Here is a 139811-nt window from a genome sequence, read left to right as displayed (position 1 = left end):
AAAATCTGCCAAAACTCTGGAGAAGTCCCAGAGCTGCGTTTCATTCCAAAGCAGTGGTCAGGGAGATGGTGTGTTGCATGGGCAAGGCAAAGAATTTGTTTAGTGTCAATTTGAAAAACAAGTTGCGCTACTACATGATGTTTCTTATGTCCTATATTTGATAGAATGCTGCAAACTATAGCAGTTATTTCACTTGAGGTTGAAAGAGGGATCCATGGGAACTTTATCTTAAAAATCTATTCATTCATGACAGATTTTGCAGGCAGTGTTAGTATAGTAATGATCAGATGTCAGTATCTAACAAAATCTAAATGGTAGGAAGAAATGTTTAGGATTCTACCTCCTGAAAGTTGGAACATTGATAAAATATTGTAGGAAATATCGATCAGTTGCCTCCCATACACGCCCTGACCTACCGGGGATCAAACCCGCACCCTGGGTATGTGCCCTGTCCAGGAATCGAACCTGCCACCTTTCCATGTATGGGGCAATGCTCCAACCAACTGCCCCACACCGGCCAGGGATGATTCTCAAACTCCGCCCCCTCCTTAAACTTTTAACCACTAGTTTGAACATCTATTGCTGATGTTGCAGATAATACTTGCTGGAGATCATTATTACTGTGATTGTTGCCAAATGGTGATTTTTCTATTCTCCTCCTTCTGTGGTAAGTAAGAGCTTGCTCTGCTCCCATTTACAAACAATGTCAGTCTGGCATCATGCTGTAATTCTTACTTTTTGCAGACATGGTAGTGTTACACATAAGTTATCTGGAAGATATTTGTTTTTAAGTTCATGGTCTGCAAAAGTATACCACACTAAAGCTTAACTACAAAATGAAAGAATAGACCTGCTTTATATATGCCAGTCCATGCTAATCCTCACCTCTCAATGTCAGTGATGTTTTATTGTTGCCCATGCTCACCTGTACTTGACATTGCTCATTCGTTTTGTCTTCTCCCCTTTTTGGGTTCTGTTTCCACCACAGGCTTAAAGCCCAATGGCTGTGTGTGTGTGTGTGTGTGTGTGTGTGTGTGTGTGTGTGTGTGTTTAAGATTTTTAATTGATTTTTAGAGAGAGAGGAAGAAGGTGGCTGCCTCTTGTCTGCCCCTCCTGGGCATCGAGCCCACAACGCTAGCATGTGCCCTCACCCAGAATCAAACCAGCAACCTATAGGTACATGGGACAGCACCCAACCAACTCCACTACACCGGCCAGGGCTCAAATGGCTTTTACTTGGTATTTTTTGTAAGGGTTTTAAAGTGTTACATAAATTATCAAAAGTTGTAATAACGATTTCACTGCCTGTAGATTTAGGTGAATGCTATGTGATAGTCTGTGCTTACCAGTTAAATCACCATGAAAAAAAAAAAATGTTTTCTTATTCTTAGGGCAGGGAAAAAGAAATGACCCAGAAGGGGTTGAGTGTGAGCAGCTATCTCTGGTCTGTCAGTGTCTCCCAGCTGGTCAGTCTAATCCAACCCTAACCTTATGGGCTCCAAGCCATTTGCTGCACACCGTCACATTCTGCCACTGCCCCTTCCCAATTTTCTGAATTCCTTCAGGAGGAAGCTGGTTGTTATTGGTGGTGTTTCCCCTTATCCCCTCCTCCCATGTGAAGGGGGATGAAAATAAAAATATATATATCCCTTCTACTAACTTTTGGAAGAAACTTTGGAAAGAAAATTGAGTATGTATTTCGAATGGTTAGGGACTGAGATACAGTACATCAAGTTTCATGATATATTTTTCTAATGAAATTAAGATTACATTGGAGCAATTTGTTTCTTGATTCAGAAGGTATTTATAGGGCTTTGTATGGATCTTTAGTCCAACATTTTAAACCTCTGTTGTCCCGATCTTGGGAAAGTTGGCTTTTCCAGCTCAAATTCTAGAGAAGTGGGAGATTGTATTGATTATACTTATTTAAATTTGAGGTTTCCTTCAGTTCCCAATCTTTGTGACTTTAGTGAATTTCCAGAGTCATAAAGAGTTCTCATTCATGAGCTCAAGTATTCAGCAGAGCTCTGAGTCCTCCTGACTGCTGATCTTCTTCCTGCAGGAGGACCCCCGGATGCCGTCACGCAAAGAACTGTTATGCATGGACCTCCCTGAGGATTGTCTGAGGATCAAAGGTATTTACTTCTCACAAATCTTCATATTGGAAATATTTATAAAATTGCAATTTTTTTTGAAAGTAGAGAGCATACTAACCCCCCATGTACCTCACTCAGTTTCAGTGATTACCACCAGCTCATGACCAGTCTTGTAGGGAAGCTATTATTCCAGGTATTTCTGCTGAGGTAACTGATCAGTGACTTCTTTAGTATTTAATTATTTAAGTAGTAAGAAGGTAGTCATCTAATAATATAAGCTGTTATATTGTGAGTCTGCTTCGTTAATGTTTCAGAATGGAAGCTGCTTAAGACTCTGAATTAGGTGTGTCTTCGTGTTGTAGTCCTTTGTCCTGCTAAGTACATTTAAGTAACACTTAGAGAAAGGCATTTGTTCCAAATTGCCTGTTGCAGTCAGGTACCCTTACGGCCCTCTGTCATGTTCTGCAGAGAACAAAACCAAGGGTTTAGTGCACTAACTTTGCAATTCTTCTTTTGAGTTGGGCATTTTTGTTGTTTGTTGCATGATTACTTTGCTCTACCTTCATGAATTTATTTTTTATGATTACATGCTGATTTGGAATTATTGTTTTTGTGCAGAAGGAAATGAACAAATTACAACTGAAATTCTGTCAAAATCTGCTGAACAAGTACAAGGTATGAAGGTCAATGGGACTAAGACAGATAATAATGATGGACACAAGAATGGCAATGTGAGTAAAGATCTCTCGGCTGAGTGCAGCAATTACCCGGAAGGAGACAAAATCATGACCAGTGGTGAGGTTTCAGAAACCAGCACATTAGTTTCCCTAGAGCCTTTAAACTTTGCGAAGCCTGGGTTAACAGAGGCAACTCCTAAAGAAAAAGCATGTGAAGAATTAAAAACTTGTTCTTCTTCGTTGTCATTATTACCAGGGAACAGTGCCATTTGCACAGTGGACAATGGGAAGGAAGAGCTGTGTAAGTTAAGCCTTGTCTGTGAAGCAGATGACAATCACCACCAGATTGTTGGCCACCATAATGACAAACACGGTTCTGCACATGCCAGTCCCAGACCCATGAGAAATGTAGTTGTAGAACCCTTAGGAAAAAATTCTGAAGTTTCATGTTTCAAATCAAGTTTATCTGGTCCAGAATCCAGAACAACAGCCTTAGGAAAATGTAGTTTTGCAGGTGATGGCTTGCTAAAGAGATCTGCTGAAAAGACAGAGAATTCCTGTTTTGATGGTGACGCTCAAAGCAAGAACTTGGCTTCTAGAGAAGAAAATGAAGAACAGTGTTTGAACTTCAGGTCTGAAGGGGGGGAATTCTTTCTTGTTAATGCCAAGCAACCAGAAGATGCTAGTGGTCATTGTTCTGGAGAAAAAAAGACTTTTGCCTCCCCAGAAGAAAGTATCCACGGTAACTATTGCCTTCAAGGCAGTATCCATACAGACAGCTCCAGTTCTCCAATGCCCAAGTCTTTTCCCGAAGCCACGGAAGTCATGTTTCAAAAAAAAGACTTGAATATCACTTTAGACATGGAAGGTAGCTTAACAGACCCTGAGGACCATAGAGAAACTTTTACTAATATAAGCCATCCAGGCAGACACTCTGAAGAAAGCAGTTTTTCCTCTTCGATGCAGATTGAAGAGCCAGAACAGACAACCACTATCGAGCCTGGTATGTTAAGTGAAAAGATTTACAGTAAAGACCCTAACTCCTTAGTCAGCACCCAGAGAAATCTGGAAGGTGACACCCAGTTAAATGAAGCATTATATAGTGACTTTATGATTGAAAAAAAAATCCTTGTGAGTTTAATGCCAGAGGACCAGCTAAGTCTTGTAAATGAGGAATCAAAACCCAAGAAAGATGCTGCTCAGCTATTACCATCTCTAGAATTTGGTTGCAGACCTGAGTCAGAAAAATCTGTACAGACCGCACAGGACAGTATTCCACATTTAGGTGAACAGAGCATTGCCTGTGAGATGAATGAACTTCCCTCTACTGATGAACTGGTTCTAGACAAAATAGAAAGTGAATGTGTTTTAAATCAAGTGTCCCTTAATTCTCAAGATCATGCGACATTGTCAACTGACAAAGAGTTGCCTTTAGCACTAAGCGAGGATTCCCAACAGAGCCATCACCCTCCATTAGAGGATGGAGCCAGCGTCCTTACTGATATCCAAACCATCCCCATGAAGACAGAAATGAAAGACATCTCTCCAACAGGTGACGAAACCTGTGGTGCCTCGTCAAACAATTTCACCTTAAATATCAAACCAGGAAGCCTACAAAGAAAAAACGAAATGGCTGATTCAGGAACAGAAGATCTACATTCCAGACTTCTGTCATGTAAGAAAGAAGTAGCAGTCTTGCCTCCAGAGGTCTCTATCATGGATTGTCAGAGTGTTCAACCTCAGCATCTCTCTAGCTGCCATTGTGTAGGGGAAAATGCACCAGGAGAGAGCATGTGTTCTGCCTGTGCTGCTTATGAGTCTAGCAGAATCATCCTGGAAGGTGAAAACTCTTTGATAATCAACTATGAAAATGCATTTCAGCACAGCGATCACTGCTCCCCAGGAAGAGAAGACTCCGTGGAAAGAAGCAACCGTAAAGTGAGTTGTACATCAGAGGGAAGTGAACTTAATGGAAGAGAAACTAAGGACAGCCTTCCAGGAGATAAGATCAGGAATGAAAGGACAGTAGGTATGTTAAATAGTGAAGCTTCCAACAAAACCATTCACGGCACCAATCACATCCAACCCGGTGAGCAAGGGCTAGAATTAAAGGAACAGAATATACCCAAAGAGACTGTGTTTTATAAATATAACAACTCTGGTTGTGCCACACAAGAACTAAACCAATCTGTAAACATTCCAAATCCTGAAAAAGGATTGAAGCTGTCTCCTGCTAAGTGCTCCAGTTTTAAAAACATGAATCAAGCAGTTAAAACTCTTGATCAGAAGACAGATGAAGTCCTTGACTACCGGAGTAGCCTAGACAGACCAGATGCGTGTAGAAGTGAAGATAAACCAGCGAAGGGGACACTAGGTAGTGACCAGAGACAGACCATCACAGAGCCTAACACAGGGGAAAGCTGTAACCAAAAGAATCTGCCATTCAGTTCAGGCAATAACAACTCACTGTCTGGTGGGAGTCGGAAGAAAGGCTATTTGAAAGGAGGCTTTGAAAGGATTTCTAGTTGTGATAAGTCCGCAGATGGCATGGTAGGCATTGCCTACACAAACTGTAATAATAAGCCTACACGAGGCATGCTGGACACACTTGGTGGTGTACGGCAAGGTGGACTGGCATTAATTGACACCTCAAGGAGTACCCTGTCTCAGAGAGGAGACTCGAATGCTGCACTTATAGGACAGATTGACCAGGATTCAGAATTCCCAGATGCTACTTCCTCTGCAGTGGAATCTCTTGAAATAAAAAAATCATGTGAAGAGAAAGTTTGCAGATTGTTAAGCGATTGTGAAATGGAAGTGCGTCCAGACCCTTGTGCAAATGAGATAGAGCCTATTGCAGATCATGAACCAAATACAAGAATGTTGGATAGAGTAAATGTGTCCTTAAATCATATTCATCATGAACAGCAAGTTAAAGAAGCATCTCTGAGAGAAACACCAGGAATGATTGAAAAATCAAGACAAGAAATACATTCTGAGTTTGACAAGGAAAATATCTTTGGAATTTCCTCAGAAGAGTTGGTGTCTTCTAGACACCAAGATGTGAACTCTGTTCCCCCAGAGAGCCTGAAATCCATTGAGATGATGCCGTTGTGTCTGTCTGCTCAAGAAACATCAGAAGCTAATATTAAAAGTGAAGAACCTGATCTGGAAAATAGTTTTAAACCAAAAGAGGGTGAAATGCTTTGTGCAAGTGTCGAGGACTGCACAGTCCTGCCTGAGATGAAGGAAGGAGTACCAAGGAACACGAGGAATCCCGGCGAAGGCAACGGCATTGACATCGGTTTGAAAAGTTTGCCTTTGATGATGGAAACAGAAACTAAAGTGAAAGGGGACGAAGCCAAAGACCATCAGAGGGGACCACCAGGTCACTTAGCTGTTGGGGAGGAATCTGACCAGAGGATTAGCAGAGAAGATGGTCACGGTGCGAGCAGGAGTGAGAGCTCTCAGACACACTGGAACTCCCGGAGGATGTGTGGTGATGCTGAAGAACAACAGAGCCAGAGGGATTTGGACTCCATGTTGCAGAAGGCCGAGGAATGTGGGCATCAAGAAGAAGCACATACGATAGTGGAACAATGTACATCATCTAATATGTTGTCGGATGAAGTGCAAAGGAAGAACCAACCTAAGGATTACAAATGTGAGTACACCAGGATGAGAGAAGCGCCCCCAGCACGGCTGGCCCAGGACAACATGAACGCACGGCTTCAGAAGTTGAAAGACCCACAGGAGGAGGAATTATGTCATCCATTAAAAAAGGACACGGCGCTGTGCATAGGTCCTCGCCTTCATAGTGCCCCCCAGAAGTCACAAGACGCCAACTCTGCGAGGTGTTACGAAATACACGGTGCCTTTGGGACCACTTCCCATCAGAAAGGAGTGCTTCCCTTAAAGAAGCAGCCGCATCGGGCATGTAAGAGAGTTTCCTGTCAGGGGCAAGTCCACATGGGGAGAAAAATAAGTAAAATCAGGAATTCTGCCTTTTTAAAGAGTTCCCCTGAAACCATCCCCACAAGAGCACACAGATTGCTCAGTTCACCTGCTCTGTCTGCACCCGCACGGCTGGAACCCGAAACAGTACCGAGCGGGAGCCCCGTTAGGCACATACCAAAGCAGAAGGCTGCCCCGGGCCATCTCCTAAGGAGCCTGAACGCCAGGAAGCCTACCAAAGACTCAGCCTTACTCAGCCAGCTCTCCGTCCTCGCCTCCAGGCTGGCCCCAGCCTCCAAGACCCACAGGCTAAGGTACCGGCGGTGTTCCTCTGAACTCCTGCCAGTGGCTAGAAGCTACAAGCGGCTCCGGTGCAGAAAGCTCCTGGATGGATTTTCAGACAATATGATGCAGCTGAGTCCATATTTGACAGCTAGTGGATGGGACAGGCGGCCTGACAATAAGCCCTTGACACTTTATCCGCTCGAAGCCATCAAAATGAGCTTCGTAGATGTGAGCAACAAGATGCCGCTGCTGCTGTTCGGTTCTGGAATCTTCCCAATATCCTTTCACGTGAAATCAGGCTCTGAGCGCACGCCTGAGTCCCCGCGGACTTTTCCTGAGCACTGTGCTCCGGCCAGGCTTGCCTTAGGGGAGGCCACCCCGTGCCCTTCTCAGCCTCCCAAATGGACCTTCTCCTTTCTCTTGTCCCACGGTTGCCCTGGGATGGCCACATTCAGGGAAGACACTGGCCTCCGTGCTCAGGCACATACCCAGGCTCCTCCACAGCCTCCAGCTCCTCTCCAAGACTCCGGAGGCACCGCCATAGTCCAGACCAGAACAGGCTGCTCTGTCCTTGGCCTTCACACACTCCTAGCACTTTGTTCCCCGGGATGTTACCGAATCTGGACAAAAAAACGGAGCTTCTCCAGTCACATGCCCACCATGCAGAGGCTCTTCATGACTCAGTTTACACAGGGCTTGAGAGGGTTAAGGTCTCCAGCCTCCATAGCAGACAAGATCTTCTGTTCTCTGCCCTATTCGGTGGGCCGAGTGCTGTCCGTTTGGAGCCAGCATGGGCCTTCTGCCTGCCCCTTCGAAGCCTCTGCTCTGCATTCCACTCACGGCAAGCGACAGCCAACTCTGGACATCGCCAGCAGGTAAGCTGTCCCCTGTTCTTTGTGAGTGTTCCGTCTTTGCTGCCTGCCATCAGGGAGCGGGCGGGCCACTGCTGGATAAGCAGGGCTATTGGGATCTGTGTCTGCATTCTGCTTATACCTTGCCCAGTCTCTGCTGAGAAAATGGGGCAGTGATTTAAATGCAGACCCCTCTAATTTCCTGCAGAACCCTTTATTTGGTGCCATTCTTTGTTCTGTCCCATTCATTCTGCAAACCATCAAGTCTTTTGAATTTCTTTTCTCCTCTTGTCCCTACTTTGAAAAGAACAACATTACACGTTAAGTAGTGACAAATAATGGCTTGTAGCTATAACTTGTTCCCAAAGTATAATATACCAGCACCTAATTCAGAGTTTGGTGTGTAAAGGATACGAAGAAATACCTTTTTAACAACTTAATTACGTAGGCGTCACCAAATCTGGTTTGTGAACCTTTGCATTTCTTTCTGGAACAGAAAGGCTTCTAAGATTGGCATTTACATACTATAGTTGTAGAATTTATAGAATTTACGTGAACTTGGAAGAGAGTTCTTGTGGTTTGACCACTAGGAAAATAATTTCACCACTATCATTTTACCTTCTAATTGAAAGTTAGAGAAGAAAAAGAATTTGAGAGTTATAACCCTAAAGATCTGATTTAGATGTAATAGATACATCCTCCTGTTTATAACTCTTTGACTAAATAGAAACTTTAAACATGTTTTATGTTGCCCTTGTGACTCTTTTCCCCTCCTTTCTCTTACTGTCCTCTGCTTATTTCTACCTTCTTTCCCTCTAAGTGAGAAAATAATCTCCCGTCGGCCTGCCTCCATTCCAGTGATGAGCACATAAATGAAATGCTCCCGACTGGGAGATTGTCATCTTTCTGAGTGACTGACATTTCTTATCTGCCGAGGGCTCTGATTGAGTGTCATGTGCTAAACCCATAATGACATCAAAATGTTTTCTGTTGTTCCGCTGCCCTAACCTATTGCTCATGTACTTTTGCTTCGCGTCAGCCACACCATGTTGCCATATGTGCCTCTTCCAGGCATGGAAGCTACTTACAACGCCAGTGGCAGTCAGATAAGGTGAGTCCTGGAGTGAGTGTGTGTGTGTGTGTGTGTGTGTGAGAGAGAGAGAGAGAGAGAGAGAGAGAGAGAGAGAGAGAGAGAGAGAGAGAGAGAGAGAGAGAATGAATATGCTAGCGATGGTGTGGATCAGGCCTGGTGTGATTCTGAGCTTTTGTTTTCTAAACCAGATTGAATCTTAGATTCAAATGTGTTTTATTATAAGTAACAACCAAGAATGTGTAATCAATACCAAATAAGGGGGGGGGATCAAAATCACTTAGCCAGCTCATTATACTGTAAGTTCCCTCTCAAGCTATTTTTAGTCATTGAGCCAACTTCAGTGCCTGGATGGGATTGATCTCATCTGCCTGCATTTCATTTGTTTAGTTCACTAAATGTCTTCTCCCTTCCAAAACATCTGTTCCTTTTTACATTTTTCCTTATTCATTACTTTTTCTTTATTTCAGGCGTCCTCAAACTATGGCCCGCGGGCCACATGCGGGTGTTTTTGCCGTTTTGTTTTTTTTCTTCAAAATAAGATATGTGCAGTGTGCATAGGAATTTGTTCGTAGTTTTTTTTTAAACTATAGTCCGGCCCTCCAGCGGTCTGAGGGACAGTGAACTGGCCCCCTGTTTAAAAAGTTTGAGGACCCCTGCCTTATTTTATCGCTCCATACCAATGAAATGGATTGACTGCATTCTTGTAAATTTGTGCATACGCACACAGGCCATGCCCAGATGTGACTAGAGATCAGGTTGAAATGTCATTGCTGGCAAAAGGCTTCAGCCCTCGTCTGGGTGTTAAGTTCAATGTGCTGAGGTAGAAAGTGAGTCCAGTCCTTTTCTTGTGTCTTTCTCTCGGTGCTGCTAGGCTAGAGCCTCCATTCCCTGCCCTGGTACCAAAGGCTCGCTTGGTAACAGACTCGGCTGTCGGCAAGCTCCTGCTGTCGGCCTCTGAGTTCCCGGTTCCTGGATTAGATGAGCTGGATGGTGTGACAGCAGCGCGCCCCCGTCCCCAGAGCAGCCCTCCGGAACAGAAAGAGGTGAGTGTAGAGTGCTCGTGGGGTCAGGCGGCGGAGGCACTGGAGATGGCCAGCGATGACTACAGGTCACGTGATAGGCACACGTGGGCCCTGGCTGCCGTTACTGACCACCTTTAGCTTCAGCTGAGGACTGGAGATGACCAAGACAGGTTTTCTGTTTGTCCACCAAAGGATACCCTGGATCTCTTAATCTCATTGTTTTCTGGATCCTTTTTTCTTAATGACAGAATTTAACCATGTTTAGAGAACGAGACCACAGCGCTGCTTCATGCATTCAAAGAGGATGAGTGAATGATGGCATTTTTCAGTTTTGCAACATCTGCTGTCTCCAACAGATAATGATAGGGTTCTCTTTCAATAATGTAAAATAGGGTAGCTGCTGGAAACACTGGTGGCAGGAGTGTCGGGGGCCGCTTTGTCGTAAAGGACTTATTAGACACATCTGTGAATGGGGGCTGTGATACCTTGAGGGTGAAAAAAGGGACTTTATATTTTTTAGAATATCTTACAACTTGACACATCTTTCTTTTTAACCCTTAAAAATAGGCTGAGCCAGAGAAGAGGCCAAAGAAAGTCTCACAGATTCGCATCCGGAAAACCATTCCTAAGCCAGACCCCAATCTGACCCCCATGGGCCTCCCTCGCCCCAAAAGGTGAGCTCTTTCTCCAGTACACATGGCTTCCCTCCTTTGGAAAATTGTTTGGCATAATGTCATGACCTTTTAATGACCTACACTCTTGAGCTATTTTACTCCTAAGGTTGAGCCAAGAATATTCATTGGCAGTGTGGCCAGAGGTTTCTGTGCAGAGCTATCTGACCACGGTCCTCATCCTCTGTACTGAGCTCACCAGGCCAGGCTGGTGCCGCCCCGCTGGGTGCATACTCTCTGTTCGCCCTTCAGTGGTGCTGGGAGGAAACTGTTGTCACCCCAGGTGTAGGTGAGGGTGCTGAGCTTCCAGTCATGACACAGGTGGTTTCTGTCTCACACAGCCCTTCCGGACCCCACAGCTCAAGCTCACAATATTCTGTGCACAAAACTAGGAAGGGGCCTAAATGTTATGAAGGAAAGAAGGAAATTTTTTTTATGTTTTTAGAAAATGTGAGATCCATGTTATGGTCTACTTATAGCCTTCAAAGATTTGGTTTCTAAAGATTTATTTTTATTTTCTTAAACTGGGCCAACATGTCATAATCCATTTGGTCATTTTGTTTTATTTACTTTTCTGTTAATCCTCACCCAAGGGTATTTTTCCATTGATTTTTTAGGGGGAGTGGGAGAGGGAGAGACAGAGAGAAACATCGATGTGAGAGAAACACATTGATCAGTTGCCTCCTGTGTGAGGCCCGACCAGGGCTCGGGCTGTGGAGGAACTGAGGTACATGCCCCTGACCGGAATTGAACCCGGGACCCTGCGGTCCGCAGGCCGACGCCCCATCCACTGAGCCAAACCAGCTAGGGCTCTAAAGATTCATTTTTTATGACAGATACCATTGCTAATCTTACAAAGTGAAGTGGGGAGAAAAAAACAGATTCCAAATTAGGTATTTAGCCTGAATTTTGGAATTATATGTGTTACACGGACACACTATGACAATTGAAACATTTCTTAAAAGATCTCCAGAGCTATATTTTCATGTAGTGGATCTCACTCCTTCATTTCTCATTGGCAAATAGAAGCCTAACATGGTCCTTGAAGTCACCCCAGGTAAGTTATTTAATAACCTTCCTGAGCTTTTAGAAACTTCTCTGTAAAATGTGAGTAAGAATTCCCAACACTCAAGGTTTCTGTACAGTCCAATAGAGAAAAAAAAAGTACTGTAGCTATTATACTGCTTCACACAACACATATGCAATTAATAGTTAACTATTACTATGATCATAATTGATGTTTCACTCTTCCCATGTGGTTTTCATCTTAACTTATTGTATTTTTATTTTATAGTTCTATTATTGATCATTACTAGAATAAAATAGGATTCAAAATTGGATGTATTCTATCTTGTAGATAAAAGTTCTGAAAACCAGCCTGGCTGGCATGACTCAGTGGTTGAGCGTTGACCCATGAACTAGGAGGTCACAGTTCAATTCCTGGCCAGGGCACATGCCTGGGTTTTGGCCTGATCCCAGTGTGGGATGGGCAGGAGGCAGCTGATTGATGATTCTCTGTCATCATTGATGTTTCTATTTTTCTATTTCTCTCTCCCTCTCCTCTTCCTTTTCTGAAAAGCTGTTCTGGCCGGGTAGCTCAGCTGATTTAGAGCATCATCTGATAATACCAAGGTTGCGGGTTTGATGCGTGGTCAAGAACAATAACTCTACCTCAGTCTGTCAATGGTTTTCAGTGGCTGTCAATAGCACAAAGAGGGTGAAAACGGGGGTCATGTCCCTTGTGATGGAAGCATACACCACCATCTAAAAATCTTCCTAGCCAAACGCTCCTTAATCTGATTATGCTTCTTTATTTAATTGCCTCTCTATAGGAAATACCTATAGTATTCCCATATGTGTAGGTCAAAGAAGCATGTAAAATTATGCCATGTAGATGTAATCAAGTAAAAAAATCTTGACTGGGGAATCCACATTACTTGATTTCTTCAACAAATAAATGACAAAATAAAAAAAGGAGACAAAATAGAATACTAATAACATAAATTTGGACAGTACTGATCTGATTTAGATAGGAGTTCCAAGGACCTTGTGTTGTTTGGGAGAAGGGTAAAATATTGATGCACTTCAATTTCTGAGTTCAATATACTCATAAAATTTTTGCCAACCACTAAAAGAATAGAGGAGTGTATGATTTCCAAGCCAGGAGATGGGCAGAAAGAGACAGAAGCAAGTGAGGCGGGGGCTGGGAGTGCGTCAATTGAGGATGGAAAAAGGAGCAGTAAGTTAAGAAAATAGATGGAAATTCAGCTGTATCATTCCCAATAAGTATAAATGAGCTAAATTTCATAACATCAGAGAATGGCAGCCTGGGGTGGGGTGGGGAAATCCAGTACATGGTCACATGAAACACATCTAAAACATACTACAGAAAGGTCAAAAGTAAATGAATGGAAAGAACAGAGTTAGGAAGCCAAGCTTATCTCTTGTAAGAGACAAACATTTTGTTCTCGTTTCAGGTTAAAGAAAAAGGAGTTCAGTTTGGAAGAAATATATACCAACAAGAATTATAAGTCTCCTCCTGCAAACAGGTAGGTCCATGTGAGCAGGCAGTCATAGACGGGGAGGGCTTCTGACATGATCGATGTAAATCTCCAGCTCTTTACCTGCAGACAGGGTACACTCAGTTCTTCCCATGTGGGGTCTTGGAAATTACTAGAATCAATGCTTTTAGTTCCCAGCATTTGAATTGGGGTCGGTAGTGGGATGGGAAAGAAATGTATATTGGGGTTAGTTAGTACAGAAAATGTAGTTTCCTTTTAGCTTGTACTGGAGTTTTTACTAAATATGCTGGCTGTCTTTTGGACTAATAATCACTGATATTCAGATATGATTCCAAACACAGAAAAGGTTTTACTTGGCTGCCTTTGGGTCTAAATTCAGTTCAGGTCATGGGACTGTATTCCCATCCCCCCAAAAGTAAGTATCTGAGGGGATGAGTGTGTTAACCCCAATGTGTGAATCCTTTACCAGTGTGCAGTTATATCAAATCACATTATGTGCTTTTAAATATATTACAATTTTAGTTGTCAGTTATAACGCGACAAAGTTGAAAACACACACATACACACGTTAAAAAAAAAGATACTGGCCAGAGGAAACAGTTGCCTACAGAGTTAGTGCAAACAGCTCTCAGCCCTGTTGACCAGAAGTGTTGCCCTGTGCGTGGGTGTGGAGGTGATCGTGTTGTGTTCCACCCTTAGGTGTTTAGAGACCATCTTTGAGGAACCCAAGGAACGAAACGGTACGCTAATCTCAATCAGCCAACAGAAGAGGAAGCGCGTTCTAGAATTCCAGGATTTTACTGTCCCGAGAAAGAGGAGAGCTCGTGGGAAGGTCAAGGTGACGGGCAGCTTCACCAGAGCCCAGAAGGCAGCACTTCAGAGTCGAGAGCTGGATGCCCTTTTGATACAGAAACTGATGGAACTGGAGACCTTCTTCGCCAAGGAAGAGGAGGCGGAGCCGTCACCTGGGTGCTGAGAAGCAGTTGGGTTGGGGCGTCTCAGTGTGAGTTCCCAGGCCGCTGCGAAGAGGTTGCGTCAGTGTGCCCAGTGCCCAGACTACTCAGACTGCAGTCCATGGATTTCCCTGCTTCCAGGTGCAGCCTCTCTAGAGACTGGTGACGGAGGGCCCTCCACTTCGCCTGCTGAGCCCAGCACCTCCGCAGCGCTCCCTCCTCCTGGCGGTGGTCCGGAGTGGCACCGGCTGCCCCCGCACTCCGCCGTCCCCAGCGGAGGACCAGCGCGCCTCCCACAACACTAGGTTCCACGGGCTCCGGCATCCACGTCCCCGCGGAAGCGTCACGCTGTTTACCGTGGTGCTCGACCCAGACGGCTGACAGACGTGTCCCAGGGCGGGGGCCTGGCGTCCTCGCCTGAGTGGCCTCAGGCTCGGTTCAGTCGCCGAGGAACGAAAAGCCTGTGGTGTTTCCTAACCTTTTGAGTCCGTCTGCCCAGAAACTGGGGTGTGTGTGTGCGTGTGTGCGTGTGTGCGTGCGTGTGTGTGCGCATGTGCATGCGTGTGTGCGCGTGTGTGCATGTACGTGTGTGTGTGTGTGTGTGTACGTGTGTGTGCGTGCGTGCGTGTGTGTGTGTGTGTGTGTGTGCGCCTTTTCCCCGTCATTGTTTCCTCCCTCTGTGACTGTGGGTCACTAGTGCCAGAGGGGCCATCCAGGCCCCGTTCAAAGTAAGTTGCACTTTTTAATGTTGTGTTATTTTCATTTGTTTTATTCCTTTTTTTTAAATTGCTGCATGTTCAGAGCCTTTAAATGTGATTTTACAACAATTTTTTAAGACATCGAGGAGAAAGATAATACATGTCTGCAGAAGAGATGGCAGGCGTTTGGCCCAGTCTGTCAGTGCCTGGTCTGGGACGGCGGAGAGACCCTTTCCACCCACGTGTTTCTGCCGTCCCTTCCCCATCTCTCTCCCGTGGACTTCAGAGGAGGGAGCGCGTCTTTCATCTGGGCTCTCATTCTCGCGTGCTGAGTAGATGTATTAATTTTAATGACGGAAGTAAGAGCAGGTTCTCTCCCAGTCATTTTTAAAGTGTGAAGGTTGGGTGTGGTCTTAATGGATTTTATCTGAAGTGTTGGAATGTAACCAAGTTGGGTACAACATGGGCGGAGGTGGAGGCCGACCAGCGTGTTTGCAGCTGTCGGAGCAGCCGGCCCTGAGAGTGGGGAGGGGCCCCCACGGATCAGGCTCAGTGGTGTGTCCTTGCGGTGGGATCGCAGAATCCCACGGCCGGCCGGCGCCTCTGAGGACACCTCTTTGTACTCTGGGCTCCTGTGTCGAACCCACTGGAAATGTAGAATGCCAGTGCTTGCTGAGCTGCTTTTGTGCCCACGGGAGTCTGGGCAGAAGATGCCGTGTGGGTTAGCAAGCCCAGAGGTTTCATTCCTTTCCCACTAATCCCTGTGTGCCGCCCCTGCTTCCCCGGCCCTCTTCCCTTGTGTTTTTCCCTCCCTCCCCCGCCGCCCCCCCCCTCTCTTTCTCAACAAGAGTTCAAAGAATTACATTCCTTGCCTGGTGAATGGACTAGTCCCAGCCTCAGGACACTGGCCACCTCTCCCTGTCCTCCTAGGAGCCACTGCGGAAGCCGCTGCCAATGGGAACTGTCCAAGCTGCAGACACTTTGGAGCCAGTCTGTTAGAGGAGTGAGCGGTGCCGCCCTGGGATGTGTCTCGCAGGTTTCTTTTGTTCCCCCGTTTGTCCGTGGGGAGACGGGGGGGGCGGGAGGTCTCTATGTGCCTTTCTTTTGCGGTTGACAGTCTGTGCCACACTGGAGCAGAGAGACAGACGTGAGCTGGGAAAAACAAAGGCCCCATCTCAGACATAGCCTAGCGAGTCCCAGACACACCTGGAGTCCCGAGCTGCTCAGGCCAGGGCGGACAGCGTTAGGAGAGCCAGCCTTCCCCCGGCTCTGAGTGAGCGAGCCCGTTCTGCCCTGCACGTCCACTTGGCCTGGACTGTATGGACACGACCTGTGTTCACCTCGGTACTGCTCCCTCCCTGGGACAGGGTCCGTGGGGCTTCTGTCTTCTTGCTTCGGGGGGGGGGGGGTGAGGAATACAGTGTGCCCTTGCACAGTCGTGCTCAGGGAAGTGCTGGACAAGCTTGCAAACGCCCAGTGAGTCACCAGAGCCCTGTTTGCCAGCACCCGTGCGGGTGTAGCCGAGTCAGCGATGTGGTAGCCACGTCACCCTGCAGGCTGACGTTGAGGTGCCACAACTGTGGCATCACCAACATTACAGTTATGACTTCAGGTTTGCCGGTGAGAGGCATGGCATTTTATGGGCCAGCAGCAGTGATTGGGGACATTGGTCTCTGGAAAGGGAGAATTGGTGGAAATGGAGACCTGGGCTCCTTCCTCGTCCTGGGAATGTGGGAGGGAAGCTGCTCCGAGGCCAGCCTGTCTATGCTTGAGATGCTCAGCATGCCCTCTGGCGAGGGCCTTTCCCTGCCGCAAAGTTAAGAATGGGTCCCCACTGCGACCTTGCAGCTGCTTACCTAAAGTCGCTAGAAGGGTTCTAGCCACGCTCAGGCACACGTGTCTTAACCTCTGTTCTCCCCATTGGCTAGCCAGCTGCACTGTCTGTGGTCCTCGGAGCCTGTGGGTCCCGCCGATGACGGGATGTGAGTCAGCTGCTGGCACACGGCCTGCCCCGAGCGTCTGGTTCTGGGTGGGCGCTGGTACAATTCCTAAGTTTGGGGACTTCCTTCCGAAGTGGCAGGGAGTTCTAGTTAAGTATAACTTACTCAACTCTGGTTTAGTGTCATTAAGATGGGAAAGGGAGGAGAGATCTCAGGTCCAGTTGGGGTTCCACCCATCAGTTTTTTGCTGAGTCTTTGAACTATGGGTTTTCTCGTCTTTCAGTTTATAGCTGTATTTGCTTCCCCAACCACCTTCCCCGTCTCCTTTCCTTTGGCCTCCTTTCCAGCTCCATTCCTTCATACCTCATCACCTTTTAAACCAGATTATGTCCACTTTTTCTTACTGACCTTACTCTGAGAGCTACAGCCGAGGGAGGTACAGTGGAAAGACATGTAGCGTTTGCCTTATTGGAGCCTGAAAAGCTCAGAAACTCATGCTGTGAATCCCAAAACTCTGCGCTCCAAGAGCTGTGAAAATCATGACACTTTGTCACAATTTTGCCTGAAAGAGTCTTGAGTGGGTGCCAGAGCCAATCGGAGGTAAATTCCAGATCCCATCCTCCGGGCAGGCCCCTCCATCCCCCACGGCTCCGTCCCTGCCCGCCAGGCCAGGCCAGGCGCTGCCCCAAGGGTGCAGGGCTGGGGCGGGTCCTCGAGCTTTGGTGCCGCCTCGCGGCGCCCGGAGCCAGCCTTGTCTCCAGGCCAGAATGCCATCTCCCAGTCCCATATGTGCGTGAGCGTCCGCAGAAACCAACTTTAGGCAGCGGTCCTTCCCTCCCGGTCCCTGGGGTGGGAGGTGTATGCAGTTGGTGCTTTTTAAAATTCTCCTGTTTTGTTTCTGTAAGCTTTTCCCCTGGTATCATGGAAAGGACCTCTTATTCACCACCTTGTGGGTGGCTGTATCCAAAGTCTAAATAATCGGCCAGGTAACGTGGAGCAACCTTTCCTGAACTCATGGAAGGGAAGGGCTCCTTCAGCACAACTGGACGTCTGTGTGCAAGGCCGGCTGGGAGAAGGCTGTTTTATCTCAATCAAATGTAATGCTCTCTAACCGCACCTGGGGCAGCAAAGGCTATCGGATGGCCAAGCGAGGGCCCCGTCCCGTCCACCGTCCGGCACAGCAGTCAGGTTCGCTGCTTGTTCATTGTGTGTCTTCACGAGTCCCTCTCTGGTGCTGAATTGGATTGGAATTTTGGTGAGAGGCCTCCGCATCTCCGTGGGCTGGGCTGGCCAGTAAGTAGCTGCCTGACGTGTTTATAGATTATCACGGTCAATAGTTCAGTGAGATTTTGTACATTTTTTGGTAACATTGGCATACATGATGCCCCTGCAGCTCCTGTTCTGTTTGGTAGTTGTGCCTCTAAAATTCCCACTGTTATGTGTGTTAATTTATGAAAATAAAGAATTTTTGAAACCTTTCCAGTAACTCTCCAGGCTGTTATTTTATTCTTATGGTTTGGCATTAATAAGTTAAAATTTTTTGTGCCTGTAATGTCATGAGGCTGGTTGTTTTAAATAGACATCACAGAGTTATAATCAGAACAGGCATTCTACCTTCCAAAGCGTCACTAGGCCCTGAGGCCTGCCCTGTGCCCAGGACCTGTGGCACTCCGCCTCTGCGGGCCTTCTGTGCCTACCAGGAAGCTTTTCTCTTTTTTTTTTTGTTTTTTTTTGGTTAATTCTCATCTGAGAATATTGTTTCCATTGATTTATTTTTATTTTATTTTTTTAATTTTAGAGAGGAAGGGAGAAGAAGAGAGAGAGAAACATCAGTGATGAGAAGGAATCATTGATGGGCTGCCTCCTGCACACCCTCTACTGGGGATCGAGCCCGCAACCCGGGCATGTGCCCTTGCACTTGTCTGTTTCACCTTTACTTGAGGAGTATTCTCCTACACTTTTCCTTTGTTTAGAAGGTAGAGGCTAGTTATCAGTTAAGGTCGTGTTATTCCTTTAACATCTTCCATCACAGAATCTTAGCATTGGTAGGTCCTTCTGAGAATAAGAGGACTAGACTAGTCCACAAACTGTTTTAAGAATTCTTTCAACTCACGGCCATGGACAACAGTGTGTGATTGTGGGGGTTGGGGGACAGGGCATAGAGGGGGTGGATGGTGATGGGAAAAATTAAATTAAAAAATGATGCTCTTAAAAAAAGGTCTCTGGTGTCCTGCCCTCTGCTAATATTGGAGACCTCGTTTCTGCAGTTCCTTCTGGAACTTCTCTTGAGAAGTGTTCTAGAAAATTCTTCAAGCAACTTCCAGGGGTCATAGGTGAGTTTTTCATAACCTCAAATTCCAGTGTCTTCTCCCTCCTCACTGACAGTTCATAACTTTGCTTTTGCATTTCACTGAGATAGAACCTATGTGAATAGAACTTGCACACGGAACCTTTGCAGTTACTTGAACAGACTATTGTAAAATATAATTTTTAACCAATTTTTTTTTAATGGAGAAAAGGGTCCATTAAGGCAAACAAAGGGCCCACAAATGCCGTAATGCCGCTCAGCCCCCACCATTCAGTTTGCAAAATCACAGGGATTTAGTGCTAGTTCTTAAATGTTAGGCTAATTCTGTCCCCTAGTGGCAGTAGGGAAATTTCAGAAGAAAGCAATGCCCAGTAGCTGTTGGTCATTCATCATGACAAAAAGGGCAAATCCAGCCTGGCCTGGGTGGCTCAGTGGTTAAGCATCCACCTATGAACCAGGAGGTCACGTTTTGATTCCCCGTCAGGGCACATGCCTGGGTTGCAGGCTCGGTCCCCAGTGTGGGGCGTGCAGGAGGCAGCTGATGAGTGATTCTTTCTCATCATTGATGTTTCTTCTCTCTCTCTCCATCTCCATTCCGCTCTGAAATACATTGAAAGAAAGAAAGAAAAAGGGCAAATCCAGCAGCAGCAAGATATAACAATCTCGAATTCTCATAAACATTAAAATATGTTAAGTAAAAATTGTCAGAACTAAAAGGAAAAATACATAACTACATGAGGAGATAGGAACATCTCTCCCCGCACTGGCCACGCTGCTCCCGGCCCAGGTTTAGGACCGCGGGAGAGAGCACCTGCCCCACCGGCCGAGCCTGGCTTTGGCGCTGCCCCGAAGCCCCACGCTGGTGGGCGGGGAGGCCTGAGGGGAGGAGCTCAGTCGACCCCGCCCACAACCGCTCCGCGTCCCTCATTGGCTCCGTGAGCTCGAGGCTCGTGACGCCACATGCGTGCGCCGCTCGTGCGAGAGGGGGCGTGGCCCACGGAGAAGGAGGAGACAAGATGGCGGCTCCCGTGGGGCAGCGGTACCTGAGGTGGCTGCGTGAGGTCGCGCCCTGGCGGAGCAGGTACGGAGCTGGTAGGGGGGCGGCCTGGGCCCAGCCGGGGTCGGGAGAGAGGAATCGTGTTTTGTCGCCGGCTCGCCCTGGGGGCGCCCCGGGGGAGACGGGGTCACCCGCCTTCACCTCGAGCTCGCGAGCAGGTGCGACTGCCGCCGCGGAGGGCGGTCGGGGTTTCGTCAGGGTCTGGTCTAAGCGCCCTGGCTTTGCCCTCGCCAGCGAGGTCGACATGGGGATAAGAAAAAGGGACAAAAGGAAGAAGACCAGAGGGAATAAGCCGCGTGCCGCCTTGGAGGCGAGGCGAGGCGAGGCGCGACCGGACGCCTCTCAGGGATCCGTGTTCCTGAAGGGACGGTGTGAGGTGGGGGGAGCACTGGACTGGGAGCCCGTCGGGCGGCTCTCACTTCGGGTTCTTGTTCTTGGAAGCGAGGGGTTTGAGTCCCGTAATCTCAGAGTAGTGGGATGGAACTGGGGTCTCGTTTGCCGAGGCGACTCCCAACTCGTATAGGTCCTTAGAGCTGGAGGACACCCCGAGGCGCCATCCAAATCCGGCTCTTCTTGGAGTTGGCGAAATGGAGGCCCTGGGAGCGGGAGGGACTCGCCAGGACCCCGACCCCGACCCGGGCCTCCCTCCCTCTCTCTCTGTCTCTCTGCAAGGACCTCAGGCTGCCCACCGTGGGAGCAATTATTATTATTATTATTATTATTATTATTATTATTGTCCCCCATAGCTCGGGAAAAGTTGGACTCTCGGAAAATGCGTGAAAACGTTGGCAGGTGTGACTCAGGGTCAGCTGCTTGGTGTGGTTTCTAAGGAGGAAGGTTTGAGACGCGGGCGCTGCGTTTCCTGCAGGGTTCGTTTTATAGGCGTTGACCAAAGCTTGCTCTGTGACCCGAGGCCACCCCTCGCTGTCACTTTGGGAAGTAAAAGACACTGAATTTGCACTGAGCGGGGAGCAAAACTGTCCTGGCCTGGACACGAAAGCTTCGCTCTCCCTTTATTGACTCTGCAGAGGTAGCTCAGGAGGGGCCGCTGCATTGGGGGGTAACTGGTAGGGTTTGAACAGGTGGGTCTCTGTGGTTTCGGTGTTATTACCAGGTGTGCTGCGTGCGTCAGCCATGAATTCTTTTAAACGGTGTCATGAGTTGGGAAGACTAAAAAGTGACATTCCTAAAATATTTTTTGAATGAGGAGGAGGAGGATTTACTCATTGTCATTAAAAATAAAGGGGGAAGTCGCCCGGCCAGTGGCCAGCGTAACTCAGTGGTTGAGCATCAGTCAACCTCAACCTATGAGCCAGGAGGTCACGGTTCGATTCCCAATCAGGGCACATGACCGGGTTGCAGCCTCGATCCCCAATGTGGGGCGTGCAGGAGGCAGCTGGCCAATGATTCTCTCTCATCATTGATGTTTCTCTCTCTCTTCCTCTCCCTTCCTCTCTGAAATCAATAAAATATACATATTTTTTAAAAGGGGGGGAGAGTGGAGTCACACTTTTTAGTACCAATGGAAGTACAAAAGACTAGATTTAGGTGCAGTGATTGGGAGGGATAAGGACTTGGGCACAATAAGATGTCTCAATATTCAAAGGTATTACATATCAAGACAGAAGGCCACTATATTGATACAAAAAACTAAAAGGTAACTTTTTCTTGAGTTTTCAGGAAAGCAGCCTCTGTGAGACCCACAGATGAAAGCCCCCTGTGACAGGGAAGTTTTTCAGTAACTGCGTGATGGGCGACAGGCGATAGAACAAAGAGAAAGCATCATCTAGGGTGAAAACCTGGGGCCATGTTTGATACAAGAATGGGGGTACATATGTATTAGAAATAGAGAGTCCCAGATAAATCCCTATCCTGCTGCCAAGTTCAGACTCAGCAGGTGTAGGCTGGAGCTTAAGTGCCCCCGATAATTCTCAGGTTCGGGCAAGTAAGGACCTGGTGCTTAGGGAGTGGTTGGTTGTGTAAGACTTGCCATCACCAGTCTATGTGGCATCCCTACCACTTCCAGCCATGGTGCCGGGACTATGGGAAGAGTAGGCCTTTCCAGTTGAGTAGGAGAGAGAGAACACCCCAGAAATAGTGTAAGATAGACTGTGAAATAAGGCTGTCAGGAGGCCCGCCAGCTGGTTTTTAGAACTCTCACAGCTTTAGAACACAGGAGAGATTTAACAGCTATAGTTACAATGTTACCACCAGAGGGGATGTTAATATTTTTAGGCCTTGTCGGGCAAACTCATTCGTCAACAGAGCCAAATATCAACAGCACAACGACTGAAATTTCTTTTGAGAGTCAAATTTTTTAAATTTAAACTTCTTCTAACGCCACTTCTTCAACATAGACTCGCCCAGGCCGTGGTATTTTGTGGAAGAGCCACACTCAAGGGGCCAAAGAGCTGCATGTGGCTCGCGAGCCGCAGTTTGCCTAACTGTTAGGGCATCCTCCTAATGCACCAAAGTTTCGGGTTCGATCCCCAGTTCAGGGCACATACAAGAAGCAACCAGTGCATGCATAAATAAGCAGAACAACAAATCAGGGTTTCTCTCCCTCTCTCTCTAAAAATCAATAAGTTAAAAATGTTTTAAATATTTTTATAACTGTGACAATATGGGCACAGACCAGACAGCATGGACACTGGTCATAGACAGTTGACATGGCCATCCCAGTGTGGGCCAGATTAATGTAAACTCTCTTTCTTTTACTGTATCTATAGCGATATATGTAACTTTTAATATGTAGTAATGTGTAACTGGTGCCAGGCCTTGGGCTGAGGGGTTTACATGATTGTCTCAATCTGAGTGAGGTGTAGGTCCTGTTTTTACAGGTAGAGAAACTGAGGCTTGGAATTAGTTAAGAAATTTCCTAAAGTCACGCAGCTAACACGTGGCCGACCTGAGATCTGAGCCCCACAATCAGACTTGAGTGCTTAATCACAGGAGGGGCCTCGACCACCTGCTTCCCGATACCGAGGGAGAGACAGCTGGCTGACCTTGCCCGTTCCTCCTCGGGGCTTCACCTCATTGCCGAGATTGCAGTCCCTTGGAAAACAGACAACCCCTGCATCCATCCAGGTCACAGGCAGCTAACAAGTGAATAAATGCATAGAATCTGTTTCTTTCAGTTCGTGAGAAGTGCTAGGAAGAAAAATAAAGGTTCGACAATAAAGATAAATAAAGGAAGGTAATTGAGGGATTAGAGAGCTTGAGAGGGGCAACTCTTGGGCACAGGGTGGTCAGGACAGACCAAACTGAGGGGCAACATCTGAGCAGAGAACTGAATACGTAAGAAAGTGAGCCACAGAGAGGGGGCTGTGCCAGGGCCCGGGCCGGGGAGGAGCCTGCAACCGAGTGACGTGCCCTTGACCGGAATCGAACCCGGGACCCTTCAGTCCGCAGGTGGACGCTCTACCCACCGAGCCACACCAGCGAGGGCTAAGGACATTTTCGTCCATAACCACAGTACAATGGTCAAAACCAGGCAATTAACATTGATGCCGTAATATTGTTGAATCTATAGACTGTATTCAAAATTTTCCAGTTGATCTAATTGTTTTAACTTAAAAAAACAATGTCTAATGGTTCATTTTTGCTTGATTGTAGCCTCCATCACCGGGAACACACTGCCCTGAGCCATTTTCCACAGCCCTTACGGAAGCTGCCCCTCAGAGCCTTCTCGAAAAGTAAGTAGCAGCCGGAGGCGGTGTCGGCCTCTCCGGCTTCGGGCCGCTCATCAGTTAATTGGGAGACACGGGGCACCTGTTCCTCGGGGTGTGGTTGGAAGTCAAGCACATGTGCCCGGAAGTGCTCACACGCCTGGCACGTGGTCTCACGGAAGCAGTAGCTGTTGTCATCCTTGTTTTTACCGGCTGCCCACAGCCTGTTGTGTGACTGCCATTGAGTGCTGGGCATTTGTTGCCGGTCTTTTCCTGCTGTAGGTGGTGCTATAGTGACATCTCTGCACCTTCGGGATCTGTCGGTGAAGGTAGGACTGCTGAGTCAGGTTTATGTATTTTACAGTTTGGCATCTCCGCCAAATTGCTCCTCAGAGAGGGTAAACCAGTCTCCTCTCTCACAGCAGGACGTGCCGGGTCCACTAGTCCCCCACCCACACTGGGCTAGGAACTCTTTTGATCTTGAAGCAGCTCTGTGAACCCTTTTGAAATGTGTATTGTCCTTATTACCTGAACACCCTTTTCTTCATCACCAAGAGCTGTTTGTCACTGCCAATAGCTGCCTTGGAGTAGAAGGAGTTGGTTAGCGAGAAGAGAAGCGGAAGGCTGTGGTAGTTACAGAAGCGCACCTGGCCGCTGTTGAATTGGGCTGCGTGCGGGAACCCCGGGGAGATGGAGGTGGGGAACCTCCCGCCTTCAGCTGTGCCCTTGGAACTGCAGCAAAGCTGTGCTTTCAGGAAGTGCAGCGGTGGTCAGGAGGGGCGGGCGCTCGCTGCTCACTACTTCCTTTTGGAAGAGGAAAGCAAGCCTTTGAGAGGTGAGAGAGAGAGACCCGTAATCGGAGAAATGCCCGCCGGGGCTCAGTAGAGTGGGACCGGTCAGTGCAGGATGTGGGCTGGTGCAGGGAGGATACAAGTTTTCTCATCACCAGTTATTCCAGAAAGAGAAAAAAGTGTTCTTGCTTTTTGACAAACCCTTCTTGGTGGTCAGAGGTAGAGGATTTAGTTACTGAGGAGTAAGGGTCCACTAGGCATCATCAGAGGGTGGAAGAGGTTAATGACACCCTCACCTGCTCACTGAAAAGAGGAACAGCAGCAACTAGAACCGCCGGAGGGGCAGCGACGCGGGGGCAGGCGCTCCTTCCCTGGACTCGGGCGGACGAAGGGTGCGCTCTGGTTCTGCACAGGCGACTGGAAGTCACTCTAGAGCTTCGGTTGTAGTAACAGTTGTGTTGATCAGTAATGCGCACACCACAGAATTCACCCTTTTAGGTACGCATCTCCGCGTTTGTTAGTGTATTTACAGAGTTGTGCAACTGTCACCACTGTCTGATTCTAGGGCATTTTCACTTCCTCCTTGCCCTCCCATGAAAAACACTCGACCCATTAAACTGTTCCTCCTCATTTCTCCCGCCCTCCTCCCCCAAGCAATCACTAATCACTTATGGTATGTTTCCTATACCGGGTAGCTATAATAATAAAAGCATAATATGCTAATTAGACCAGACAGCCAAACGACCTTCCGGATGTCCTTCCAGATGAAGCCGGTGCCAAGCCCCTTGCACGAATTTTGTGCACCGGGCCTCTAGTTTTATATAAATGGAATCACACAATATACAGCTTTTTGTGGCTGGCTTCTTTTACGTAATGTTTTCAGGTTCATGTTGTAGCATTTGTCAATACTTCATTCCCTTTCATTATCAAATAATGTCCCACTGAATGGATCACCACATCTTGTTTACCCAGTCTCAGTTGGTGGACATTTGGAATGGTTTTTTTTTTTTTGGCCTGTTAGGAATAATGCTTCTGTTGAACATTCTTGTATTTTGCATAGATGTATGTTTCACTTTTTTAAGGTACATACCTAAGAGCAGAATTGCTGGGTTATATGGTAATTTTATGTTTAACATTTTGAGAAAAATGACAAGCTGGTTTTCAAAGTGGCTGCCTTGTTTTGCAATCCCACCAGTCGTGTGAGTGCTCAGTTTCTCCACGTCCTTGCCAACACTTACTATTTCATTATAACCATCCTAGTGGGTGGGAGGAGGTAGCTCCTGTGGCTGGAGTTGCATTTCCCTAGTTACTAGTGATGCTGTATTGATTTGTGAGGCTGCTGTGATAGTCACACACCAAGTGGCCTAAACCATAGAATTCGCTTTTTCGAGGTTCTGGAGACTAGAGGTCCGAGATGAGGGGGTCACGGCTGCTTCCTTCTGACGGCTGTCCATGCCACTGTCTGGCGTCTGGTGGTTTGCGGCCGTCTGGATCCCTTAGCTTACAGAAGCATCATCCCAGTCCCTTCCTTCACCCTCCTGTGGCATTCTCCCTGTGTGCGTGTCTGTGTCCAAATCTCCCGTTTATAAGGACCCCAGTCATGGGATTAGGCCTCATCATGATGGTTTGATTTTAACTTGAGTCCCTGTCGAGACCCTCCATCCCAGTAAGGTCCTCTTCTGAGCTCGGGGGGTCAGGGTTTCCGTATATGAGCTGGGGGACGGGGCACAAGTTCAACCCGTAACAGATGTTGAGCATCTTTTCATGTGCTTATTGGCCACTTGTGTATCTTCTTTGAAGATATGTCTCTTCAAACCCTTTGTACATTTTTAATTTTTTTAATTATTGTTGAACTGTAAGAGCTTATGAGCTTTTGCATTTGAGAACAGTAGTGTCCAGTAAGAACGGGGCGCACTGTTAAAGTAAGGTCAGAGAGGCCCGGTGAGAAAGGGTGCCTGGCCCTCAGTCCTGGGCCCGTGGGGACTGGCTGGCAACCTGGATTAGTGTCTGACCTCTGTGTTGTTCAGTGTTTTCTTCAGTTCTGTGACTGTGGCGGCCATTGGGGTGCATCGTCGTTTCACAGGAAAGATGCTTGACTCTTGCTAATTGATAGAATTTGGAGACAGAAGGGTCCCAAGTAGTGACTCGGGTAGCCCCTGCCTGTCAGATCCCTTCCGAGTCCACTCACCTGCACTGAGGCTTCTGCGATGCATTGACTTCCTGGCCCCCCGTTGGCGCTGGGTTTGCATGACTCGTTCCTGTCCCTTTTCCCAGGCTCAACATTGTCGCTGTTGTTGGTTTTTTGTTCTTACAGGTGCCAGACAAGTGCACACTGCCCCGGCTCGAACCTTGTTCCGGTTGCGCCCCCTGCCGTTTCTGGTTTTGACTGGCGGCGGCGGGTACGCAGGTTACCGGCAATATGAGAAGTATAGGGAGCGAGAGCTGGAGAAGCTGGGATTGGAGATTCCGCCCAAACTCGCAGGTCACTGGGAGGTAGGAATGAGATGGAACCGCCTTGGTTTCTCATCTAGCACAACTGCCCGTCACTTTTAAATGCTCCAAAGTCCAAGTGTTTGAGAAAGTGAGACGCGCTTTCTTGGAGCTCATGTCTCCAGTGGGCTTTGGCCAGATACAGGCGTTCTCTCTTCTGTCCCAGACCTGCCCGGGCTCCGAGTGGGAATGTCCTGCTGTTGAAACCCTCAGAGCTCCTGCCTTATATTGGGGCCGGCCTTCTGGCCGTTCACGCCTTCTCAGGCTGAGGATGAGCTAAAACGGTTGGATTTTGGGGATGTGGTTAAGTTCTCACCAGAAACCAGACTGAAATAACCAAATCCTTTGTCCTTGTTGCTCAAATGCTCCCCTCTAGAGGGCCACGTGGGAGGGCCAGGCTGCAATACTGTTGACCCGTGTGTGATGCGTAACGAGCTGCCTTACTCACCTGTGCTTCCCGGGACCGCCCCTGACTTAGAGCAGATACTCAGTAAATGCCGAAATCGAATATAAATGTGTACGTTTAGAAACTGCCTCCTTTGCAGCTATATTTAACAAATGAAAAATACAAAATACCAATCGGCCTTGGCAGCCTGGGCGAAAGAGGGGGAAAGGGAAGACGTGCCGGTGTTGGGAATGATGCACGGGTGTCCTCGTGAGCCGCCGCATCCATGTTGGTGATCCAGCTCGGCTGAGCCAGGGCCGGGCGTCTGCGAGTCCCATGTGCTCCTCAGTGTGAACTAGGCCGTCACTTTCTGTCTGGGTCTTTGTGTCTTCAACGGTAAACCGTGGGTCACCGGCTGGAGGGGCTCGGCTGAGCGTCGTCCTGGGCGCCCAAAGGTTGCAGGTTCAGTCCCCAGCAGGGCAGGACGAAGGCAGCGATGAATGTTTCTCACGTCGATGCTTCTCCCCCTCCTCTCTCCCCAACATGTCCTTGGAGGACTTGAAAACAACAGCAGTGGGTCGGATTGGAACATGACTCCAGCTCTGACAGCTTATCTAGGAATTGTTGGCGTTACCTGCTACATATTCCGTAGGCTTCCTCCAAAATCCTGTTTTGGCTCTTGGTGTTGACCCTCTTCCTCCAGGAGAATTCAGTGGGATGGTTTCACTAGGCTTCCCTCAGTCCTGAAACTGCCTTAGTCCGCAGGCCATGCAGAGCGCAATGTGGCTGCACCCTGACAGGTGTCTGTCTGTCCTCGTGTCTGCCGTCATGTGCCGTGGCCTTTGTGGTAACCCACCAGACCCAGAGACCGGAGGCTCTCTGTCCTCGGGCTCCGTCTCCCATGGCCTCCTGGTCTCCTCAGCTCCAGTGTGCTGAGACTGACCTCATGACTGTCCTCACGTGTGAAAGCCAGGCTGCCTCTCTGGCCCCAGCATTTGTCCGGCTGACTCACCCGGTGACGAGCTCACAGGCCCCAGGAAATCCCCACTCATTTCAAGAGAAGGTCCATTTGGGAGGAATTGGCTCGTTCCAACGTCATGACAGACCAGTGTCAGCTCTTTTCTCAGCGCCCGCCATAGATGAGGCAGGGCCTGAAAGGTGACTGTTTATAATGAGGGCGGGGCTGGTTAGCTCAGGGGTCACCCGGTGACCTCCTGGTTCATGGGTTGACGCTCAACCACTGAGCCACGCCAGCCGGGCACACTGTTTACTCTTCAGTGTCCTTGGTTACGGACGATAGGGTTTGGGATTTACTGGATGGTTGTAAACTGCTTGGCCTTTACTCTGGACCGGGTTAGCCCTGCTGTTGTGCTGAGCCTTAGTCACTAAGGGGCGGCGCTCGGGGTGCCTACTCCATGCCCTGTGTTCTGCGAGGACTCTCCCCGGCCTGCTGCAGTGCAGGTGCCTCCTGACCCTGGTGAGCGCTGGGAACGGGCTCGCAGCTCCATTGCTCGGTGGACCTCCTGCAAGTTAAGCACCTGCGTGTGCAGGGCTTTGAGGCGGGCAGAGCCTCTGGAACCCTGTGGGTTACGGGTTTCCTCTCTGCGGGCTCCTCTCTTCTCCACCTCAGAGAGCCCAGCAGCTCCTCTCGTTACAGACTAGCGGGACGCATCTCAGCAGGGGCACTCGGAGGGTTTTTGTAAATTACCATTTTTCAAGGATTCTGGGACCAATTCCAACATTTGCGTGTCGTTTGGGGGTGTATTTCCCACACCAGCAAACTGTCACACTAGCTGGGTGCCCTGCAGTGTAACTCGATTCTGACAGTGTCTGCCCGGAGCGTAAGATGCTGGGTTACGGGGTTCTGCGTCTGGGTGGCAGTTGAGGTTTTAGATGCACCGTCCTCTTGTCCCCATGAGTCAGAAAGCGGGAGCAGAGCCTCTGAAGTACCTCCTAACGAGGGGTGGGGGGTGTGTGGCACTGTGCCCCTAAAGCTACTGGGGGATGCCAGGCGTGGTGACTCCAGGGTTTCCTGGGAACGTCGGGCGATGTGAGTGCCACGCCGGATGACATCTGGTGACAAGCTCCCCTCGGTCTCTGCCGTTGCCTGTTGGGTCCTTTCTTGGCCTGAGGACAGAGGGGCGCGTGGTGGGAAAGCCGGCCGATGACACGGGGCCTTGGGGAAGAAGCAGCCCACACGGCCCTCCTGCAAGCCACGGAGGTGCCACCAGGGAGGCGAAGAGCTCCCGGACCCCAGCCCGGCCTGCAGCCTGGCACGCGGAGTGCTGGCCGCCCGCCCTGCCTGAGGGTGGCTCCTCTGGCCTGTGTCTGGACTCAGGTCCGGTCTGACCTTAAGTCTTCCATCCGTTGTGAGTTTATTCCTGCACATGCACCTGTTTTCTCCGTCAGGCTGCGGGCCACCCTTCCTCGGAGCCACGGAGGGGCTCCCCGTGCGCCAGAGAAGCCTGTGGGCTGCAGGGCTGCCGAGACACTGGCGCGCTCCGCCTTCCTGGTGCCCCGGCGCTCGGCGGGGAGCTGCAGGGGTGACTTGGAGGGGGGTCTGTCCGCACGTGCTGGGGGCCAAGAGGCCTGAGGCCGCAGAGCCCCCAGTGGTGAGAGGTGGCGCTCCCACCCGCGGGAGTTCAGAGGAAATGAAGGACCCGGTTGGCCGGAAGGGGCCCGTTCAGAGTGGGAAGTCAACTCACCAAGGGCTTTGTTTTCCCAGAAATGATCTGTCCGCCATTGTCCGGAATCCAGAAGGCGTTTCCCTGCTGAACCGCGGGTGGAGGAGGTGGGGCCGGCTGGGAGGCTGATCCCAGGCAGACCTGGGCGTGTTTATGACTTCTCTGAACACCATCCCCTGAGGGGCTTGGAGTGTCACAATGAGCTCTGGGGGGTGGTGTGGAGCCGCCTGATTGGTCATTTTACCTCCACTCAGCAAATGAGGAGCTGGCCTCTCCACCCACTGACTTGTGCTGGTCCAGGTGGGCCGGCCGGCCGGTGCTGGAGGCTCCCAGGACCTTCTGCTGTTGGCGTGCCTGCGGCCAGCATCCTGTGCCGGCCTCTCTGTGCTTTCGCTCCTTTTTGTCTCGTCTCACGTGGCGTTTGCTTGGAGTGTGGAGGTGAGAAGGGGTCTGACGCCTCCGCAGGGCTCATAGAATGCTGGGAGCCCAGGCTGGGCCTCAGCGGGTCCCGCCCTCTGCTCCTGCTGGTGCGGGGTGCCCAGGTCCCGCCCTCTGCTCCTGCTGGTGCGGGGTGCCCGGGTCCCGCCCTCTGCTCCTGCTGGTGCGGGATGCCCAGGTCCCGCCCTCTGCTCATGCTGGTGCGGGATGCCCAGGACGCCCTCTGCTCCTGCTGGTGCGGGATGCCCAGGACGCCCTCTGCTCCTGCTGGTGCGGGATGCCCAGGACGCCCTCTGCCCCTGCTGGTGCGGGATGCCCAGGACGCCCTCTGCCCCTGCTGGTGCGGGGTGCCCAGGTCCCGCCCTCTGCTCCTGCTGGTGCGGGATGCCCAGGTCCCGCCCCTCTGCTCCTGCTGGTGCGGGATGCCCAGGACGCCCCCTGCTGGTGCGGGGTGCCCAGGACGCCCTCTGCCCCTGCTGGTGCGGGGTGCCCAGGTCCCGCCCTCTGCTCCTGCTGGTGCGGGATGCCCAGGACGCCCTCTGCTCCTGCTGGTGCGGGGTGCCCAGGACGCCCTCTGCTCCTGCTGGTGCGGGGTGCCCGGGTCCCGCCCTCTGCTCCTGCTGGTGCGGGATGCCCAGGACGCCCTCTGCTCCTGCTGGTGCGGGGTGCCCAGGACGCCCTCTGCTCCTGCTGGTGCGGGGTGCCCGGGTCCCGCCCTCTGCTCCTGCTGGTGCGGGGTGCCCGGGTCCCGCCCTCTGCTCCTGCTGGTGCGGGGTGCCCGGGTCCCGCCCTCTGCTCCTGCTGGTGCGGGATGCCCAGGTCCCGCCCTCTGCTCCTGCTGGTGCGGGGTGCCCAGGTCCCGCCCTCTGCTCCTGCTGGTGCGGGGTGCCCGGGTCCCGCCCTCTGCTCCTGCTGGTGCGGGATGCCCAGGACGCCCTCTGCTCCTGCTGGTGCGGGGTGCCCAGGACGCCCTCTGCTCCTGCTGGTGCGGGGTGCCCAGGACGCCCTCTGCTCCTGCTGGTGCGGGGTGCCCAGGACGCCCTCTGCTCCTGCTGGTGCGGGGTGCCCAGGACGCCCTCTGCTCCTGCTGGTGCGGGGTGCCCAGGTCCCGCCCTCTGCTGGTGCGGGATGCCCGGGTCCCGCCCTCTGCTCCTGCTGGTGCGGGGTGCCCAGGTCCCGCCCTCTGCTCCTGCTGGTGCGGGATGCCCAGGACGCCCTCTGCTCCTGCTGGTGCGGGATGCCCAGGTCCCGCCCTCTGCTCCTGCTGGTGCGGGGTGCCCAGGTCCCGCCCTCTGCTCCTGCTGGTGCGGGATGCCCAGGACGCCCTGAGGCAGCAGCCTCCCGTTGCCTCCCTGCTCCCACCGCGGCAGCCAGGTCTCCGGGTTGCCTGGAGAAGGTGCTGGTCCAGTGAGGACAGGCCCTGGTCAGCTGCCGTCTCCTCACAGCCCGAGGCGCCTCTCCTGTCCTAGGAACCACATTGCTGAGAAACCACCTTCTCGGCGGGAGAACTGGGCTTGGTTCTGTTCGGAGCCTGAGCCAGAAGACGGCGCCTCGGAGCGGTGTGGCCGGCACACGCAGCAGCCAGGCTCCTGATCCTGCCTGTCTGTGGTCCAAGGGTCTTCCTGGCAGCCCTGCCCTGGTCGGATATGTTCAGTGCGTCATCCCATCCATGTGGACTGGGCGGGCATGCGGATGTGGCTGCGCTGGCCCCACAGGCTAGGGGTCTGCCGTCTGGTGTAGGAAGGCAGGTCTGACACTGTGTGTACAACGGAAACTAATCTAAAATAACGGTGACTGTTACCTGTGACAGGAAAATCAAACAAGACGGGGCCAGCTCACCCCACATGTTCTCCGTCCCGCGTGCTCCGCCCAGGGGCACACCTGGCCCCTGGGCTTGTCTGCTGGTCTACCCCGGGATTTTGTGCATCAGGCGTGGCCCACCCACCGTGAACTGGAGGAGAGGAAGTCGGGGGGGCGGGGGGAGGGCGGGCAGCCTGTGTCTTCAGGAGGGGGTGTGGGAAGGAGCAAGGACTCGGTTACCTTCTGTTTCGCTTTCTCACTTGGGGGCTAGACAAGTCTCCTTAGTCCAGAGGAGTCACAGGCACCTGAAGGCCCAGCCTGCCCAGAGGGGTGGGTGTGGGGAGGGGGTCAGGGAGGCAGCTGCCCAGACGCCAGCCCCTGCTGAGGACCACGTCTCCCAACGCCCGCCGTGTCACTGGGGAAGTGCCTTGACTGATCCGCAGGGTGCTGTCTCCTCTTGCCCTTAAAGGGCCCCGGGCAGGCAGGCGGGGGGCGGAGCACAGCTCCGGTGTCTGGTGTCCGCCCTTCTGTCCCTGTCTGAGTGGCTGGAGGCGGAGCCCTGCTCACCAACCCCAGGCTTTGGTGGCGGAGCAGCGGCTCCCAAGTGGGGCGCAGCCCGGAAGCCAGCGGGACGGGACCACCTGCCGGTGAGTGAGCTGGGCTCCTCCTCCACACCCGGCTGGGAGGCCGCCAGCCCCCGCGGTTCAGGGCACACCTTCAGGGCTTGGGGCCTGAGGCCTGGGGGCCCAAGGAGCCCACCCCCCAGTCCCCACCAAGTAGCGCGCTTCCCCGGCCCACGGCCGCCCTGGGCCGGCTGGATGAGCTCACTTCCTCTGCACCGTCGGGCCTCAGGGCCGAGAAAGGGGAAGTGCCTCCAGCTGAGAGCTCGGCTGGCTTCCTCTGTGCCCCCTCCCCGAGGGCCTGGGGCGGGTGGGGGGCGCGCACTGTTCGCTGAGAGCTCTGCTGGCTTCCTCTGTGCCCCCCTAGGGCTTGGGGCGGGCGGGGGGGTGGGGGGGGGCTGCACTGTTCTTCAGCGGGACCTGGGACCTGGCGGTGTCAGTACTTGTCGCCCTCCCTGCCGGCCCCGGGGACTGCCTGAGAGGAGGGCCTTTCCTTTGGGGGAGCCCTGTCCCACCCCGGCTGCCCCTGGGCCATCTCTGCTTCCGAGTCTCTTGCCCAGGCCTCCGAGACGGCCCACCCACATCACGGGAGACCCACTGCCCCGCTCCTTCCTCGTGAAGCTTTGCCCGTTTCTAGCCCGGTGGCCGCCTTAGGGGAGCTGGGGGGAGCGGCTCTGCCCTCCAGGGTGGGGCACAAAGTCAGGCCGGTGCACACGTTTAGGGGGCACGGGGTTCTGCTGAGGCTTCGAGAGGGGTGATCTGGCACCCAGGGAGAGTCCCACTCGAGGTGCAGCAGAAGATTCCGGGGGCTGTCGGGCCCTGTGTGCGCAGGGAGAGCCTCTTAGGGGGCGCAGGGTGGACAGTTCTGAGACCTGAGTGCCAGGTCCTGGGAGCCGGGTGGCCCACGCCCACACCCACCCACGTAGCTGGTCACCGGCCTGGGTCAGTCCGTCCTCCGTGAGGTGGAGTGTCCATTCCACTGAGGGGACAGCCCCATCGCCCGGGTTAGTGAGGTGGACGGGGACATGGCAGCACTGCTCAGTGTGAACCCCCAGAACAGCACGGCATGTCCTCCCGCTGGCCTGGCGGCCCCGGCCAGAGTGCTGTCCCTGCTCCCAGGCACAGCCGGGAGGGCAGAGGCGGGCAGGCGTGGGCTCCGTCTGGTTCCCCGCGGGCAGCCTCGGCCCTGTTCCTTCCACCGCCCAGTGGAGGACATCTCTGTCCCCCAGACTGAGCTCCCTCCCCTGTGGGCGGGGAGGTCTGGGGGACCATGAAATCCCAGCACGAGCCTCTGCTTGGAGGATGAAGAGAAGCGGGTTTGTCTGTGGCTCGACTGTGCCTTTCTGACACGACCGCGTGCTGCGTGGCCACCATGGCCGTGAGCAGCACCGGCAGGTGGCGGCTGGGCCCCCTCCCCGGCCCCACGAGAATCCGAGCTTTCCAGTTTCTAGAGGCAGGGAGGGAACCCCGTCCTGGAAGCCACGCACCAAACGTAGCCCCGACTGCCAGCACCCTCTGGGCCTGTTTGCTTGGGGAGCAGAATGGCGCCAAGGCCTGGTGGACCGGGGAGGGTGGGGCACGCTCAGCTTGTGGGTGGTGTGGTTGAGGCGGCCTGACCATCAGGGATAGGACGGCCAGCTGGAGATCCCAGCCTGAGGCAGGGGTGTCCATGGGGCTGTGGGCCTGTCCCTCAGGGCCAGAGGAGGCACGTGCCTTCATCTGCTTCCGGGTGAGGCCTGGCCCCCCACAGAGAACTGACCCTGCCATCGCTGGTCGGGGCCAGGGGCCTGGGGCGGGGTCTGGACCTGCTCTGGGCTGGGTGGCCAGGCTTTGCTGTCTCCTCGGTCAGGGCAGAAATCCACGCTCAGGTCCAGACTTAGGCAGCCTGGTCCTGGCTCCCATGGGCCCCTGCGCACCTGGCAGGTGAGAGCTGGCCTTTTTCTCTGGCTGAGGTGGGTTTGCTGGGTGTCATGGTCCCGCTTGTATGATAGAGCGTGTCGAGTTGGGGCCTCCGTGTGGGTCACAGTGCGCTGGCCATGTGGGGCCCTGGGTGGGTGAGTCCTCTGCCTTCAGAGCTGCTCTGGAGCCACGCTGCGTGTACGGAAAGATGGCCCGCCCCCTGCCCCCTGCCCCCTGCCGGCCTGCACCTGGGGCCGGAGGCCAGGCTGATGGGGCGTCCTCCCGGGGCCTTGACTTCAGGGCTGAGGCAGCAGCCACCTGGAGTGTTTGCTCTTCTTCCCTGGTATCTGTGAGGCTGCCGGAAGGGCTTGGAGGAGGCACTGTGTCCTCCCCTCGCCGAGCGCCCGGCCAGAGTGCTGTCCTTGTTCCCAGTACCGATGGGGAGGGCAGAGGCGGGCAGGGATGAGCTCAGTCCTGGCCCGGTCCCAGCTCCATGCCCGTTTTCCTTGATGTCACCTGGGTGCTCCCAGTATGGGGGGTCCCGGGCATGGGCCAGGAGGCAGAGCCAGAGCTGGTCAGATGCCCAGGGTCTCACCAGGCCCACCTCTCCGCCTCCCCTCCCTCATTCCTCAGATGCTACTTTGTCACCTGAATGGAAAATGGGTCAGGTCTGGGCAAGGGAGGGGCCTCCCGAGGCGCAGACTGGGCGACGCTGGGCGCCTGCCTGGAGCGCAGGGCTCAGATTCCCTCAGATTCCCGCTTGTGCTCCTTGAGCCCAGGGGGGCCGGTCCCCTCCCTGCCGAGGCTCACTGGAGCAGGCTGGTGGCCAAGCTGGGGACAGCGTGGGCCGAGCTCAGGGCCGGTGCTGCAGGCCCAGCAGGTGTGTGACCGGAGCCTGTCTTTGCAATAGTCCCTGCTCCACCCAGTGGTCTCTGAGCCGAGGAAGCGGCCCACCAGCCATCTTTGAGCAGTGACAGCCCAGGAGCTCCTGGGGGGAAGGGCGGAAGGAGGAGGAACAAAGGCGGTCGTGCTGGCGCCGCCTCCCTGCCCGCCCACCATGTGTCAGTCAGAGGCGAGGCGAGGACCGGAGCTCAGCACGGCGAAATGGTGAGATGCTGCCAGCGGCCTCCTAACCCTGCTGTTCCCCGCCACGACCTCCACAAGGTCAGAGTTCATGTCCAGCGGCCCCGAAGTGGAGGTGGCGGCAGGGGCCCCGGGACTCCCCCGCGGTTGGAGGGGCCCGGCCTTGGGGGCCTCAGTCGGAGAGCCCGCTTCAGGTACTGGGAAGGCGGAGCGGGCTGGTGGCCCAGTGTCTGCGCTGCTCCTAACGGCTGCGCCCCCACCCCGTTTGGGGGCAGCTCTTCCAGGATTGGTCCCTGTGCTGCTGCAGGGAGCAGGGCGGGTGGGGGCAGGGGGACGGGGGAGCGGGGATTTGTCTGGCTTTGCTTGGCCTCCACCACCAGCCAGGCCTTTTTAAAAAACAGTGGTGGGGGGAGGGGGGAGTCCCCGGAGCCATGGATGCGGCAGTGCCGTCGCTGACCTGGGCCTGGCCATGGCTGGGTTCTCCGTGTTTGCTGCTTTCAGTATCAGCTGAGCTGCCTTTGTTCCTTGGTTTGGTCAACAACGGGGGGCAGAGGACACCGCTCCTCTGGGCCTGCCCGGGCAGATGGGGGACTTAGGTGATCCAGTTGAATGCAGTCTGTTTGCAGATGAGGAGACTGAGGCCCGGGGACATGCTCGGAGGGTGGCAGTGTGGCCTGACTGGGGCTTCGGCACAGAGGGGAGACGGGCCTCCCTGATGGGCCTCAGGAGGCCCGGGTTCTGGGGAAAAGGCTGCACCGAGCTGAGTGCGCTGGGCTGAGGCTGGGGCGGCTCGGGCCAGGGGTGTGGCAGATTCCCCCGGCAGTTTGCGATGGGTTTTGGAGAAGCTGACTGGTGTAGAGTGGCCATGCTGATGGATGGAGCTGTACTGCGAGGGGGTTGTTTTCCTCTGTGATCTTGTCAGTCCCAACCCCTTACCTCGTCAGAGGAGGAAGTAAGAGGCCTGGAGCCACCATCGGTTCCCCGGGTCCTCGGTGGGCAGTACCAGTAGCTCCCGCCCCCGCAGTGCGCGGCTATGCCGAGGGGCGCTGGGCGATCAGACTGCCTGCTGGTGCCCAGGAGGGCGGGGCTAGGTGGTGCTTAGCCCTGAAGGGCCTCCCAGGGCCTGTCCTGTGTTCAGAGGCCGGACCTCACCCTGAGTCTCAGCTGCCGACAGGCACCTGTCCTCCCGGCCGCGGGCAGGTGTGAGGGGCTGGGACTTGAGCTGCCAACCAGAGGCGGCCAAGCCACCGGTTCAGAATGGGGTTGGGATGCGGGGCTTCCTTGAGGCGAGCTTGCTGAGGGTGGGTGGGGCTCCCAGTCCCTCCCAGACCCCGGCTGCTGACCCGTCCCGCGTGGCCATTGCCTGCAGGTTGCACTTCCCCCAGCTGGCCCTGCGACGGAGGCTGGGACAGCTGAGCTGCATGTCCAGACCTGCGCTGAAACTGCGCTCCTGGCCCCTGACGGTCCTCTACTACCTCCTGCCCTTCGGTGCCCTCAGACCGCTCAGCCGGGTGGGATGGAGGCCCGTGAGCAGGGTAAGTGTGTGCAGGCTGCTGGCCGGGCCCACCCGGGCAGCCTGAGGTAGGGACCAGACCTAGGAGACCGTTGTCATTGAGGGGTCTGGCTGTGGGGCTGAGCCTGCCAGGCGGGGTGCTAAAGGCGGTGGCTGTGTGGTCCTGCCGACAGGTGACTGAGGGCCAGCTCTGCCTGCATTTGCGCCATGTGGGGGCTCTGCGGCTAGAAGGAACCCACCTGGGCATTCAGAAAACGGTGGTGGTCTGATTTCCTTGTTCAGGGAGGAGTGAGCTTAGAGGTAATTTTGAGAAAAATCTAAATTAATTGCTGGATGCCAGAGGGCGGTCCAGGAAGGCTGGAGCCTGTGTGGGCCCCTTGGGGAAGGGGGTGCCTTTGAGGACATGGGAGCCCGGGCAGTTCCCTGAAGGGCAGGCGGCCCTAAGGAGGAGACCCTGCTCCTGGCCCTTGGACAGCCCAGGTGGGGTGTCTGGAGGCTTGAAAGCTACGGAGCTCTGGACATTAGATCTGAGGTCACAAGGCAGCTGTGGCCACTCCAGTGTACAAGCGTCCGCTGTGAGTTCTGGGAGCCAGGCATTCAACACCTAGAGGTGGTTAAGTTGGAATGAAATTGCTTTTACCTTGGGGACTTGGTTCTGTTCAGACAACAGCCACCAATTAGCAGTCCCATATGTCAGCGGCACCTAGAAGGGTCACCTGGCCCAGAAAGAGGCTGGTTCCCTTGTCCCACCTGGGAGGAGCCCCAGGTGTGACCAGCCGTGTGGCCTGGCCCATCACAGGAGGATGCCTGCTGGGCGGGCTCAGCAGGGCATGTCCAGGACTTGGCGAGTGACACAGCGCATCTGCATGTCAGAGGCCCTGACCGTGGAGGGGGAGTGTGTCCTGTTAGGACAGGGAGTCACTTTGGGCTGCAGGGCCTCCTGCCACAGTCTGTCTGACAGTATCAGATCCATTCAGCCCCCTCCCCTTCAAGAAACAAGACTGCGCTGGCCAGTCTCTCCCCGGGGACTAGGACGGCTGCTGGGTTTGCGTGAAATGACAAACCCCCGAGGTGTAAGTCCCGGTGTCGGTCTGGGCCAGGACTTAGTCCGTGAGACCCCTTTGCAAGCTCAGTCTGGTTCCTAGTGAGAAACCACATCACAAAGCCAATGTGGGGTGCCCAAGGCCTCTGGAGGGGGCCCCCCTGGAGGGGGGCAGTGGGCTCGCGGGGTGGCTGACTCACCCACCCGCCTGTGGCCTGCAGGTGGCGTTGTACAAGTCGGTGCCCACGCGCTTGCTGTCGCGGGCCTGGGGTCGCCTTAACCAGGTGGAGCTGCCGCACTGGCTGCGCCGGCCCGTCTACAGCCTGTACATCTGGACCTTCGGGGTGAACATGAAGGAGGCCGCCGTGGAGGACCTGCACCACTACCGCAACCTCAGCGAGTTCTTCCGGCGCAAGCTGAAGCCGCAGGCCCGGCCCGTGTGTGGCGTGCACAGCGTGGTGAGGCCTGGGCCTGCCTTCACTCCTCCCTCCAGAAACGGGATGTAGCCTGTGCCTTTGGGAACCAGTCCCAACAGCCTCCACGGGTGGGCGTTCCTGCCCTGCGTCCCCTCCCCTCCCCTCCCCTCCCGGCACTAAGACCCTCCTTCCTGCCCTTCCAGATCAGCCCGTCCGATGGGAAGATCCTCAACTTTGGGCAGGTGAAGAACTCGGAGGTGGAGCAGGTGAAGGGGGTCACCTACTCGCTGGAGTCGTTCCTGGGCCCGCGTGCCTCTGTGGAGGACCTGCCCTTCCCACCAGGTGGGTCCTGGCAGGGCTGCCCTGTTGCAGTGTGGCTGGCCTGAGGTCAGAGGGTAAAGGTCGGGAAGGGGACACAGGGAAGGCTGTCGGAATTGATGGCCCCTGGGCCAGGGATCACTCTGCCCAGCGCTTCAGGGCCTCCTTGGAGCCCGAGTCCCAATGACAAACAGGCCCCACGCTGGGGCACTGCCCGTCTGACAGCCTGGCCCTGTGTCCCCCGACAGCCGCCTCCTGCAGCTCCTTCCGGAGCCAGCTGGTCACCCGAGAAGGGAACGAGCTCTACCACTGCGTCATCTACCTGGCCCCCGGCGACTACCACTGCTTCCACTCGCCCACCGACTGGACCGTGTCCCACCGGCGCCACTTCCCAGGTAGGCCAGGCCGGCACGGCCGAGAGCTGCCTGAGCCCCACATGCCCTCGGCTTCTGGGTCTCAGGGACCCGGCCCCCCCAGTGTTTGCGATGACACGAGTGACCCTGGGCGGCTGGGCCTCCCGCCGGGTGGAGAGTAGCAGTGTCCCCGCTGTCCCAGGCTCCCTGATGTCCGTGAACCCCGGCATGGCCCGCTGGATCAAAGAGCTCTTCTGCCACAACGAGCGGGTGGTCCTGACCGGGGACTGGAAGCACGGCTTCTTCTCGCTGACAGCTGTGGGGGCCACCAACGTGGGCTCCATCCGCATCTACTTTGACCGGGTAAGCAGAACCCAGGCCATCGGGGTCCCCTGCGCAGCCAGATCTGTCAGCACCAGTTCTGACCCCTGCCCCTCCCTGGAGGTGGCTGGAGAGGGAGGGCCTTTCTCGGTGTCGGTTTGTGACTGCCCCTTGCCCCCTCGGGTGCCGGTCTCGCACTTTCATTTGTGCTGGAGGACAGTCGGGTCTGACCCCTCAATGGCCGGCCTAGTTCGCAGTGGGCGTCGGGCACTGTCTGGTTAGACGCCGGCCCCTGGGCTGAGCTGCTGTGCCCGCCTCCCTGTGCTGAAGGTCCAGGGAGCCAGCCTCCACATGCCCTGCCTCTGCCTCCCCAGGACCTGCACACAAACAGCCCGCGGTACAGCAAGGGCTCCTACAACGACTTCAGCTTCGTGACCCAGGCCAACAGGGAGGGCATCCCCATGCGCAAGGGCGAGCACCTGGGCGAGTTCAACCTGGGCTCCACCATCGTGCTCATCTTCGAGGCCCCCAAGGACTTCGACTTCAAGCTGAAAGCAGGACAGAAAATCCGGTTTGGGGAGGCCCTGGGCTCCCTCTAGGGCCTCTCCTGGCTGCCGCTGCTGAGGGACCTAAACAGAAATGGGAGAGTGTGAGGAACCTCCTCAGCTGTCTGGAGGGGACTCTCAGGACCAGGGGTCTGACCAGGCAGGACCTGGGTGACCTCTGCTCCTGCTGTCCCAGAGGTGCGGGCGCGGCCAGAGCCCGGTCATGCCCAAGACCCACGTCATCCCTCTGCTCACCCTAAAGAGAAAGTAAGTGTCGGGCTGATCAGATTCCCTTTCAGAGAAGTTTTAGCCCCATTTGCATAAACCAGAGCCCTGCCTCTCCTGGCTGAGCGTTCTGTTGGTCTCGGTTTGTTAAGGTGGTAAGTGGTCCTGGACCTTTTTGCTGCTCCTCCCATCACTACCTTTGGCCTCCCCTCCCGGCTGAGTGCCTCCTGGCACTGACTGGGCCGCCTGCCCGCGCAGGATCCCCAGCCATAATGTAACTGCTTTGTTTCCAAACCCGCACACCTGCTCTCTGGGAAGGCCTTCCTCTTCACACCGGTGGCGACTGCGGCACCGACTCAGCCAGGTCTCCCGAGGATGGTGACGAGACGAGGCCCTTTGCAGACCTGGGTGACCCGGAGCTGTCGAGGCTGGTTACTGAACCCCGACTAGTGTCCCGTGTGAATGGGGCAGGCAGGTAGTCGTGGCCACACAGGCTAGGGGAGAACTTGCGTCCCCCCATCACCCCCCAGATCCAGCCCTCCGTTAAATAGGGGGAAGTTGCTGCTGTTGGTTCGGGGGCGGATGCTGGAGACAGAGGAGCCCTGGCGCACTGGGTGGGAGGCAGGGCCGGTGCCTAGAAACCCTGTCCCAGGTGGTGGGCATGCGTCCTTGGGGAGCCACTGAGGTGGCCCAGGGTTCCCGTCTCCTGGGGACTCTGCATTTCTCCTGCAGGAGAAGCCATTTGAACTTTTTCAACTGTATCAGTAGCACAGTATTTTTGTATGAAAAGTGGGAGACTTCTGAACAGTAATTCATGTAATTGCAACATTTTGAAATTAAAAAAACAACTCATTTTAACTTTACATTCTGTTCCTGGAGGCGGGCTGAGGCCTCCCTGGGCAGGGGCTCTAGCGCAGGGCCCGCCGCAGGGCCTGGACGCGAGCGATGCAGGCGCGGACGGGCTGGCGCCGGGCCTGGAGCTCCGCAGCCAGCTGCTGGGCCTGCTGCTCCACCTGCGGGCAGGGAGGGGCGGCGTGCTGAGAGGAAGCTCAGCAAGAGCCCGTCCCGGGGCGGCTGGGGACCTCACCTCCTGCAGCTCTGCCTGCACCTGCTGCTCAGCCTCCTGGTCCTCAGGCCTGGGCTCCTCCCGGCTCAGCTCCAGCCACCGGCGCAGGCTGCTCGCTTGCCGCTGGTAGGACCTGAGGGCGAGATGCCCGCTGTTTGCGTCGGTGGTGCTCAGGCTTGGGGTGAAGCACGGGCTTCTGGTGCAGGGGTTCCTGTTCCTCCCCCGCCTCCACACTGTCCAGCAGACGCAGCTCGGATGGGCCGGGGGGCCCCTCCCTGTTCCTCCAAGGCTGCTGCTCACGGGGAGGGTCTCTAGCCTGGCCTTGGAGGCACAGACTCTGGACCAGACCACAAGCAGGACGGCCACGCGTGCCGCGGGGGCCCAGGCCGGTCTCTGTAGCTTCTCCCACGTCACAATCACTGGACAGAGGGCTGGCCCAGCTTTCACGTGGCCCAGTCGTGTTCACTTATGCTCAGCTTTGTTGCCCCCTCCACCCCACAGGTAAGGCCAACAGCCTTCCTGAACAGGACTGAGGGGTAAAGGTGCCACGTGTGCAAGGGGCTGGCAGGTGGATCGCCCCAGGGCCCTGGCAGCACCCCCAGCTGCTCCGTGGGCAGGGGTGTTCGTGGGCTTACCGGAGGCTCTGCTTCATGCTCTGGTAGTCCTGCAATTGCCGCTGGATGCCCTCAAGCTCAGCCTCCAGGTCGCGGTGGCCCAGGGCAGTAGGACAATGAGCTTGATCTTGACCACGCTCCCAGCTGGGCCCAGGCTGACTGGAGGGGACCCAGGCACTGGCAGTGGCCTGAGTGCTCGGTGCGCTGACAGCCCTCAGGTGCACACCTGCAGTTTCGGAGCCAGGCCCACCTGTGAGGTCCCCAGGAAGGAGCAGACGGGGGTCGGGGACACTGGTCAGGGATAGCGGGGCCTGGGGCATAAGGCCAGGGGAGGTCAGCCATGCTGGTGCCTGTAAAGGAAGGATGGTCACAGAGAAAGCTGGGGGGGGCCCTGGGACAGGAGCCAAGGCTGCCCACTGCAGGGAGGGTCAAGGAGGCCCCACGAGCTGGGCTTCGCAGCGGCCAGCTCACCCAGCGGCCCGGCCCTTCTTCCTTCAGGGCCGACCCCAAGCAACCAGGGAGCACCCCACACCTTTGCAGCCTGGCCCACCCTCCGCCGTGCCTGGCTGAGCACTGCTCCGAGCAGCTGCTTCAAGCCTTCCTGACCCTAACCCCTGCCTGTCTCCAAGCTGTGGCCTTGTCTTTCAGTGAGAAAGTGACCAGCCGCCCACCTACAACCCTCCCCTCCTGGTGAGAGCAACGTCCCCTCCTGTCACCCTCACCACTCCCGGCTCTCCTTGGGGTGGCCCAGCCCCAGGCTGTCTCCTGCGTTACTGAGCACTCATGCTTCCTCACTCCTCCCTGTCCCGACCCCTCAATTTCTATTCTCAACTTTGGTCTCCAGACCCGACTTCTTCCCTGAAGGCCAGACTCACAAGCCTATTGCTTTATCTCAAACATGACAGGTTGAGAAACACTTCATGCTTCACCCCAAATGGGACCCCAGTGTTCCTTCTTTCCTCCTCATTCCCTGAGGAGCCAAGCCAGGTTCCTTCCTTCACTGGTCTCAGACCCATCAGAGCAAGTCCTGCCTCGTCTGCCTCTCACCAGGGTCTCAGCCCCCGTCTGCTGCGGCCAGCACCTGCTGGACTGCCCATCACTGCAGCCGGCCAGCCTCCAGGACTCCCTCTCCCTAAAGCCAAGCTTCCAGCCGGGCCTGCACGGCCCTCCGTGACCTGCAGTCTGTGTCTGCTGGGGACATACGTAACCCCGGGAGCAGGGGCCTGGGCGGGCTGTTCCTCCTGTGCCCTCCAACGGTGGCGCCTGCACTTGGTGAATGAATGGGTGGCCCCGTGTCTGCTGAGGTAGGTGTTCCAGAAGCAGCAAGTACAGCTGTGGCTACAGCACCAAGTGCAGGAGCCCTGAAGGCCGGACCAAAGCATGGGAGCCCAGACGACGAGGGAGGGCTCACCTTGGTGGGTGCGCCCACCCCACAGGGCAGGAAGGAGGAAGGAGGCAGCAGCTGCGGGCCTGCACTCGCCATGGGGGCCAGCAGTTTCATGCCAGGGGCACTTGGCAGGGCCCCAGGCTGGGGCAGGGCGCTGCTTGGGACCAAGACTGTCTGGGCCTTTTCCAGGAAGGGCCTCGTCAGGGAAGGGTCTGCGGGCTGGGCCAGGCCTAGGTCTTGCTCCCTCGACGTCTCAGGCCTGAGCAGAGGGAAGGCAGGAGCTAGTCAGGCCTCAGCATCCTCCTGAGGAGCAGGAAGGAAAGGGGGCCACTCACCCTCAGACCCCAAATCATATGCCCTGGATGGAGGTACTATGTACTTTGGGGGCCCAAGACCCCATGACCTACCCCTGCCCCCTGAGGCTGCCACCCCCCAGGGGCCTCTGGCTCTGCAAGGGCTCCAGCAGGAAGTTCGGACGTCGTGGCTGCTTCCTTGCGGAGCGGACAGCACTGCTGGGAAGAAACAAGGCCTGTTCCTCAGGCTGCAGGGGCCTGAGACTCTGTGGGGTAGGGGTCGTCATCCAGCCCAACCCCCCGATCTTATGGGGAGACTGCAGGCCAGAGGAGAGGCTCTTGCCCAAGGTCAACATGGGAGCTGGGGTAGGCCCGGGCCACACAGAACTGGCATCACCCACATCATCCCATCTGACCTCCAGTGACCCTGGTGATGCAGCTGCTTGTCCCACATCATGGGGAACAGGCCTGTCAGGGTCCGGCCCTTGTTGGGGTCAGGATTGGAGGGCGGGGGGTGGCGGGGGTGAGGCAAACAGAGCAGGACCAGGCCTGGGCCCCTCCCCGCTGGCGACCTCCCCCAGGCTCAGGCAGCACTGGGCACTCTGGGAGCAACAGCTACAGCAGCTCGATGTGCAGCTATGGGGCAGGAGCCAGAGCATAAAAAGTGGGGTTTCTGAGAGGGGGCCCCGTTTCCTGGCTGTAAGGGTCGGCGGGACACGGGCAGGGCTGCCCTCTTGCCAACTGCTCTCCTGAACTCGGGAGGGACGGGGCCTGCTGGAGAGAAGGCTCCCAGTGTCCTCCCTGCGGGACAGTCCAAGCTTCTGCCCCAGGTGGGAGCAGAGGAAGAGGTGAGGGGTGGCTACTCACAGCTCCAGGAGTGGGGGGTCCCCGGCATCCAAGGCCAGGCTATGCAGAGCACCCTGTGGCCTGCGAGGGGCTCGTGGCCGCCTGGTCTCCGGGGCGGCATCTCCAGCAGCAGCGCTGCCGTGGTCGGGAAGGGGACCCGTGAATGTCACTCTCCTGCTGGGCGCGGTGGAGGTGGGGGGAGGCGCCCGGCCGGGGCCCAGCACCTTCTGCTTCCAGAGCATGGCACAGCGGTGGACTGCCCGGTGGAGGCTGTGGGCCGCCTGCAACGGCCTCTGTCAGGTCGTGCCAGGTCCTGCCCGCTCCCCCCGAGGCAGGGGACCTGGGCCTACCTGCGCCTGCTGCTGGGCGTGCAGCTGCTGGCGGAGGGCCTTCATGTCCGCTGTGAACCGCAGGAGGCAGGTGGCGCCCTCCTGGAGGAGCTGCTGGTGGTAGGCCTGCACCGCCCGCTCCAGCCTCGCCTTCTTCCTCCTCCTCTCCAGCACAAAGCCCAGCCACGCAGCCCACACCTCCGGGAGGGGGACGAGGTGAGGCCCAGCTCTCCCTTTAGAACCCTCCAGGGGCTGTGCCCACAGCCCACCCTGCCCTCCACCAAGGCACAGCGCTCTCCCGGGAGGAGCCGGGCAGTGGGATGAGGAGCCGGGTGGTGGGATGCGGAGCCCCAGTACCTTTGCCTGAAGCGAGAAGGCCCAGAACCACAGGGCCCGGGCTGTGTCCCGCTGCTCCCGCCGCCTGTTCTCCAGCTACAGCCAGAAAGAGAAGGTTACAGGGAGGCCGCCCTGACCACTGGCCTCGTCACTCGCAGACCCCACTCTGCCAGGCTGAGAGGCTGGATCAGGGGATGACCCTTGGGGGGAGAGGGGGCACGTGGGGCAGCACGCTGGGCTGCAGGAGAAACACGGGGACACCTCCACATGGCGATCTGAGGCTCAGCAGGACACTGGCACGTGACAGTTTGCTGAGCAGGGCGCAGGCCCACCCGGCGTTTTGCCAAGGCCTCACTCACTAAGACTTAAAATGCGTCTCGTATTGATTCTGGATACCACCCTGACACGTTTTTAACGAGACACACAGAAACAGGGCCCTGAAGTGGCGTGGCCGTGTACAGTCACGGGTGGACGAAGCTGGCGATGCCCAGCAATGTCGGGGGAGCTCTGGGGGGAGGGCTGCTCGGCTCCCACCTGGTGTCTCCACTGGCGGAAGCAGGACCGGCTGAGTGTCTGGGCCAGGAGCTGGGCGCCCCGCCTCTGCAGCAGCTGCGAGAGAGGACGCACGGGAGCTGCTTCCAGTGCACCAGTGCCCTCGCCCAGACCACCCGGGGCAGCTACAGACAAGGCTCCCACCCGAGTGAATGGTTCTCCCGTCGCCAGGTGCCCAGCTCGGACGGGCCATGATTCTGACCGAGTGAGCCAGGTCTCTCTGCTCAACCATCTTTCCCCTGGAGAGACCCCAGCCATGCCTGGAGGCTCCTGAACCGTGTGCCCAGAGGACCCGAGACCACCCAGTACCCTGACTGGCTGCTTAAGTTCTGCAGGAAGGACCTATCCTCCCCGGAAGCGCCCTCCTGGCCAGGGAGGCTCCACCACACACGGGAACGGGGCTGGGAGTTGCCGCTGCCTCACCCTCTTCCTGACGCAGCCCAGGTGGTGCACCTTCCAGCGGGCCAGGCCCTGCAGCAGGAGCTGCCGACGGTGATGCCGCGCCGCCCGCTCCAGCTGGGCTCGCTGCTGGGCTGCCCTCCGGCCCCGGGCCCGCCAGCGCCGAAACCAGGTCCTGAGACAGCCTAGGGCAGGTCCGAGTCAGTGTGCTCTCTTGTCGGGTCTATGTGAACGACTATGTCATGGGCAAAGCTGAGCGTGGAGAACGGAGAAGGCCATGGGGGGGCAGCGTTGGGGTGTCAGCCTCACTGGGTGAGATCGCCACAGGTGGACACGCCTCTGGGGACAGCTCCGGCACCTCCAACAGTGTGAGCACCCTGGACCGGAACCAGGCCTGCTCTCTGCTGGTGCGACCGTCCCTCGGGCCCACGAGCCAGAGGCTGCAGGTGTGGCAGGGCCCACAGGGGCTGCAGGAGCGCCTCGCGGCCCGAAGGCCCTGGGCCCGACAGCCGGCCCTGCTCCGCGGGAGGAAACCGAGGCGCAGAGACCGGCGAGCAGCGAGCCAGGCAGGGCCGCAGCCTGCACTCTGTCACCGCATCCTCCCTTTCTCCTGCTAATGCGCTTACTTGGGATTTTTCCTTTTCTCGGTCCCTGAGAGCAGTGTCTTTCAGAGACAACAGAAGAGGGTTGATACCTGGGCACTGATGCCAAGATGGGGTGCCCTCAGCACCCGCGGGCGGGGCAGGGAAGGCTGCACTCGGCCTGGAGGCCAAGCGTTAGTACTAACGCTCACACTGCCTGGCCCTGCTGTCGACGCAGGTGCTAGTCTCACTGGAGCCTCATGGCACCCCGAGACGCAGGGAGCACTGTCCCCACGTTACAGATGGAGGAACGGGGCTCAGAGGACGGCCCAGGTCGCACAGCCAGCGTCGGTGGTGCTGTTACCTCAGCAACAGGAAACCCACACGCACGAGAGGAGAGAAAGGCTGCAGGGCAACAACCGATCTTGGCCCTTCTCCCTCCTTTCCTCAGCCCCAGGCCGCTTACCCCTCGCCAGCACCCGCTGGGCCTCCCTGAGGGCACAGCCCGCCTGCTGCCGCCGGTAGATCTGCACCGCCGCGGCCTCCCGCCACCGGGCCAAGACCTGCGGGCAGACGAAGCACAGAGGCGGTCACAGCGCGTCCCGACTTCCTGGGGACGCCCTGCTCTGCTGGCAGCTCCTCAGGGAAGGGGGCCAAGCGGTGGACATAGGCGCTGCCTCACGTTCCAGGAGGCGCGTGCCATCCACAGGCAGGCAGCGGGGGAGCCCAGAACGCAGGGGCGGCACTTTCCTACCAGGAGTTAAACGTCACCCCACGCCATGAGGACGCGAATGGGCTTCCATTCTATGATGCGGGAACTATACCTCCCAAGTACATTTCCTAGGAGACGTACGAAATCACAGTAATAGGACACTTTGACAAGAAGTCGAATATCCAGGGGACACCTGGTGACTGCTCCCCAAACTACCACAAACTCCATTCACCCCCAAAAGGCCGTAAAGCCCAGCAGAGTCCTGACCCTCCTTGCAGGGCAGGGGACCCGCATGCCGGCCTCGGCGCTTTCCTGAGAACAGCCTGGGCCGGACCGCATGGCCACTCTCCACCCGCGGACACATCCGAGTCGTCAGGAGCCGCCCTTACCAGGCCTGCCCGCGGGGCTCCCACAACTGCTTCCTCCTAAAGCGTCCCTGCGCCCAGGGCCACCCGTCACTTGAGTCCCGTCTGTCTTGTAACATGCTGTCTTCCCACAGCCAGGTCCTGCCACACCCTCCCCCCAGCACGTGAGACCAGACCCCACCATGTGGCATTTGGGGGCCACTTCCCACCAACAATGACCAACGGCCTCACTCCTGGGGTGCTCATGCTTCCCCGAGTCCGCGGCCACTCCACCTGAGGCCGGTGAGCAGGAGCGAGCATCCTCCTCGCTCAGATGGCGCAGACTGACCGTCTGTCCCCGTGGGAAGTCCCACACGTGTGGGCAGCACTGCTCCTGACACGAGCCAGCTTGCTCTCTAGGCTCTTCTGTTCTCATGAAACTGGCTCGTAATTCAATGAACATGAAGCCCGCCTGCTCACATGGCGAGGACGTTACCCCGTTTCCCAGTTCTTTGCTCAGTGCGAATCCCTGGCACCACCTCCCACGCCCCCGCCTCGCAGAGCCCGGTCCCAGCCCTCACCTTAAGGCACAGGCCCGCCTCACCTTGAGGCACAGGCCCCTTCGGTAGTGAGCCCTCGCTCGAGAGGTTTCCCTTGCTTCCTCCACGCAGGCCGCTGCGTTCTCCCTCCAGCGACGCAACACACACCTGCAGGTGCACAGGCCGGGATGGGGGGTGCGGGGGACGGGACACCAGTGTGGAGAGACGAGGTGAGGTTCCTGGGAATCACTGCTGTTCCGCAGCCCCCCTGAATCAAGAACACCCTCTGCCCAGAACATTCCTCCGACAGCCGTGTTTATGCTGACGGAGCCCTGCCCTGTGCCGGGATGGGGCAGCCCTGGGGACCGCACGGTGGACAAGAACAAAGGCCACATCCTCACGCGTGTGCGCTCCAGGGAACACAGCGCCGTAACAGGCGGTGACAGGACAGGAGTCACACTGCGACCCGGGAGTTAGTGCAGGGGCCCCCTCTCTCCATGCCACGCTGTCTGAGGAGCTGAATGGACATATGGGCTCTGAAGGAGGGACAGTGGTGTTTCAAGTCCACGGGCCCCTCACGCACAGGCGGCCCGACACGGTGTGCAGTGGACAGACACAGGAAGGAAAGGAAGGGAGGGCGGAGGGAGGCCTGCGGGAGGAGTGAGCTCAGAGCGTGGCTCAGCAGGACTGGAGGACGAGCTGGGGGAGCTGGGGCCGAGCGGTGCAGGTGACAAAGGTGTCCCAGACACAGACGGTGCTGGCGGGGAGAGGGGACTCGAGAGTCAGGGAAAGGTCTGGAGAGCCAAGCGGGGAGGCGACTGGGAAGTGAGAAGCCATGGGAGCCATCGCAGCCCCTGGAGCAGGAGGTGCTACACCGGTGCCTCCTTCAGGCCTGGGGTGGCGAGGGGGCCCTCAGACACTCAGACAAGCAGGGGCGAGCTGCCTCCCAGGGGCCCGCTCTGCACGTAACAGGGCTCTGGGCACAAGTGCTGGCTGTGGAGAAGCCAGAGCCACGCTGAGAGCTGCACGCGGCAGCCAGGCCGTCCTGGCCCCGGACAAAGCTCTCCAACCTGCCTGCCTGCCTGGGTCGGAGCTGGTGCCCACCCCCAGGCGGGGCCCGGGACGCCGGGAGACTCACCGCAGCAGCTGCCTCTGGTGCTGGCTCTCCCTGGCCGCCACCTCCTGAAGGACGCTCCGCACCCGGCTCTGGTGAGTCTGCAGAAGACCAGGACTGGAGGCCGCCCCGGCCCCCGGCTCTCCCCACTCCCAGGCAGGCCGCGGAGGCTCTCCGTGCCCAGAGCACCCACCAGAGGGTGCGGAGCGGCCAAAGGCCCCAGGCCAGACCACCCGACAGCAGGGAGAGGACTGCCTCCCTCAGCCCTCACCCACAGTCAGACCCCTGCACCCCTGGACCCGGGGCCTCTCCGAAGGGAAGGCTGGAGCCCAGACAGCACTGGAGTTTACTTTCTGGTTCGCACGTGCTGAGCAGGGACGGAAGGCCTGAGCCTGTGCTGTAACACCCACTGTCCCGGCACTCGCTCTGGTGGAATGACTGTTCTGGGGGGCGAGGAGGAAGCGGCAGCGCCTACCCCCCAGGTGTGCAGCGCCCGGTGCAGCAAGGTGTGCTGGCGGTGCAGGTCTGCTCGCATCAGCTTCTGCCGCTCGGCGCCCCGCAGGGTCAGGCACTGTGGACAGAGAGCCGGCCACGAGGGCCGAGGAGGGCAGGCTCAGCTTCGCCTCCAGGAACAAGCAGCTTGGGTGAGCTCGGGGAAGGCACACCAAGGAGCCCCTTCCTCATCTATAAATAGGTACCTTTAGGGGTTTTGTGGGGATCACATGGGGCCAGGGCCTGATTGGGGTAAATGCTCCGGCCATGTGGGCGGGAACGGGTTTGCCCAGAGTAGGATGCCTATCGTGGCGAGACCAGGAATTTCAGACTCGGGGAGTTCAGATAAGAGCAGCCCAGCGCCGAAGAGAACAAGGAATTGTGAGCCCATCATCTCGGGCGGCCAGGTTCACGTTTTCATCTGCTGCCCGGCCCGCCCCACGCTCAGAGGCCTGCGGTCTCCGAGGGACGGGGGAGGAGCCCGTCTGGCGGGTGAGTCACTGCCGCCCAGCTCCACCTGTCCACAGCCACACGGGGTGGCCTGTGCCAAAGCTTACCTCCCTCCACCTGTGCCAGGCCCCGCGCAGGAGCCGCGCTGAGAGGAACGCTGTCGCCAGCACCCCGCCCGTCTTCCTGTGCGGAGAGAGTGGGCGCTCGGTGCCGCAGCCCAGACCGGCCGGGGCCCAGCCGAGGGTCCCCCCTCACTCTCCCTAGCTCCTATCTAGTGGTTCCTAAATGTGGGGGCGGCAAGATCCACTCTGAAGGGCGGCCAAAGGATTCGGGCTCTCCTCCCAGGAGCGTGCACGTGTGATCACGTCTCTGCAGACGACCTCGCGGGGCTCCAAGTACCGCTGAGGCCTATTCACGTGCAGGAGGCCCAATGCGGCCCGAGCTGAGAGCGGGGAGAGCCTCACAGCCCAAGGGGACACAGAAAGGCCCCGAAGCAGGACAGCGCCTGCAGTGCGCCCGGGGGCTCTGTCCCCACGAACCATGTGGCAGGCAAAACCTGCCACCCCATGGCCCTGGCCAAGCTCTGCTCCGTGCTGGGGCGGGTCCACGACTCCCAAGGAAGCCCCTTGGTCTGTTCCTTGGCCACGGTCACTTCACATGGGCCCCAACCAGCAAGCAGGGTGCGCCCACGCAGGACCCAGATGCACAGGCACGTGAGGATCCTCTCAGCACAGCCCTGGTTTTGCTCAGACTGTTTCAGATTGAATTTCCGGAACTTAAAACCAGAGTCTAGGCTAACATGACCCTCTGGCTGGGCACTCAGATCTGACAGTGCTGCTATTACAATCAAAGCTGTCTGAGCCCGGACAGTGTGGCTCAGTGGTTGAGCGTCAACCCAGGAACCAAGAAGTCAAAGGTTCAATTCCAGGTCAGGGCCCATGCCCGGGTTGTGCGTCCCCAGGAGAGTGCATGCAGGAGGCAGCTGATCAAAGATTCTCTCTCATCATTGATGTTTCTACCTCTCTTTCCTCTCTCTCCAAAAATCAGCAAAAACAAAAAAAAAGCTGGTCAGAGATGGGAAAAGCCAGAGGCAGAAAGAAGCGACCACTCACTCTGATCTGAGCGCTCGGGCGCCCTCCCTCCAAGTGGAGAAAGCCGCCCTGAGCCTCGCCTGGCGGTGGTGGGCACGGGCCACTGCTTGCCACTGCCGCTCCTGGCGATGTGCTGCCGCCCGCCGGTGCCACGTGGACCAGGACCTGCGCAGGAGCTGCCGCTCCGCGTGAAGGATGGCCTGCGGCAGGATGGCAGGGAGAGAACAGAATGCGTGAGGTCGGAGGGGTATGGAAGCCAGGACGACGAGGCAAAAGAAACAGACACTCAGGAGCCAGCTGCCCTCGCCCAGAAGCCAACTGTGCAGAGGAACCCACTGCCCCAGACCCTGGCCCTGCCCCAAGTCCTGGTCCCAGGCAGGATGTCCTTCGGGGGTCTGGGTCCCAGGCGACGTCCTGAGGAGAGGAGGCAGGGAATGCAAAGGCTTGAATCAGCACCTCCTCAGGGGAAGCACGTACCATTCTCTCAGCCAAGCGGTGTTCTTGATGCCGAAACATCTTCTGCCACCAAATAGCAAACACTTGCTTCTCTAATGTCTCCCTACATAAATAACAATAATAGAATGAGAAGTTCCAAATGGGTTTTCCTCTTACACTGTGCTTTTAAGAGGCAAATAGCTTAGCTAGGGAGAAAGAAAAGGGGAAGAAGAGGAAAAATAGCCAAAAACCCCACAACAACCCAATTCTTTCCAAGTATTTCTGGTGCCAGCCAGGCACTCCCAGAGCATGAGCACGACTCTGAGACTGTTCCTCTCCAGTCCACGCTGAGTTACCACCAGTGCCCACGGTTACTAGTAAAAGCTGCTCCAGGCCAGGCTGATCAGCAGGACACACATCCGTGGGCAAAGCGGTGAAAACCAGATACCTGGCCCTAGCCGGTGTGGCTCAGTGGATAGAGTGTAGGCCTGCAGACTGAAGGGTCTTGGGTTCGATTCTGGTTAAGGGCACCTGCCCGGGTTGCAGGCTCCATCCCCAGTGGGGGGCGTGCAGGAGGCAGCCAATCAATGATTCTGTCATCATTGATGTTTCTCTCTCTCCCTCTTCCTTCCTCTCTGAAATCAACAAAAATATAAAACAAAACAAACAAAACAACCAGATGCCTGGCCCCCAAGGCTGCTGGGCAGGCCTGAGGCTGCCCCGGAAGCAGTAGGCAGCAGGGAGGTCAGGGAGGTAAGTTTGGGAACCACTGCTCTGTCACCTCTAGACGGGTCCTAGACTTATCACTGGGTAAAGCATGGAAACATCTGATCACCATGTTGTACACCTGGAACAAATGTAATATTGTGTGTGAACTGTAATTGAAAAGTGTGTATTTTTTGTTAATCCTCACGTGAGGACATTTTTTTCTGTTAATTTTTACAGAAAGTGGAGCCGGGGAGAGAGAAAAAGAAACATCAATGTGAGAGAGACACATCAACAGGCTGCGTCGCCCCGCCAGGCCGAGGATCGAATCCTCCTAATCAAGATCAGGCCACTTTTCCCAATACGTGTCCCTCCCTCTCACCTCTGTCCTAAGCTGGCCTACACCATTACTCAGGGCAGTCCCCAAAGCTGTCATCTCACTGGCTGCATGCACCTGTTCACACATCTGCCTCTTACTGACCCATCGCCTCAGTCCGGTCCTCCTCATCTGTCCACTCGGCCACCCATCCTCAGCACTAGCACTGAGCCCTCGAGCTTGTGGCTGACACAGCTGAGCACACGAGGATCTGTTCTCTGGAACTGTTTGTTCTTCTCTACTTTCTTGCGTAACAGTCTTATCTCCCGCAAGTCTTTAGGAAGATCTCCCTCCTTGGACTTTGGAGTCCGGGAGCTCGGAGTTTAAACCCGGGCTCTGCCAACGACCGCCTGCACTTACCTGGGTGGGTCATTAGCCATTTTGCACCTGTTCTCTCAGGACTGCTGGGAGAAGGACGTTATTAATGAGATGACGATGGCATAGGCACACAAGTCTATCGATTGGTGGTTTCCTTTCTCCCATCACACCCTGCCTACCACAGTGGCGGACGAATCATTTCAATACATCCCACCCACATGTAGTAAGGACCTGCTGTTTGGCAAGTTCGCGCCTGTGGCCGCTAAAAAGAGGTGGCTCTGCTCCTTGCCTGTCCCAATTTCAGGACTTCACAAAGCCAGGGCTGGCAGAGCAGGGACCACACGCTGCAGGGAAATCACACTCCAGGGGGCCTGCCAAAGCAACGCAAGGTCCACCCCCCGGACCCAGAACGCTCAGGGACAGTTTGAACGGAGTGCACTGTGGCTTGTAAGGAGGGAAGGGGCCTACAACCCAGCGGCTTTGAAAGCATCTGCAATGAGTTGGACAAAAGTTTCCCTGGGGGAGAAGGCTGGCCGACTTCCTGCGAGATGGAATCAGTGAGAGCGCACTGATTTCAGAGAAAAATCAATTCGAGAAAAACCAGGAAGAGCCTCGCCCAGGGGCCTGCCAGGCTGAAAGGCACCGCAATGGCCGCCCAGCTGCGTACCTGTGAAAGCGCGCTGCTCGGGCCTCGAGGACACGCTCTTGCAGGCGCCATCGCCAGAGGCTCCTCCAAGCCTGGAAGGCTGCGGGCAGGGCTCTCTGCTGGAAGTGCCTGTCTGCTCTGGCCTGTAGCAGCTGAAGTAAAACAACAAGTGAGCTTTACTTGTACTTTACGTTAAAAAAAAAAAAGGCCTATTTTTATTGATTTCACAGAGGAAGGGACAGGGAGAGAGAGAGAAACATCAATGAGGAGAGAGAATCATGGACCGGCTGCCTCCTGCTTGCCCCACACTGGGGATCAAGCCTGCAACCTGGTCATGTGCCCCGACCGGAGTCAAACCATGACCTCCTGGTTCATAGGTCAATGCCCAAACACTGAGCCACGCCGGCCGGGCTACAAGAATCTTTTCAAAGCAAAGGAAACGTAACTAGAGTGTCAGCCAGCAGAGCGCCTGCGGTGAAGTGCTCCATACCTGCTTGTCTTGCCTCTCCTGCATTCGCTGTAGCCACAACTTGACACACGTGCGTAGCAATGTTCTTCTGAAATGAAACAGAACGCCAAGGCGCTGCCCATCCCACTTCCAGCTTCCTACATTCATCCCGGGTCCTGAGGCAGGCAGATTCAGGTGTAGTTACATCACGAGGGTTAAAGGCACCCCTTGCGTTTCATTCTCGGAGACAGGGAAGCAAGAACCTGCTGTCTAACGTGAAATCCGCCATCCCTGACTTCGGACGGTGGCTTGCCCAAAAGTGTTGCCAACGCTCTTGGAACCCTAACTAGACCCCCAGGTGCAATGTCTCTGGAACGCAGGTAACATGTGTGCAATCCCCCCAAACAGCCTTCCTGGTTTACGGCCTGGGCTTATTTATTAACACCATGCTCCTCTCACACGGACATTTGAAAATGAGAACTACGTTCAGTTCTGTAAACCAGGATTTAGAATAATGGCAACTCCGAACTGAGTCAGCTGAACACTGGGGTTCTCCCTGACTTAGTAAAAAATGCTCCAGCCCTAGCTGGTTTGGCTGTGGACAGAGCGTTGGCCTGCAGACTGAAGGGTCCCAGGTTCAATTCTGCTCAAGGGCACATGCCCGGTTGTGGGCTCGATCCCCAGTGGGGGGGGGGGGGGAGGAGGAGGGAGCGTGCAGGAGGCAGCTGATCAGTGGTTTTCTCTCATCATTGATGTTTCTGTCTCTCTCCCTCTCCCTTCCTCTCTGAAACCAATTAAAAATAATAAAATAAAATAAAAAGACACCTGTCCTCTCCCCACTCCCCTTAAAAAGAAAAAAAAAAAAGGAAATGCTCCAAAATCAGACCGTAACTGTGCACATTAATGGATGAAAGCGGCTTTTTAAGGGGGATATACTGAACAGGTCTGGCAGCGGAAAACTGATAGTGGTTACCTCTGAAGCACAAGGCCAAGGGGCTGGAGGAGGGACCCAGGCAGCTTTAACTCTCCACCGTCCTTCCTGGACACTGAGTTTCTCCTCACGGACATGTGGACACTCACATCTTCGTTAACGGAATGGCTAACTCTAAAAGACTGAGGACACTCTCTGCACCCCTCAAGACCGCGCCACAAATATGCCCCTGGCCTGAGCCTTCTCTCTCACAGCACTGATGCACGACTTCAGTGTGAACACCATCAGAGCCCCAAGGACTGAGGCGGCGAGCCAGAGGCACAAGCTTCAAACCATGGTGGCCAAGAGCCGGTACAAACACCCCTTTCTACCTCTCCTCTGATCAGGACCCCCTGGTTACAGCAGGGCCTTCCTGAACCTGCTCAGAGCACACGGAGGGGTAAGCGGTCACTCCTGAGGAACAGCAAGTCCGTCCGGTGGTCCCGGGAGAGCCCAGGCGAGGGCCAGGGTCCCTACCTGTGGTGGTCCCGGGCAGCCTGCAGTAAGGGGCGCTGCTCTCTCTCCTCCTTCTGCTCGATCCGAGACTGCCAGAGGTTCCAGAACCGGCGCAGCAGCTGAAACAAAAGAGGAAAGAAGTGTAAGTTTATTACCGCAAACGAATCTCTCTTAGTCTGTTAGTTAGCAAACCCCACACCTAAAGGTTGTAAGGTCCCCAAAGCAGGAATGACCTCAATTGGGAGCACCCAACGTACAACTGGCCTGGGGGACGACCAGGGAGAAGCTATAAGGAGCTGTTCTGGGCCAACAGGAAACATGAAAAGCAAAAGGGAGGGTCTCCCAGTCTATGCAAAGCAGGAGCGACTGCTCATCGGGGCCTAATGGCCGCCAACGCCGATGTAGAAAGTAAAAGCCTATGAAGCAGTCTTGCCAAAAAAGTGTCTAGCTTCCATTTCATCAAGCCCTCAGATCTGACTTCTAGTTTTTGGGGAAAAAGAAAATTCAAATGGTGTCAAAAGGAAACCGATAAATCGAGAACATTGGAAAACTGTACAAAGTAACTGGTGCTCCTTTTCAAAAAGTGATTGTCATTTTTTTAAAAAAACAACGTGTACATGATGCTGAGTGAAATAAGCTAGTCCAGGCGTCCTCAAACTACGGCCCGCAGGCCACATGCGGGTGTTTTTGCCGTTTTGTTTTTTTACTTCAAAATAAGATATGTGCAGTGTGCATAGGAATTTGTTCATAGTTTTTTTTAAACTATAGTCCGGCCCTCCAACGGTCTGAGGGACAGTGAACTGGCCCCCTGTTTAAAAAGTTTGAGGACCCCTGAGCTAGTCACAAAGGGCTGGTACTGTCAACAGGAGGGACCCAGGGCAGTCGAATTCCTAGAGACAGAAAGGAGAATGGCGGCTGCGAGGGGCTGGGGGGAGGAGAACGGGAGCTGTTTCATGGGGACAGCGTTTCAGGTTTGCAAGATGAGAAGAGTTCCGAGATGGTGATGGCTGCACAGCAATGTGAATGTACTTGATGTCACTGAACTGTAAACGTAAAAATGGTTACTATGACACATTTCATTACGTGTGTCAAACTACTCTTCATGTCTTCCTATGCATTTGAACATTGTCACAATGAAAAACAAAGCAAGAGCCCTGGCCGGTGTGGCTCCGTCGGCTGGAGCGTCATCCTGTGAACCGAAGGGCCACAGGTTCGATTCCAGGTCAGGGCACGTACCCAGGTTGCAGGTTTGATCCATAGTTGGGGCGACTACAGGAGGCAACCAATCGATGTTTCTCTCTCCCTTTCCCTTCCTCTCTCTCTCAAAAATCAATTAAAAAAAAAAGACAAAACAAGGAAACCCCATCCCTCTGCACCCACAAACACAATCTGTAAGTAGAGACACAACGTCTGTCGTCCTCAGGTAACTCACCCCGAAGAGAACAGACGTACAGACGTACAGTGCACACCAACCAGAGCCGCCTGGAGTGCGGGCTTAAGCTGTTTCACTAGGTCAGGGTTGGAATCCAGTCCCTGACCTGTGATTCCAACACCAACCTCCTTAGCCGGCAGATAAAAAACGGGTTAAAAAGGGTTTCTCCATTGGCTGGCATGGAGTATCAGAGGAAACGAACACCGAGGTTTCAGCGCCTGTGGGTCTGGGGACAAATCTGTGAGCACGAAGGTTAACAAGAGAAGGGCCACCAGGAGGGCCCCTGGGCAGGAGAAGGCCCTCACCCCGACGTCGTGCTGCTGGTGAGCGAGATTCCTCCTCATTCGCTGGAGGCGGGCGCGGGTCACGTTGCCTCTTAGGGCTCTAAAGCAGAAGCGCTGTGGAAGGAAGAAAGGGCACACGGGTCACCCATCCAAAGTGGCTGCAACGTAACAGCGGCGCCCGAATCCGGTGGCCAGAAGCTCAGTCACAGCTGCTCGCAGGTCCCTGTGGGCGCTTCTCTGCTGAGTTTCAACTGAGAGTCTGATACACACACAGTAGGAGGGGCCGCACAGTAGGCACTTAGTAAACAGCTGTGGAACCGCTCCCTGCTGTCCACAGTAATGCACAGAACAAACACGCCCTCCCGCTGACCAGCAGAGATCCCCACGACCCAGATGGGAACACTACAGACAGAGGTTGAAAGTATCAACTTTGCCTCTCAGAAGGGAGACAGCCTTTTAGCCTATGATGTTTTGTTTTGTTTTGTTTTAAACTACGTGGGGTCACCGTCTATACTTGCAATTATAAATGCAGTTTTGCAAGAGTGGAGGAGAAGGAATCCTTGGTGAGTCTCGGGTTGGGGAAGGGGCAGGACCCGCGGGCCTGGCTCCAGCCCCATCGATGTCTCACCTGTGGCCTAAGCCACGCCCATTCCCCCACGGCCTGGGAAGGGGTCAGAGGTTCTCACATTGTGGTCTCTGGAGCCCCCTGGACACTGAGAGTGTTGGCGAGGATCGGGGAGAGAACAGGTTCTACACCCAGACCTGCCTCCATCCTCGGCATCTCTTCTTTGATCGATTTCACAGATTAGGCTTCAACCATTAAAAAGGGGCCCGCTGTGTACCAGTAAAAAACCCCAGGACTACCACCTCTCTCAGATTCCCTTACAGTTCCACACCCCTCGGGTCCCACCATTACCATCTCTGATCCGGAGTGAAAACAGGGACGCCCACACAGGGGAGGCCTCCATGGTGACGCCCACACAGGGGACGGCTCACATGCCCAGAGGCACTGAAGGAGCACGTGGGTCCAGGGCCCGAGAGTGGAGGCCGGGGCAGGGCTGACACGCTTACCAGCAAGCGGCGCCGACAGTGCTCCTCTGCCGCCTTCCACTGGGCAGCCTCCTCCGCGCACAGCAGCACGTCTGCCAGGAGTTAAGGCCTCTCGTCTCCACAGGGGTCCCACCCCACACGGCACATTCCTGGTGACCCACCGCAGGGTTCTCACTGCAGGGGATCGAGGGGCCTGCAGATGGACCGAGTCCTCCTGGGTCCTCCTGATGGCCCGCGGGAGAGCGGGCAAAGGGAGGCCACACGAGTCACTTAGCCAAGAGCTGGCCTGACCTTTCAGGAGAGGCAAGAACTCGTGGAGACGAGTTGTCAACCACAGAAGTAAACACTTCGAAACCTCCGTGTCTGAAGAGAGCCTACTTCCTCCTGCATCCTCTCTCTTGGCATCCCCTCCCACCTTCTCAGTCGCCAAGCCCCTTGCTGTCCCCGCCCCCACACCCTGCAGCCCCTTAGTCCTGTCCGGTGCAGGCTGGTGAGAGCCGCCTCACGTAACTGGTCTCCCTGCCTCAGCTTCGCTCCTCTCCCCTGATCTCTCTAAAGCACACCTCTGCTGCACCCCTTCTCAAACACTTCCGGAGGACCCCCAGTGCCACCAGGATAAACCCAAACTCTGACCACGGGCGGCACCAAGGGTTCCCAGTCAGCACCCACCTGCACTACCCTACCGCCTCCACCCCCCACCACAGACCCCTGCCACGGGCTGGCGTTCCTTCATCTGTTTGTGTGGTGCCTTTCCTCCCCCCCGGAACACCCTTCCTGACTGCTCTGCGGGGCACACGTGTCATCCCCGAAGACTCCAATTCGGCGCCAACACCTCCTTGGCTGAATGGCCACAGTAGCTCTCCCAGGACGTAAGGCAAACCTTTATCAGAACCCTCACCGCCATAGTGTGAAGACCCATCTTCATGTCTGTCTTCCCCTGGGGACTGTCAGTCTTGGAGTTTCCCCATATTCCAGAATTCGGGCAGGAGTTTAAAACAAAGCAAGCCCTAGCTGGCTTGGCTCAGTGGATAGTGTTGGCCTGCGGACTGAAGGGTCCCAAGTTCGATTCCTGTCAAGGGCACATGCCTGGGTTGGGGGCTTAATTCCCAGTGGGGGGGTGTGCAGGAGGCAGCTGATCAATGATTCTCTCATCACTGATGTTTCTTTTTTTTTTTTTTTTTAATATATTTTATTGATTTTTTTACAGAGAGGAAGAGAGAGGGATAGAGAGTTAGAAACATCAATGAGAGAGAAACATCAATCAGCTGCCTCTTGCACACCCCCTACTGGGGATGTGCCCGCAACCAAGGTACATGCCCTTAACCGGAATCGAACCCGGGACCCTTCAGTCTGCAGGCCGACGCTCTATCCACTGAGCCAAACCGGTTTCGGCATTACTGATGTTTCTATCTCTCTCTCCCCCTCTCCCTTACTCTGACATCAATAAAAATATATTAAAAGTAAATAAATAAAACAAAGCAAGAGTTTGAGAACAAAGGAACATGTGGATAGAAATCCCAGGCAGTCAAAATCCTCAGACCTGGGCACATCCTGTGGTCGGGGCAGTGTGCACTGGGGTCAAAGGCCAGCGCTTAAAAACTCCTGACTCTGCCAGTGACTTGCTATGAGTTTGAAGATTACTTAGACCCCTTGAATCACCGTTTCCTCATCTGTAACATGGATACAGTGACACCCGATCCACACGGTTGCTATGGTGATTAAGGAGCTAATGCACAATGCCTGCAGAGTAAAAAGCTCAATGAATGGAAGTTCTGATCATAACGATAGGTCCACCAAGCACAGATGGCTTTCTGAAAGAGAAATGAAATGAAATAAAATAAGTTTCTGAACTAGAAATGGCTGTGGCTATTTCCACCACCTACTGGGTAGAGAACGGCTATAAAATTATGACATAAAAAATTCAGGGCCGAAACCAGTTTGGCTCAGTGGATAGAGCGTTGGTCTGCGGACTGAAGGGTCCTAGGTTTGATTCCGGTCAGGGGCATGTACATGAGTTGCGGGCACATCCCCGGTGGGGGGTGTGCAGGAGGCAGCTGATTGATGTTTCTCTCTCATCGATGTTTCTAGCTCTCTATCTCTCTCCCTTTCTCTCTGTAAAAAAATCAATAAAATATATATTTTTTTTAAAATTCTGGATAGGATTGCCTCTGAGGAGGAGGAAAAAGAATGCAATCAGGGAGGAGCAGACAGAGGTATTTGCAATGTTCTATGTTTTGTTTTGTTTTCAATTGATTTCAGAGAGGAAGGGAGAGGGAGAGAAATAGAAACATCAATGATAAGAAAGAATCATTGATCGTCTGCCTCCTGCACATCTGCTCCTGGGGATCAAGCTCGCAACCCAGACATGTGCCCAGATCGGGAATTGAACTGTGACCTCCTGGTTCATAGGTCGACGCTCAACCATTGAGCCACACCGGCCGGGCAGCAACGTTCTATTTTTTAGGCTGCATGGTGGGTACATAGGTTAGTATTCTATAAACTATAAATGTTGCATACTATTTTGTATGAATAGCCCCAATTAAATAAAAATTTCTAAAAGAAGTCAACAGAGACCAGACTATGAAAGTGTTCAGTAACTGCTGCCGTGTGTCCCGACCCTTGTCGTACAGGTGGCTGAGCTCACGCTGCCCTAGCTGGCGGCGGACGGGCCGCAGGGCCGAAAAGGATACAGTGCTTCCAGTGAGTGAAGGCCCTCCGCAGCGCCACCCTGCCGGCCAGCACCTGCACCCGGGCGTGGCGAGCATGCCAGCTCTGCCTCCGCTGCCAGGCCCACTGCCAATCGCAGAAGTGTGTCTGAAGCACCGTGACTTGGTGGAATCGCTCAGCCATCTCTGCAACACAGAACATAACTTAGCTGCTGCTCCTCCCGCAATGGGCAGTGAGCAGGAAGCATCCCTCATAATGAAGCATCCACCTTATATAAAAACTGCTGTTTGAAATTTTAACCCTGCTATCTGGCTTCTGTAAATTCTTGCTTGCTAAGACTACTCCCACTTCAGAGAGGCCATTAAACCTTCCCCAGACAAGGTTATCAGTGCTGGCGCCAGGCCAGGCCTCTGGTTGAGGTCTCAAGGCCCCAGTACATACGGGCTCTTTAAGAACTTGCAAAAGGGGCCAGAAACACTCCATATTTGGGAGACAAAGAAGGTAAAAACATACAAATAGGGAAAGATCCTCCATGTTGGGGCCCAGAATTTGAGATACATTTTCCTCTGGACCCTCGCGTAATAAATGTAACTCAATCTCTCTAAGTATTGCTTGGTTCTTCTTCGGTTTTCTGAAACAATACCAGCTGACCCCCACCATGAGCGGACAGCACGGCTCCAAGGCAGTTCTCACGAGGAACCCTGGACTACATGGTTTCTAAACACGGGAGGCACCTCAGGAATGCCTTCGTCACGTCTCTTCTCTCCAAGGAAATAGAAAAGGTCTCTGATTTTAGGGGAGAGGATGCTATGAGATCAATGCACTCAGGCCCCTAGTCACTACTGATGAGTAAGAACGGCGACCGCTGCTTTCTGAGACTCCGCTCTACTTCTGCCTCTTGACTAGGGTCTCCTGGACAGGACTTCAGGGACCGAGTCCAAGACACACCGTTCGGTCAACTGCTGGCCAAGGCTTGTGCAGCTCTCAGTCAGACTGACGCAGCTGCAGCTTCATCCCCTTTGAACACTGACTCGCTAAGGGCCTGAGGAGCTCAAGTCCGGGAAGTGAAAGGGAGTGGGTCCTGGAACGAAACGTGCAGCTCATCACTCCTAACGCTCTGGGCTTGGGCAACCAGGCAGTGGCCCCCTGTCACTATTCTCAAAAGGACACATTCACACTCTCCCCAGAGACAGCACAGCAGCCTAGAGATTTCTGCAGGGAGGGCGAGGTGAACGCCGGAGAGCCCAACCCGGCATCGAGCACACAGCGTGAGTCACTTTTGCGTACGCTGAAGAAACAAAGCACAGAAAGTACTGGTGATCATGGCCTCTGCATGTATTATTACTTCTGAACTCTCACTGGTAAATAAATGACTGGCACGGCGCTAAAACAACTCGACATCTACCGCACAGGCATCCCTGTGACTGGGGACAAACAGAACCCAAATGCCTACGGACAGAAGAATGGCTAAGGTAGATTGAGATAAGCCACCCTAGTAAGTACGACCATTAAAAAGAATATAACATCTATGAAGAATAAAGACACAGGGAAGTGTAGGTTAGTTGTATGGGGGAAAAGCCACACACAAAATTGCATGTATCACATTCATCATAACAGGGTAGTTATAGTATCTTTAAAACCCTATGGAAGCCCTAGCTGGTTTGGCTCAGTGGATAGAGCATCGGCCTGTAGACTGAAGGATCCAAGGTTCGATTCCAGTCAAGGGCACATACCCGGATTGTGGGCTCGATGCCCAGTAAGGGGGAGTGCAGGAGAGGCAGCCGATCAATGATTCTCTCTCATCATTGATGTTTCTCTCTCTCTCTCTTCCTCTCTGAAATCAATATATATATATATATTTAAAAACTCTATTGAATAAAATATAGGTGCAGAAGAAAATAAATGTGTTTTTTTGAGGATTATGTACTTTCCTCCTCAATCTCCCTTTACCAGGATTTGGGGCACCCTCTGGTTCTATCTCTCCTTAATAAATTAGCTCCACTGGCGGAAGGAGAGTGGAAATTGTGACCCGACCCTCTGTCTCTCAAGCCCGGAACTTCCTGCTCACCGTTCTGCTGTCTCTTTACCCTCCGGGCCTGCAGGTAGTCAAGCCAGGTCTTCAGACATCTGCACTTCTGCCGGTGCTGATGGTGTTTCACTGCGCAGACCAGCTTCTGTCTCTCTCTCTGGACATGAAGGAGCTGTTCCTGCCACCGTGACCAAGCCTGAAAAATAAAGAGAAGACAATGATCAAAGGAGAGGCAGGAAAGCAGAGGTGAAATACAGGTGTGGGAAACAGACACAGACACACACAGGAAGGGGCAATCCCTAAGCAGGATCATAAGCTATGGGAATTTGGGCTGAGAGGATCTTTAAGAGGGTCATTCTGCTTTCAGAAAGTACGGTGTGTGTTTTTTCTGGATAAAGAACAAAAATACAAAGGAATAATCAAACCAACGAGGAGACAAGAAGCAGGGACAACCACAGGGGTGACCTGATGCATTCGGACCTGGGACAGGTGAGAGCCCTTTCCTTCCTCAGTGGGAGGAAGCCTGTTGTCAAAGAGGCCCTTTCTCAGACACATCAGTTTCCAGGAAGCTTAGCAACAGAAGCCGAGGTCCACAAAAGGATCCAGAGGACTCCCCGTAAATGCGCACCCTTGAGGAATCTCCAAGCACGCTCAGCGAGACGCATGCCCTAGTTTGAAGATGACTCTCAGACAAGACTTCGTACCTTAAACCTGAAACACCTCTTCGCCTTTCTTTCCTCTCAGCTGAATACCATTCTTCCTATTTCACCAAGAAAATAAAGCAATCAAAAAAGAATTTTCTCAAGCTCCCCCCACTCTACCCACTCAGCCACCGGCTCTGCTTTCTCTCCTGTTAACTCTGGATAAACTGTCCATGCTCCCATCAAAGGTCACCCCTCCACTAAGGATACATCCCACCTTCTCTCACCGTCTCAAGATGATCTCTCTGGCAATTCTCCCAACTTCTACATCATTGATTTTCACTCTCTACTATATTTTTAAATCAGCATATGAATGTGCTATTATTTCTCCCAACCTAAACAATATTGATATTTCCCTCAGGGATGTGAAAACCAAAAGCAGCCCTAGCCGGTCTGGCTCAGTGGATAGAGCGTCGGCCTGCAGACTGAAGGGTCCCGGGTTCGATTCTGGTCAAGGACACATGCCTGGGTTGCGGGCTCGACCCCCAGTAGGGGGCGTGCAGGAGGCAGCCGATCAATGATTCTCTCTTATTATTGATGTTTCTATCTCTCTCTCCCTCTCCCTTCCTCTCTCTGAAATCAATTAAAAAAGAAAAAGAAAACCAAAAGCAATGGGTAACCCTTCATTGGACCTGGACCTGACACTAAAATAGCAACAATATATATCTGCATATAAACTATGTTAGTTTGTTAGTTATTATCGTGTCAATATTAAATTTCATGGATATAATGATATTATGGTTAGGTAGGGAAACATCCTTATTTTTAGGAGATAATAAGCTAAAGTACTTAGTGTAAACTTTATGTCTGCAACTTTAAAGCGTCTCAGAAAATACACTGATATACCTAGATAAAGCAAATATGGCAAGATGTAAACAATGCCTAAACTAGTGAACAGAAGATAGCATCCACCTTTCCCGTGATTTAGTATTGGTCAAAAATAAAAAGTGTGTGTGGGGAGAGGTAGCTTACTGTCATAAAAATATTTTTTTTTTTTTTTTCTAGAGAGGAAGGGAGAGGGAGAGAAAAGCATCAATGATGAGAGAGAATCATTGATCGGCTGCCTCCTGCACGCCCCCTTACTGGGGATCCAGCCCTCAACCCGGGTAGGTGCCCTTGACCGAAATCTAACCTGGAACCCTTCAGTCTGCAGGCCGATGCTCTATCCACTGAGCCAAACCAGCTACGACATAAAAATACTTCTTAAAAGGAATAAATCAGTAATTCTCAATTCAAACAACTGGCACCCCTCTCTAGGCCAGCGGTCGCCAACCTTTCAGACCTCACGGACCGCCAGTGGTCCATGGACCACCGGTTGGCGACCACTGTTCTAGACCCCACTCTGCCAGCGGCTAACACTAGATTTCTTTCCCTTCTCTTCCAAACTCCTAGAAAAGGCTGTCTGCTTTCTGATTTCTCTTCTCCCAGGCAGGTGTCCTTGAACCCTCTTCCCCATCAGGCTTACTGAAACTGCTCTGATCAATGATCTCTTCAGCTTCCCAATCCAAAGGTCAAATCGCAGTCCTCAACGTCCCTGAACTGCCAGAAACATCGACACAGCTGACCAAACCGTCCTTCCCCTGGCCCCGGGACATCACGGGTCTCTCTGTTCCCTCTGCTGATCCCCAGCTCACAGGTCAGTCCTGGAACCTCTCCACCACCCACTCTCTCGTAGCTTTAAGCACCAGCTGTGTGCCTAGGACACCCAGATCTACCTACATCCAGTCTGGGCCTGTCCTCAGTACTCCACACACATATCCAACTGCCTTCCTGACATCTCCTGGTGGGGATTCGAAAGGCCTCCCAGGCTGAAAACATGTACCTCTTCCTAATCTTTCCCCACAAACCTGCCCTCCCTCCATCTGCCCAATTTCAATAAATGGCAACAACACTGTTCAGTCACTTAGGCCAAAAACATGGGAGTCATCTTGGACTCTCTCTGCAACTTCACAACTTGTCTACCCATTGACAAATCCTGTGGACAATACCTTCAAAACATACCCAGAATCCAACACCAACTTGCTGTCATCCTTGTCCAAAATCTCACCTGAAATTTGAAAATGGCTTATCTGACTTCCCTGCTTTTATCCTTGACCTTGTATGGTCTACTTTTAATGCAGCAGCCAGAGTGATCCTTTTTCGTTTGTTTTATGTCACTTAAACCTCTTTATTTTATATGACACTTTCCCTCCCTCCTTTTTTTTTCTCTCTCATGCCACCAATTTGTTAGAGATACCAAGTCATTTACCCTATAAAATGTCCCACATTTTAGATGCGGCTGACTGTCTCAAGGTGCCTTACACCCATTCCTCTGACCCCTGTATTTCCCATGAACTAATGGAGTCATGTTCACATTTTTAGACAAGAACATTTCTCAGGTGGTGCTAGGCACTTCCCAACACACTGCCTCAGGAGGCCCATGGTGGCTGGCTGCCATAGTGTTCGTGCCAGACTGCCCAGTGGCAGCAGTCCGACCCTCCATTCTATTTCGCCATCGTCCTTTCACCTGGTGATCACTGCCCAGATCCGCTTTTTCATTAGGAGTGACCAACAGTGATTTTCTAATTCTACTGCTTTTATTATCGCTGGAATTCTATAAAGAAGCCTCCTCTCTCGTTAACCTCCTCGTTTCTCAGAGATTAGTGTGCATAGGAAAGGCAGGACAAATTGCTTGATTTTTACCTTCATTAATTTTCAAGGAATTGAATCAAAGCTCTAACAACACAAACTGTGACCAATGAGTTCCTTTTTATCTCATTATGAATGCATACATTTTTATATATTTGATGTGTTTTTATTATAGTCTTTATTCTTTTTTGATGCTCAAATTGTTCTAGCTTAAGCCTATGTGAGTCCTGATACAACTCCATTAACCTTTATTAATTGTTAATGGAGTTGTATCAGGACTCACATAGGCTTAAGCACACTATACCCTAGGCCAGCGATTTTCAACAGGTGTGCCGCAAGAATTTTTAAAGCATGCAACACCTATTTAGTCAGGGCACTGAACTATTTTCCCTTAGGCTGTCAAATTTAAAAAAGACCACAGCCAACACAATAGCAGTCCAGTGTGAATGCTCAGTCTTGAACAATACATAGGTCATGCACAGAGTTGCATTTTATTGGTTACATCGCATAAGGTTGCAATCTGATGGGCTATATCTTCGTACCAGAAATCCTTATATACAAGTATGGGCACCTAATATTTTAAAAAGTCACTTTGGAGAGCATCTGAAATCTTGCTTCCCAGGCATATAGTCTGTTTGGCGCAAATACACTCAACTCCTTTTTTTTTTTTTAATTGATTTTTAGAAAGAGAGAGAAACAGTGATCTGTTTATTGCACTTACTTATGCATTCATTAGTTGCTTCTTGTATGTGCCCTGATCAGAGATCAAACCCACAACCTTAGCATATTGGGATGATGCTCTAACCAACTGAGCTACCTGGCCAGGGCCTCAAATCAACTCTTTAAAAATATTTTTTAAAAAAGTCACTGTGGAGCAAAAAGAGTAGGTAATTACTACTATTAGTTTTTGTTAAGTCAATCAGAACTATACCTACTTTTTGTTAGATTGGCAAAAATATATATATATATATTTGGTGTGCTGCAGAATTTCAGTAATTAGTTTATGTGTGCCATGAGATGAAAAATGTTGAAAATCGCTGCCTTAGGTTTATGATGTCTATTTTCAGCTCTAGATATGAAATCAGCCATTTCTAAAAAAAAAAAAAAAAAAAAGGAAAAGAAAAACAAACACACACACACACACACCACCCTCAGTTCCTTTCAGTGGGAAATAGCAGAGACCACAACTTGGGCTCTCAGGATGCCAGATGCTGTGTTGTTGCCACTGCTTCTAAGACTTTTCAGTAAGTAGATATTTTAGGTAAAATAAATTTTTGAGTCCATATTGATATTCACATTTCCAGTTTCAGATTTACAGGGCTCTTATTTAATTTCTTTCCTTTAATTTTACCCTGTAAATTGTGATTCCTAATGATACTGCCGTGGTTGTCTGCCTGCTTTACCTTACAATGTAGGTATAATCATTTCAACCTAATTCCAAACCTGCTGCTAACAGTAAGACTGCTGGATAATTTTCAGATTTCTGAGCAGTCCTCTGTGTCCTGAGCCTACATCCCACTAGGGAGGAACAGTCCAAATATTGTATTTTCAAGTTCCTTGAAGCAATGATTTTCTCTGTGGAGTCATTGCTACAAACTTGGTATGTTTGTTTCAGTGTGTCTTAAAACCCTAGGGATTTTTTTCCTCTTTGATTTACTTTTGGGGTTTTGTTGTTTTGTTTTTTTATTTTTCCATTATTTTTCTTGAAAACATAAGCAAACACACTGTCTCTAGTATCTCTCCCTCCCTTTCTTCCTCAAAATGCAGCAGTAATGAACCAGAGGAATCCTATGAGAGATAAGTGGGATCACATCACTCCTCCACTCAAAGCCAATAGCCTCCCACCCCCCACCCCCAGAATAAGAGCCAAAGCCTTTAACGGGCACAGCCTGTAAAGCCCTACAATCTGCCTCCTTGTCACCTCATGACCTACCTAACCCTTCCTTCTCTCCCTCAGTTGGGTCCCTGAGCCCCATTCTAAAGTGGGGTGGGCGGGGGTATAGAGAAGTCCCCCCCCCTAGACATACACCAACAAGCAATTCTTGGACACCAGTAGGGTGTCCAGGAATTCAACCCAATTCTGACACTATCTACCCAGAGGTCGCAGCCAACATCGCCACCAATGGTCAGTAAGTCTACAGTGGCTGGTAAGTCTTCAGAAAGTATGTGGAGAGAAACAAGCTTCGGTGGGAACGTGGGCGTGGGCAGAAGAGAACGCGAGGTGCGAGGGCTCTGGGCCGACTCTTAAATTTAGCTCGGCGCTTCTTGTTTTTATTGCCTTTTTAAATTTTTTGTTTGTTATTGCACTTTTTTTTTTTTAATCCTCATCTGAGGATAGGTTTTTCATTGATTCCAGAGAGAGGAAGGGAGAGGAAGAGAGGGGGAGAGAGAAACATGATGTGAGAGAGAAACAGACTGGTTGCCTCACACAGGTGCCCCAACTGGGGATCGGACCCACAACCTTTGGGTGTATGGGACGACGCTCCAACAGAGACACCTGGCCGGGGCTGAACTTCTGCTTCTTTAAGTTACAGGGACATTCAATCATTTATTAGTTTCAGGAGTACAACACAGTGGTTAGACATTTACATAACTTACAACGTGGTCTCCCTGATACAGCCAGGACAATTTTTAAAAACAAGGATAAAGAAGATCCCTTTCCATAGATGGAGACTTAGAGCTACACCGTAAGGTAAGGAGTAGTGAATGGCTAGCACTCACCGAGCACTGCCACATTCCCAGCATCACCCTCTGGGTGTGGGGCTTCACAACACGGACAGAGGACTCACCTGCAGCTCGAGGCTCAGGGCCCTGTGTTTCACAGCCGAGGCACAGAGAGCACGGCCCACCCGGACCTGTCCCAGCTGCCGCCTCCACTCGCTCCACCACACCCTGCCAAAGAGCACAGTGAAGATGGAACCAAATCAGAAAAAAGTCATGCAGGAAAGAGAAGGGTAGTGAGGGCTGGGCCTCAGAATCTCAGCTCAAGTCCCTCTGCCTCATGGCGCCATCTCTAGATTGATATGGTAAAGTCGAGGCTAAAAAAGTCAATCGAGACACAGTCCTAAAGCTACCAATTAAGATTTGGAAACTGATGGTTCTATGGTCAGATCCAGCCTTAAACAACATGCTCTATATAGCTTATGCAAATATTTAAGAACATATAAAAAATCACCGCCAAGATTTAAAAAAATCAGGAGAGTTCACAGAATAACCTACAAAGGAAAGTAGCTTTTACATTTCTAGTCCTGATAAATCCCTTCCTTTCCTACTGACCTGGCCGGGGTTCATCCCAGTCTTAGTTTCTCTTCTGCTTATTTCCTAAGAACAGCGATGAGGACATGAGAGTTAGCAACCTCTGCTTTACAGAAACACTCAATTTGCCTGGTCACTCCAACCCACCAAAACCTCTTTCCTCCTAACCTAGGCCATGCTAGCTGCGTGACGCACTTCAAAACCCAAGCTATCTTACAGTATTAGTTACCTTTAGAGCACTCGGGGAATTGTAAGTTCCCTGAATGCAGCCCCAGCACCCAATATTGTACCAGGAACATTTTAAGCCCTCAATAAATATACACAGAGTAAATAAAATCATGTAAAAATAACCATTATAGACTCTAGTAGGACTGCATACTTATTAAGAATCGTACGAGCCCTAACTGGTTTGGCTCAGTGGATAGAGCGTCGGCCCGCGGACTCAAGGGTCCCAGGTTCGATTCCGGTCAAGGGCATGTACCTTGGTTGCGGGCACATCCCCAGTAGGGGGTGTGTAGGAGGCAGCTGATCGATGTTTCTCTCTCATCGATGTTTCTAACTCTCTATCCCTCTCCCTTCCTCTCTGTAAAAAATCAATAAAAAATGTTTAAAAAAAAAAAAAAGAATCGTACGATATTTGCTGAATAAATTTTAAATCATTTCAAAATTATTTTATTTTAAATGACTTTTATATGTCCATGCTATGGTAAAATACTTTACAAATATTATCTTAAAAGTGTCTCCATGACAACCTTGAAAGATACTTAATGGTGTGCCTATTTCACAGATGAAAAAAGTGAGACTTGGAGAGGTGAAATGACCCAATAATACATGTTGGAGGAGGGATGTGAACCCAGCTCAGGCTAGCTGGAAAGCCTCTGCTACATACAGCGCCCAGGCAGGAGCATGGGTTTGGCATCAGAAAAATGCGTTTACAACTTACATGAGCTTGAGTAAGTTACTCAACCTTTCTGAGACTTACTGTATATCTTTTTTTTTTATTTTATTGATTTCTTACAGAGAGGGATAGAGAGTTAGAAACATCGATGAGAGAGAAACATCGATTCAGCTACCTCTTGCACACTCCCTACTGGGGATGTGCCCGCAACCAAGGTACATGCCCTTGACCGGAATCGAACCTGAGACCCTTGAGTCCGCAGGCCGACGCTCTATCCACTGAGCCAAACCGGTTAGGGCTTTACTGTATATCTTAATCTGTACAACAAGAAAACTTCTTTTACAGTTTATGGTGAGGGTTAAATGAGACACTTTACATTAACAAAAATTAATATACACACATACTTAATACAGTTTTTGCAAGTACTATGTTTCAGAGGATCATTCCTCCCTCAGGCCTACAAGAACATAGCGAGTAATCAATTAGTGTTACGATTATGCGAAAACCAGTGATCTTATAGTTGGACAAGTTGTCAATAAATATTTACTGGGTATCAATTATGTTCAAAACTGTTTTAAGGTGGGTTTTTATGCTGCAAGGCTGAGCTAAAATGATCATTTCTGAACTGCAGGGCATCTGAGTGCACTCACCACAAAATGCTGCGCTGCCTAAACCTCAGGGCGGTGGTCTGCATCTCAAGTTTGGTCCTTCGAAAAACCACGTAGATCAACCAGGACTTCCAGGCCTGTCGCATCTTTTGCTTTGCATCTGGATGCACCAAAGAGATTTTCAAAAAGGGGGAGGAGGAGACGGGTTACTCTGGGTTATGGTAAAACTCATGGGACTCTGTACTTCTCCTGCCTTTGAATGTCTAAATTCTTCCAGGCTTCAAGTGCCCCCTGCTGGAAAAGTCGTGAAGTTCTACAAAATGAATAAAGATGCAAGAGCCTGTGAAGAATGGTTATGTAAGTGATGACAGTTACAAAACATTTAAAGGAAAATCAATACACTGCCCTGTTCAGAAATACTTTAAAAGCCCTTTACTTTTTAGAGATACGATGTGTAACATTTACATATGAAATGATGTGTATAACACAGGAAGTAGAGAGGTGAGATTGGTGTGAGTTGATAATTGTTGAAGCCGGGTGGGTGTATGTACATAGAGGTTCCTTATTCCATCTTTCAATTTCGTAGAGATTTAAAATTTTCCATAATATGGAGTTTAAGAACTAAGAAATCAACTTGCTGTTTGAAACAATTTTAAAGTAGCATAAGCAAGACGAAAGAAAAGGCCACTATCTCTATCTGTTTGGGAAACAGAATAAGAAAGACCAATAGTGATCCTGGAGGAAAGAGAAGTTAGTAGATATGAAGGTGCAAAGGTCAACAGGTTTCCCTTTGTGGTAAATTCCATTTTTTTTTAATGAAAGCTATCACTAATAAAGTAAATTTCTTTTCTTTTTAGCATACAAAGGAGAAAATAAAATTATACAAAGCATTTTCAGACTATTCTCCAAAATGCGGTCAATAGGACTAGAGCTATACTTTATATTTCATAGTTGTTGACAAGTCAACTCAAAATAGGAAGAAAAATTTAACATGTAGCTTCCTGGAGCCCACCGCAGGCCTCAGGAATCAACACACCCTCAGCAACAAGGTCTATAGCATGGTGCTCTGGTTTAGAGTTGGGGTAAGAGGTCAGGTTTGAAATCATCATGGACATTTCCGATACTGGACCTTGGTCGTTTATTAGTTAAGTAACTCGCACAAGTTCCTTATCTATTAAATGACGCCTCCATAGTGATATGTTCGCAAAGAGTCAATGAGATTATCTATGAAAAGTGTCTCCAATAAGTGCAAGCTGTTATTTTCTGAGCATGGAAATCCCAGGAATCTGCATTAATCTTCTCTACCAAGAGTCTGATGACAATTTGAGGACCATTCCTCCCTCAGGCCTACAAGTACCTGCAGACTTCTCATTTAACAGTGAAAGAGTGAGTGGACACTCCCTGAGGTCTAGGACATGGTCTGAAACAATGGCATATGCCAGAAGTAACTTGTTTAACAAAACAAAAATTGATAAATTGGACTTCATCAAAATTAAAAGCTTTTGTTTTGCAAAGGATAGAGTTAAGAGAATGAAAAGACAAGCCCCAAGTGGGAGAAAATATTTATAAATGGGGGAATATGCAGGGACAGAATGTAGTTGGGTAATCACTGTACCTTCCCCTCAATTTTGCTGTGAATCTAAAACTGCTCCCAAAAAATAAAGTCTTCATAAAGGAAAATAAAAGCTAATCTGGGCATTTCCTTTAGACGTGCACTTGAGTTTCTCACCGTAATTCTCGGCTCTCGTGTACTTGGCCCTCATGCCCTGCTGCTGATGCACGTAGGTCTGCCAGGTCTGGAACATCAGGCTGTACAAGTAATACCTGAGGAGCCAAAAAATGAAATGGCATTTCTTTACAACAAACAATTCCTCATTGATAGGCTTGGTCTGTACTCAGGAGAAATCATCATGGACATTTCCGATACAAAAAAAAAAAGCCCTATCTTCATCCTGAGCTAAACTTTCATTGCCTACGATCACAGTGAAAACTACTGTCCTTGACAGAGTGTTGCTCTCCACACCTTACGGTGTCACTGAAGACAAAAAGCCCAACTTTTCCGAGAATAACTTCACCTTCAGCATCCACAAAGCCATGATATTTGGAATGAAGTCATATTTTAGTCATCTTTCTTAAAATAAATATTTTAAAATATATATATTTTTATTGATTTCAGAGAGGAAGGGAGAGGGAGAGATAGAAACATCAACGATGGTAGAGAATTGTTGATTGGCTGCCTCCTGCATGCTCCCTACTGGGAATCGAGCCCAAAACCAGGGCATGTGCCCTTGATCAGAATCAAACCCTGGACCCTTCAGTCTGCAGGCCGACACTCTATCCACTGAGCCAAACCTTAATATCCACAGCATGTAAAACATTACCTCTCCTCTGCACTAAAACTTGGTCAAGGACATTTTCTTTCTTTTCCTTCTCAATACATACACTGGACACATTCAAACTGTCAGTCCCTCCATATTTTCACTACGCCATTTCCTTAGACTTGATTTTTCATACTATACCAGCTTTTTAGAATTATTCAATATATCTATTTTATCAAAAATATGTTAATCAGCCCTAGCTGGTTTGGCTCAGTGGATAGAGCATCGGCCTGTGAACTGAAAGGTCCCAGGTTCAATTCTGGTCAAGGACACATGCCCGGGTTGTGGGCTCGATCCCCAGTGGGGGATTTGTAGGAGGCAGCTGATCAATGATTCTCTCTCATCATGGATGTTTCTATTGCTCTCTCCCTCTTCCTTCCTCTCTGAAATCAATAAAAATATTTAAATACATACATATATATATATATATGTGTGTGTGTATATATATATATATATATATATATATATCAGAACCCTTACCCCAAAGAACCTAAATAAAGAAGTGACTATAATGAGAGTGAACACCATTTTTTTTAAAGTACAATTTCCTTTTTTCCCCCAGAGAACTTCTCTTTAGTCCTTAAGGACTTAGCTCCTTCTGTGGGCTTTGGTGGAGGCGGTGGGCAGCACCCGCAGGTCTGAATCAAGGTGGCGGGGGTTGGTCCTTCCGGGCCTCACGAGGAGGATTCCTGACCACGATTCCTCACTGCGAAGGCACAGCTCACACAGTCATGAACTTTCACATGCAGCTTGGGAAGCACACAGGCAGGGAAGACACTCGCTTCGGAAGTGTCCTAATGGAAGGGCCTCTACTATGTTTCAAAGGACGAACTCCTTGTCCTTGGGCACGCATCGGGGGCAGGTGGTGTGCCTGCCTGTGGCCATGGCCTTCTGGCACAGACCATTGTTCCTTCTTTTCTGGGTCATGTGAGCAAAGGCCCAAGGGCAAGAGTGAACACCATTTTAAACGCACAATGTGTCAGATTTACGTATTGGGCATATATTTTCTCCTATAATCAGTATAAATTAAAGCAACTTATGTTAAAGAACAGAATAGTCTCAGAATAAGAAATTATATATAAGTCAAAGTCAAGGAGAAAACCTTATTCAAATCACTAGCATGACCAGCACAAAATGGTTATTTGATTTAGAGGAGCATCTCTCGTGCGTGCGCGCTAACGTGCACGTGTGCTTGGGTTTAACGTAGGATTTGGATCTTGCTGACTCTAAAATAATATGAAGAAAAATAGAAAACGATTCAGAACTTGTCTCTGTTTGACCATAAACATGCCAAACCGGTAGCTATGATGCACACTGACCACCAGGTAGCAGACTCTCAATGCACAGGCATGGAAACATGGAAGCAGACTCTCAATGCACAGGCATGAGAGTAGCAGACTCTCAATGCACAGGTAGCAGACTCTCAATGCACAGGCATGGAAACATGGAACAGACTGATGAATCTCAGAGGGAAGGGGAGAGGAGAGGAGGGAGGGAAAAGATTAACCAAAGGTCTTATATGCATATTAGAGGCCCGGTGCACAGATTCATGCACCGGTGGGGTCCCTCGGCCTGGCCTGCAGGGCTTGGGCCAAAACCGGCAATCCAACATCCCCCGAGGGGTCCCAGATTGCAAGAGGGCTCAGGCCAGGCCGAGGGACCCCACCGGTGCACAAATCCATGCACCGGGCCTCTAATTACCTGATAATGTGCATTACCAAACTTGAAGTCACATAAATGAAATCTGACCTGTAGTAACAGTCTGCTCGAACACAGAGCTTCCACTCCCGCTGGGAAACCCACCACTCTCCTTTCCATTCTTCAAAGACCTTCCGGAGCACCCTTTGCTTATAGTAACACCTAGGGCAACGGGAAAAATCAGGGGGACATAAGGATATTAAAGCTGATCTCTAGTCCCAAGTCACAGTTTCATTTTACCACTGCTTTCGCATACTAAAGTGTCGCTCATTATTTGATAACACCAAAACATGTTAAAAATAGACATTTCACTTTTTTCAGATCAAAACTGTATACTATAGATCTTACCAACTAAAGGCATTAAATAAAAATTTGACTTTTCAAATACCATATTGAATTGAGAATTATTCTTAATTTTTTTCATGCACCAGACTAAAAAATATATTTTTTAAATATATTTTATTGATTTTTTACAGAGAGGAAGGGAGAGGGATAGAGAGTTAGAAACATCGATGAGAGAGAAACATCGACCAGCCGCCTCCTGCACACCTCCTACTGGGGATGTGCCCACAACCAAGGTACGCGCCCTTGACCGGAATCGAACCTGGGACCCTTCAGTCCACAGGCCGACGCTCTATCCACTGAGCCAAACCGGTTTCGGCTAAAAAATATTTTTGAGCCCTGGACAGTATAGCTCAGTTGGTTGGAGCATTGTCCTGTATACCAAAAGATTGCATGTTCAATTCCCAGTCAGGGCACATACCCAAGTTTTGGGTTTGATCTCCACCTGGGGGTGGTGGGGTGAGGAAGGGAACTAATCAATGTTTCTCTCTCCCCCCCCCCCCCCACTTCCTCTCTCTTTAAAATTGATAAGCATATCCTCAGGTAAGGACTTAAAAAAAAAAAAAAAAAAAGAGTACAAGAAGAGGTATTGGAGACATTGAGTATGGCCAGGAGATCTGATGTAAAGGGAACCCAAGTGATGGATCCTAGCTATAAGAGGAAGTGGAGGCAAAAAGATTTTTTTTTTTCAGAATGGGAAAAATGACTAAACGTGACCCATTAAAGAGGGAAAAATTGATGATGCAAAAAAAGAGAAAAAAAAAAACCCTACTACATTGATGGCCTTGAGTAGGCACAGGGGAATATCATGCAAAAGTCAAGGATTTTGCCACAAATGAGGGAGCATGGACAGTTCAACTGCCCATCAGCTGGAAAGCAGGCTACGTGCGACACTGGGTAAATACAGTGGAGGTCTCTTCTAAACCAGGAAACAAGGACACTAGCTAAGAATGAGGAGGAAATACTGATTAATAATAACTGGACATGACTGTTTTATCTACTTCCCAAGTTAGACAAAAAATTTGTTCAGATCTTCTCTTCAGAAAAATAGGGGACTACTTCAGATCTAAGATTGTCTTATATATGGACACATACTGTACTATTTTTGTCCTACTAATTCAGTGGTCATTTTGGTTTAGTTTATTAATGATAAATAAGAATTAGAGCATTCTCCAAGCACATAATGGCTATATTCTATAGTTTCTGATATGTCATTCCCCTCTAATATTTCTAAATGTGAGAAAAAGGTAATTCAATATGAAAAGAGACCCCAAAAAAAGGAAAAATCAATATGCCCAACCCTCCCCAAAGTAACAACCCCCTTGACCTAAAAAAAAGACTGCAGCCTGGCCGGCGTGGCTCAGCGTTTGAGCACTCACTGATCTATGAACCAGGAGGTCACAGTTTGACTCCGGGTCAGGGCACATGCCCGGGTTGCGAGGGGCATGCAGGAGGCAGTTGACCAATGATTCTCTCTCATCATTGATGTTTCTTCTCTCTCTCTCTCTCCCTCTCTCTTCCTCTCTGAAATCAATAAAAAAAAAGATTGCAAGTTGAAAACCACTACCCCATCACAAATTTCTAATCAATGAAAACACAGTATCAGAATTCTAATTCTGGTAGATGCCCAAAGCCATAACTTATCCCCAGATCAAAGAATTAGCTCTGATCTGGGTTACAACCAAAACTCATATCTCCTAAACTCCAATCCAGTATTCTTTCCCCTATACCCGGCCACCACTAAAGAGCAAAAAAAGTAGAGAGAGAAAGCAGTGTGGCAAACATCGGTCAATGGCTAACCCAACACCCACTGCCAAGACCCTGAGCTTCCTCATGGGCCTCTCTCACAGAGGCAGCCTCCTCTGTGTCCTCAGGTGGCCAGTGACACACTGACAAGGAGGCAGGGCAGGATGCAGCTGGGCATTTCCAGGAGCAAATCTGCTGTCCCGATAGAGACAGGTGGAGCTCATACCACCTTCCCCCTCCTTCCTGGGTACAGCTAGATCGATCATCTTGCAATTATGCAGCATCGCATCTGAGGACAAAGGGCCCGTAGGCTAAGCATGGTGAACTAGAAAGGTACTAGAAGCCTGCGTCTTGGATGGCATCACTGAACAGCTGAACCAATACCAACCGCCAGACTGCAGCTGAGAAAAAGCAAATCCCAATTGGGTTAAGTCATTGCCAGACTTTCTCAAGTCAAACGCATTCCTAACTAATACAATCAGCATTTCTCAAACACTTGGAATATAAGTTGATATTATTTGAAAAGAGATTTTCAGTTAAATATGAGTCAAATTTAAGTTAAATAAAATTAAGTAGGAAATGGATTTGGGGAAGATGGTGGAGGTGGCAATGTTTTTCAATCTCTGAATCCCCATAAAACACAGAGCAGCCACATAGCAAAGCCAAAAACTCATGTGTCAATTACAACAAACCTAAGTGAGGAGACATCCCCATGAATCCAGAATGCAAGCAGGTGAGGGCAAACGACTGACAGTCAAAAGACCTGCATAGTATTAGCATTTGTACAGACAAAAAAGGAGCAATGAGGTGGCAGGTGAGGAATGTAATAAAAGTTACGTGGCCCGGCCGGCGTGGCTCGTGGTTGAGCACTGACCTATGAACCCGGATGTCACGGTTCGATTCCCAGTCAGGGCACACGCCTAGGCTGCAGGCTTGATCCTGTGTGGGGCGTGCAGGAGGCAGCCGATCAGTAACCCTCTCTCCTCATTGATGTTTCTCTCTCGCCCTGTCCCTTCCTCTCTGAAATCAGTAAAAAAAATTAACAAAAAATGTTTTGTGAATGAGATCTCTCCCTCTCTCTCAGCAAACTAGTACCAATTTCTTCTTCCTTCTTCACAAGTTCATGGATAGAAGATTCATTCTTACCCTACATCTTAGCAACCTCAGCATACTTTTTTTTTATTAAGTCGATAACTTTCACCTTTTCACTTAGAGGAAGCACTATGGCTTCTCTTTGGCATGTCCAAACTGCCAGCATCACTTTGGGGCCATTATTAAGTAAAATAAGGGGAGCTTGAACATGAGCACTGTGATACAGCAGTTGATCTGATACCTGAGATGGCCACTAAGTGACTAACAGGGCGGGCAACGGGTATCCGATGGATACTCGGGATAAAGGGATGATTCACTTTCTGGGCGGGACAGTGCGAGGTTTCATCATGTTACTCAGAATGGTGTGCAATTTAAAACTTATAAATTGTTGATCTCTGAAATTTCCCATTTAATATTTTCGGATCTCAGTTGACCACAGATAACTGAAACTGCAAAAAGTGAAACCACAAATTAGCAGGACTACTTTATATATATATATTTTTAAGAACATCTGATCTTATTTCTTTTTCTTTTTTTATATTTTTTATTTCAGAGAGGAAGGAAAAGGGAGAGAGAGATAGAAACATCAACGATGAGAGAGAATCATTGATCAGTTGCCTCGTGCACACCCCCCATTGGGGGTTGAGCCCACAACCCGGGAATGTGCCCTTGACAGGAATCGAACCTGAGACCCTTCAGTCTGCAGGCCGATGCTCTATCCACTAAGCCAAATCAGCTACGGCTGTACTAGTATATTATATTCTTTACGACAGTCCTTAAAAGAAAAAAGAATATATAACTTCTAAGCCAACATGAATTAAAAAATAACAAAAACAAGTGATTTCTGAAAATGGCAAACTTGGTAATTCAGATCAATTCTCCATGTGAGAACAAGAAAAGCAGATCAAAAAAATTTTTTGAGGGCATTAAAGAGCTGCCAAGGCAGTGAAGGAGGAGAGGGCCAGGGCCCAGAAGGGAGAGCTGAGGTGAGCGACCCCTAACACCTGCAACTGGATGGGCTGCTGCCACACTGGGAGCATCGCTGGGCACAGAGGAGATGGGAGCAGTGAGGCCCCACAAGGTATTCAAAGAAAAGGCTGCCGAGAGGACAAATCTGCTTGAGACCTTGAATCAAGAGGCCTTGGGAGCCGAAGCCGGTTTGGCTCAGTGGATGGAGCGTCGGCCTGCGGACTCAAGGGTCCCAGGTTCGATTCCGGTCGAGGGCATGTACCTTGGTTGCGGGCACATCCCCAGTGGGGGGTGTGCAGGAGGCAGCTGATCGATGTTTCTCTCTCATCGATGTTTCTAGCTCTCTGTCCCTCTCTCTTCCTCTCTGTAAAAAGTCAATAAAATATATTTAAAAAAAAAAAAAAGAGGCCTTGGGAAATGCTCCAGACAGGGAAAGCCAGGCTCAGAAAAGTAGAACAGAGTGGGTGTGAGGGGTGCGGGAAGAGACTGGACAAAAATCTTACACCTATGGATGAAGACAGTGGCGGGGGGTAAGGGCATGGGGTGGGTTGGGGAATCAGGTGGAGGGGAGCTATGGGGGAAAAGAAGAGGAATACCTGTAATAATCTGAATAAAGATTTATTAAAAAAAAAAAAAAAGTAGAACAGGAGAGTGGGAAGGAGGCGAGAACCCGTAACATTTGTTTCTTAACCCTTTGCACTCGCTTGCTTTTTTCTCGATTCCTTTATTCTACTCGGGATTTAATTTTTTAAATACCCCAGGTTTTACAAAGCGCGGCAGAATAAAAAACTGGAGTTTCTTTTCATACAAACTTATTTATTTGGATTTTTTTATATTTCAAATTATTGATACATTCAAAGAGTAATTTTAATCTCTATAATTTTTCATGGTGTGATATTTTTTGAAACATTCACCCACATGAAGACCTGGTTTACATTCACATGTTTCGCAAATATAAATCGTCTCTCTTCTTCCTCCTTTGATTTTTCTGTTAGAACAAACAACACAATCTTTGTGTTTTTTGGTAGGGTGAGGTGTGATTATATGGAGCTTTCCATCTAAACGTTGCTCTAAGTTAGTGGATAATAGTCTACCCCTGGAAATCAGTGTACCATCTCTGAATTCTCCAACAAGATCATGTACTAGTTTCCTAATAAATTTCACATGCGTTATCGGTTTTTCATTTTTTCTTTTTTGGCATTCTTTGTACAATATATAGGAATTTACAACACTGACCTCAAGCCCCCAGAAAAACAATTGACGCCACCATTTTAGAGTCCTCCTCATAAAACAGTATGTGCCTGTGTAGTGATCAGCTATATCAACACCCCCCATAAACTTTGTATAGTTGGTCACGACCTTGGGTTTGAGAACTATTTCCTTCCCACCACCACGCACTCTCCTTTCCACAGACTCAGTCTCTGAAGTGTCCCATGTACTGAGCATTGTGACTATCCTCTTGTCTTTCCATGCAAGAAGCATTACATTTTCATCCCTGAAAGCCACTATCTCGCCTTTCATTAGCTTTGGATGTTTGATAACAGGTGGATTATCTTTCCTATTGGGCATTATTGTCCCTGTCAAGTGTGTTTTTTCCTTGAACAATTCCTTTGCAAGAGTGACACTAGTGTAATACCTGTCGGTGAAGAAATGATAACCTTGAGAACCAGGTACTGAGTTCTTCAATCTTTCATGAAGCTCTAAAACTATTCTGCTAGTAAAAGGGAGATCAGGTCTCACCAATGTTTCAGATGTTATTTCTCCATAATAAGGGACAAATGAATATATGTAACCACATTTTGAATCTGAGAGGACATATAAACGAATACCCCATTTTGTTGGATTTTTAGGATTATATGTGATGAAGTGTATCTTTCCCTTGAAACCAACAACAGCCTCATCAACAGCAATCTCTCTTCCAGGACAGAATCTCTCCCTAAATTTCATTTCAAGGTATGACAAGAAGCAGTTTACCTTCTCGGTTCTTGTTCTCAAATCTTTACTTGACTTTTGGTCGTTTTTCAAGTGTAACATCCAAAATATTTGCAAGAACCTTTCTCTTTTGAAAACAGATCGAAAAAATGGTATATGAGACTCAAAATCCATGGACCAATAACTCTGCAAGTTGGGGTGATTCAATACACCCATATTTAGTATTACACCAAGAAAAGCCTTCATTTCCTCTATCGTCACATCTTTCCAATTATTCCAAGTGGATCGCTGGGATAGTTCTTTCTGGCTAATTTTATGCCTAGCATACTCATTTGTCTCATCCGTTATATTTTTTATCAACGTCTCAGTAAAAAACAACTGGAAAAAGTCTACTGGTGTGGCACATCCAGAAGGAACTTGAGGTCCAACATGTAACTGACCAGTGGAGAAAGGGATTCTGCTAGGCTCTTTGTCATTCACAGATGTAGATGTCCACTTTTCTTTTTCCTGTTTTCCCCTAGAAACGTAACTTTCACTGGGTCTTATACCCGATTTCTCAATGATATTACCTATATCTCCATCACCCTCACTCGAATAAACAATTGTGCGTCTTCGTTTTGCCTTTATGAATTCAATGTCACTGTCACTGTCAGTACTTTCAGCGAGATCTTTGGGCAAAGCAAGGGACTTTTTCCTTTCTGGAGTTCCACTAGGACCAGCGATTTGTTCATCATCTCCACTCGCATCCTCGGAGAACTCACTTTCGTCACTATTATATTTTTCACTTTTTTCTTCGTTTTCAAAGTAAAATTCATCATCGCTGCTTTCTATGTCTTTGGAAAACTTATCCATCCTGAGGAGGGGAAATTCACTCAGAACGTACGACTGCTAGGGGGGCAAACCAATCATCCAACTAAACCCTGTGTCATGACAACATGTGTGATATGCTAATAGAAACCTAAACAAACCCAGGAGACGAAAAGATGAGGAAGGTTCTTTACCAAGGGAAGATGATGCAAGCTCAAAAAGCCATGATGCAACGACTCATGCCTTGGACCCTCCTACTCAAGATTGCTGCCTATGCAAAAGATAAGCTTAGGTGGTGGCATCAGTTGAGACAGCATTTACATTTTACTTGTCCTTTCATGCTAATGGAAAATTAGACAAAATACTGGAAAAATAGACAAAAATCCCTTCCCCCCCCCCCCCCCCCCGTGGTGAAACTACATGTTGAGTGTGGCTCGACATACGAGCTGCTACCGATGCTAACCGTGTCAAGTCACACTCGACATCCGAGTGCAAAAGGTTAAAAAATGCTTACAGCCAAAACCGGTTTGGCTCAGTGGATAGAGCGTCAGCCTGCGGACTGAAGGGTCCCAGGTTCGCTTCCGGTCAAGGGCATGTACCTTGGTTGTGAGCACATCCCCAGTGGGGGGTGTGCAGGAGGCAGCTGATCGATGTTTCTCTCTCATCTATGTTTCTAACTCTCTCTCTCCCTCTCCCTTCCTCTCTGTAAAAAATCAATAAAATATTAAAACAAACAAAAAACACGCTTACATTCTCAACAGTTGCCAATTCTCCCTACACGGGCCCCTTCTCTCCATCCCCACTACTTGCTGCAGTGTCCCTGACCCCTGGGGCGCCCCCTTGCTGCCCATTCTGGACGTGGCAGCTAAAACTACCAACCAAAACCTAGAGCAGTGAGCAGTGATTATACCAAGTGAAGCTATGGCAGAGGGACTTGCTCTTGACTAAAATTTCATTCCCATTGCCAGTGCCAACGTTTTCTGTAGAACAAATCAATTTGTTCATCTTGCCAGTGCCCTTAAAAGGGCTCACTTACTCTGGGCAAATACTTTTTTTCCCAGAGGCTATTAGCTGTCCGGGTTTACTTTCTGATTCCTTCATACCCTCACTCAGCCAAACTAATATGTATTAAATTACCATTTTATTATATGCCTGCTGGAGGCCGAGGGAGGGGCGGGGAAGGAATGTTACATGTGCCATAATAGACGTTATGTGTGGGCTTACTACAAAAACAAAGCCCAAAATGAACACAGCAGAAGCTCGGCATTCCGAGCTAATACTACCTGGCTTTAGAGGGAAATACTCTTCCAAAAGTTTTTCGAATCCACAAATACAAGAACTTCCTGGCCACACATCTGAAAGATGAAAAGAAAGGACATGCACGTTTTAAAACTCCTTTTGGCCTATTTCATCCGTTTTCTGGAAAGGAGAGGGAAACGTTTAGGTCCCAAAGGGAGAGAGATGCTAGTGTGAGTCAAAAGGTGAATCATAGTTAATCTTGATGGGACAGATGTATGAAGCTAAAATCAAGCAGATTTTTAAAAAATTACTTTCAATATAAAATCTTTTGTCAAGGAAGACTTCAGCCCAGCCGGTGTGACTTAGTGGTTGAGTGTCGACCTTTGAACCAGGAGGTCACGGTTTCATTTCCAGTGGGGCTCGATCCTCAATGTGGGTTGTGCAGGAGGCAGCCGATCAATGACTCTCTTATCACTGATGCTTCTCTCTCCCTCCCTCTCCTTCCTCTTTGAAATCAATGTGTGTGTGTGTGTGTGTGTGTGTGTGTGTGTGTGTATATATATATATATATATATATGGACTTCAAAATTGAGGAAAAGGAAGTCCATGATAATGCTTTTGTTTGTATTATTCCTCCTCCCTAAAACGCCTGGCAAATGCCCACCTACCCATCAAGGCTCATCTTCAATGCCTGCTCCTATGTGAACCCTCCTTGGACGTTCCTCGACCCCAACAGGGTGAAAGCTTTGTACTCTCAGCACTCTATTCTATTCTGGAACACGAAGACACCAAATCACAGTCATGGATTTGCAGGGGGCCTCTCGTTCCCTCTGCCTGAGCTCCTGAGAGCAGGGACTGGGCTTTACAGTATCCCCAGCACCTAGCGCGCACACACACAAAGTTGACTTGTCTCGGCCAGTTCACCTCCAGGTCAAGTTGGGAAGGTTCTTCTTCCTCCTGCCCTCTATCTGGCGTATTCTCACATCATCCTGCAGGAGTTGGCTTAAACCCCGCTTCCTGCAGGAAGTCACTGCTGACTACACTAGCATGGCTGTCCCTGCCGCGTGAACCTGCCTCTGGTACCACATCCTCTCCTTCCACTGCACTTACCGCACTCTGTTGTTGTGACTTATTTCACAGTCTAGCAAGCATCCCTGCTTTTAAGCTTTCCTGAGGTCAAGGGACCAGGAATGCCTTCTTCACCTTGTATTGCTCAGCATCTAGCAGTGATGGCGAACCTATGACACGCGTGTCAGCACTGACACGCGTAGCCATTTCTGATGACATGTGGCCGCATGCCGAGCATGAAACATTTGCTGCTCCTGAGGATGAAACATTTGCGACTAAAGTCTTGGAGTTAGTTTTTTCCTCAAAGTGACACACTACCCGAGTTATGCTCAGTTTTTTGGTGAAGTTTGACACACCAAGCTCAAAAGGTTGCCCATCACTGACACTGGCAAAGTGGGGGGCGTGCAGGAGGCACCTGGTCAATTTTACTGACTGCATAAATGGATGGATGCCTTTGATGGTGCTAATCCAGAGTAATAGAAAATAGTCATTTTTCTTGGATCATGTTTAGACTTTTTTTTTTTTTTATAGCTTACACACTGTGGAGAACGTGAATGAAAACACTCAATGACAGGTTTTATGTCTGCTGAGTCCTAAATATTTTTTTCTTCTGAACATTCTGCCATGAAAAGCAGGCATGAAGGTGTCCAACTAAATGAGATAGGAGAATAAGAATCGTCCCTCAATTTTTTTTTACTAAAATTTATATTTACAGAGAGGAAGAGGGAGAGATCGAAACATCAATGATGAGAATCATTGATCAGCTGCCTCCTGCATGCCCCCCAACTGGGGACCGAGCCCACAACCCAGGCATGTGCCCTTGACCGGAATCAAACCCAGAACCCTTCAGTCCCCAGGCCGATGCTCTATCCACTAAGGCAAACCAGCCACGGCTCATCCCTCTATTTTAACCAAGAAGGGAGAACAATGAAACATTCACTGGAGGCAGGTGACCACTCGCATGCTCACCTGATGCGCAATTCTTTTAATCGACCCCTTTGGGTCCCAGCGTGACCGTGCACTGGATGGCTGGAACGAGGTATCGCACTCCGGATCCCAGGCAAGGCGGAAGACTTCTTGTTGGACAGTATCTTTGGAGAATAAAGTTTCTTACCTGCACCATCCCTAAAAGACCTTAAATTTGAGGAGTAAGGGGGAACAGAATCAAATTATCTCTGCATGTGATGCAAATACCTTTACACATATAAATGAAATTAAATAAACTCTTTGAGACAGACGGATAATAACTATGCTTTAAGGACAACAAGCAGCCCAATCTCTGACAGAAATACCTGCAGGCTCTAGGCATAAACTGCAGAGCTACAGGGTCCCTTGGAGTTCTGAGTCCTAACATCTTAATGTCATTTTAAGAATAATCATTTATAAATTAGAAACATTCTTTTATATAGAAAGCAACTAGGAATGATTTTCAGATAATGTGACTTTTACAACAATATGAAACCACATACTTTTACTAAACACTAAATTTCTGACTTTTAATCCTGCTTTAGAAACATTAAGAGTTTACATTATTGGGATGAACTCATGATTTTTTAAAATGTTTTTAATATATATTTATTGACTTCAGAGAGGAAGGGAGAGAATGATGATGAGAGAGAATCATTGATCGGCTGCCTCCTGCACGCCCCACATTGGGGATCAAGCCCACAACCCGGCATGTGCCCTTGACTGGAATCAAACCTTGGACCCTTCAGTCCACAGGCCGATGCTCTATCCACGGAGCCAAACCGGCTAAGGCTGAACTCATGATTTTTAAGAAATGTGTGGCAGGTGCTCTCCCCTCCATGGAGTGTGGCCCTGTACCATTCCCTTCTCCCTTTTATCCTTGCCCACTCCCCTGTCGCGTATCCCCTATCCCAGTGGTCAGCAAACTCAGTCAACAGAGCCAAATATCAACAGTACAACGATTGAAATTTCTTTTGAGAGCCCAATTTTTTTAAACTTAAACTATATAGGTAGGTACATTGTTATTAACTTAATTAGGGTACTCCTAAGCTGGCCTTTGCTAAAAACTCAAAGGGCCAAAGAGCTGCATGTGGCTCTCGAGCCGCGGTTTGGACCACTGCTCTAAGGGACCCCATGAGGCTTGCAGCCAGGGGAGCAATAGGCAGCTGCAGCTCATCCAAGGCTAACTCCTTGAACCTAGCTCCAAACAACAGGCAGCTGCAGCTCATCCAGGGCCAACTCCTTGAACCTGTCTCTGACTTCCCCGTGAGCTAAGGCAGCCCAACCTAGGCTTTCCTGTTGCTTCTCCTATGCCCTTCCTTGTTTCACTGCGCTATGTTTTTGCTGCAGTCAATAAATTCTTGCTTGCTTTTCTAAAAAAAGGAAGGAACGGAGGGGGGGCGGGGAGGAAGAAAGAAACGTACGGCAGAGCTCTACCTACAGGAAATACTTGGAAGCAATGATATTCCATTAACAACGAGCATATACCAAGCTTAAATACTGTTTACAAAGTACCATTCCCTACTAAAAGGAACCAGGGCTCCTTGGAGATATGTTTTCAGGTCTGAAACAAGGGAAATACAAGATGAGCCTGGAATACCTTTTTAAGTCAGAAGACAAAGTGTTCAAACAATGACGGGGACATGTTAACCATCTGTATGCCACAAGCGTCTAACAGACCCAAACGGCAGGCCTTTTTTAATTAAATTCCAAATATCGTGGCAGTTAACTGGTTAAAGACACAGGCGCCAGCTTGAAAGAGCTCCCACTGGCCAGGACAATGTGAACAGTAACAGGTGAAAACACACTGAATGAAATAGAAATTCATAAACCCATACTGATACAAATAAACAAATAAATAAATATGTGCGAGAGAATGGAAAGCTTTACTTTGCAGAATGCTTACTAATAAACTTAAAGGAGCCCAGCCAGCGTGACTCAGTGGGTGAGAGTCGACCTATGAACCAGGAGGTCATGGTTCGGGTTCGAGTCCCCATCAGGGCACATGCCCAGGTTTCGGGCTCGATCCCCAATGTGGGGTGTGCAGGATCAATGATTCTCTTTCATTATTGATGTTTTTCTCTCTACCTCTCCCTTCCTCCTCTCTGAAATCAATAAAAACATAAAAAATAAAAATAAACTTAAGGGAAATTAGAAAAGCATCATTTAGGAACCACCATAGTAATAACTGACTCAGGTAAGAATTACGGATGGATACCAAAACAAGTGGGTGCTAGTTTGATAAGGAACAGGATGTTAATGTAGTTTCAAAAAGTTATCTCCCCACTGCCCTGGCCGGGTGGCTCATTTGGTTGGAGCGAGCAGGGACAGGGACCCTTTTAACTGCTATGCATCCAATTCATCAAATAATGGAAGGAACCACCATCCCTGCTTTGTAGACGCTCTAACAGCTCTTCCAGATTCACCAACATACTTATTCATTAATTCGGGTCCCTTTATGCAAGAAAAGTCCAGTCGCCTCTCAATGGTCAAAGCCTTTATAATCATCCAGGTTATAAAGCGGCCAGGTGGCCCCTACAGAACGTGCCGGGACAGATTGCATGCGACCAGGGCCATCCCACAGCCTGCTTCAATGTCAGTTTGCTACTTCCCAGTCCTCTATCTGACCAGGATACAACCAGACATCCATTGCAACCTCCCTCACGGCACGGGGCCTGCCAGAAACCGGAGTGACCTTCACCAACCCCACCACCATGCTGCCAGGGAGGTCAGGCTGTTTCTCCAGGACTCCCCGCGAAGGCAGAGGGTCCTGTCCCACCGCAGCGCTTCCCTGGGCACAGGCGCCGAGAGGACAGGGTCCAGGCTGTCTCATTCACTGGGGTGGCCCCAGCACCCAGGGCAGGGCCTGGCTCCATAAATGAATCAAAATCAAAATGTTAACAAGTGATACCTTAATCAATAAATAAATTTTTTTTTTAAATGTTAACAAGGGATATTTCCACATGCTCAAAATAGGTTCTGACTGTATCATAAGGTCTGAAATGTGCATTATACTCTACCCGGTGGATGAGAAACCCAAAAAGTGAACAACCACCACAAAAAATCCTTACCCAAACTTCCTATCTCCCCACTCAGGAATTGAGGACAAAACTTTAAAAAAAATCATTTACTATTTTCACACACAAAATATTTACAGGCTTTTATCGGAGCCATCATTTCAGTTATTTTTTTTTTTCCAAGTCACATCACTCACCTGGAGTCAACCTTCCTCTCCATTCTCCGCTTAATCTTTTTTTTTTTTAATGGGAATTCAACCAGTAGCTTGATATACACTATTCTGAGTGAGCAGATTCTTCATGAATCAAAGCCTTTTTCTCTTCTCTTCTAACTACAAGAAAGAAAGAAAAAAAGAGGGGGTGTACTTTTTGAGAGAGGACGGAAAAGAGAAAGGGAAGCATCCTTTGGCTGCTGCCTTCCTGTAGACCGCCCCCCACGCCCCCGAACTGGGGACTGACCCCGCGACCCCGGTATGTGCCCTGCCCGGGAGCTGAACCGGCAACCTCCCGGTGCACAGGACAGCCCCCACCCGCCGAGCCACGCTGGCCGGGGCATTCATCACCAGCTTTCCAATACAACCGCCCCAACAGGGGTGGCCATTTCCATGCAGAAACCAAGGGCCCAAGGCCCCCAGCTAGGCGGTCCAGCGGGGACAGGCACTCAGGTCCCTGCTCCACTCAGGCCCCCAATACAGTCCACCTGCACGGAGGTGCGCGAGGCACCCGGACGGCCTCGCCCAGGGAGGGGAGGCTTCATCCCAATGTCGGCCCCTCGGGGCCTCAGAGGCGGCCCTGGGGGGTGTTTGCACTCGCCCCTCGCCGGCTGCGCAGCAGGGACCTAGAGACACCCCAACACCCAAGCCCCCAATCGGGGCCTTGCCCGGACGCGGGTCCAGGCACACGCCTGCCACGCACGGGGCGCGCGGGAGGATGCGGCGCCCGGTCCGGGCTACGCGACCCTGACGAGCAGCAGCCGCCAAAACGACGCGAGCGCCGCGCCGGGCGAGGGCAGGCTCGGGGAGCCGTCCGGCGCGCTCTCCCCACGCCCCCTCCACTCCCCTCCCGGCCCCGGGGGTGGGCGGCGTCCCCTGCACTTCAGGACCCGGAGGACGAGGAGGGGGGAAGCCGAGGCCGCCACGGGACTCACCCGGCCCGGTTCCGAGAGACGTGCATGCGCTGGCCGCTGGGAACGGCCCCGAGAGGCTGAGCCTCAGAAAAGGTGGGGGACACGCGGACCCGGCCTCGTACCTGAGGAAGCCCAGCTCTCGGGAGTAGCACCTCAGGCAAGCGCGGGCGGGAGCCGGCGGACGCCCACCAATTTCCGGCGCCCGGGCGGCCCACGCAGGCTCTGCGCTTCCCGCGCCTCGGCGAGCGGATCTCGCGCCGGCCCCGCCCACGTCTCCAAGGCGACGCGGCGTGCGTGAGGGACGCGGCGCCTGGGACCCTGGAGTTCGCGCAGCCGCAGTGCGTCGGGTGACACGCCCCCCTCTGGCAGCCTCGCTCAGTCCCGGCGCACCGGCGGCGTGGACCAGGCGATTGGTCTGGGCTAGGAGGGGGGCGCGTTGTCCTGCAAACCCCTAATTAAAACGGTCCCAGGCTGATAGCTTCTTAATCCTTCCCTTAAAGTGTAGTTAACAAGCACTAGTTAAAATTTTAAATTTGGGGTCCACTCTTGATCATCTTTTTAAAAGTAGGAGTGGGTCAAAAAAATAAAAAATAAAAGTAGGAGTGGGTGAGGGTAGGTGAGACATTTTTACATGCTTTTCTCCGGTGCTTTGTAAAATATCGCTGGAAAGCACATGAGATGTCTGGTGGAAAGAGCAAAAGCTAGCTAGTATCATACATTTAAACGCTTGAAAGGTTTTACGTTCAAAACATAAGGAAAAAAATTGTTGGGTGTCTCAGGGTTAGAGTATCAGGTAATTTGCATTTTTGCCCTATTTTCTACATATTAATTTTTTAAATATATTTTTATTGATATCAGAGAGGAAGGGAGAGACAGAAACATCAATGAGGAGAAAGAATCATCCATCAGCTGCCTCTTGCACGCCGCCCCCCCCCCCACCACCACCACCACCCAACTGGCGATCCAGGCAGAACCCAGGCATGTGCCCTTGATCAGAATTGAACTCAGGACCCTTCAGTCCGCAGGCTGACGCTCTATCCACTGAGCCAAACCAGCTAGGGCTGAGAAGAGCTTCTAGAAAAAATTTTTTTCCCTTGATCCAGGTTGTGGTTGCCTGAGTGAGTTTGCCTTGTGAAAATGTATTGAGATGAGCCCTTAGAATTTGTATACTTTTCTGTATGTATATACTTCTTCAATAAATATATTTTTTATAAAATGAAACAAGTTTTTGCAAGCACAGGTACATGTGGTTTACAGATGCCCCTCCCCCTTAGTAAATTATTACCTTTATTTCTAGGTAATAATTGTCTTCTTTCACAAGCACAAATTGAGACTCAGAGAGAGGTAAGTTGAGACCAAGGTTCCACAAGACATTCAAGAGCCTAGTGGAAGAGTAGATCCTAACTAGGCTAAGCCAGAGGGCCTGGGAAATTAGCTCCAGGCCAAGCCAATATCACGATAAGATAATAAATAAATTGCCTTGAGATTTAACGTGTGACTTGTGGCAATTTTAAAATAGGCTCACACCTTCTTTTGGCACTCCTCCCATATAAAGGTGGAGTCTGAGTCCCCTCCCCTGGAACAGGGGCCAGTCCTGGTGACTCCTAGCTGAAGAACACAATGTGGCACCAGAGACACTGACTAATCTTGAGGCTAGGTTCGAAAAGAAAATTCAGCAACTGTCTGACGCTTTTGTTCTCTCTGGATACTTGCCCTCGGAATCCAGCCACCATCTTGCCACAGAGAAAGGCCATGTGTCAGTGTTTCAGCCAATTCCGATGGTCCCAGCTGACAGCCACCGTCAGCCATCAAACATGTGAGCCACTAGGTCAGTGGTCGGCAAACTCATTAGTCAACAGAGCCAAATATCAACAGGACAACGATTGAAATTTCTTTTGAGAGCCAAATTTTTTAAACTTAAACTTCTTCTAATGCCACTTCTTCAAAATAGACTCACCCAGGCTGTGGTATTTTGTGGAAGAGCCACACTCAAGGGGCCAAAGAGCTGCATGTGGCTTGAGAGCCGCAGTTTCCCGACCAAGGCACTAGGTGATCCTAGCCCCCAGCCTTCCACCACCACAGCTGATTCTCAATGGAGCAGAGACCAGCTGTCCCAGATAAAACCGCCCAAATTGCAGATTGAAGTGCAAAATACATGTGGAGTGAAGCCACTGATTTGGGGTAGTTCATTACACAGCAATAGATAACAGGAACAGTGTTTTTAATATGCCTAATTCCCACTACAAGCTTAAAAAGGAGATACTACTCGGCAGTGTCGCTCAGTGGTTGAGCATTGACCCAAGAGGGAGGGAGGGGAAGAGAGAAAAACATCTATTTGAGACACATTGATTGGTTGCCTGGCACATGCACCCCAACAGGGGCGGGGATCTAACCTGCAACTTAGGTACCTGCTCTTGACCCCTTGACTGGAACCAAACGAGACCTTTGGTTCGCTGCCAATGCTCTTAACCCAGTGGTCGGCAAACTGCGGCTCGCAAGCCACATGAGGCTCTTTGGCCCCTTGAGATTTTAGCAAAGGCCAGCTTAGGAGGACCCTAATTAAGTTAATAACAATGTACCTACCTATATAGTTTAAGTTTAAAAAATTTGGCTCTCAAAAGAAATTTCAATCATTGTACTGTTGATATTTGGCTCTGTTGACTAATGAGTTTGCAGACCGATGCTCTAACCAAGGTACAACACCCGCCAGGGAACAGCTTGGTTTTTAAAATAATAATTAAAACGACCACTGTTTGATCACTGTATAGGATTAAAAAAAAACACACAGCAGCTTTAAGGAGGTCGTATGAGGCCTTTTGCCCACCTCATCCTATTTAATCCTGACAACAGCGATGTGAGTGAGTTTTCATCATCCCAATTTTACAGATGAGAAAAACAAGGCTAAGAATAAATAAATGTCCTAATCCTCCACAGCCTGTAGGGTGTGGTAGAGCTGGGAGGCAAATTCGGCCCATTTGCAAATGCTTCCCTCTGCCTCTTGCTTGCAGAGAAAATACAATTTGTAAGAAACGCATGGTTTTTTCGTATTACAGAGGGAAAGAAAAACGTTCACATCACAATTTTCTCTGTCGCCAAGATTCATAAGAAGAAAACTTAGTGATCAGTGTCCAGTCCCTTGATTTCACAAGAAAGTTAAGCTCCAAGAAAGTAGGTCCTTAAAAAAAAACAAAAACCATCCACACCCATGTGTCATTTCCCACAAAACCTAGGCGGTCCGACGGGACGGAAACAGGAGCCGGCGATCATCCTGCCGAGCAGGCTCCCAGGTGATCAGGCAAACCTCTTCGGACCGCTCCTCCCCGCACAACCGCTCCTCCCCAGGCTCACGCGGTAGGGAAGCGGTATTTGCATTTCTGTGTCCCCTTCAGAGTGTCCGCGCTCGGTACTCAGCGCTTGACGTTCATTTTCACCCAAACACACTCGCACTTCCCCTTCCTGGGCAGACTTCAGGTTGTGGGCGGGAAAAAACATTTCAATGAATTTGTTAGTCGCCTTTAGCTCATTCAAAAGCAAGCGTGGCCCGCTTGCCTAGTGATACAACAACAACAAGTAATCTCGTGTATTCCTCCGAAATTTTTATAGAGAAACCATTTTAAAAAGAGCGGAACTCAGAGAAGGCAGCTTCGCCCCACATCACAGCACTAGAAAGAGCTGGGGTTCGAGCCCACACCCCGAAGGCTCAAAACCCCCAGGCTCGCCTGACTCGGATTCCCACCGCCGAAGCCCCACGGTTCTCCGCGGGCGACAACAGGGCAAACGCAGCGACCCAGGCCGCTGCCACCGCCCCCCGAGGAGAGCCACCCAGCGGGGGTCGCGGGCTCCCAACTCCGCCCGTCCCGCTGCTCCCCGCCCCGAAGCGCGCGTGGGAACCCGGCGTTCTCCCAGGGGCTGCCCACGACGGCCGCCTGCGCGCACCGGGCAGGGCTGATGCCCCCTCTGGCCCGGCCTCCTCGCCCCCGTCGCCACCTCCACCCCCCCGTCTCCACCTCCTCGCCTCCGAGCGCTCGCGGGAGCCGGCGCCCCGGCAGCGCGCCCCGACGGCCCCCTTTTCGGCCCGGCACTGCCGCGGCCACCTCACATCCGGGCTCGCGGCGGCGGGGGCGGCGCCGGCGCTCGGGTGCGTGGAGGGAGTTGTTAAGAGGGAGGGGGCCGGGGAGGAGGGCGGAGGGCTGGGCCGCGGTTACGGCGGCTGAAGGGAGACAGCCCGGACGGGTGGGGGGGCGAGAGCGAAGGCCGCGTTGAGAGGCGCTGGGACCCGCGCGGGCGGCGGAGAGGGGAGCCGCGGCCGAGGGGAAGGGCCTCCCGGCGGCGGAGGCACCGAGTAAGAGCCGGGCGGCGGGGGGTACGGGCGCCGCGCCCCGGGGCCCGCAGAGAAGGGGCGCGGGCGCGCTGCTCCCGGGGTCGCGTGCGTTAGCGCGGACGCCGGGGCGCGCGCGGGGGGCGGGCGGGGAGGGACTCGGAGCCAGCGGGGCGGCCCGCGGGCGGGCTGGTGGGGCCCGAGCCGGCCGGCCGGACGGCGGCGGGCCTGTGCCGGCTCCAGCTCGGAGCGCCCGGGCTGGGGGTTCGGTCTCCCCGTTCCCTCCGGCCCGCCTCCTCTCGTGAGTACAGTCCCCGCCCTTCCTCCGAAGGAGGCCGCTGGCCGGGGCCTGCGCGAGAGGCCGGGGGTTGGGGTCGCGGCCGGGGGAAGCCGAGTTTCGGAGCCGAAGCCGGCGCTCGCCTGACATGGCCACAGGTGCGGCTGGCGGGGCGAGGGGCGCTCGGGCTCCGTCCCCAGTCCCTGGCCCCCGGATAACGAGGGGCAGCTGGCGCCGTCCATTGGCAAGTGACAGGCGCTTGACTACAGCCCGACTTCCCGTATCTCCGGCCCCAACCACTGTCCTACCTGCCCCCACTCCGGGAAACTTCCCCGCGACTCCGTGACCGGTCTCCATGAGTAGCAGCCACTGGTCTTGGTTCCTTTTTCTAGGGAAGCCGCCGAAAGGCTGTCCCCTGACTTGGGCACCTGCCCCTGCTGTTTTCCTTGCCCTTTTGATGTCTAGAGCACTTGATCCACTACAAGAGATAACCAAGTACCAGTGGTGCTATTTACGACGGGGCTCTGGCTTATAGCACAATTGTTGGGCGAAGGTTTGTTTTTAATGGTAGTCATTTTAAGAGGGAAAAGTTTCAGTTTCTTAAAGAGTCAAGACTTCTGAAAATGTATTGTTCTCAGAGACAGTTTTGTGCTCATTTATCTTCCAGGTGCAAAGAATTGTAGACCCAGGAGCCATGGATAGGAGAAGTGTGGGTGACATAGAAAATGGAGATGCTTTCCTTGACTTGAAGAAGCAACTGGCCTCCAAATCCCCCCATCGCTATACAAAAGTAGGCTTTGTTACTAATGAAATAGTGTTTCTTTGTAAAGGTGGGGAGGTTGGTAACATTGTGTAGGTATTTCATTAGTGTTATCTGAAGTGGTGGTGTCCTTCTGATTCACTATATGGACTAAATAAATGTTAACTAGAAAGCATTGCTTTGAACTTTTTTCCTGAAAGTGTGAATACCCAGAGTTTAAACTAGAATTTGCTTCTAAGGTGCTTTCAGGTGAAAGGAATGTTGGCTCAGATCCCATATGGATTTGTGGACCAGTCAGTATATGTTGTTGACTTACATGCTATAGAGTAAGAATTGCATCTCTGAGATGGCTCACAAAAGCAGTGTCCTGTGTTTTCATGTTTTCTTAAGAGGCGAACACCCCAGAGGAATGCTCTTTCTTGGATGCATTCTAGGTGCTTGGCTAGAGTAACCAGACTTTCAGTTATTTTTTAGTTCCTGTCACAAATTGAATATGGACTCACAGAAGTAAGACTTCAGTTATATTTCCCCTAGCTGAAAAATCATTATTTTAAACTGCTCATCTAGATATCTGTTTTCACCAGGGGTGGGAGGGGGGTGCAAAACACGTCGATGTCGTATTCTTATTGAAGCTGTTGCTTCCTTCGGGATCTTGTTGGTTACTGAATGTGTCTGAAGAGGTTGACAGGACTGAGTGAGCTGCGAATTCATTTCTGGTTCCCTGCACTGCATTGGGCTGGAGTGTGTAAGATGTGCTTGGGACTGCTGACAGAACGGGTTATGTCCTACTTGGGTCCATATCTATACTTTCTTACTATGGACCCAGTCGAGGACTCTGAGGTGGTTATTGTCCCTGACTTGCTAGGGTACCGATTGGTTAATATTTTAAAGTGAGGCCTTGTTTGTGTACTTTTGTCACTACTATTACCTACTTGATAAAGTATCGAATGCTGTCAAGTAATATTCATTTTTAGCATTTAAAAAAACCTCTAGAGGGAGAAAAATGTGTTCAAGTGTAAAAGAGTTCCTGGTTAATTGCTCTTACTGCAGTCTGTTTGGCATAACAGGGAGAGTTGATGAAAGCATTTTACTTCATCCAGGTTTGGTCTTCCCTAATGTAGTTCCTCTCCAACCTGAGGGTGCTTGTTGAGTAGTGTTCACAACTTAAATTCATTACCTAAAATGTTGACAGGTGAGTTTTGAATGGAGAAAAGCTTATTCAATGAAGGGAAACTTTTATAAGCTTCTGTGATTTCAACTCTGCCAGAACTGTTTGACTCAAGTTGTGACCAGTAGTCTACCTGTAGAGTACTGACACTGTCACAGGCTGACCCGAGGCTGGCATGTGTATTTCATCTTCATGTTTATCCATTTGATGGTTAAGTCATTTTTAGAAAGTTATTATTGGTTTCTCTTGGGGTAGAGCGTAGGTATGTCTACAGTAAAGAATAAAAAGCTCATTATAGCCCATTTTTTATGGTCCAACCTCAATATTCTGTACCTAAAATGGTTAAGAAAAGCATTTCAGTGAATGACAGTGGACTTAGATTTAATAGTCTTCTCTACCAAATTTAGTTGAAAATAGGCTTACTTTCCATTCCATTCAAGAGGATTTAGTTAATGGCACTTTCAGGATTGTGTTTAGGCAAAGTTAGGGTAGTGCTTTCTTATATATGTTACTCAACACTAGTAATTTTATGTGAGACTTGAAGCAAACTAAGCCTTTCTTCTTTTGAAGAAAGCTTAAGCAATCCTGAGTTTTGAGTACCATAATAAATGGTCTATTAGTTCCACACTGGAATAGTATTTGAGCTCGCCTATTCTTTATCAACAGACAGAGATCAAACCATTGGAATAAGTAAAGCGTTTAGTAATACTTCTGCCACTTCATGTCCATGTGCTAGAAAGTTTAGAAGCAGAAGGAAACTGTCCTCAGTGATTTTCATAAGTGATGTATTTTGTGAAAAGTTTTGTGAACGTGGGAATTTTACTACAAGGTCAAAAAATATAAAACACATTGGCCAGATGAGAGGCTTCTTAACCTTTGACCCTTCGTAGTTTAGCATTCGGTTGTTTTTATGGGATACCATTAATAGTCTGTTCAGAATTTGAGGGCTTTTTTTTCCCCATGAAGGTAAGGGGTCCAAGTGTTTGGCTAAGTGCTTTTAAGGGTGACATACCAGAGTTTCCTTGTGTCCGGGGATCACCTGTGAACCTTGTAACGTGTGAATTCTGATGTTAGGTCAGAGGTGGGCTTGAAAATGGAGTTTTTTAACCAGCTCCCAGGTTAAACACTGCTGGTCCACTGACCATACTTTGAGTAGCGAGGCTCTAGTATTCCTTGAACAACCCGAGGCTTGGCGTTGATGTTGTCAGGCAACTCAGATGCATTGTTGCTCCTCCTGGTTCAGTTGGTGTCCATTGTGCTTCCATGAATATCTCAGGAACTAAGTTAGACTCACACTGGGTACTTTCAGACCTACCCCTAAGTCTCAGGGATGATTAATGGGGACGGTTATAAGTGGATTTTTCAAATGCACCTGTTGTCCTGAGGGGTTTGAGCCCTTAATTTATAAACGATGAGGTCCATTTTGCCAGGTCAGATTACTAAGATCAAAAGCTGTGTTTCCGCAGTATTTAAATGTGTGTTTATAAATTGATTAGATTATGTTGAGAGACTTTTGGAGGTTATAGAGTGGGTCTCACCTCAAAGTTATGGATTAAAGTGGTTTAGACCAGCGGTCGCCAACTGATGGTCCATGAGGTCCGAAAGGTTGGCGACCGCTGGTTTAGACAGTGGTTCTCACAGCGTGGTCTTTGAACTAGCACTTAGCATCATCTGGTAACTTGTTAGAAATATAAAATCTCAAGTCCCATCCCAAAGGTACTGAGTCAAACTCTAGGGATAAGGCCTAGTCATTAGCATTTAACAAGTCTTTCAGGGAATTCTGACTCTGATGCTAGTTTGAAAGAACCATTGGTTTAGGACAGTGGTCGGCTAACTCATTAGTCAACAGAGCCAAATATCAACAGGACAACGATTGAAATTTCTTTGGAGAGCCAAATTTTTTAAACTTAAACTTCTTCTAACGCCACTTCTTCAAAATAGACTCTCCCAGGCCGTGGTATTTTGTGGAAGAGCCACACTCAAGGGGCCAAAGAGCCACATGTGGCTCGCGAGTCGCAGTTTGCCAACCACGGGTTTAGGAAACAGAGGAGATAGTGATGTGTATTAGTGAAGAAACTTTGGGACCCATTCAGTTTTTCTTACCTTCATCAGAGGTCCTTATTTAACAGTCCTTGAGGTGTAGCGCTTGCTATTCTGTTAGTGATATCGTCTTCTGCTTGAAATACAAAATAGAAATGCTTTGGACTGTCCCATTATTCAGATCCATGTGTTTTTTTCTTCAAGTGAACAGACTGATCTTAGACCATAGAGTGCATACTTAGTGCTATTCCTCCTTTGCTCTTTATCTTCCCAATGACTCCTGCCAGGGGACAGGAAATAAAAACAGAGGACACTCAGAACATTCATCTTGATAGTGACCAGTGTTAAGCATGTTAAATATAAAAAGTAGGTGTTGGATTATCTGAGCTTAATTTCGAACCATTTTAGCCATCAGTGTCTGTAAGGGATCTTTAAAGGAGGCCACCCTAATTTGTGGCTGATGGGTAATTGGTCACAGTGGTGCAGCCATGTTTATGTCTTTACTTTAAAATCATTCAGAAAGTAAACAACTGAAGTGGACTGATTTGAGTAATCCTTCTAGCCTTCTTGGAGAAAATTAGTTGCAAGACTTGAAGTCAGCAAGCTTCTGAGAAGAAAACAGTAACTGTGATTTAAACCCTAAGTTGAAATCAATAGTCAGATGGTTGGTTTTTCTTGTACAAAGGTCTCGTTTGATAACGTCAGGGTTGTTCAAGGAATACTAAAGCCTCGCTACTCAAAGTATGGCCATAGGTTTCTCATAAATGAAGTGAATAGTAATCTTTGACAGGTGGCGTTTCTGTGGCACACTGAGTTGCAAACTCCTTAAGCTAATGTAAAAAGAGGGATGCCTGTGTATATTGGAGAAAGCAGAATGTGGTATGAAAGTCATGCTAGCCCTGGCCGGGTAGCTCAGTTGATTACAGTTGTCCTGCTACACCAAGGCTGCAGATTCAATCCCTGGTCAGGACACATACAAGAATCAACCAATGACTGCATAGGTGGGTGAAACAGCAAATTGATACCTGTCTGTCTGTCTGTCTCTCTCTCTCTCTCCTATCCCCTCTCTCTCTAAAATAGTAAGAAAGAAAGGAGCCCTGGCTGGTGTGGTTTAGAGTGTCAGACTGTGCACCGAAGATTCCTGGTCATGAGCATGTACCTGGGTTGTGGATTCACTCCCTGTCCCCCACCCTCGGCCAGGGTGCTCCCAGGAGTCAACCAGTCAATGTGTGTGTGTGTGTGTGTGTGTGTGTGTGTGTGTGTGTGTGTCTCCCCCTACCTCCCTCCCACTCTCTAAAAAGCAATGGAAAAGATGTCCTCAGGTGAGGATTAACCAAAAAAAAAAAAAAAGAAGGAAAAATCATTATACAATTTTAATGTTTCATTTGTGCAGAAAACCTAGCTAACCGATAGTTCTTAGAAGGGGCCTGGCTGGCAACAACATAGATACTGTCTTCTAACTGCTCTTTCCTACCTGTTCCAATTCTAAGTCATTTTGAAAATTTAAGATTTAGGGCCTTTGCCCCCATGAGTATCCTCTCCTATTCATGATGGGCACTTCTTGCTAGATAAGGAACCAGTCATTTTACAATTGGAACCTTTTCTTTTTTAATTTTTAAAAAAATTGATTTTAGAGAGAAGAAGGAAGAGAAAAAGAAAAAAAAGAAAAAGAAATCAATCGGTTGCCTGCTGCATGTGCCCCCTCCAGGGATATGTGCCCTGACTGGGAATTGAACCCGCCACCTCTCATTGTAGGGGACAACACTCCAACCACCTGAGCCACTCCAGCCAGGCCCACAATTGGAACCTTCGCCATAGAATTTTCGGAGCAAAGCTTTTGCTTCAGGAAAGGGTGCTATGAGAGGAGCCTCTTAGGGGACGCCTGCCCACCAAGGTGGCTGTTTCCCTGAGGGTTCTCAGTAATTGTTTTCGTTTATTTCATTGCATTGGCCAGATCCAGAAAAAAAAAAAATCCCTTTTTTTTCATTCCCTCCTTAGCTTCAAATAACTTCTTTCAGTAGAAGAAAGTCTTTGCATTAAGTCTGCCACCATTAGATGCTTGGGTGAATCTGGGGGCTAAATCCTGACTTGCCTATTAGAACTGTTCTGCAGGGTTCCTCTTGAGCAACAAGCCTCATGAATGAGGGATGGGGGGATGTATCCCTGTGCCCCCATGTGGTTAGTTCACCATTGCCCTGGGTATCATCTATGGATGCCTTTACCCCATTGTGATCTATTTTTAAAAGCTTTCTAATCTTTACAGAAAAGTCATGTAACTTGGTAGAATGAAATATCAGGTCAGTCAGCAGTCGTCTGAGAGCCTGATGGGCCAAGCCCAGTGCTGGTGGGTGTGTGGAGGGCAGGGACTGGGAGGGGTCAAAGGCAGGCCCAACCCAAATGCTGCTCCAGGAATATTCGCCTTCTTTGGGAAGAGCCAGGCAGGCTCACAGGAGAGGTACTGGGGTCACTTCTAGAGGGTTTTGACCATTAATAAGGAAATAAAACTTTGAGTGTTTTTCTTGTTAATGAAAAACACTCAAAGTTTTATTTGTTCTTTTATAAAATATCTATGTTAATTTTTAATGAGCTTTCTACTCTTACGAATTGAATTCAGATCACAAAGGTAAAGAATATTTTCCCCTTTTATCATCTATGGCTTGGGTGAAATTCTATGTCACAGTGTCGTCAAAATGCATACACAGCTGCTTCTCCTGGGATTTCTGCGGAAAGAAACTGGATGAGGATGCTAACCACTGTTTTGGGTTATGCTCATATTCCTTTGCTTTTACTTTAGTACTGGTCACTAAAAGTAGGTGTCCATATAAGTAACTCCCAAATGTGTAGATTGTTTTGGGAGACTTGACTCTTTTTTTTTTTTAAGGAAGGCTGCTGAAACGAAAAAAATGGTTATACTCTATAGGATGCAGCTTATTCTTGCCTGGTCAGGTTGTAGGAGCCTGTGCAGAAAGTAAGGTCTCAGATGTTAACTCTTCTCTTCTCCCGATGATAATTTTAGTGACTTTGTTCATGATCATTAAGTTCCCGTGGGGTCTCAGGACTCTACAAAAGGGTAATTTTACAATTCCCTCCTGAAATACTCAGGAAAGGAGCACTTCCAGTTCATGGTGGGCACTTTTTTTTCAAATGTATTTTTATTGATTTCAGAGAGGAAGGGAGAGGTAGAGAGAGATAGAAACCTCAATGATGAGAATCACTGATTGGCTGCCTCCTGCACTTGGATGGGGCCCGCAACGCGGGCATGTGCCCTGACCAGGAATCAAACCGTGACCTCCTGGTTCATAGGTCGAAGCTCAACCACTGAGCCATGCCGGCCAGGCCATAGTGGGCACTTTTCCAAGTATTTTTCCTTTAGCTAAAGTTGAAGGTTTTCTTTTAAAATATCACAAAGTGGTACCTTTCCAGGAATAATTGTTGTTAAGGGCTCTTGATGAGATAGCAAGTCCTCTTGAGGAACTGGAGAGCTGTGAGGCCAGGACAAAGAGTCATCTGCCTGTGCTAGCCTACGCCTGGTACCCAGGAAATGTTCAGTGGACAGTTACGAAAAAAGCAAACTTGGTGTTGACTCCTCCCCACTTATGTGGGGATCCTCTCAGGCTGGGATACCTATGTCTTATGCAGGTAAGACTTTGCTAACAGGTTCCAGCTCTCTAAGCCCACGAAGAGGGGCACTCTCATGGTTCCCTAAATGCGCAGGTGGAGCTTGGGTCACATTTTGAGAAAGGTCATTGGTTTAAAGTACTGCTTCTTAACCTCTTGGGATTTACTGGCAATCTTTTGAAGGTATAAACGCTCACTGCAGAAATGCACAATTTTGTATATGATCCTTGAGGCCCTGAAATTGGTTTAAGAAGCCCTGCTCTCAAGAACCACAAGTACAAGTTTACCTAGATGTTTAAGTCATTCCCGTCAGCTTTTACAGTCCAGGAATGGTTTTGTTTTCCCACTTCTCGGCCTATTATTGAAGAAAGTGGTTCTTCATCCTCTATAGACATTCCGCTAGAGCCGTGGTCAGCAAACTGCGGCTCGTGAGCCACATGCAGCTCTTTGGCCCCTTGAGTGTGGCTCTTCCACAAAATACCACAGCCTGGGCGAGTCTATTTTGAAGAAGTGGCGTTAGAAGTGTAAGTTTAAAAAATTTGGCTCTCAAAAGAAATTTTAATCGTTGTACCGTTGATATTTGGCTCTGTTGACTGATGAGTTTGCCGACCACTGCACTAGAGGTGTACCCTGTCACAATAGCATAGTTAATGCCCGTGTGCAACTGGCTCACTGCTCTATCTTGTGCTCCTTATAGGCTTTGTATAGTCAGTCACTTGAGTATTTGTTCACACCTGGAAAATGCCAAGCATATAAAGTCAACAAAGAAAACTGGAATAATGTGGGAGGGGAAGTTAAAACATTTTTACCAACCTGAGTGACTCTTGTGCCTGAGAGTAGTTGGCATTTATCAGTCTATGACTGAGTAATAAATCTGTAAGGAGAGAAATTAAACAAAACATTATCCTCTGGTAACTGAATCTCTCACTTGGATTTACTTGAAAGTGTTTTTATTGAGATATAATTCAAAAGTATAAAATTCACCCCTTTTAAGGTACACCACTCAGTGGTTTTTAGTAAATGCACAATGTTGTGCAGCCTTCACTACTAATTCCAGACCTCAGAAAGTGTAACTGGGAAGAAGGGGAGACTACCGTATATGATTTGTAATTTTTCCTCCTATTTTGGGGGTTGTCTTTTCGCTTTCTTAATAGTAATTTGAAACACAAAAGTTTCTAAATTTGAAGTCCATAAAAAATCTGTCTCCTTATAAATTGGCACCTGGTGCATTTAAGAGTGGTAACATTAGCAAGAGGTTTCAGGTTAGCCTGATGCTGCCATTCCTTGAGGAGCATTCAGTGTGCGGAATATATTATTAGACAGTGATTTGTGAGAGAATGTGTCTTAGCAAGAAACTGATCACTATTAGATTATTTGCTGGTTTTGCTTGAGCTTCTTGTAAGAACCTTGAACTGACTCCAGTCCTTTGGGGAATAAATCAGGTATAAATAAATAGGAACTGTTTAAAATGCTTAAGGTAAACACTCAATTACTGAAAACAAAAATAGGCAAAAGTGTGTGAAATATTATTCAAAATCACCTTTTGATTTCTCTTTGTAGGAGGAGCTCTTGGATATAAAAGAACGCCCTCATTCCAAACAAAGGCCTTCATGCCTCTCTGAAAAATACGACAGGTATGTCGAGGGGGAGGGGAGTAACTGCTTTTGGTCAACTTCTTGTTATATCAAACTTGTACATTTAGAATTGTATTGTTTTGGAGCTTCTTGATAGAATTATGAGTGGGGAGATAGGGGTTTTGACATTGAGCTTCAACACAACATATTACAGATAAACTATGAACATGACTAGCATTTCATTACATTGTCTTCATTATTTTCATTATTAATTAGCTTTGAACCATTAATTCAAAGATTTGAGCTGCAAGGGACTCTAGGACAGTTAAACCAGTTCCCTTTTAACTAATTGGTGATGAAACTAAAACTAGAAAATAACTTGGTCAGAGGCACATGGTCAGAAAGCAGAATTCAGACTTGACTTGCACACAGGAGTCCGCATCAGGGTATTTTCTCCTCCAGTGGCTTTTGCACTGTGCTTTGAGGGGCCTTCGTAAAGGTCTGCCCCAGGTAGGCTGATCAGGAGGACTCTGAGCCTTTCATCTGTGCCCTGCCCCCCTCCCCCAACTCCGTCAAACAAGAGCCATTCAGATAAGCCCTCTCGCATCTTGGGCATCTTCCTAAGAGGCAGAGGCTTTGGTTTGACAAGACTATAGCTAAAAATGTTCTGGAAAGCTCTTACAGTAGCCTCTACATTGCACTTTTAAGGTCACTTCTTAAATGTCAAGGGAGATGGTTCACATTGGTCTACTTTTTTTTTTAAATATATATATTTTTTATTGATTTCAGAGAGCAAGGGAGATAGAGAGAAACATCAATGATGAGAGAGAATCACTAATTGGCTACCTCCTGCACGCCCCCCACGGGGCGGGAGGGGGCGGATCTAGCCTGCAACCCAGGCATGTACCCTTGGCCGAAATCGAACCTGGGACCCTTTAGTCCGAAGGCCAACGCTCTATCCACTGAGCCATACCGGCTAGGGCTGGTCTACCTTTTTAACATAAAAAGCACCCATCTTGGTTGAATAATACATACTCATTTTATTTTTGTATATGGACTGTTCAGAAGGTTGCTAAATCTGGACTCCTCATCTGCTTTACCCTGATGAAGGGGATACTTGAATAATTGCTACTCCACATGGACTTAAGACTTTTTAACCTTTTGCACTCAGATGTCGAGTGTGACTCGACACGGTTAGCATTAGAATAAAGGAATCGAGAAAAAAGCAAGCGAGTGCAAAGAGTTAATAAGTCTCAGATAATCTGTTGTTGTTTTTCATTAAAGCTGTAAAGCTTTTTTTATGCCTCAAATTCAATTTTCTTATTACAGCTGTTTCTTCTTGGCATAAAATAAAGTTATTGTGAGTACACATATTCACTTTTATTCTGAAGTGGAGACGTGCCTAGTAATGCTAATGAAAATAAGAGGAAAAAGGTTCTCATTCTGCTGTTTCTCATCTCTGAGAATTAAAATTTGTTGGGTTCCTAAACTCTAAGCAATCTTTAAAACCTCACTAAAAGGTCATATTCCCTTTATGGTAAAGAGTTTGATACAGAGAGCTTGACTCACTTATTCAAGAAATGTTCAATTGGTACCTGCCATGTGGTAAATAAACACTGTGTCAGGTGCTGTCAAGTACTTCCTTCGTGGAACATTGGTCTGTGGAAGGGCACAATCAGATACTCATAAGAGGTTATCATTACCACCAGTACAGGCTGTGAAGGACAAGTGCAGAGAGCAGAACTAGTGTGTAGTGTAGATGGTCTGATCTGGGGTTGGGGAAGTCCTTTCTGCAGAAGATTGAAGGGCATAGCTCAGGCACTTGTCTAAGGTGTCCCTGGTGGTGATGGCAGAGCTAGAATTCGGTCCCAGATCATTGAGCTCCAAAGCTGCTCTGCACACTGTACCACCTGTCACCCCATCATTAGAGGGGGAACAAAATAAAAACCAAACCACACGTTTTAGACTCTTACTAGGAAGAGCTTATGGGGAAAACTGAGACTGAATAGAAATTCTGGGAAAATACCCACTCAGCATTCTAGGAACTACTTCTAGTGAGAGGATTAGGGGTTTTTCCTCCCTTGTACTAACCTTTTATAAACGGAGTAATCATATTTATGGAGCCATATTCTTGTGTCGAACAGGCATAGTTACTATAGTCCATATGCACCCCAAGGTTTGTGATCTGAATATTTCATTTATGCACAGACCACTAGTTTTCAAGTGACTACTGGTGTTACATGAACAACAACAAAGTATTACTGAATTAATAGTTGCTTTTGTTTTCATCTTAAAATAGATAACCATTTTTATGGCAACCATGACGTTTTATATTGGAAAGGGATTTCCACAACTTATTACTTGAGGAAGTTCGTAAATGAGACGACATATGTAGTTCGTGGTGTGAGTGCTAACTGTTGGTGCCCTTTGACTTGTAGTGATGGTGTCTGGGACCCTGAGAAGTGGCATGCCTCTCTGTACCCAGCTTCAGGGAGGAGCTCCCCAGTGGAAAGTGTGAAAAAAGAGTTGGATACAGACCGGCCTTCCCTGGTGCGCAGGATAGTAGGTGAGCACACAGTCACTCGGAAGAGGGGGCAGCAATTTTGGAGACAGTGCTGTTTGCTGCTGGCTTCATTCCTAGCTGTGAGAGCTTTGTGCAATGAGGTAATGAAAGTGTCATTATCAGGAAACTGATTTCTAATTGAATTTTTCCTGATTAGCAGAGTAAAATCATAGCCTTCCTGTGTAGCAGCAGTGGCAAGTAGACATAGTAGGCTATGTGCTTTTGAATGAAAAATACTACTGTCATTCATTGACGTAGATAACTGAGTTAGGTATGGCAGGGAGCATAAAGCTGTGCTGAAAATCTGGTTATGCTTAGTCTCATATATGAGACTAGTGCTCAGGTATAAATCAGTTCTGGCAGTTCTTAATTCAAAATGGATTATGATATGAATACAGAGTTTAGATATGGTTTGAGACTGGAGTAAAGTTTGATCTTCCATACCTTTACCCCTTTAAACTAGAAAAGATATTGAAGAGTGAAATGGAAACCTGGCAATATAAAAACTAGTCAAGAAACTTATTGCAAGAGGAACTCCTTTTGAGAAGAGAAGAAGACCCATCGTAAAACAAATTTGGAACTGAGCAAAGAAAATAGGGATGACTTTAGTTTGAGCTGTAAGACCCTTCTACAAAGAATATACCAGTGCAATAGTGCAGCAATGTCCCTCAAACAAAGAATTCATTCTAACAGAATCATTAAAGATGTGCCACATACTTTATTCCAATGATGAAAACTTAGAAGCAACCTAAATGTCCATAGTAGAAATGGGTTGAGTATGTGTAAATATTGCATTGGTTAGTTGTTAAAAACATGTTGGAGATGTGTTTTGCCACAGTTCATTTATCTATTGGTGGATATTCGGATTGTTTCCAGTTATTAACTATTAAAACTATGAACATTCATGTACAAGTCTCTATGGAAACATATGCTTTCTTGTCTCTTGGGTAAATAGCTTAAAGTAGTATGGCTGGGTCATATGGTAGATGAGGTTAACGTTTTGGGAAACTGCCAGGCTGTTTTTAAAAGTGGTTATACCATTTTACAGCACTGGATGCGAATTCCATTTGCTCCACATCCTTGTCAGCACTTGGAAAGATCAGTCTTTTTTTCTTTTTCTTCAAATTATAAGAGAAAGTTTATTTAGAAAGTTACAGAGATAGTAGAAGTGAGGCAGCTGGGCTGCATAAGGTCAGGAAGCAAGTTAGAGAGGCCGAAGAAGGGCCCTGGAGCTCAGGAGAGTCAGAGGTGATGTGCCTGGCGGAAGAAGAGCGGGAAGGGAAGGCCTGGCGTGCTCTCAGGAGGAGAGCGCCAGTCGTTCTTTTTGAGTGTGCCGTTCTAATAGATGTGAAGTGGCATCATATTATGGTTTAATTTGCACTTCCCTAGTGGCTAATGATGTTGAACATCTTTTCATATTGATGTTTGCCAACCATATATCATCTTTGGAAGTGTCTCTTCAAGCCATTTGTCCATTTTTTAATTGGATTGTTTTTTGAGGTTTTTTTAGAATTTTCATATGTACTGGGTACAGACCTTTATGAGCTATATGGTTTGAAATATTTTCTTCCAGTCTGTGCTTGTTTTTCCATTCTTTGACTACTATGCCAGGTTCTCATTTGTTCAGTGTCATTTCATTTTAACATTGAGGAAATGTCATAGCAATTTAACTCTCGTTTATATCAATTAGCCTACGGTAAAATTGGTTTTGTTAAACATTGTTTCACTTAAAGTTAAGGAACCTATCAACTATCTTAAGAGAGGAATTATTGTATCTGTCCAAGAGTAGAGGTTTTAAATTATGATCAAGCACACTATCATTTTTTAAAAGGGATTATGCTCTTGGTGTCATGCCTAAGAAAACTTTCCTTAACCCAATGTCACAAAGATTTTCTCCTGTCTTTTCTTCCAGAAGTTTTATAATTTAAGGTTTTACATTTAGATCTATTACCCGTTTTGAATTAATTTTTGTATATGAGACCAGGTGTGGATTCAAGTTCTCTTGTTTGTGTGTGGATATTCAACTGTTCAATACTATTTGTTGAAGAGACACTAACTTTTTAAGTAATTTTTTCAAATGCTGACACCTATAACTTATTAGTTGACAAAACATTTGCTGATAATTACATTGATAAGGACATAGTCAAAAGGGATTATGGAAACATCTGGGAAAATCATTTATGATGAAATACATTTATTGCTACTAGAGATAAAAAAGCAAAAGGCTGCCTTACGTAAATATGTAATGTACATGTTCCTGGGTAACTGTTAGTGGTGACTCTTCTCCAGGAGCCCACCACCACCAGTCATGGGCATACCATGGAGGAGGGAACGGCCTTGCTGGTTTGCTTACCTTTTTGTTTCTGGCATCTTTCCAGATCCACGAGAGCGCCTGAAAGAAGATGACTTAGATGTTGTTCTCAGCCCCCAGAGACGAAGCTTTGGAGGGGGTTGCCACGTCACGGCTGCTGTTAGCTCCCGGCGCTCAGGAAGTCCATTGGAGAAAGACAGTGATGGCCTTCGCCTGATTGGAGGACGAAGAATTGGCAGTGGGAGGATAATCTCTGCCAGGAACTTTGAGAAGGACCACCGTCTTAGCGATAAGGACCTGCGGGACTTGAGAGACAGAGACCGAGAGAGGGACTACAAGGACAAGCGTTTCCGGGTTTGTCTTCTAGGTTACTTGGCACCTTGTGTACTGAGGGACTCAGTCGTCACCTCGTTTGTACCAGGTTCCTTTGAGATCCTGGATGAACACGGCTCATTCTTAAACCAGATAGGGAGGAATAGAGAGAGCTGGATGGGGCAAAGAGGGGCTTCAAGTCTACATCATAGTGTCTTCATTGCACTGTTGAGTATTACTTAATTCATCAAGGCCTTGATTGAGGTAGACATGCCTTAACTAGAATTTTCTTTTTTATCTGCATTATGTACTTTTCCAGAGGGAGTTTGGGGATAGTAAGCGTGTCTTTGGTGAGCGCAGAAGAAACGATTCCTACACAGAAGAAGAACCAGAATGGTTCTCAGCTGGACCCACAAGTCAGTCTGAAACCATTGAGCTGATTGGCTTTGATGACAAGATACTGGAAGAAGATCACAAGGGGAGAAAAAGAACAAGAAGACGGACAGCCTCTGTGAAGGAAGGTCAGCAAAAACGGGAGGGGAGCTCACTGTTCTCAAACGCGATGTGCTTATAATTGGCTTAATTATGCACTTAGGAATGGGCACCATTTATTAGGAAGTAGCCAGTTCTTAAAGTTGCAGTCTGATTTTGAAAATGCTGAACAGAAAGTCCTCACCTTATCCTGCTAAGAGCACTGCACACAAAAGGATTCCCAGAGATAAGAAACGTGGTAGATATAACGGGGGTCTCATTTATTGAGCACACTATGTATATTGCACAGAGTGGTAAGCATTTTGTCTATATAATCCTACTTCCAACAATCCTGTGAGGCAGGTGCCTTTATGCCCATCTTGTAAGTGAGCAATTGAAGGCAAAGAGGGTCTTAGTGACTTGTCTGAGGACCCTGAGGAAGAAAGTAGTGAAGCTGGGAGTTGAACAGTTGTATGCTGTTACACTTTTTCCCCTAGGGTGACACAGGAAACTGATAGGTAACTTGGGAGACTTTGTTCTTAGTTACTTTTCCTAGGTCCCTGTAGGCCCTTGACTTTTGAGTTGATCATAAATGGCCAGTTGTGTTTGTCTGCTAGTGCATATTCCTACTCATACAGACTCTCAGTTGTCAGGCCCAGTCTGTTTCCAGAGAGCTTAAAGCTGTACACAGCCCTGGCTGGTGTGGCTCAGTGGTTAAAAGCATCAGCCCACATACTAAGGTGTCATGGGTTCAATTCCTGGTCAAGGGCATGCACCTGATTTGCAGGTTTGACTCCCCCACCCTACTGGAGCACATAAGAGAGGCAACTAATCGATGTGTCTCTCTCACATCCATTTCTCTCTCCGTGTGTCTCTCTCTCCCTCCCTCCCTGCCACTCTCCCTTTAAAAAAAAAAAATCAATGGAAGAAATATCCTAGGGTGAGGATTAACAACAACAGAAACTTGCATATGGGGCACTCGTGCTGCTTGCAAAAGCCGTTCATCTGTTACGAGATGTCCCCAGCACAACACAGAATTAGAGTTAACAGGATAAAAATTAAAGTTTCTTTTGTAAATGTATGAGTCTTAGTTGGGACACAGAACTGTAACAATATCTTAGCTTGCTGAACCCTGACTTAAGTGGTGGTGCAGATGCATGTATAAAGACAGAACCAAATTAATTTGGTTCCATTTTTAAGCAGTAAGAGACATGCAAAGGTCACTGCTTTTTTTAAAAAAAAAATCCTGTTAGAAAAATAATCCAGTACACCAGCAATTTTCAAGCTTTTCCATCTCATGGCACAGGAAAAGTAATTACTAAAATTCTGTGGCACATCAAAAAATGTATTTTTTGCTGACCTGACAAAAAAATAGGTATGATTTTGATTTACAAAAAAATTAATAATAATGGTAGTAATTGCCTAGCCTTTTTGCTCCAAAGTAACTTTTTAAAAATATCAGGTGCCTACACTTGTGTAGAAGAATTTCTGGGACCAACAATTACCTGATCATATGCTACCTTATTCTGTGACCTGACCAGTAAGATGCAACTCTATTATATGACCTATATATAGGGTGTCCCAAAGAAATGTGTACACACACTTTGAATAATTATAAAGGGAGTATTTATTAATATACATTTCATTTTCAAAATTGAGCTATCGGCTGTTAAAGTGTGTCTACATTTTTTTGGGACACCCTGTATTTATAGTTCAAGACAGGGCATTCATACTGGAGGGCTATTGTGTTGGCTGTTGTCATTTTTTTAAATTTGGCAATCTAAGGGAGAGGTCAGTGCCCTGACTAAACAGTCAGGTATTAACAATTCTTGTGGCACACTAGGGGGAATCACTGTGGGAAACTTGAAGCATGGGCAGAGGAGGAACCACCATTCTTCTTCCATAAGAAGAGAACTGTTTTTCTACTGAAAATGCTGTGCTGTAACAAGAAGTCGGCTTTTAAAGTCACCTGTGGCTCTTCTGCATGTGTGATGATGACTGAGGCACAGACTAGGTCTATAGCAATTAGCTTGATCAGACTGCTTTTGTCCTGCTTTTGCTTTTAGGCATAGTCGAATGCAACGGAGGAGTGGCCGAAGAGGATGAGGTGGAGGTCATCCTTGCACAGGAGCCTGCTGCAGATCAGGAAGTGCCGAGGGATGCCGTCTTGCCTGAGCAGTCCCCAGGAGAATTTGACTTTAACGAGTTCTTTAACCTTGATAAGGTGCCATGCTTAGCTTCGGTGAGTGTAGCAGCACACTTATGAAATGGAGGGAGCAACTATATGGTTAAATTTGACCTATGTCTTTAACATATGTCCTTTTGAGGTATTGTTTTTGTTAGAGGCCCTGGGGGGTTTTAGGCTTTTATTTATTTTTTGTTCACTTAAATCTTTACCCAAGGGTATGTTTCTGATGAAAAATCAGGTGTCAGCCTTATGGGAGCTCCTTTGTAGGTAACAGTATGCTTTTCTCTTGCTGCCTTTAAGATTCTCTCTGTTGTTAATTTTTGCCGTTTTAATTATAATGTGTCAGGGCGTGGGCCTGTTTGGATTCTTCTTGCTTAGGGTTCTCTGTGCCTCCTGAACTTGTGTGACTTTTTCCTTTACCAGGCTAGGGAAGTTTTCTGCCATTTCTTCAAACACCTTCTCTATCCCTTTCTCCCTTTCTGCCTCTTCTGGCACACTTAGGGGGAGGCACTACCGTTAGAGCATCCCAGCTTGCTCTGTGGTAAAAATGACAGACCAGATAAACTCTCAAGGATTCTTCTCAGGTTTAAAATGCTTTTAGTTTCTTGTAATTGGTATTTCCAGTAAATGTGTATAAAAGTAACTTTGTTTTATGTTTTAGCTGTAATAAAATTTAGCTTCTCTAAGTGAAACAAAGTTGGTAGATGGTCAAAATATACAAATGACTTTCTCAACACTTCCTGTCGTATCTTTAGAAAATGTCCAGATGCTTTACATTCAGGTCCTTTGCTTTTCATGTTCCTTCTGTATATCTTCTGACTTTTTTCCTATACAGTATGATGAGAGGAAATAAAAGGATTAAAATGAAAAGCCATTTTTTGCTATTTATAATATAGCAAAACTCTTTTCAACATTAAACTGTTTTTAATAGCTGTAGCTTTTAGTTACTTTTAAAATAATTCCTATTTATCACTAAGGTGATTATATCTTGAATACGATTCCCTATTTTTTACAGTGCCACATCACTCACATGCTTCGCTTATGCTGTAATTATTGTAAGTGCACGTAAAAATCAGCATTATTTAAATGAGTCTACAAGCGGAATGTGATTGAAACTATGAGTAATACCTCAGAAAATAGAAGTACCACAGATAATGATCAAATTAGTGTCTTGAATTAAAATCCCTTTTCTTAGGTGAAAGGAGTGTTTTGTGGCTTAGTTTGGGTATGTGTTATGAGAAAATTCTTCCAGATAAGAATAAAAGAATAAATCTTAACTTCCACTGCTGAACTTTGGAAACGGGGGGTTCTAGACTTCAGATAAAAGAGTCACTAACTCAGTCATCCATGTACCAGTTTGGGGGGAAATGTGTTTTTTGTTTATTATTGGTATAGAAGTAAAAGTTTATGCCTACTTTCAAGGATGTGCCTCGTTTTTGGATTGACATTTGCTTTATCTTTTCTAAATGTTGATGAGAATACTATACTGCATAAAGATCAATTTTGGTATTTAACTGGATTTATTATGGGGTACAGTTGAAAAATTTATTTTTTAAAAATGTTTAAATATGTTTTAAGAAGGGTTGGTAATAGAAATTACTATTATGAAATAGTGTTGAAAAAAATATTTCCGATCATAGTGCATCATTTAGTTGGCCTTATTATTAAGCCAGAAACCATGGAAGTTGGATTTAAAACAAAACAAACACCTGAAAACTCCTCGTTAGGTTCAAACAGATATTAGAGATGCGTTAAAAGTTCATCTTTCACATTCTGATATTTCCTAAACTTTGACTTGGAATTGTGATCTATGAGCTCCACTTTTTAGCTTTTGGCTTCTGAAATTACCAGCATTGAGCTTTATGATGTTCATTACAACCATGAGACCATTTGCAGCGAGGATTTTCTGTCATCGGCTGTCCATACATGATACTTAGCTGAAGGCCACTCCTCAGCTTGGCAATGGAATGCTTTACTCTTGGTGCTGATTTTGATTTTGAAACTATGTCCTCCAAGAACATTGAGTAGTTCATGGATTTGTCTAATGAGGCAAAGGATAAAAACGCCATTTCTGTGGCACAGTGGTTTTGCTTTATATGCTTAGAAAATACATGGTTGGTTATGCTCCAGTTTGGGTTACTCAGAAATGACCCAGGAGGGAAAGAAAAATGGAAAGATGTTCAGAATCCTAAGTTCTGAAAGTGTTTACCTTCAGGTCAGCCGCTTCAAAGGAAGTATCAAAGTAAGTGACCCTTTCTTAAAATTTGAAACTTCTAGTCCCTTTGACCTAGAAACTATTCCTTAACTCCTTTTGTCTTGCCTTTTAGATGATAGAAGATGTTTTGGGAGAAGGGTCAGTCTCTGCCAGTCGATTCAGTAGGTGGTTCTCTAACCCAAGCCGATCAGGAAGCAGATCCAGCAGTCTTGGTTCAACACCACATGAAGAACTGGAGAGACTTGCAGGTAAAATGGCTTCAAATTCTGGCCATGGACATAAACTTGAGCTTTCTCTGATAACTGTTCATTGTCTTCATTAGTCAGGGGTCCATTAGGGTTAAAGGGTCTCTGGATACTGAAAAAGCCTTCAATTTGTGTCCTTTTAATACTATTTGAAGCTGTTTCTGTGCTTTATTGGGGTTAATTAATTATGAATACATTTACTTGCATTATTAGGTCTGGAGCAAGCCATCCTCTCTCCTGGACAGAATTCGGGGAATTATTTTGCTCCTATACCATTGGAAGACCATGCTGAAAATAAAGTGGATATTTTAGAAATGCTACAGAAAGCCAAAGTGGATTTAAAACCTCTTCTTTCCAGCCTTTCTGCAAATAAAGAAAAACTTAGAGAGAGCTGTAAGTGTTTATTAGAGTCTGCTTTAGGTATCTGAAAAAGCTTGAATGCTCAGTCTTAAGGCAGTTAATGCTATTTCATCAGAAGTCAAATATATGGTGGGTTTTGTTGAACATTCTTAAAGAAAAAAAATTTTTTTTTTTTAATCCAACGATACCACCTCCTTGAGAACCTGGTAGTCGGTGGGTCCTGGGACCTCTATTAACTCTTCCCCCAAGTCCTCCTCACCTGGAGCCCATTTATAACACTAGCGAATGCTGTCCTCCTGAGCAGCATTTGGCAGCTCCTCACATCTTTGCCCCAAACTGCCATATTCTTGTGAGGTTATGAGCCTTCAACAGGAAACCTTAGTGATACAATAACCATAGTGCTGGCGGCAATCGTACTGGTGTTGGGCTAGCAGGGATTCCTGCCCCTGGTGACAAGTCTCCAGAAGATGATTACAGAGGTCCTCCGACAGGATGCACAGCAGGATCTTGTCAAGTCTTACAGCTTATGGCCCCCCGTTTCTAGCACCGAAGCATTTTAGGGTTAGTTTATGCCATCTCTTACTCAGTACACAATTATGGCCTTATTTCACCTGAGCAACAATGATTTTAAGTGTCTTCAATCTATTTTTGGTGTCATTCTTTTTTACTTTTACCTTAACCATGATGGTAGCCAAAGAGAATTCCTACCACATATTCCTTTGCTTGACTTAACCTGGACTTTCTCAACTTTTCAGCACATTCAGGGGTTGTACTTTCCGTGGAAGAAGTAGAAGCAGGGCTCAAGGGCTTGAAGGTGGACCAGCAACTGAAGAATTCAACGCCTTTCATGGCAGAACACTTAGAGGAGACCTTGAGTGCTGTTACCAGCAATCGACAGCTCAAAAAAGATGGCGATATGACTGCATTCAACAAGCTAGTGAACACCATGAAGGCAAGTGGGACTTTGCCTTCTCAGCCCAAAGTCAGCGTAAGTATTTGACACAAACTCCAGCCTTTTCTCCTTTTCCCTCTTTCTGTTCCACTTCCCACAATAAATGGATTTTTAAAAAGGTATTCTGAGTAAGTTGGAAATTTTTTTAGTAGTCATTTGGTCCTTCATGCTTTTGTGTGTTCTTTAATTATCGCTGTGCTATTTGTTACTAGAAAAAGCAGGTTTGTGGTTAATCTACATGCATTGTGGGTGACAGTATAAAGATTGAGTGAGTCATACATAACTTTCTTAAGTCATTGCTAAAAAAAATGGTGGTGCATATCTTTTTGTACTCCAAAGAAAGTTTTTTGTTTATTCAGCTACTTGTTAAAGTAACTTACTGTATATTTATAGTCAGATCTTTTCCACACCTTCTAGTTAATTCCAAATACCCGGGCTTACCTGCTTTCTTAATTAGGCCGTTGGCAGTTATATGAAACATTTGTCAAACAGGACGGATTTTTTTCAAGACAATTGTATTTTGTCTAATAGAAAAAGTTGTGACTCTAAACTTGTAATAGAAAAAGTTGTGACTCTAAACTTGTAATAGAAAAAGTTGTGACTCTAAACTTGTAAAACACCTTTAGGCATGAAGTTGGGTTACAAGGTGACTGAATATCAGTAAATGCAGGTGTGTAGTACATACTGGAAGCTTATCATAACGCCTTAGAGGGTGGCTCTCAGCCATGGCCTATGTGTCAGTACTGCTCTTCTTGATGAAAGTGATAAAGGAAGCAGGATAAATCTGAAGAATAAAAACATAGACATTCCATTTGCTGTGTTAGCAAATTTACCAAACTGAGTGTTGCCTCTTGTTTTCTCCTGTACATTCTTATCTGGGAACTACAAGTTAGCCTGGCAGCAGTAACTGATTCATTGTGCCTTGATCATGGGAAGGGAACTGATTTTTGGTGTTTCTCATATGACCAGCAGTTAGCAATAGAGATTCCCACAGAAATGCCATTGTTCTGGCCTTACTGCTAGGACTGTCCACCTCGGAAAGATGGCATCTCAGGGAGGTAGACTTCTTCCTGAGTATCTGACCACACTATGCCAGTTTAGAGGAATACTTATTGTAAACTGCTTTAGAATTATTTCTGCTCAGAATTATTAGATACAAGGGCCAGAGTAAAAGATTGCAAACTCTTCTGTTCTCCTTCCTTGTTACCTTTGTGTCTTAGTGACTGGGTCACATCTTGTACCTTCTTGTCTTTTAGTGTAAGGAAATGGGAACAGGAAAATTCAACAGTTCACCGGATGCTTTTGAGCATTTTGTTTCAGATATGGATACAATTCTAGGGTTTGATAGTAGCACAGTTGACCCTGAGTTGTTAGAAGAACTATTTCAATATTCTGAAATATATCTGGTTTCACCCGAGGGAAGGAGACTCAAACACCTATTTAAAGGGATGGATGATATAATTCAAGTTGCTAGGCAAAGAGTAACAGAAATTCAACATAACCTAGAAAGAAAGCAACAAGAAAAATAATGTAATAAGCACACCAGGCATTATCCCACAATATTGCTTAATTTGCATGTTGTTGAGTCATGGTCTACATCTAAAATAAAGTTTTTAATTACTGTGGCTATATGTGATATATACTATTTCTGATCTGCCTATGTCTGTTTAGCTTCAATCATGTTGTTTCCTTCTCCAAACATGTTGGTTCAATCTAAACTCCATTTCAAATTCAATTGTAGGCTCTGTAGAGTAAACCATATAGCATAAAGTTACCTATTTGTTTTTTGTTAGAAGGGATTAAATGACTTTTTAGGATGTCTCTTATTAAAATCATCTGCAGTGAGTCCCAATTCCAAAACAGACAATAAAACATCTGGATACCTTTGGGCTATATGTCCTGCCCAAGGACACTGCTGTGGGCCTTGGCGTCTCCACCTAGCGGATGCACAAGAGTTACTACAGGGAGGAAAAGACCTTGTCTGAGGAGGGTCTCTGAGTAGACTCTACATGTACATGGGAAGATTCTTTCTGGTCCCAGATATTTGGGACCTATATGATGAGAGAGTGGAACAGGTTGATTTAAGTTCTTTTCTGTGACTTTGACATTATTCTGCTGTTACATGTTGACTCCTGAAGAGTTTTTAAAGCTTTCTTGTGGTCCCCAATTAATCTTTAAGTGTGTCTGAAGGTTAAAACCAGTTTTCCTTTGACTTTTTTAGCGAAACCTTGACAGCCATTTGATGTCCCATGCTGAGATTCCAGGCCAGCCTCTCCCTAAGAACATCCTGCAGGTACTTACACAAACTTAATCCGAGGCCTCGGCGTCCTGAACAGTAGTCCTCTGAACTGGTTTTTGTAGTGGTCCAGCTTCGGGCCTTAGAGGATGATCCATGTTGCCTGGCAATTGAGGATATGTCACTGCCCTAACATAGTTGTCGCTATTAGTCTCAATGTGGGATGGGGAGGTAGCTAAAAAAAATGACAAAGCAAGCCCTTGATTTCCAGTTTGCAGGTTTACAATTTCTATGGAAATTTAAAATATCTAACCTGTACTGATAGCACTAACTTACAGCAATGTTGCTAAATGAACTTTCAGAGAAATGTGTCACATGTACATGTGACAAGTCCTTCAGTGGAGTATGAGGGAGATTCATCGTTGGCTTCTGAAAATCAATCCCTAATCCACAGCCTCTGACTAGGAGGGAGAACTAGTTGTGTTCACGAGGATTTGACTTTCTGCCTTCTAGGAACTTCTGGGTCCGCCAGTTCAGAGACCTGCTTCTTCCAACCTTCTGAGCGGCCTTATGGGGAGCTTGGAGCCTACATCTCTCCTAGGCCAAAGAGCACCATCTCCTCCCTTGTCACAGGTGTTTCAAACACGAGCAGCCTCAGCAGACTACCTTCGTCCTCGAATACCATCACCAATTGGTAAATACTCGTGTATAGATGTCCATCCATATGTCCATGTTATAGTTTGTTTTTTTCTCTTGAGATTGATCTAAATTGAATCCAGCTCTTTGGTCTTTTTCCTTATTTCGGGAATTCAATCCAAAAAAGTTAATTTGACTTCCTGGGTTTTTGTTCTTGATAGAGTATGGCAGAGTACTGGCTCTTTACCAGCCTAATGAAGTTGGTACACAATCATTTGTGAGGTCTATGGCTAGTTCAGAATATGAAGGGAACCACTTCCAGAAGCTCTCTTAGCAAAGTGTTGTGCATAATCTCCAGGTGTTCCTACCACCCTGGACTACTTTAGGCCTCCTGCCAGTCATGTCTTGTGAGGGAGTTTTTTGTAATCTTCCCTCCACAATTAGGGAGAGAGAATGAAGAGCTCCCCATGAGGCCACTCAGTGCACTGGTCTCTGCTTTGGTATCAGCTGACATAGTGATAATGGGCCAAATCACTGGCTAGTGAAGCTCTGAAAGGACAAAGCTGACAGCTTAGTGGGGAAGATGGATACAGCAGCAATTCAGGTCATTACGTGCTGAGGTCCACAAAGCCCCTGTAGGGGACACAGAAGAGGGACCTCAGCCCAAGAAGTCAGTACTTCTCAAAAGAGCTGGTGTTCAGGAGCAGCATGTCTTGGTGATAATGCCTCTTTGATGGACACTCACTGATACTATAACTTTTCCAACAGGTTTCACACCAGGACCACAGCAGCTACTCGGAGATCCATTCCAAGGCATGCGCAAGCCCATGAGCCCTGTCACGGCCCAGGTCCAGCGGAGCTCTTTCTCAAATGCAATCTATTGCTTGCTTTTTACCTTTCTTATTTATGGGGTGGAGAATTAGATTGCTACAATTCTTGGAGGTGCTTTTTAACTATAATTCAGGCTCAACTATATAATTCAAGTAAAGGCTAAAAAATTGGCGAACAGCTGAAGTCATATTTAAATAGTTAAAATCCTCTTTGGTGGATAGCACCATTTAGGTTGCAGCATTTAATTTCTTTCAGCTGCTGCTTACAGAGGGTGAAGAGAGACCTTTGTATAAAGTTCAGTGACTCCTCATTCTTCTGATCCTCTGCCACTTCTGTTCAGCAGATGAGCCAGCTAGAACTGCAGCAGGCAGCAGCTTTGGAGGGGCTGGCCCTGCCACATGACCTTGCACTGCAGGCAGCAAACTTCTATCAGCCTGGTTTTGGCAAACCACAGGTGGACAGAACCAGAGATGGATTCAGAAACAGGTAAGTTACTAATCCTACCCTTGTGGGGATTTGCAATTTAATTTTCCTCAGATTAGCAAATTAGTTGCCCACAGTGTAGTTGTAAACACTGATACATTGTACAACACATGGTGAGAATGCCATCTCCTCCAGATATGCAGTAAAGGGAGTAATGATTGAAATCTGCTGGGCATAGGCTTTTCGTATAATTTTTTTTATATTCTTGATTTAAAGGATTCATCTTTACGAATGTAGCTTCTTACTTGCAGTTATGCTATAAGACGATGGGAAGTAAAACTACCTAGCTTCCTCCCCCATGGCTTCCTTGTTGAGTTTATCAAACCATCTCTTGATGTAGGTTTGTTGATCAGAGCAGTTAAATTACTGACTTCACTCTCCTCCTGTCCTTTCTACTAGTTGCAACAAGTAGTAAAATGGAAGGAATCATAAGTTGGGGAGTGGGGAAGTAGCAATCTTGTTTTTATTAGAAAACAAAAAACTGCATTAAGCAAATGTATAAGGCAAACTCCTTTTAGCCACTCAGAAGCTCTCTGTGGTGCCCCGTCCCTTTGATGCTCCCTTAAGTGTCTGGCCTTTAAGGACGGTTTAGTCCTGCCCATACAGTGCTTGGAAATTAACAAGTATTTATGTTTTGATGTGATTCTTAAAATTTGCCATATCTGTGTCTCAGTGTCTTGCTTCAGCTAGTTTTATATGCTGACACTTTCAGAAAACATTGAGACCACTAAGTACCCTGTACCTTTGCCCGAATGCATTCTATCTTTAGTAGCCCTCAGCCTAAACAGAGCTCAGGACTAGTCTGCTAAGGCTCCGTCATTGGCGCTCTCTCTACAATATCATGTAGTTATCTAATATTCATTGACTTAACTTTCACACACCTTTGCTATAAAACAACTGCGTTTTAAAGCTACAGAAGCTTAGGTTGTTTAAGAATAACTTGCTTGAAACTAGTTAGTGTCAGTGGAGCCTTCATGTTTTAGATCAAATGTCACCCTCCCAGGCCTTCCCTGAACACCCTGTGTTACGTTGTGCCTCCCAACAGACACGACTTTCTCCTCTTGCTTTATTGATTGTACTTACCACCTTCTAGCATACTATTTTTTAAGATATATCTTTATTGATTTCAGAGAAGAAGGGAGAGATGGAGACATCAGTGATGAGAATCACTGATTGGCTGCCTCCTACACGCCCCCACATGCCCTGACATAGAATTCAACCGTGACCTCCTGGTTCATAGGTCAACGCTCAACCACTGAGCCACACCAGCCGGGCTCTAGCATGCTATTTAATTTTTTTTCTGTGTCCCTGCCCAGAGTAACCCCTCTCTACTCTGCAATAAGAATGTAAGGAGGCCAAAGTTTGTCTGTTTTGTCTACTACTGTATCCCTAGCACTTACAGTAGTGTCTAGCATATAGTAGGTGCTCAAGTACATTTATCAGAAGGAATCAATCTATTATACCTTATGCAGAATCACCTAATTTCGGGTTTACATCTTAATCACTCAGAATACTATTAATCTGTCTGTCCCCTCATTGTCATGATCAGAGTCTCAGTATGGCAGCAGTAGGGCTTACCTGGTAGAGACTGGAAAGAGGAAAGAAGTCATGGCTTAGGATTCCCATTTGCTTAGGATTCAGAAAACTTCAGAAGCAGGCTGTACGTGGGCTTGTGGTACTGGGTCTGACCAGGCTGAACTGCAGTGGAGCTTCCATTAGCCAGTGAGCTCACACATTCATTCTTCTCTCAGCCTATTTATATCTTCAACTGTTTCCATTTTTCTTCCAAATTAAGGCAGAATGAGTAGAATGTCCCCCAGATAGAATGCAAGTCTGTTCTTTTAAACTTCACTTGGGAGGCCTGGGATCAGCCTTGTGTGTAGACCAGGAGTGGTGGGGAATGCTGCATGGAATTAGGTCTTAAAATAGCTGAAACTGTTGGCACTGCATCTGATTTGAGCCAGTGTCTCACAGAGCATCAGTTCTATGCCAAGCACTGTGCTAGTCAGTGTTGCTCCCTCCCGTCTAGAGCACAGCCTAGACCACAAAAAGAAACTGCTCGCTAGCCTACCTTACTGGTATAGTCCGAAAATAAACTATACATGAGTTGTGGATAACTCTACATTTTCAAGGCCTTACCATGTCCCTGTACCTGTTCCTTCTACCTAAATCCTTGTTCTCATCTTATAGCTTCTCATTGGTCACACCCAAGTCAGTGCAGCTCACCAGTGAAGCTTGTCTAGTCCCTGCAATAGACGTATCTTATCATTCCTTCTATCCCTCATTTTGCCATGACACCTTGTTGGCACCTACTATCTGAATGCCTTGGTGCATCCTACGTTAGTAAACATCTCCCCCACTAGACGAGAGTTCTTGCAAGGCCCGGGACCATGTTTCAGTGAGCTTTTGTCTTCCTTCAAAACTTAGCATGTGGTTTTGCATATTTAGACTTAGCAAATGCTTGGGAAGTTGAATTGGATAAGGGAAATGTTGAAGTCCTAGGCTGATCTTTAGTATTTTGTGGTTTTAGGACTCAAGAGTTTAAGCAGCTTGGGGCTTACACTGAAACTTGGTTTGTTCACAGGCAACAGCGAGTGACCAAGTCACCAGCACCCGTGCACAGAGGGAATTCCTCTTCCCCTGCCCCTGCTGCCTCCATCACAAGCATGGTCAGTGACCTTTGCCTTTGTGAATGACTTCTAGGGTTCTAGGTTTCTCCTTGTTTGGTTGTGCCTGTGTTGTATCACTGTAACCCGTATGTCCTTGAGTGCCTTCCACAGGAATCATTGGTTTAATAGTCTTTCATACCTGTCTGTCTATTGGGTTTTAGGTAAAACCCTTACATTGGGGAAAGTGTGTTTCAGCAAATAGACAAGTACGGGCTGGAGCACACAGATGATATGTAGTATGTTCAAACAAGTGAACAATTGGAGTGGGGAGGACAGCGCGAAAGGCAGGGGGTGAGGTGGATGGGCTGGTGACCAGGGTCAGGTCATGGGGAGTCCAGTGGTGAGTCCACAAATTCAGATCCAGATCTCTGATACGAATTCAGACTGGGACCGAGGGGTTTGCTTATTTGTGAAGTCAAGTTTAGTTTCACAGCTGACTCATGTGCCAGCATTTTTATATATTTTTTAAGTTTCCTTCCCCACAAATTTTTATCACCTAAAGCTGACAGATGTGGTGAAAACTGTTACTCTATGTTCAGGATCCCAAGTAGGTCTTTGTACTAAGCACCTTGAAGGCAGGGTCCAGAAGGAGTTTTTCTGTTCATAATTCATTCCCTGTCTCCTGCCATCACGGATTTGGGTTGGTTAATAAGAAAAGTTGCCTACATGATAGTCATCAAAGTAGAAATATGCAGTGAAGAGATAGGAACAAATGACCCCAAATGGTGAGTTCTAGTAGCTGAGGAGAATAGGGAGATAATTTTGAATGTTCTAGTAGTATAGCAAGTCCTTGAATTAGTTTTGTTCAAGGTCATTTGGTTATAATGTTCATGAGATGCTGTAGATATAACTTTTTATCAACTAGCCTATAGTAAAATTAGTTTCATTATATGTCATTTAGCTCAAAGTCACAGAGCCTGTCAGTAATGTTAAGTGAGAAAAAGCAAATAATAATGTTAAGTGAGGACTTGCTGTATAGAGAAATTTAGGCTCTGAGGTTGTCTCTGAAATGTCCTTTCCTGGCTGGAAGCGTTATTGCCCCTGGGTATACTTCTGGCCATGTTCTCCCTCTCTTCCAAGCTAATGCCCTGGCAGGGGAAGTAGCTGCATATGCAGGTCCCCATCATCAAGTTAAAGCTTTTTGCTTTAACTTCCTTTATGTACAACGAAGTCTAGGTTTTGATGAAAGTGAGTTGTGAGGGAAGATGCACTGGGCCACCATCTATGTGCCCCATCCTGTGTCTTTACCTCTAGTAGCTAGAGACCACAACATTGGCTTTCACATGTCGCCAATAAGGGGACTCTTCAACTTGCTTAGTTTGTCCAGTTAATCTTGGCTTGAGTAGCAAAAGGTATTTAGAGAAGTGCTAATACTAATTGTTCTCTGCAGCTTTCTCCTTCCTTCACCCCTACCTCAGTGATTCGTAAGATGTACGAGAGCAAAGAGAAAAGCAAGGAGGAGCCAGCATCTGGAAAAGCAGTTCTTGGTGACAATAAGGAAGACACTCAGAAGGCCAGTGAAGGTACTGCAGAGCTGTTGAGGGTGTACTGCCCAAGATAGTATGTGGGAGAGGGAGCATGAATTTGAGTGCTCACCAGCATGGCCTGGTTCCCTGCAAAGCACTAAACAAGATCCCTGACTGCTCTAGACCACATTTCTGTGTTTGACATTGAGAAGGCTGGACCAGCTCATAGTCACTTAGCCAGTTGAAAACTCTGACCCATCTAAGAATACTAGTATTAGACAGGAAGGGACGAGCTTTAGGTTTGGACTCTTATTTAGGTTCAAAGTTGAATTATTAGTACATCTATTTGGCAAATTGATATAGTTCAACCAGTTTTACTTCTGAAAGGTTCTCTCCAGTCTATAGAGACTGTGCCCAACAAACTGCAATAAATGAAGCATATAGGACGTGCACAAAGCCTTTGTTGAGAGGCTTCTTTTAGGAATTGCACAGTTGAGACTGTTAAAGACATGGTGAAACATTCTGATGTTAGGTTTACACAGGCCTCAAATATTAGTATGAGCTTTTTGCCTGTGAGGAAGTTTAGGGTGGGGGGGAGGAAATCCTGTCGGTCTTGCTTAAAAAGGCAGTTAAGATTCCTTCACCAGGTTCTCATTGCTTTTTGAACTTTCTGTTACGATAGATTTGCATAATTTTATTTGATTTTTTTCCTTAGGCTTTCAAAAAGCATGTTAATCCCAAGCAGCTGACTAGGATAGGACGAGCTCCCTCACAGATACAGACCACAGCCATATGGGCGAGCAAGGTGCCCAGCTGAGTTACATCACCAGACATGATATGCCAGGCTCACTTGCCCAATAGCTACTCCTGGGTTGAGAGGGTTTTAAGAATAAAAACAGGGGCTTAAGAGTTATGTTGTTTTTAACTTTAGAGCCTTTGGGTTTTTCAAGTGCAGCAAAGATAAACTCTGTTCCAACAAAGTGTTGAAGACTGGAAAACTTGGTGTCTACTCCCAGCTCTGTCCCTAACTATGGCCTTTACTACTATGGCCTTGACTGGGCCTGTTCATAAGGCAAATTGATGTTCCCTAATTATGCAATCCTCTAAATTTGTTGAGGAGAGTCAAATAAGGATTGTGAGTTTTCTAAGAAATGAGATTCTCCCACCCCCACCCCCACCCCCCCAAAAAAAAAAAGAGAGAGAGAGGAAAGATATTTACTGGATCATTGGGAGGATAAAGTGTTTGGGAGTTTGCCAACACCAAAAATATTCTGTCTGGATCCCTACAGAGAATCTCTTGTCATCCAACTCTGTGCCCAATGCTGATCGAGACTATTCTACCACAAATCCCAAACTGTCAACATTGCAGCGGTCTTCATGTTCCACCCCACTGTCCCAGACCAACCGTTACACCAAAGAACAAGATTATCGACCTAAAGCAACTGGGAGAAAAACACCCACCTTGGCACCCCCAGTTCCAGGAACACCTTTTCTCCGTCCTGTCCACCAAGTTCCCCTTGTCCCCCATGTCCCAATTGTTCGACCTGCTCACCAGCTTCACCCAGGGTTGGTCCAAAGGATGCTGGCCCAGGGAATACATCCACAACATCTTCCAAGTTTGCTACAAGCTGGTGAGTTTCTGACCTGGCATGACAACAGTTGCTAGAACTAATAAAGTGCTGTGCTGTGGGAGGTTTTCATCCCTAGAAAGATGTTACTAGATTTTTCCATCTAACTGGTGGGCAGTGGGTCCAATCCAGTCCACCCATTACTCCATTAAACGATTAGGAACCTAGCTTAAGCATTTTTCACTCAATAAACTTTCAGATCAATAACACTGTACAGTCAAGCTTGAAAACTTCCAGGTAGATTAACTTCTCACCAATTTCTTCTAACAGGTGTGCTTCCTCCTGGGATGGATCTGGCTCATTTACAGGGAATATCTAGCCCAATCCTGGGTCAACCGTTTTACCCTTTACCTGCTGCTAATCACCCTCTCCTAAACCCTCGTCCTGGGACACCTCTGCATCTTGCAATGATGCAACAGCAGCTACAGCGTTCAGGTAGGTTCAGGAATGGGCTAGGTGAGCTGGGTGTGGCTAAATAGGCTTTAAAGTTTTGGACCAGTTCCCAGTGAGGGGGATGAATTGACATAGACAATTCATTCTTTAACTTACCCTGCAAGACTGGGATAAGGGTATAACCAGAGACTAGGATGATGTAAACCAACCTCTACAGGAGTTGGAATTCCTGTTCCTGTAAAACAGAGAGCCAACTGGGCTCTGGCGTTTTTTTGTCCTTTGCCTCTTAGAAGAGGAGGCTGAAAATCCTCCCAACAGAGGTTCAACATAGGGACTGCCCAGAGCAGATGCCCTCTCACCAGCTAATGTTAGTGCTTCTGTGATGTGGCTGCTTGCTGTGGGACATAGTAGTCAGGTCATCTACTAGAGTGTCTTCTGAATAGCTCAGCTTTCCAAGGTCTATCTTCTGGCATTTTGCAAAGGAATTTCCTAGAATAAATCATCAGGTAAAGAATTCTGTTTGGAGTTTTATGGATAAAGTTGAGTGAGGCAAGACCTGATACAGTACTTTACCCCTCATGTTCTAACTCTTCCTTTTTTTTTTTTCTTTTAATGTATTTCTTTGATTTCAGAGAGGGAGGAAAGAGAAACATCAATGATGAGAGAGAATCATTGATCAGCTGCCTCCTGCATGCCTCCTACTGGGGATCGAGCCCGCAACCCAGGCATGTGCCCTTGGCCAGAATCAAACCTGGGACCCTTCAGTCCGCAGGCTGATGCTCTATCCACTGAGCCAAACCGGCTAGGGCATAACTCTTCCTTCTTATTCCCACAGTTCTTCATCCTCCAGGCTCTGGTTCCCAGGCAGCAGCTGTCAGTGTTCAGGCGACCCCACAGAATGTGCCCAGCCGGTCAGGCCTGCCCCACATGCACTCCCCACTGGAGCACCGCCCCAGCCAGAGGAGCAGCTCCCCAGTGGGCCTTGCCAAATGGTTTGGCTCTGATGTGCTACAGCAGCCCCTGCCCTCCATGCCCACCAAAGTCATCAGTGTGGATGAATTAGAATATCGACAGTGAGCAAGGCAGGCAGGCTCACCTAACCCTGGACCTATGGTGGCACCCTGGTCAGGACTCTGCTTGGTTTACAGGCTTTTACTTTGGAGCACGCTGTGCAAAGCTGTTTAGGAGGCCTAGGCATCTGGTGTGGTCTGCATGATGGAAGCCTACGTGGTCCGAATACAGGATGCACAGTGTTGTCAATGCCGGAAATAGTCTTTCTTTTTTTGTAAGATATGTGAATGAAGTGTTGGTGTCTTCACCAAGAGGTGGCACCTAAGGGTTCTGAGGAAATAAATGTATAGACCCTTATGTACAGACCTGTGTATAAATAATTTTTGTATATACATATAGGATAGCTTTTTTGAACTTATACAGCTGTACATAAAAGTAGCTGATATTAGTTAAGCCTGTGTCTAGTTTGTATTTCTTTCACTTGTACATTTGGGACTTTCTCTTTTGGTTGATTAAAGTTGCATATGCTGTGAATGAAGTGAATGGCATTATTGTGTTTATTTTCTCCGGAACCCCTTCCTCCTTGTTTCCAACCAGCTGACCTATCAGGATCAATAGGTTCCTCATGGGAAATTAATCTGGTTTTAAGTTTTCTTTAAAACCTATGGCACTGTCCTAGCTGGTTTGTCTCTGGATAGAGCGTCGGATGATTCCAGTCAAGGGCAAGTACCTTGGTTGCAGGTTCAATCCCCGTGCAGGAGACAGCAGACCAATGATTCTCTCATCATTGATGTTTCTATCTCTCCCTCTCCCTTCCTCTCTGAAATCAATAAAAATACATATTTTTTTAAAATGGACCAGTGATATCAAGGCTTATATCCTACAAAGTAACTGGGATACCAGGCCTGAGGGGCTTATCTTCTGAGTCGAAAGACAGTGCTCACACAAACTCCAGAAAGACTTGGAGGGAAACGACTGTCACCAGGAAAACAAAGGAAACAAGCACTAAAGAAGCCTGAGTATGTGTATAATCCCACGTCTCCGTCCCTCACAAACTGCTTCTAAAAACTCTCGCCAATTTCCCATTTATCCAAGCAATCCCTTCAAAATCCCTATTCCCAGCCCAAAACCTCTGATGATACCCTTAGTAGACTCTCAAGTAGTCCTGACCGCACGCACTCCTCCTAATGTAACCTCCCACCACCATACGTAACACATGATGTATACACACAGCCTGCTCTGATCACACTGGCTGCCTCGCTTGCAATGTTCTGCCTCCATGCCTTCAACCAGGTTATGTGGTTGAGGCCCGGACTGCCATGGGGGTTCCAGCAGAAAGGCTGGGCTATAGGGAAGGGGACACTTAGTGGCCAACCTGGCAGCAGGGTTCAGCTAAACATTCAGCCCAACACTGACAGCCAGCCATGCTCTGACTAGGGCAGGCAGGGAGCCCAGGAAAAGCACAGGAACCAGTGACAAGAGCCAACATTCAGCAGACACTGTGCTAAGCATTTTACAAGCACCACATCCCTTAATACTAACCATCTCCTCTTTAGTAAGTGCTATTACTATCCCCATGTTATATGAGGAAACTAAGGCTTATTGAGATTAAGTAATTTGAGCAAGGTTCCACAGCTAATTAGAAGTTAACCTGCAATTCAAACTCCAATGTGCCTGATCAGAGTATTTTACTCAATGACCACACGTCATCTCCCAAATGGGCTAGCCTTGCAAAGAATAAGCAGTTAACTTACATCAAATACATCAAGTCTTTCGGTATCATCTAGGAAAGACCACTTGAAAGGACTAAAGGCCACAGCCAGTTGGAAGGGTTTCCCATGATTAAACATCAAATTAAGATGTTGCAGCCCAGCTGGTGTGGCTCAGTGGTTGAGTGTCAACCTATGAACCAGGCGGTAACAGTTCAGTTCCCAGTCAGGGCACATGCCAAGGTTGCAGGCTCAATCCCTGGTGTGGGGCATGCAGGAGGCAACCAATTAATGTGTTTCCCTCACATCAATATCTGTGTCTTTCCCTCTCTAAAAATCAATGGAAAAATATCTTCGAGCCCTGGCCGGTGTGGCTCAGTGGATAGAGCGTCGGCCTGCAGACTGAACGGTCCCGGGTTCGATTCCGGTCAAGGGCATGTACCTCGGTTGCAGGCACATCCCTAGTAGGGGGCGTGCAGGAGGCAGCTGATCGATGTTTCTCTCTCATCGATGTTTCTAGCTCTCTCTCCCTCTCCCTTCCTCTCTGAAAAAAATCAATAAAATATATAAAAAAAAAAAAAAAAAAAAAAATATCTTCGGGTGAGGATTAAAAAAAAAGTTGCAGTCAGTTCTGACTGGTTGTTCAGTGGTTAGAGCATTGGCCCTGTCAACCAAAAGGCCATGATTCAATTCCCAGTCAAGGGTACATACCTCAGTTGCAGGTTCGATCCCTGGTCCCAGTCAGGGCTTGTCCCAGTCAGGGATCATGCAGGAGGCAACCAGTCAAAGTGTCTCTCTCACATCAATGTTGCTCTCACTCTTGCTCCCTCTCTCTGTCCCTCCCCGCTCCCTACCACTCTCTAAAGATCAATGGAGAAAATGTCCTCAGGTGAGGATTAAAAAAAAAGTTGCAGTCACATTTTTATACAGTTCACACTCAAGACCAAGTTCCCAAGTAACCCCTTATCCAGCTGCCTCGCTGTACGTACCCATCCATATTTAGTCCATCACGAAACAAATTCTGACAATGACACATGACCTGCACATAGCCAGCTGGCCGTCAGGTCCTTTATGCAGTTCAACACACAAGGTGACACCAAGTTAAGACAAGTGAAGTTCCAATTTGGGTACCTCCATCTCCCTCCCCTGAATCCTGATCCAGTGGTTGCCAAAGCCAGAAGGGGCTTGAGGTGGGGTGCTTGGTCGTGGGGAAAGCTGCAGTGGTTGGCCCAGCAGACGGGGAAAGGGGAAGCTTCACTTCTTCACAATCTGAATGACATCCTCGTCCTCCAATGTATGGTCTTTACCCACTTTTTGAGGATTGTGTTTCACAGAGAGACCCCAGACCAGAGCACTATATGGAAAGGAAAAAAGAACAGTATAAATAATCACTTAGTTTAACCACCTGCCAGCCACCTTTCTGCTCAGGTTGAACATTCAGGCTCTTAAGAGCTCCAGTCCTGCAACAGTCAAGGATCCCTCTACCTAGCCAAGAATCACACTCAAAATTCATCCAGAGGCTTTAGCTTCCCCAGCAGTGTGACACACTGGAACCTTCACATACAAAGTAGCATAGATTTTGGAAGTTGTGTAATTCCTTATGTTCCAAAGCCAATTTAAAAAGTCAGAAAAAGCACAAATGAGAAGTGTGACAAGATGAGCTTAAAATTAAGAAAGCATGGGTTTATTATAGATAAATACCCTGAAATAATTCAGATTGGAAATTAATTCTCAGAAATACAGTGTCAGTTATAGACTGTTAAAGAATACCAATTTAGCCGAAACCGGTTTGGCTCAGTGGATAGAGCGTCGCCCTGCGGACTGAAAGGTCCTGGGTTCGATTCTGGTCAAGGGCATGTACCTTGGTTGCGGGCACATCCCCAGTAGGGGGTGTGCAAGAGGCAGCTGATCGATGTTTCTCTCATCGATGTTTCTAACTCTCTATCTCTCTCTCTTCCTCTCTGTAAAAACTCATTAAAATAAAAATAAATAAATAAATAAATAAATAAAAAATAAATAAATAAATAAAAATTATTAAAAAAAGAATACCAATTTATATTGATTCTACTGAAACTATCTGTGGGTAACCGATAAAAAAATGTAGGACCTCCCTTCCTCAGCCATGCTTGGAAAATTCTCCCTATCAAGAAACCATAACTGGTCCCTGACCAGGTAGCTCAGTTGGTTAGAGCATCGTCCCAGTATGCCAACGCTGTGGGTTCAATCCCTGGTCAGGGCACATACAAAAATCAACCAATGAACACACAAATAAGTACAACAATAAATCAATGTTTCTCTGCCAAGAAATATATGTATTTGAAGATAATTTTTATCCACGGATCTCAAGTACTAAAAATATGTAGCACTACTGATGGAATCTGGTAAACAAGACACTGAGACCTGCCTCACAGAAGCTAAGAACTATGTACCAAAGGACAGAAAATGGTGGCCATATTGCTATTAATGCTATGGTAAGAATTTCTAGTTAGTGAAATCAGTAGCTCACCGGGAAAAGAAGGCACCACATACATGCCCATGATACTTACTATTTAAATTCTTTAATAAGATTTTTGTGAATCTTCATGCAGAAATCCTCCACTGTGGTCCTGGAGTAAGGCAGCACCACTGGGGATGTGTAATCTGGCAACTGGCCTTTGGGTTTGGTGTAACTAGAACAGAGAAGAAGCAGAGGTTGCCTACTTCTTGGAATGTTTCATGTGCTGAATCAAAGCAACCCTCCATCACCTCTGAGAACAGATGCACATAACCCCAACTTGAGAAAAAAAAAGTGCCCTCAATATGGCCTAGCAGATGATAGGAATTAATTTGTGTCTCCAAAAAGACTTAATGAGCTCCAGAAGACATCATTGAGAGACGGTCTGGTTTAATTCCCACAGCAATATTACCCAATCCACTAAGACTTACATCCTCACAAGTTTCAGATAGTCCCAGATCTTTTCCAACAGGTCATCAAAATTCCAGCGGTGATGAGCAGAGATGGGTACACAGTGAGGTACCTTATAGATGATATCCAATTCCTCAATGGAGATCTGATCAATCTTATTTAACACATAGATACAGGGGATATAAACTCTATAAAAGAAAAACAGGAAATTAGTCTGGAGCTGCTGACAAGACTGTCAGTTTGACTGTCAGTACACCCTCATCCAGAATCCTAAATCAGAGACTCTCCAAAGAGATCATATGATGCAGATCAACACCACCACCCCGCCCAGCCCCACAAAAATAAACTTCCTACCAAAATAAAGTAGAACATCCAAAAGGTGAACTATAGGTAACAAAACCCAATTCCAGCCATGCAGCTAACCGAGAGAACATGCTACAGTGGAAAGAACACAAGCTTTAGAGTCACACAGACTGAATCTACTCATAGCTCTTTCATTTCCACATATGTGCCCCTGGACAAGTCTCAGAGTTGATTTCCTACAAAGTTGTTTTCAGAAATGTAAGAATGTAAATGTATTTCTAATAACATATTTCATGATAATTTTTAAAGAATAAAAAAAACTTGCCCAGCTGGCATGGCTCAGTGATTGGAGCGTCAACCTATGAACCAGGAGGTCACGGTTCGAGTGTCGGTCAGGGCACATGCCCAAGTGTGGGCTTGATCCCCTATGAGGGGCATGCAGGAGGCAGCCAATCCATGATTCTCTCTTATCATTGATGTTTCTATCTCTCTCTCCCTTCTCCCTTCCTCTCGGAAATCAATAAAAATATATTTTAAAAAAACACTTTAAACACAAATCTGGCAATGTCACAATCCCAATGTCCAATCAATGTGGCAGCTAAGGCTAGTATTAAATAGGCAGGCCACAAATTCTAGGCTTCAATTGCCTCACTTATTAAATGCCTAAATCAAAGCACTGGCTTTATTTTCAAATGAGGATCAAATAAATTCATCCAACCAATCCTAACAAATGAACAGGAAGGCAACTAGAAAATCTTATATCCAAATGCCAGGAATAATATTAACAGTGGTTTCAATTATTTAATTTCAAATATTAATAATAGTAATGTTTCATGGATTAGGGTTTTAGCTAATGTACCCTTAGGTTAGAGAGAACAGACACAGCCCGGCCTACTCTGAGTTCTGTAGGATAGCCTCTAGGATTTCTCACATGGATTAATTCTAGGAGTGAAGACTGAGAACTTACCCTCTTCAACCACCATATGACACAGAGCTGAGGGGACAGCCTAGCTCACAGCAAGTAACTGAAATGGGGAATCGGACCATCATAATGAAATTTCAAAGCAAAGAAGGAAGTTAGAAAGCAAGATCAACCCTTCACTTTACAGCCAAAGAAACCAAGGCCCACTAATATTTCAGATAGTAGCACAGCTAGAGTTAGAATCAAGGTCTACCATACTCATGATCCAATGTTGTTTCCATCAAGAGGCTTCAAATTCAAACTCAGGCACCAGACTGCAGTCGGTCCATACCTGTTTCCTTCCACCACATCAATGAGGTCATCCGCTGTGGCATCACTACGCAGAGTCACATCGGCATTATGAATTTTGTATTCAGCCAGAATGCTCTTCACAGTTTCAGCATCCAGCTCACTCTGAGGGCACTGAATGGACATAGAAGACAAGGACTGGTCAGAGAGCAAAAAAAAACTCCCAAGAGTATCCAAGGATGAATCTGGGTAACCTTAGCTAAGGTGCAGCAAACTCATTTCTAAAGACTGCTATCCTGGATGAGAATAACAGACTTATAGTAGGAAATACTAAAAACTAAAAATCTTTCCAAACTCTAAGGAAGGTGTTATGGCCTGAATTGTGTCCCCACAACCCCCACCCAAATTCATATGTTGAAGTCCTAGTATCTCAGAATATAACTTTTTGGAGATAGAGTCTTAAAGAGGTAATTAAGTTCAAGTCATGTGAGTAGGCTCATATAAGAGCAAGAATGTTTGTCTATTTTGCTCCCTTCCCATCCACTCCCCAGAGTGTAAAGCAATACTTGGCTCGTGGTAAGCACTCTATTAATCTGTGTTGAATGAATAAAAACATGGCACTGGTAGCCATCTACTTCATGCAAGCATAAGACTGGTCTAGACTCCCATACCACCTCAACCAGATAACCCAAAAGAGGAAACGAAATGGAGTTGCAAAAGTAAGTCTGAGACTGATTCTTATCCTACTCTTGATTCTTGTCAATCATTACAAGGTAACTGTGTTACTTCAATCAGTGCTAGAAGTCAGGTAATTTCCAAATGACACTGTCCCTTAGCTCAATCCATTCCACCCCAGTGTCTTTAGCAGCCTGCCCCACACCACCTTATCCACTTACTGTGGCTGTGAGATTAATGCCTCCCTTATCCTTCTTCTTAAAGCCAATGTTGGGAGGTTTGCTGTTCAAGCGAAGGCCAAAGCCTTCCAATTCATTTTCAATGATCTTCTTATGTCCCAAGGGTTTGAGGACATCCAGAACAATCAGTATCAAGTTACACGTTCGAGCCACTGAAGAATTAAAAAATAAAAATTATACCCAGGCAAAGTTCATTAAAGATTTAACTAATACAAATACTCAATAGTATGGGGGTAGGTGTGGGGGAGAGTTCCTGCACTTAACAGACAAAGAATGTTTTTGTAAATACATGGACACACATGAAGTTCTTAAGATTAGCAAAGATTAGCCGAAACCGGTTTGGCTCAGTGGATAGAGCGTCGGCCTGCGGACTCAAGGGTCCCAGGTTCGATTCTGGTCAAGGGCATGTACCTTGGTTGCGGGCACATCCCCAGTAGGGGGTGTGCAAGAGGCAGCTGATCATCGTTTCTAACTCTCTATCCCTCTCTCTTCCTCTCTGTAAAAAATCAATAAAATATATTAAAAAAAAAAAAAAAAAAGATTAGCAAAGATTTATGCCACGAAGATAAAGGGGGCAGAATGGTAGTGTCAGGGATGGGGGGAAGAGAATGAAATCAATAAGACTTCTTTTTTGTTATTGATTGGAGAGGGGGGGGGGAGGAAAACAGAGAGAGAGACAGAGAGAAACACTGATTTGTTGTTCCACTTATTTATGCATTCACTGGCTGCTCCTTATATGTCCCCTAAGCAGGGATGGAACCTGCAACCTTGGCGTGTTGGGATGATGCTTTAACTAACTGAGCTATACCTGGCCAGGGCTAATCAGATTATTTTTGGAACTGTAAGTATCTAGAAAAATGTTGACTGATAGGCATTTGATCTATTGGACCATTTGGAAAATATTAGCAAATGCAGAAAAGTAAACAAAACCAAACAACAGCTAATCATTTACTCCATGGAAAACAGCACTGAATAAAAGTTACCTAGACATTACATAATCGTGTAAACCATGACTAATGACTTAACTAAAAATTGTTGATAAAACTTCTTTGAAAAAATGGGAAAAGAGGTATGGAGTAAAGGAGAGTTTATCCTCTACCATAAGAAAACAATAGATATCTAAAATTAATTAACCATGAAATAGCAATTAAAGCATAATTTTTAAAAGTATGAAGGTAGCCTGGCCAGTGTGGCTCAGTAGTTGAATATCGGCCTATAAACCAGGAGAGGTCACGGTTTGATTAGTGGTCAGGGCACATGCCCAGATTGCAGGCTCGATCCCCAGTGTGTGGTGTGCAGGAGGCAGCCAATCAGTAGTTCTCTCTCATCATTGATGTTTCTCTCTCTCTTTCCCTCTCCTTTCCTCTCTGAAATCAATAAAAATATATATATTTTTTAAATGAGGTGATGGTGTGCAGACACTTTTAAAAAAAAAAAGCATGGCCGAGGCTGGTTTGGCTCAGTGGATAGAGCGTCAGCCTGCGGACTGGAAGGTCCCGGGTTCGATTCCGGTCGGGGGCATGTGCCTTGGTTGCGGGCGCGTCCCCGGTGGGGGGTGTGCAGGGGGCGACTGGTCGATGTTTCTCTCTCATCGACGTTTCTGGCTCTCTATCCCTCTCCCTTCCTCTCTGTAAAAAATCAATAAAAAATATTTTTAAAAAAAAGCATGAAGGTAAGTAGCAGAAGAAACAGTTAAAGAGTTGACAGTATAGTTGTCAAAGGGGAGTGACAGTGAAGGTGAGGAAAGCTGGGGTAGCAGATTGTTGCAATTGATGATTAGCCTTTTTATAAGATTTTACTTTAAATAAAAAGGAAGAAAAAAAAAAAAAGAAAAGAAAAGAAGGAAAAGCATGGGTGGGAATAAGGAAACCTCAGTTCTAATTCTAAATCTTCCAAGAACACTGCAACACTGGACCAAAGCACTTCACCTGTCCTGTCCTTAGTGTTTCTCCTCAAATGGGGATCTGAGGTCCCTTCAAGTTCTGACATTCTATTCTGGTAAGAATCAGGTAAAGCTATGCCCTTCACTATAGTGTCATCTCAAAGTCCACAGTCCCATCTAAAGAACAGTGTCTGGTGAAGGGATGACATTCCAGGATGGTGGCCCTGGACCACTCACCTGCAATGACTTGACGGCCTCTACCTTTCCCGTCCTTGGCACCCTCAATGATACCCGGGAGATCCAGGAGCTGCAAGATTGGGGAGAGAAATGGAAAAACTGATAATAAATCTGAGCAGATCAAATAGAATGATTTATTTCTCAAGTATACAAATATAGGAGATAGAAATCCAATGTTCCTTATGAGTATGTGAATATTATTTTAACTAAGCATCTTCTAAATGTCAGCTACAGGCTTTTTATATACTTTATCTAGTTTAAAATGCCTAACAACCCTGTAAGATAAGGATATTAGCTGAGTTTCATAAAAGTGGTGATTTACTCAAAGTCACAATCCTAATAACTCAAGTAAAATTATAACCCACATTTTTGGGGCCAAATGCATTCGTCTCTATTAATATCTTTCAATATCACCACACTTTTTTTAGAGAGAGGGGAAGGGGGAGACAGAGAGAAAAACATCCATGTGAGAGAAAAACATGGATTGGTTGCTTTCCGCCCATGCCCAGACTAGGGCCAGGGGTCAAGCCTGCAACCAAGGTACATGCCCTTGACTGGAATCGAACCCAGGACCTTCAGTCCAAGGGCCCACACTCTATCCACTGAACCAAACCGGCTAGGGCTGATCATATTATTTATTAAAAGTTTCTAATGGCTCCTACTTAGGTACAAGATAAAATTCAACTTCCTTAGTAGGCACACAGGTTCTTCATAATTCTGCTCCAACTTACCTTTCCAGATTCAGTTACTAACACTCCCTGTCCCACACCTAAGCTCACACCACAGTAGGCTGTTCACCATTATGGCTCCCTGAAGTAGCCCTTTACCTTTACTGGCTGGTGAAATGCCTTTTGAACTTTAAGACCCACCTCCAGCCCTAGCAGGTTTGGCTCAGGGGATACAGCGTCCGGCTTCGGACTGAAGGGTCATGGGTTCCATTCCGGTCGATGTCAGGGAGCATGCAGGAGGCAACCAATTAATGTCTCTCTCACACTGATGTTTCTCTCTGTGTGTCTCTCCTCCTCCCTTCCACTCTCTAAAACTCAACGGAAAAATATCCTTGGATGAGGATTAACAACAACAAAAAGGCCCACCTCCAATGTCACTTTTAACATGAATTGTGTGGGGTTTTTGGTGGTTTGGGTTTGGTTTTTTTTTTTTTTGGTCTTACAAGACTTCCCCCATGCCCAATCCTCAGATGAAAAAGCAGTCCCTTCTTTCTCTGTGTTTTCACAGATCTATCCCCTTGTGCTACTGATTGACTTTACTGCTCTATCTCCCTGCTAGACAATGATCAGAAAGCACAGATCAGGTCGGCATATGGAGAGCTCCCAACTAGTGCTTTTTAAATGAATGCAAGGATGGATTTCCTCCCTTCCCTGTCCTGCAGGACTGACTCACCTGGATCTTGGCACCTTTGTATCTGATGACACCAGGCACAGTGGTCAGAGTAGTGAACTCGTAGGCTGCCACCTCAGAATATACCCCGGCCAGGTTACTGAGCAGTGTTGACTTCCCCACAGATGGAAAACCCACAAACCCAATTCGAGCATCACCTGTCTTGGCCACATCAAAACCTACAACATCAACAAATATCAAGAAGAGGAAGAAAGTTATCCCTGAGTATTGAGACTCATGTAATTCCTTTTCCATGCTGGTTACCTATCTGCCTAGGACCCATTTCTGCAATTTTGTACAGTTTACATCTAGAGTAGAACTTAAGCATACAAAATCCCCCTATAGCAATTTGTGATGTTTAGTGGACTGTCTAGGTTTTCTTTCTTTCTTTTTTTTTCACAATGGCTGCAAGCAGGTTCAAAGCCACATTTGTGGCCCTTCTCTAGAAAGTGTACAGAACATTGACATTACTTTTGGTCCTAACCTTCTCTCTCTCCATTTCTCTGGCTTAAGCTTATTCTTCCTGCCTTCGTGTCCCTTGGCATCCATTTCCTTAATTTTTATCTTGACTGTCTATATGTACATATTTCTGCAAGCCGATGTAAATCTATCAGTACAATAGACACATCAATAAAAACCCTAATTTATTTAGGTAATATCCCCTTGCCTTTGAAATCAGCAGAATGAACTCAAATCAAGAATTTAGGCTTAGAGAGCATAAACCTTCTTTGATAGAAATTTAAAAATTATTTTTGAGCCATATGCCTGTATTATTTTGATAAAAATTACGCCAGAGGAAAACAATGTTGAAGGAAAACACAAACCTTCTCCTGGCCCACCGCCGCCGCCACCCTTCGGAGTAATGAGTTCCCTGCGAAGCTTGGCCAGGCGAGCCTTGAGCAGCCCCAGGTGGTGCGCGGTGGCCTTGTTCTTCTGAGTCCGAGCCATCTACAAGGGGAGAATCGCAGCCCTAAGTCAGAAGCAGTTCCTACAGGCTCAAAGATCCAGAATAAATGCTCCCCCACCTCAGAGGGAATGATGTGTTTTTTTCGTAGGTCCCTCTTAGGTCAGTATACCCGTACCCATTTTAGTCAAATGTTAAAAAGAGTAAAAAAAAACAACAAAAAAAAACACACCATTCTCTCCATCACCCAGCCCATTCCCCTCATGACAGAGCAGACAAACCACGTGTATAGAGAAGAGACGTGACATTACAAGTAGCGTCCACGGATGAGACTAAAACTCATCTGCTGATTCCCTTTCTACTGCTTGTACCTGGCGTGCCCCCCAGAACACAAGGTCACCACTTTCCCCAGTTTCAAGAGCTCTGAGCGCTTCGAGCGACAGAATCACACAACCATCAGGTGGAACCACAGCTTCCACCGACATGATCTACACCCCGATCCACGGAGTCATCAAAGCAGAGACTGGGGAAGGTGGGGTTTCGAGAGGTGATAAGGAAAGATACTGAAGTACGTGAGAGATGGAGAAACAAACAGAACAAGAAATACCAACCAAGGTGCAGGGGTGTGGAACGCGGGCCCGTGAGGAAGGGTTCGGGGAACGCGGGCCCGGTCTGAAGGGAGTCGGAGAACCTGGACCTGGGCATAGGGGAGTCGGGGGACGCGGGACCAGATTGAGGGGAGTCGGGGGACGCGGTCCCGGGCATAGGGGCGTCGGGAGACACCGGCCAGGGCTGAGGGGAGTCGAGAAACGCTGGCCCGGTCTGAAGGGAGTCAGAGGACCTGGACCTGGGCATGGGGGAGTCGGGGACGCGGGGCCAGGCTGAGGGAAGTCGGAGAACGCCGGCCCGGTTCTGACGCGGCTGAAGGGAGTTAGGCAGGAGCGACAACCGCCGAAGCAAGCAAGCTCGGACGGACAGTGCAGCGCCAGTGGCGCCCATTACCTCGGCTTCGATCTCCGCAATCTTGGCCAAGGTGCTGCTCATCGTGGCGAGTCGCGGGGGGGTGCAGCCACCTCCACACTTGACTGTCTCTGTTCACACACCCGCCGGCGGACCTGCCACAGCCACCAGGCACGACCGTGCGCAGGCGCGGGACTTCCTAGTTCTCGCGAGAGAGCCCCGCGCGAGGTTTCCCCGCGAGATCTACCGCGTCTCGTAGTCTCCTCCCCCTCGGCCAACCCCGCCCCGTCCCGCCAGCCAGCGCGGTGTCATAGAGCCCGCGGGAGATGGGGCCAGAGAGGCCGCCCCAGTCCGTGCCTCCCGGAGCGCGCCGAGGGTCGCGCGCCGCTCGGCCCCGCCCCGCCCCGCCCCGCCGGACCTGCGCCCAGGCCCAGCGCGTGGTGTGTGGGAGCTGCTCCTCGCTGCGGCCCCCAGACCCTGGGCGCCGGTGAAGCTGCACTCAAGCCTTCCACCTC

General features: G+C 48.8%; 5 protein-coding genes and 1 long non-coding RNA gene across 13 annotated transcripts in view; 3 read left to right on the top strand and 3 right to left on the bottom strand.

The window, feature by feature from the left end:
* Window positions 1-14640, top strand: part of PRR14L (proline rich 14 like) — a 19860-nt gene extending 5220 nt beyond the window's left edge. Inside the window, exons 2-8 of the mRNA XM_008142814.3 lie at window positions 2063-2135; window positions 2715-7887; window positions 8903-8974; window positions 9828-9999; window positions 10546-10652; window positions 13127-13198; window positions 13871-14640. Of these exons, the coding sequence (XP_008141036.2) occupies window positions 2063-2135; window positions 2715-7887; window positions 8903-8974; window positions 9828-9999; window positions 10546-10652; window positions 13127-13198; window positions 13871-14147 (5946 nt within the window). The 3' untranslated portion in view covers window positions 14148-14640. The remainder of the gene's footprint in view (window positions 1-2062; window positions 2136-2714; window positions 7888-8902; window positions 8975-9827; window positions 10000-10545; window positions 10653-13126; window positions 13199-13870) is intronic.
* Window positions 14641-20059: 5419 nt separating this feature from the next.
* Window positions 20060-40840, top strand: PISD (phosphatidylserine decarboxylase). 5 transcript variants are annotated; one of them, XM_028146702.2, is made up of 8 exons: window positions 20060-20151; window positions 23743-23822; window positions 26901-27079; window positions 38762-38998; window positions 39160-39298; window positions 39523-39669; window positions 39830-39990; window positions 40323-40840. In XM_028146702.2, exons 1-8 carry the CDS (start codon window positions 20087-20089, stop codon window positions 40545-40547), a joined length of 1233 nt encoding a protein of 410 aa, XP_028002503.2. In that variant the 5' UTR covers window positions 20060-20086; the 3' UTR covers window positions 40548-40840. The 5 variants fall into 5 exon arrangements, with proteins under 5 accessions (XP_028002503.2, XP_054568424.1, XP_028002504.1 ...); XM_054712449.1 differs by lacking the exons at window positions 20060-20151; window positions 26901-27079 and adding exons at window positions 35813-36009; window positions 37355-37520 and having other exon boundaries at window positions 23763-23822; XM_054712448.1 differs by lacking the exons at window positions 20060-20151; window positions 23743-23822; window positions 26901-27079 and adding exons at window positions 30402-30583; window positions 35813-36009; window positions 37355-37520.
* Window positions 40841-41557: 717 nt separating this feature from the next.
* SFI1 (SFI1 centrin binding protein) lies at window positions 41558-90381 on the bottom strand. Its single transcript, XM_054712447.1, has 32 exons — window positions 90272-90381; window positions 89221-89355; window positions 86010-86174; window positions 84017-84088; window positions 75897-76007; window positions 73499-73593; window positions 71812-71929; window positions 69798-69900; window positions 63719-63875; window positions 61674-61835; window positions 59005-59075; window positions 57955-58047; window positions 56239-56336; window positions 54834-54900; window positions 54365-54495; window positions 52341-52422; window positions 51885-52063; window positions 50880-50955; window positions 50306-50401; window positions 49855-49931; window positions 48782-48884; window positions 47588-47684; window positions 46565-46725; window positions 46124-46198; window positions 45611-45685; window positions 45275-45451; window positions 44946-45205; window positions 44193-44297; window positions 43810-44044; window positions 42420-42748; window positions 41806-41917; window positions 41558-41731 (listed from the first exon to the last, which is right to left on the bottom strand). The coding sequence occupies exons 2-32, from the start codon at window positions 89241-89243 to the stop codon at window positions 41627-41629; spliced, it is 3810 nt and encodes a 1269-aa protein (XP_054568422.1). The 5' UTR covers window positions 89244-89355; window positions 90272-90381; the 3' UTR covers window positions 41558-41626.
* Window positions 90382-93051: 2670 nt separating this feature from the next.
* LOC129148068 (uncharacterized) lies at window positions 93052-94261 on the bottom strand. The gene is made up of 2 exons (XR_008555249.1): window positions 94157-94261; window positions 93052-93614 (listed from the first exon to the last, which is right to left on the bottom strand). It is a non-coding gene; the product is annotated as an uncharacterized LOC129148068 (long non-coding RNA).
* A 102-nt stretch (window positions 94262-94363) lies between these two features.
* Window positions 94364-127412, top strand: EIF4ENIF1 (eukaryotic translation initiation factor 4E nuclear import factor 1). Of its 4 annotated transcripts, none has more exons than XM_008142395.3 (19): window positions 94364-94491; window positions 95412-95534; window positions 103891-103964; window positions 106343-106470; window positions 108846-109132; window positions 109410-109611; window positions 111628-111803; window positions 114077-114212; window positions 114423-114602; window positions 115325-115557; window positions 117743-117814; window positions 118271-118451; window positions 119162-119241; window positions 119568-119710; window positions 122292-122376; window positions 123767-123899; window positions 125132-125473; window positions 125741-125905; window positions 126699-127412. In XM_008142395.3, exons 2-19 carry the CDS (start codon window positions 95439-95441, stop codon window positions 126938-126940), a joined length of 2955 nt encoding a protein of 984 aa, XP_008140617.2. In that variant the 5' UTR covers window positions 94364-94491; window positions 95412-95438; the 3' UTR covers window positions 126941-127412. The 4 variants fall into 4 exon arrangements, with proteins under 4 accessions (XP_008140617.2, XP_054568407.1, XP_054568405.1 ...); XM_054712430.1 differs by lacking the exon at window positions 94364-94491 and adding an exon at window positions 94665-94768; XM_054712431.1 differs by lacking the exon at window positions 94364-94491 and adding an exon at window positions 94869-94902.
* Window positions 127413-129623: 2211 nt separating this feature from the next.
* Window positions 129624-139491, bottom strand: DRG1 (developmentally regulated GTP binding protein 1). Its single transcript, XM_008142398.3, has 9 exons — window positions 139339-139491; window positions 138257-138380; window positions 137436-137611; window positions 136035-136104; window positions 133898-134067; window positions 133045-133175; window positions 131509-131676; window positions 131130-131252; window positions 129624-129937 (listed from the first exon to the last, which is right to left on the bottom strand). The coding sequence occupies exons 1-9, from the start codon at window positions 139378-139380 to the stop codon at window positions 129838-129840; spliced, it is 1104 nt and encodes a 367-aa protein (XP_008140620.1). The 5' UTR covers window positions 139381-139491; the 3' UTR covers window positions 129624-129837.
* Between the last annotated feature and the right edge of the window lie 320 nt (window positions 139492-139811).

This window comes from Eptesicus fuscus, chromosome 23, assembly GCF_027574615.1.
Source record: "Eptesicus fuscus isolate TK198812 chromosome 23, DD_ASM_mEF_20220401, whole genome shotgun sequence".
Lineage (NCBI taxonomy): Eukaryota > Metazoa > Chordata > Mammalia > Chiroptera > Vespertilionidae > Eptesicus > Eptesicus fuscus.
Note: the sequence above shows the minus strand (reverse complement) of the source record. Positions and strands in the feature narration are given on the sequence as shown.

Bases quoted from the DNA above. Each gene is read 5' to 3' on its own strand.
- DRG1 (XM_008142398.3), bottom strand. From the start codon at position 139,380: ATGAGCAGCACCTTGGCCAAGATTGCGGAGATCGAAGCCGAG. The intron at 131,253-131,508 runs GTAAGTCTTAGT...TCTCTGTTCTAG, and splicing joins TATCTGAAACTTGTGAGGAT to TTACACCAAACCCAAAGGCC. The intron at 129,938-131,129 runs GTAAGTATCATG...CTTTCCATATAG, and splicing joins CTTATTAAAGAATTTAAATA to TGCTCTGGTCTGGGGTCTCT.
- SFI1 (XM_054712447.1), bottom strand. From the start codon at position 89,243: ATGGAGAGGAAGGTTGACTCCAG. The intron at 69,901-71,811 runs GTGAGTGCACTC...GCTCTTTGGCAG, and splicing joins AGGCAGCGCAGCATTTTGTG to GGTGTGGTGGAGCGAGTGGA. The intron at 41,918-42,419 runs GTAAGCCCACGA...TCTCGCCCTCAG, and splicing joins AGCATGAAGCAGAGCCTCCG to GTCCTACCAGCGGCAAGCGA.
- PISD (XM_028146702.2), top strand. From the start codon at position 20,087: ATGGCGGCTCCCGTGGGGCAGCGGTACCTGAGGTGGCTGCGTGAGGTC. The intron at 20,152-23,742 runs GTACGGAGCTGG...GCTTGATTGTAG, and splicing joins GTCGCGCCCTGGCGGAGCAG to CCTCCATCACCGGGAACACA. The intron at 27,080-38,761 runs GTAGGAATGAGA...TGTGGCCTGCAG, and splicing joins AACTCGCAGGTCACTGGGAG to GTGGCGTTGTACAAGTCGGT.
- EIF4ENIF1 (XM_008142395.3), top strand. From the start codon at position 95,439: ATGGATAGGAGAAGTGTGGGTGACATAGAAAATGGAGATGCTTTCCTT. The intron at 111,804-114,076 runs GTGAGTGTAGCA...CTTGCCTTTTAG, and splicing joins AGGTGCCATGCTTAGCTTCG to ATGATAGAAGATGTTTTGGG. The intron at 114,603-115,324 runs GTAAGTGTTTAT...TCAACTTTTCAG, and splicing joins AGAAAAACTTAGAGAGAGCT to CACATTCAGGGGTTGTACTT.